The following is a 144179-nucleotide window of genomic DNA, read 5'->3' as shown; positions in this document are numbered from 1 at the left end:
ATTCACAATTTTGTTTTGGTTCTTTTCCCATGATCTTGCTTGCTATATGGATCATAAGCATGTCAAAGGTCACTGCATTTCATAATATACAACATCAAACCTGATAGTGTGCTCTTTGGCCTATTTGTATTTTGAAGCAATTTGGGCCACAATGCACTTGTTTGAGGGCAATCGGTATATCCAATTTTGTTATGTATCGCCAAAGGGGGATATCACGGTGGATGAAAATTTTGCTATCCCCATGCACTTTGAATTTTTTGCCTCCCTCCCTACAAATCTTTGAATGTTCAAGTGCATACTCCTCTAGTTGCCCTGTAAAGTTCATTCTCCTCCTGCCACCCTACAACCTGTCTCGAGCAGAGTCATCTCGATGTGACCTTGTTCTTTTGGTTTGGTATTATCTTCTTTACTCAGGTAAGTCATCTTCTATTCTTTGCTTACCTCACAAGCTAGCTCGTCTCTAGTTTGATGGTAGTTCACTAATTGTTTCCTTGGCATCAATGGTAAGATGCAGCTCATCATGGCTTGCAAGAGAACCAGATACAGGCTACAAGATAGGAAAGCTAAAAAACTTGGTCAAGGAACAAGGAATAGATTGCAGGGCAAGGAAAGAAATGGCACATCATCGAAATGGCAACAAAAGGCACTTTTATAATGCTTGCAGAAGGAGAAACAACGAGAAGAAAGCAAACTCCTTACAAAGTAGTAGTAGGAAGCGATGGCAAATGCACACATTCAATCATTGCCATCAGAGCGAAGAACATGATCTATGGACTCACATTTGTGGGAGCATTTGAGGCTACAACATCAAGCCAGTCATGTGAATACCAGTCTCAAGTCTTCACAAGATTTAGCCTGCATCCTAAAATTCATAGAGTAACCACGATACCAAGACCCTCAGGAGATGCATGCCAAAGAGACAATGCTCTCTAACCTGATAAATGGCCTACAAAAAGTGAAAGGGGTGCATAGCTTAGATCAGTTAGCTCCAAAGAGGGTGACATTGGCTATGCTAGTATCCTCTAAAACAAAGTTGAAATAGCTTCGGTGCACAATGTCGAAGATGTTGTCAATCAGAAGAACCAATATGGCTCTAGCAGTTGGACACAAAGCAGGAGCAATGCAAAATCATCCCAATCTGAGAAGCCTTTGGGCTTTAATAGAATGCAAGAAAAGGAGAGACAGCCTAAGTGCAAAAGTTATTGATCGAGTGACAATGTTCTGGTACGAGTATATGAGAGTTTCTCCAACTAAGAAGGACACCTGCAAAGAGAGGATGGGATACAAGCAGTGGGCCGAGCACATCATACACATGCTTGATTCAATGCTGGTGAGTGGTTGCCTAAACCATCCTGGTGGTTATCTGTGATCAAGTTTTGGAATAGTTTAATTGTTTAATTTAATTTCTAAACGGGGCGAGCTTTGTAATGTATTGTCCTAAACCAGCCCGATGGTTGGAACAACATGTAATATATCGCCGTGCTGGTTCAGGTCAAACACCAGCTATGTGATTGTCCTAAAACAATGTGGTTGAACAACAATATATTTCACCAGTGCCATGGTTGTTTGTGAATGAGCTTTGGAATAATTTAATTGTTTAATTTCTAAACTGGGTTGGCTTGGACTTAATGTGATTGTCCTAAACTAGCCCAGTGGTTGGAACATCATGCAATATATCACCATTTTAGTTTAGTTCAACAAACACCAATTATGTGATTGTCCTAATCCAATGTGGTTGAACATCAATATATTTCACCAGTCCGATGGTTGTTTATGCTTGAGTTTTGGAATAGTTGAATTGTTTAATTTCTAAACTGGGTTAGCTTCGACTCAATGTGATTTTCCTAAACCAAGCTGATGATTGGAATAACAATATATTTCACAACAAAAAGAAACAACAATATAGTGTTATTGTTTGCTTGATGACTAGCATAGAGGTTGAAAATGTTGTGTTTCCTAGTAGTTAAATACTAGTTAATTTTGACTTCTAGGCTGGTTTGCTTCATATGCCAGAGTTAATTTCTAAACTGGGCTAGCTTGGATTTAATGTGATTGTCCTAAACTATCCTGGTGGTTAGAACATCATGGAAATATCACCCAAACAAGAGTTATGTGATTGCTCTAAACCAATGGGGTTGAATATATTACACAAATAGAAATAATTGATGACTAGCTCAGTGGTTGGTTGAAATTGTTGTGTTTCGTAGTAGTTAAATTATTTAAGTTTAATTTTTGGGTTGGTTCATTTCATATGCCAGTCATTTCCAAACTAGGCTAGGTTGGAATCATGTGACTGTCCTAAACTAGCTTGGTCGCTTGAAACATCATGCAATATATCACCTAGATAGTTCAGGTCAAATAGGAGTTATGTGATTGTCCAAAACTAGTGTGGGTTGAATAGAAAATAAAAAGACATATATTTCATGATCGAATAATTGATGACTAGCATGATGGTTGAAATTGTTGTGTTTCCTAGTAGATGAATTAGTTTATTTTACTGGTAGTTAAATTAGTTTAGTTTTATTTCTGGGCTAGTTCAAAACCATCCCAGTGGTTGGAATGGACAACCACCATTTTGGCTTAGACTGTGATCGTCCAAAACTAGCCCGATGCTTGGAACAACATATATATAATTCAAATGGTTTATGTGATTGTCGTTTAGTTGTTTAATTGTTTTGTTTTCTAGTACCTTGATTAGTTTAATTAGTAGTGTGATTGTCCTAAACCAGCCCAGTGGTAGAAACACTGAGCTGGAATAGGTTAAACACCAATTATGTGTCTGTCCTAAACCAGCCCAATGGTTGAAATTGTTTTGTTTTATAGTAGTGAAATCGTTTTGCTTTCTAGTAGCTTGAATAGTTTAATTAGCTTGATTATACTATTTTTCTTTTAACAAAATTTTATTTCCCGCATATTGGGTGAGTAGATGGAGTTGTATCTGATGTTTATGGCTTAGAACCCTAACCTTTTGATTGTTGGGGAAAGGATCTTTGAGCATTGTAAGCCCTAGTACATCAAGAAACTCAAAGACATGAATGTGTGTTGTTGTAAAACACATATGTAGACTCTAACCTGGCTTAGCAAGCTTTGAATGACTTGAGATCTGGTCATATTGGAGCACTTCTCCATGGAGATATATGCCCATGTCTCGCAAGTGAATGTGCAGCTTAGAGGCCACCTAGATCCTCATCATGTGTTGTAAGAGAGACCAAGTTTTGTAGCCTATTAAGGTTTCTGTGGGAGCCAGTAGTCTATCCAAAGGGAGACTCTAAGTGGCACCGTATTAAATGCATTCGTGGCACATGCACAGATTGTAATATGAAGAAGGGGCAATATGATGTCTATCCAAATGAAATGAGGGAAGAAAACCTTGCAACTCTAAAATGGAGGAGATTTGAACATGTTGATATCAAAGGATCAGAGAAAAAGGGATGGCTACTATCATATAAGAGCACCCAACTAAGGGAGCTTGTAGAGCACTTAGTTCAATCCATCCCGAAATATGTGCTTCACAATTTCACAGCCAACTGGCCAAATAAGTAGTTCAGGAAGTGCCTTTTAAAATTTCCCCATGACACTATTGTCTCGGTCATATATTTTGCCAAAAATTACTCATTTCAAGACAAGATGAGATACAAAGTGCTCATTGATACAACAAGCAGATACAAATTCTAGTACATATCATGTATAGTCATTTGCTTGTTTCTTGTAAGACTGATGCCAATCTGGTTTTGACTCACGAGTCCACGTCAGTGCAATGTACATACCATTTCTACATCTTGGATGATAGGGAACACGACACCTTATTTGTGCAGCATGCTTTTCTATTACATTGGAAATGGCTAAAAGATGATGATCCCCATGTACAAGAAAATATAATATAATCATCCTTGGTGGGGTTTAGGAAAGTGGCCAGGAGCTATGAAAACAGCAAGCACTTTATTCCCCTTTCCTGGACCAGAGAAAGTCTCCTGCCCGAGGAGGGAACCCAAAGGGTCTCTAAGGGAGACCCGGGGAGAGCTATGCTTTCCTTGTGTAATTTATCTTGGGCCCCAGTTATAGGGACCTCCCTAGTTATGGAGGAGCTCCCCATACCAACTTTCCTATAACCATGAGGTATTGGGTGTGGTCAGATGGTGCTTTCTCTCAGTTTGAATCAGCTCGCGGATTCTACTTTGTCTCAAGGTTTAAATCCCTGACCAGTCTAAACATGACTTGGAGTTTCTTTGGGTCTAGCCATGGTAAGAGGAAACATGATGGATGCAGTGCTATTATAAGTGAGCTCTATTTGAACACCAACTAACATGGCCTCAAGAAAAGATCAATGATGCCCATGATGCTGTAACATGACTCACAACCAACCTCTCCACAGGGGCACAATGAACATGCAATAAACAAAGCCTCGGGAATAATACCATGCGCAGAGTGTTCCATGAACTGAAAGTGAATTGCATGCAAAGGAGAAATAGACATGATTGTGAGGCCATTAAATGAACTCATAGTTTTCATAGCAGCATATGGGGCTTTTCAAGCAACCACATACTCAAGACAAGAAAACTTTCATGTTTTTGCACTGTGTGCATCACAAGGGATCATGATAACTGTGAGGACATTGCAACTGTGAAGAAATGGGAGATAGTTCAAGTTTTCCCTGTATGTGAAGATGGAGTAACAAATAATGGAGAGATAAATGATGACTCACCACAGTTTGGGGAGTGTTTTGATGACCTCACTAATTGCCTAGAAGAGGGGGATAACTTTGTAGTTGCCATTGACTCTAGGGAGAATGGGGAAGATGACTCATACTTTGTGTTGTAGTGTACCAAGACAAAGCACAAGGTTGAGTAGGCATTTAAGGATCTTTGTGGAGCAAGCTAGAGAAGTGGGATGTAGTAGTTACAGTTGTCTAGTACAAAAAAACATCCAAATTGAGAGGCCATAATTATGAATTGTTACATAAGAGTCTGAAACATTTGTGTACTTTCATCTAGTAAGAGGAATTAAGTTCCTATTGCAAGCTATATCTAGATCAAAGAAGGACAAGAGTATCTTCAAAATGGATTTAGACATGCATAAGCACATCATGGGGTGTCTTGGAGTAGTGGATAACTAAGGAAAATGTATTCCACTGTGCATGTTTTACAAACGTTGCACTTATTTTTGAAAATCCTGAATAGGAAATCCCCACCGTGCTTGTTTTACAACCACTGTGCTTGGTTTTTATAGTAAATCTCGAACCCACTATGCTTTTTTAGTAATCCCAAACGATTGGATGTATTCTAGTCTTACAAAGGTATATATAAAATAAAATAAAATGTATGCCACCTATCTTGTAAACAATCATAATTAAGGCAGCAGGTTAGGTGACTGACATGTGTCAGTTAGCAAGATACAGACTCAGGCGAGAGGTCGGTGGGATAGGAAATGTCCAGGAACATGCAGTGTCACCGGCTCTCTTCTAATGCTTCCTAGTGGTTCTTCAATTTTTGTTCCAAGTTTGTGTGCATAGGGGAGTTGTTAAGGACCTAAACTACCTACCACAAACAAAAAAAGTCACAATACAATAACTTTATGCACACAAACGAGTGGTTTCTATAAGTTGGACTGTCAAGCACCCAAAACCACTTTGAAATTCCACTCCAAACTTCATTTCAAGTGTTTTTAGTTGGATTTGACACTACAATCAACTTAGCAATCATTCCAGCTACCTTCTTGTATAAACAAACATCAAAAAACAATAAAAAACAAGCTTGAATGCATGAAAATGGCTTTATGAGTAGAAATTGAAAAGTAAGCTTTTCTACTGTAAAATCACTCTCTTTCTTCACTCTTTTCCACTTCAAATCCGCTCATAGTTTCCACTAACAAGGCTTAAGTACATGTGTAATGGGTTGTTTATGGGAATCCGGTCAAGATGTTGCCCTTGGTATAGGTGATGCCATAATCAAGTGTGCCTTTTATGTATTTCAGCACCCACATCCCTGCCCTCCAATGGTTCTCTCGGGGCTTATTGGAAAACCTGTTTAGTACACCAGTCACAAAACTGATGTCCGGCCGTGTGTTGCACAGGTAAATCAAGTTGCCCACAAGCCTTCTGTACTTCGCTTCATCCACCAATGGTGATGAATCCTCGTTTGAGAGCTTCGTGTCAACCTCCATAGGGGTACCAACTATCTTGCACTCAGCCATGCCAAATGCCTTCAGAATCTCTCCAGCATACTTCAATTGTGAAATGAAGATCTGTTTCAGCTCCTGCCAAACTTCAATCCCCAAATAGAAATGCATCAGACAGTCTGAGGTCTGTCATTTCAAACTTTCTTCCTAGCAAATGCTTCGTCTGTGAGATCCTCTCTTCAGGGTTCCCTGTTATGACAAGGTCGTCCACATAAAGGACCACGATCATACACCTGCCTCCATGCATGACACACCAAGGCTATGAACCCCATAAAAATTCAACCAACATCATACCTTTTCTAGCAAGTTTACGTATATGTAAGTTTAAGATATTCAAACCTCCCTACATTTTGGTGTACAAAGATTCACGTTGGAGAAGCCTGACTGCCTTCTTATTACATTTGAATTTTCAAAGCAATTCCATTGCTATTGACAAAAGTAAGCTTTCAATTCCTTATTAGAGAACAATACTAAAGGTAAATGGAACTGAATATAAGCCACGATAACAAAGTCTAACATGTAATGGCTATGTAGAGAGTTTCTAGTGATCAAGTTTCTAAGATAAAGTAGCCATCACCAAAAGCATTCTCTTCTATAAATGAAATATTCTAGCCCATTGGATAACCCAAACGTTTGAATAATTGTGTATAAGGTAATATATTTCCAAGCCACAAAATACTCGGAGTGGCAAATCTACATAAGCCTATGCCACAAATTGGCTATGATCATATAAATGTATCCCATATCAATCATTCTAGGTAGTGAGGTGATCCAAGCACTTTAGCATAGGATGAGTGGCAATAGCATCCAACAAAGCACTTGGAGGGCATCCTTGATGTCTAGATTCTAGTCAAGGATGAGTTCATGACCTAGCATGTAGGAAGTTGAGCTATCCCTATATAGCCAACAAATTATATTTTGCATTTTGTTTCCAAAACCCATCTTGTATTTGAGATGAAATCCCAATGGATAGAATCAAAAGCTTTTTCAAATCAACTTGCAAAAGAAGGACATGTTGTTTTTTTTAATGATATTTTATATTGAAGGAGTTAGTCAGGCCCACTAAAAAAGAAAATCGACCATCATATAGGGGCGCACTCATGGCCTATGCTAATAGAGTAGAAAGATACTTAACAATCTACATGTAGAAGCCAAAAGTTAGCACACCATGACTAGTCTCACTGGGTCCTTTCCCCCTAGCATCCACCCAAAATCCCTTACGTGAGCTTTGACCATAGCTACCAAGACTGACTCTTTGAAGCCCATCCTGACTTGCACCTTGAAGACAAGGTGATTCCTTAGTTCCCAAATCAACATGAAAACGATGATACAAACATAGGACCAGCACGAGGCTAGGGTTGAGGGGAGACAAGTCACCTCCCCTAATAGAACTAGCCTCCAATAGGCATTAACACAAAATTTAGCCAATCAGGGCTGACTTCCTAATGGTGCATTCCACCTTCCTCCAAATTTCCCATGTGACTAGACAGGACCAAAAGAGATGTTTCAAGGCGGCCTCGCCAGCCTTCCCACACAATGGGTAGATCGATGAGATTGGAATATGTTTTGCCAACTATCCTCTGACCGACAAACACTGGTTTAGGATCTTCCATAGAATGAAACTCACCCTCTTGGCCGAACATGACTTCCAAGTCTCCTTGAATCTTTTCTACCACCATACTAGACCTCTTCTCCACTGCCATTTTCTATCAAGGTCACCGACCAATGAGCCTACTCGACTAAGGTTCCTATAGATTGATTTTGCAAAAATTTGACTAAGTCTAGTCTGACCTAATGTCCACTGATTGAAAGCAACCATCTTTGTCCTTGATGTAGTTGGTGGGCCAGCGCCGACATAGCAAATCTTTCTCCCCCTAGTTAAGGGAAAGTTCATGCAGAGTTGCTCCAATGGACACTAGTCAGCTTTGGCCGAATCCCACAGGTCTTCCCACATCCTAACACTCTTCTTAAATAGACTCTGAGCTCTGGGAAACAAGTCATGGACAACAAATGGCTCTTCCTTGAATGCAATGCTCCACCATATCAACTCTACTAGGCTAGCATTGCCTCATAGCCCCGCTTGACCTTTTCAAACCATATAGCCAAAACACTTCTTCCATTCCATAACCATTCCTAAAATAAGGTCTGTGGCCCCACTACCTTCACTGGTAATCCTAAGTACATTCTATCATACCACTGTAAACCTTTCTAGGTCCCTGTCGCTTTGGATTTCCTAGTGTCAATGAAGTATATGGTGATTTCCACACAAGGGGAGTGACTGTAAAAGAGCCATGGCATTCACTTACCAAATAACTTCCAACTTCGGATATAGGGGAGTTCTAGGTCCCCTTAAAACTTAGGGAGTTTCAAAGGCTCTCAAAGCACATAGTGCATCAGCCTTTTCTCTCCTTCTTCCACTGAAATAAAAGCACTGAAAAGTATTTTCACCTCCATCCACTAGCATTTCGAGAAGTGCCAGACTGAGGTGACATAATTTGTTGTTGATGATAGTATGCATTGGATGACCAAGTTCTTGCATTCCATCCTATCCATGCCATAACCTGAGTTTGGCTTTAATCTTATCCAAAACCAATTAAATCTTTGTCTTGCAGAGTTAGCCCTAGGCCTATTGGGACACCAAGGTACCTTACAATGTCACCCTTTTGGAATTATTACAATTGCTTATCTTCCAGCCAGGCATGGGGGGGAGCTGGGTACTAAACTATTTACTTGAGGAAAGTCAAATTCCTTAGATCAAACCCCCATCCACTGCTCTCTTAATTCTGTGGATTAGATACACCATACCAATCATGAAGAGGAGAGGTGTTGAGGGGCAACCTTGGCGAATTGACTGCTTGAGGTCAAAGCACCTAACTGCACTACCATTTAGAAAGAGAACTGTAGACACATTCTCGAATAGATTCATGGCCATCTTTCCAAACCCTTTGGCAAATCCTAGTCTGCTCAAGATTGCAAGTAGAAAATCCCACTTGACTTTGTCTGTTCTATGCCTTATCTAGGTCAAAGCTGAAAAGCAAGACTTTTTGGCCGGATTTCCAAGCATAGTCCAGCGCCATAGAAACATTGAGAGTATTATTAAAAAAAACTATCTTCCTTTGATGAACCCCCATTGCTTTGAATCAACTACTAACATACACACTTCACGCACTCTATGATGGGATATCTCAAGTTGTATGCCCCAGGCACACCTTGGTTTCTATGTGTGTGTGTGCTAGAGGCATAGTTATGTGCCCATAAGCACTGTTAGGTGGTGGTAGATGCCACATAGGATGATTGAGAGAATCTAGAAGCAGATTGAGGAATGATTGTGGAGCTTAGAGGTCATCAGTGATGTCAGTGATCATGTAAGAGGTGCCTACATAAGGACCTCACCTTTCTTCATTCTATAAGTAAGCATTCTCATTTTGTGTTCACTTCATGCTTTCCCTTTAGTTCCCTAACATGGTATCATAGCCCTTTGATCCTCCTTGAGCCCATTTGTGCCACATCATCTTCTTCTTCTCCATCTTCTTCTTCTTCATCTTCACCATTTCTTCCCTTTCTTCCCAAATCTTGCTAGAGCTTGTTCTCCCTCCTTTCTCTACCATTCTCCAAGCCCTTCTGGATGGAGATACCCCTCGAATAGGTGAACTCTCACCTATAAGGAATTGAAGAAAGGACGTCGCTGCTGGTCGCCATTCCCCAAATAGCGCATTTTATCACCATCTTTCTATTATAGAATACTCCCTGCGTAATGCACCATTGCTCGAGCCCTATTAGAAGTAGATGGGTGACCTTAAGACAAACATTTTGAGTCACTTTGCAGCCCATTTGGTTTAGTAACGAAGGAGAAAACGTCAAAACACAGACTCAGACTGCAGCAACTCCCCCGGGCAAAACAGCACACCATTTCACCCAACCTCTGTGCTAGATCTTCTCCTTAATGAGAGCTTTCTTTTGCTCTAGAAATCCCCTTGAGTGCTTCACTCTATTGCTCCAATTTTGGCCTCTAGCCTCGAATTGCTCAATTTGGGAATCACTGTGATTCTCTTTCTGCTTGCAACTATCTCCAGAGGTTTCATGATAGAAAGTTTTGAAATTATATCGGTTATCTTTTTTCTTTAGAATTTTTGATCATTGGATGTGATCTAGATCACATTTGAGTTGCATTTTTGGAGCACCTTCCTGCAGTTTGACAATTTTACAAGCATATGCATTAAAAAAATTATGGTCAAAGGTCAGCATTTCTTCAAAGATTTGACTGTCAAAGCTGCATTTATTATTGCTTGACTGTATCAGATCAGTTTAACAGAGATTTTCCCTCTCATGGCTACCATATTGAATATGGATAAGTTCAATGGTAAAGGCTTTCACACATGGTAGATGAAGGTTAAGTTTGCATTGATGAGGGAAAACCTCTGGGGGCTTGTCAAACCGGCTTCAACTTCTTCTTCAACAGCCTCCAATGCTAGAGAATCCTCAGCTCTGACACGCTCGGCAAGAGATCCTACTAGAGAGGAGAAAGCCTATGGCATCATTGCTCTTGCCTTAGGAGATGACTATATTCATCACATCTCTGACTTAGAGTCTCTTTCAGAAGCTTGGCAGAAGCTTAACATTATTTTTGGTGCTAGCTCTCACATCTCAAAATTATCACTTAAGATTGCTTTCTTTGAATTGAAGATGGTTAGTGGCACTCCTTTGGCTGCCCAAGTCAATCATATGTGGAGTATCATGACTCAACTTGCTTCTTTCAACTCTCCAATCACTACAGATGATGCAATGGCAGTGTTGCTCAAGAGTATGCCTGAAGATTATGATCATGTTGTTACCACTTTGAAAAATCTTCCTAATCCTAATCTTGAAGGTCTTATTTCTGCTCTTCAAGAAGAAGAAAGGCACATGGAACTCCGGAGAGGCAATGACACAGCCTATGCCATAAAAATCCAGAAGGGCAAGTTTTCACCTTGCAAACATTGTGGGAAGACTAATCACCTCTCAAAAGATTGCTTCAAGATCAATCCATGCAAAAACTATGACAAAAACAATCACCATGAAAAGTTTTGTAGAGCCAAAAAGGAAGCAACTACAAAGTCAGAAACTGCCAATCTACTTTCAGTTGATGTGCCTCCACAAGATGAGGCATCCTATGAAGATTATGCTTTTTGAATCATCTCCATATATGCTCCAGATCTCCCTTTTTTATGTTGAGTCAAGGTACTCAGCCTGGATAGTCCTCCAAAATGAATGAAATAAACTATTGTGTTTTGTAAACACCTCTGGTTACCATATGATGTAGGCCATGTGTATGTGTTTTGCTCCATGGTACCTCCTGCAGACATTGTGTGCATGTACATGCAGGGGAGATAACCATTGGAAGGTCTTTTGTATCCCTTTTGTTTACTTCACACCCTTGGGAACCCCTTGCTAGCATGATAACCTAGCCATAGATTTATCCTTGACCACCATGAGATGGCATGAGAAACTATGAGACTAGATGTATCCTTGACATAGCCTGAGGCATTCCCTTGAGGGGGGTTATGATGGGATATCTCAAGGTGTATGCCCCAGGCACACCTTGGTTTCTATGTGTGTGTGTGTGTGCTAGAGGCATAGTTAGGTGCCCATAAGCACTGTTAGGTGGTGGTAGATGCCACATAGGATGATTGAGAGAATCTAGGAGCAGATTGTGTAGTCCAGAGCCATGACATCCCCAAATTCTCTAAAATTTTTGGCTGTGAGGCCATCTAGGCCTGGAGCCTTATCATTGGCCACGGCATTTAGTGCTTCACCTAGCTCTTTGGCCATGAACGGCCTACTTAGAGGGAATTCTCACTTGATGCCATGCCAACATGAATGCCAAAGCTCAATGCCATGCCAACAGAATCACTACTGCTCATGGGAACTCTTTCATTGCCAACATAGATGCTCAGAAGTCTGACAACATCTGGCAAGGTAAAGTAAAGCATTCATTCCATTCGTAGACTGAGACCTAGAGCCAAAATGCCTAGAGAGAAACCTCACTTTTTTGTCTCAATTGGAGCTTTGCAATGCTTGCTTTTGGCACCGCATCCAATGGAGCAATGGGCAGGAACGTATGTGGCATTAACCATTTTTGGCATTTTTTGTAAGGTGTCCTATGAGAATGTCCTCTTAGCAAGCCTCTGTGTATTCATGACCTCGTAGCAGGAGAATGCCTTCAAGGAGAGCATTAATATTCCTCACCACTCCATATCTAGGATTGTCTTCTCTTAACTGACTTAGGGGATTATGTCATGGAGGGGGAAAGGAGGGAAATAATGATGGTTATTTTGTATGATTTTTCCTTAGAAGAGCTTAATTTGGATGCTTTTCCTATGATGCATGACAAAATGATCCAAGGGAAAATGAGACATGCTATAAAGGAAATGTCACATCAATGGTTCTCAAGAGTGTGGGAAATAGCACCTTGAGGTCTAGAGCATGGAGTGCTATTTCCCATGGTCCCACACTATTTCCCTTTTATTTCCCATGATGCATTTGCACAGCATAATAGAAATAGCTATTTCTTATGTATTTCCCTTCCATGTCATAAGGCCCTTAACTCCTTTAAGAAGGTGTCTACAATGTTCCAAAACTCTGTGAGATTAGGTGGCCCTAGGAATCCATAACCCAATCAATAGATTCTCTCTCCTTCTTCCTCTTAATTGCTTGAAATAATAATTTGCTTTGGAATCATGAACTATCAACCAAAGCTGCCAACTACATATTCTAGTATTCTCACCTTCTTCATCTCATCAACCTAGATGGCTATCTCTGTTTCTACTAGTAGTGTGGTTGCATAAGCATCCTCTGGGGAGATGGCTAGAGCAACGAAGGGATTTCCTAGCATGTTCCACATCTCTTGCCGCCTCTCATCTGACATGCATGAATTCAAGATCCCACTCTCTGGCTTTACTGTGTAATCTTCTAATTATAGCATTCCATCTAGTGTAGGGGTCCTACTTCCCTCCCCCTTTGTTTTGCCATTCGTTTCTAGTCAACCTGCAAATTTTTTTGACAACAAGTGCATTTTGTTAAAGGAGAAGGGCACATCCACCAACTTGGACTTAGACCAAGGCACACAGAAGCTCCATGCTATCAAAATGTGGTTAGAGATACTAGTCTAGGTCAAGTATTCACCCTTCATCGGTGCATGCATCCACCACCCTTCATTTGAGGCATAGAAGCAATCAAGCCTCCCAGACCGAAAGTCAGCTCCTAACCTGTGGTTTGATTAAGTGAAACTATCTAAACCTTGCTGGTCAAACTCGATGCAGTCAACAAGCCCTTTACTCAACATCAACTCCTCTAACCCCTCTATGAAGTTCCAATCCCCTTCGATCAGCCCCAATGCTCCCCTTCCAAATTAGAATTCAATCATCCACTTGGGAATTTAGAGCATAAACACATGTAAAATGGATGGGATAACTATCAATAGAAGTAGTAGTAGCCACCATACAACCATCCTCATCTCTGAATTCTTCCTTTGCCTTAAGGGACTTACGGATGAAAACATCATTCCCATCCCATCCTCTATTCGGGCAATTCACAAACACATCATAATCCAACTTGCTACATGAACACCAAAAATCATCCTTCTCTCCACATTTCACCTCTCGAAGTAGGACTACCTATGGTTTTTCCTCCTGATTACCCCCAATAAACCCCTATGCTTTGTCTTCTTGTAACATCCCTGAATGTTCCAAGAAAGAACCAAAACTCTTCCCTTGCACTTTCCTCTCAACCGCCGGTCACTCGCCTGTTGATTTATGCACATCGTTTAAAACAAGGTGGAGGGTCCACTGAGGCCTTGCTTTGAGAAGGGTGGAGTTGGTACAAGGTTAGTAGAAGTTGTATGGTTAGCGGAAGGTATATGGTTTTGTTTGTTTCAGGTTTGGAATTAATGGTTGGGTTTTGATTTTGTTTTTTTCCCCCCCCCCAAAGGTGGAGTTGGTTTAAGGTCAACAGAAGTTATATGGATTATGGTGTCTAGATGAAATTTTTTTCCCTATTTTTTCACACTTTTTTTTCTCGAATTAATGGGTGGTTTTGAGGTTTTATTTATTTTTTGTCTAAAGGTTATTTGAGATAGTTAGTTATCAACAAGTATGTAGACCATAGAATGGTCTGACCATATGCATACGCAGATCCACAGTCGTTTTTTTATTCAAGTATGTTAGTCCAAATATGATCTAATTGTCACCCATATATTGTTGTGATATGATGGGATTGAAGGTTGTAGCCGAAAGTGGTTTGTAGTGTTTATGATTTTTTTGTTTGTTGAAGCATGTCAATGTTAAAGTCTCCTTTGAGAAAAAAAATTTGTGTGGTAGTAGTTGTCCATAATTTTTTGGGAAGCAGTTGTTAGAATGTTTTTGTGTTTTCGAATGGTGGTCTACATATGTTTATAATTTTGTATGTTTCGTGTTTTGTTTTGATTTTAGTTGTTGTGATTTCAATTTCGCGTAGTGAAATTTTTTCTAAATTTTTAATGACCGTTGTTTCGGATTAGGATACAACTATTATGGTTTTTTATATATTGGAAGTCAGATGTTAGATATGGTGGATAGTGTTCGGTTCTTGTTTCTTGTAAACATATAATGTCGAAATTGGTAAGTGACTCTGTGGCTTGTATATTGTCTTTATATTTATGTAATGACCTAGTGTTTAAAGATTGTATTAGTATAGTTGTATGTGTGTGTTGGTGGATTTTTTTGTCTAATGTTTCCCATTTTGATTGAGTTGTTAGCCTTTTCATTTCTTAGTGAACATCTTTGTCTACGAGGAGATGTTATTGTTGGAGTGGCTGAAGTAAGTAAAGGTTGTCTATGTTTTTTACGTGTGAAAGTATTGTGTATGCAAGGCGGCCTTGCATACGGATTTCTGCTAGTGAGAAAGCTAGTTATCCATTGTTAGTCCTTGTGCTCTGTGTATTGTTCAAGCAGTAGCTACTTGAATCGAGAATTTTTGTTGAGTAAGAATACTTGTTTAAGTCCATATGATGTCATTATTGTTGTAGGTAGAAATGTTCATAAAAACTCCATCTACGTCATTAACTAATCCATCTTGTTGGTTAATGTTTCCTGCACATAATTTAACTAGCATTCCTTCTTTGATTTGTATAGTCGTTCTTAGTCCATCTATTGCTTAGGGTTTTCAAAAATTATAGATGAGATGTGGCTATCATTATTGAATGTATCGATTGCTTTGATATTGTATTCTTTACCTATTACTTGATGGAATACTTTGTCGTTATGTTTATTTGTTTCAAGATTGGTATAGTAAAGGTGGGGGAAAGTATGGTCTCTAGGTGGCTCATGAAGGCAACATCAGATTATGTATTGTATTTGTTCATTTGTATGTGTACATTTTCTGAAAGAGTTGTCTGTATGAACTCAGTATTGTGCTAGCGCTCATAACATTGTGGCTTTGTGAGCCAGTATGTGTTTGCCATTATTTGTAATGAGTCTTCTTCTGATTTGAATACCCAGCTATCTCAATGGCTTGATATAAATCTCCATAGCAGATGACATCGACATTTCCAAAGTATTCTGAATGGTTTCTTTTGAATGTTCTCATATGAAGGTCTGCAAAGTCCAAAGTGTGTCTTCCTACTAATGAAATTTTGTCAAAGACAATAAGTTGTAATTGTTCATAAAGACGAATTAGTATGTCAAGCTTTTCCCTTGAGAGGGAGGTTAAGTTTTTTGTTTTTAATGGTAAATGTAATGTGTAGTGTATAGTGAGGCCATTTATGTTGTAGGTTGCTTTTCCTGTGTAAGCTAGCATTAATACAAGTAGTAGCTCATAATCTACATTTGAAATGGTTCAATTATAAAACCAGAGTAAACCTTGGACTATAAGTAAAAGAGGGTATGTATTTCCTGTGCTTGCTCCACCAATGAGAAATAAATGTATTATTTTTGTTAGATGAATCCTTTTTCGTATCATCATATCATCGAATAGTTGTCTTTGTTCGCTATTTAAGGAGCGAGTCATTTTGAAATGCTCATCGTTGTGCATTAGGATTTGTTTTTTATTATTGGTTTTCTTTTTTTTATCTGTACTTCGCATGTCAGATGCAATGTCATATGTAGGAAAGTTATTTTGTTCGGAGTCATTGTTGTTAATATTGTCAGTGTCATAGTTATTTATTTGTGGGATGTTGTTTTTCCCTGCTTTTTGACCATCATTAACTTCTTGTGTGTATAAAGCCTTATTTTGTAGTTTAATGTCATGGCCAGCATTGAAGGCTTGTTGCCAGGAACCATGTATTAATAGTTCATGGTTTTCATTGTCTTTAAAAGGATAGTATAACAGTACTTATTCTCGATAGTAATTTTTCGGGTCCTTGACAATATTGAACTTTACGAATCTTATAATTCTTGGTTTGCGCCTTTTCTTAATGTTGCCATTGTCGTAGATATATTCTTCTCTGCAAATGTTGCGAGGCAACTATCATCCATGTTTTTCTTTTTGTGTATTTATTGATGATAGTACATGTGATATTGGTGGACTCATTGGGGAGGTGTTGTAGTTGTCTTTTTTAATTGAGGATGAGTGCTCTATTTTCTTCTTTGTTTGTATTTATAAAGTAGAAGCTTTTTGTTGTTCTATGTAAGGGTAAAGATAGACTTATAAAAGATACCAACTGTGCATTCATTTGTTGTGTGTGTAAAAATGTGTTCCCCATTTTTCGTAATCTATCATATGTAGTACTATTGTCTTGTATGCAACTTTTAATTGTGTGCTGCAGGCTTTTTGTTATTATTGAAGTTTTGTAAGGCCCAGGTGCCATACTTATCCAATAATCTACCTTTGAATATTCCATTATTAACAGACAAGTCCCCTTCATGAATGAGTAAAGCCCTCTCATTAGGTGAATACTCACTTTCGATGCTCAAATCATCTGAACACTCTATAGTTAAAGTGTGGTAAGGTCTTTCCTCTTGTGGAGATTCTAACTTGGCTCGCTTATCTTCTCTACAATCTACCTTATTGTACATTCTTTTCACAGAGCTCTTATCGACGGTCACCACAACAAAATTTGATGATTCCCCATCCGACTCAACGGGGACTATTGCATCGTCCTTAGTGTAGTGCCTACTTGAATCTAAAAAATATACTTTGTATAGTATAAATTCACAATATCTGATTAAACCTCATTTGAAAATTTCATTTTTTACAAATAGTTCGACACAAAATAGAAGCATTTAGTTATACAAATTATCAGAGATACATTCATACCATATTTTTCTTAACAACTACGTAAAGAAAGAGCCTTATCTATGTATAGACTAGTCTTGAATATATATATGCATGTGTGTGCTTATAAATTCGAAAAACCCTAAAGCTCTAACATTTTCATAGTACCACGGCTTTATTACATTCTTCTCTCCTCTTTTTTCATGCTTTAGCTTCTTCTTTATAACTATAGTCAACTTCGATTTTGAAGATTCATTAGTATCAATGAGGTTCTATACAACTCCTGCATGTCATGTTAAAATCATTTTAATCAAGCCAAAATTACAATAGAAGTGTTTTCTACTCAATTCTTTCTACACTAGAGAAGTACATAGTCTGTACTAGTTTATAGTTTATTTTAGGATAAAAAAAACCACTACAAAAAGTTCTACAACTAAATATAAATCGAACTTTAGAATTAATTTGTAGCTATAGTGAACTGTTTTACAAAAAATAGGAGTGAGTAGCTTTCTATTGGAGTACAATGTTTAAAAAAGCCTTTATTGGAGTGAAATTTTTTTTCTAAAAATAAAAATTAATATATACTTAGTTACATATAAACTAATCAAGCTTAAGTCTAATTAGCAAATAGTACTTCTTGTCTCAATGAAAAAAACCTGTACTGCAAGGTAGCTATGATTCTTTCTTAAAAAGTGAAAATATATATATAATTATTGATATACCTACGGGTATATAATTCTATACGGAATTGAGAATTCTTGAATTTGTTATGATTTTTTAATTGATAATTTCACACATCTTGTTATTAAGACTAATACTATGTAAGGTAGTAATTTACATTTAGTATGTCGAGCAACAGCTGAGGTGAAAATAGAGGGTACAAACATGTGCAATATTGCTTACTTGCTGCAAATATTTAAAAAAATCACCAATTTAAAAAATGAAACCATAAATTTTATTGTAATAAAATTTTAAAAAAACATTTAACACAACTTGATTTAAAAAATCAAAAAATAAACTATTTTGGCATTGCAAAACTAATTAATATAATCATGTTTACATATTTTGGCTGCAAGTTTCATTGAAGTTTAAACATTAAATTACATATAACAGTGTTCAAATATATTCATGCTAGACTTCTCCTATAATAATGACAAAAAAAATAGATTGGAATTACAAAAGTAATTAATTTAAATACAACACTTGTACTTCAATAATTTGCTCTCTTTTTTTCAAGAAAATTACTTCATTAAGTATGAATGAAAACCTCGAGAGCAAGCTCAAATGCGGGAGTACATCATGCAATGCATGAGGAAAAAATAGCTCAAAGTGAGCTAATAAAGAACCAAGGCAGAGGCTAAAAATGCTATCTCAACCCTGAAGGAAACTTAGAGAAGAAAGGAGATCCCCTCCAAACTCTGAAAAAAGTAATTCTCTTGGCAGTGGCTACTATGAACGATCCCTGCATGCTCGCCCAAATGGCCATCGAAGTGTGTACTGTGTCAGTCCAAATACTGGTCATAGTTTGGGAAGGGTGAACCTGGATACCCTCCATCGCCTCTGTACACCTAGCTCTCCAAATATGCCGCTACAATGCTAGCCAAAATCTCCCAAGACGTGTTTATTGAGGCATGAGCAGCTTTGAAAGAGTGAGGGGAACATCTTGTAGGGAACAAGATTGTCACCGTACAATGAAAGCTAGATCTGGATCATGTCCCTTGAAAAACATCTGTGGGCTAGTAAGAGATAACCAAGCCACTAAACCCCAGGTCATATAGAAAGGTATTGTATAACTCCCCTCTGAATCCAAGTGAACCCTATGTCAATCCACCAAATTGGAGTGTCCTCATCACTGATCCAAAAGCCATTGGATTTGTTCCAATTAATGTGTGCACCTACCGCAATGCAAAACAAATCCAATGCTGTCCTGAATGAATTCAGTGTCCATGGAGTGGCATCCCAAAAAACAACCGTGCCATCTGCCAACTCACTGTCTAAGAGCTCATCCTCCTACCTCAAAGGAAGCTTGAGCCCTACAATTCCAGCTTGAGCTCTAATGTAATAGCTCATAGCCTCAGCCACAAAAACGAATAAAAAGGGGGGCATCCCTGATGGATTGATCTAGTAATCTCAAACCTGTCTCCCGTGACTCCACCGATAAGAACCTGGCTGTGGGCTGATCTGTAGAGGGTTGACACCCCTTTGATCCATGCACCTGAGAAGCCAAAATGAGTAAGTATTCCCTCCAGAAAGCCCCAATCTACCCTGTCATAAGCTTTCTCAAAGTCCAAGAGGAGAATGGCCAGCTTGTGGCCATTATGCATGGCCCAATCTGAAGCCTCCCAAAATGAGAAGATGTTATAAAAGATGCTCCTGCCATGCACAAAACCCATCTACATGTCATGGATGAGATCTGGTAGAAAGGGCTGCAGACGAAGGCTGATAGCTTTAGCTAGGATTTTGTACAAGGTACCCAGTAAGGTAATCGGTCTCCACTGAGACACTAAATTCCTGCAACCCCCTTTTGGAATCAATTGAATGAGGCCATTCGTAAGTGAGTCTCACATCTCACCCAAGTCCCATACACCTTGTAGGGCTGAGGTAACATGATCCCCAATCTGATCCCAAAAAGTAATAAAAAATAAGGGGGTAAGTCCATCTGGAACCAGGACACTTGCCCTTGTGAAGGGCACAGAGAGCAGTCCTGAACTCTACGTTGGTGAAGGGTGCATCAAGTGAAACAGTCACAATACATTCACCCAACACACTGCCATAGCTCCATCAGAGCCAACTGGTTTTATGAGAACAAACTCAGCTCTAGACAGTAAAACAATGATCTCACTAGATAAGCGACACACAAACACACGATTTTCACCTCTAATGCCAACACATTGTTAGCCCTTGATCACAATGATCTGGTTTCAGAATAGCAAACTCAACCCTAGGTATCCCACTAACCCTAAACTAACCGTAACACACAATCATAATCTTCTGTCAACCCAAGGCATTCGGATTATGATGGGAGTTTGAAAGCATTAGACATCTCCATTTTGCAACCACTTCCCATCAAAATCTGGAGATATTGCATGTCTGGTTCCGTCGGACTCGAAAGACTCACTCACACCATTGCAAAAATGCTCCGCTTTGCTAGCGCCTCACGCTATACGTTTGCAGCACTCTACAGACAAGGTAGAACCTCCACAGTGAAGATAGATGCTCTTCAGACAAGGTGACCACTCTGCACACAAGGTGGAGGCTCACAACATCTACACAGACACCCACTAATGCAACTCACAAACCCTAAACACCTTAAATATAAACCTAAACCCTGACCGTCCCATTAACCCTACACTAACCTTGATGTTCCCACCATTAACCCCCAACCCTAAAACTAGCACTAACCACACAACTAACTCTAGCCTAACCTGAGTAGTTCGGTTGACCTCGTCAACTTGACCAAGAACTCACAAACCCAAACTTTAACTAACCCAACCCACTAAAATCCACACTACCCTAAGATCCTTTGCAGGGCGAAAAATAAATATGCTCTCTCTTGCCACCCCTATGCTCCTAGCCACATCCTTGATCCTCTTGGTGACATTGTGAGCAGCAGCCACATTCAAAAATTGGTTCTGATCCCCTTGTTGCTTTTCTTCCTGCTTCTTGTCCTCAAACATCCTCTTCTTATGATTGGCATCCAGGAGTTCCTCTTGTTCATTTTTAGTAGGCTACAAAGATTGATCAGGAAGCATCGCCCTTTGTGGTTAGGGGGTTTGACCGACATCTCAACCGGATTGGGCAACTCTATGCCTTTATCTTTAACATCACAAACCATCGAGGGAGCATCATTAATTTGAGGACACTCAATGTTGAGATATCGAGCTCCACTCGTGATATGCCAGGGTGACCGTTGTGCATTTATGTCACCGACTTATTAGCTGCAGATGCGGTTGGTACACCGCCCATGTATAATAGCTGGATGATAGCTATCCTTATGTACTCTAGTTTGTGGCTCAGTTAGTATGCCACCTTAGTTAGCTGAGTTTGGTTTGAGACCCACATATAGGGTTCTCCTATTTCTTTGTACTAGAGTTCTTTTTGGCTTTCACAACTAAGAAGAGGAAAACTATTTTCAGCCTCCACCTTTGTGTGTATTCCCCCATTGTGTATGTGAGAAAGCCGCAAGTGAGACTCCTTCCCTCTCTCCCACTATCTTCACATGGTATTAGAGCTTGGTTCGTGGTAAGGAGCTCAAGAATGCAAACCAAGTTCTCGGTGTCCTGGTAAGAGAACCAGTGTTGCTTTCCTTTTTCAAGTTTGGGAGAAAATCTCTGCAGGTAGCACAGCCGGAAGTGCAAGAGTGCACTTTTTCAGATTGAGACGCCCTTTGCGGTGTGGCCCTCGGTGACTTTATTTTTTTGATTCGAGGCCATTTCGAGGCCTGTTTTGAAGGCGGAAGTTCTTCGCAAGCACTCAAAAAAAGGCCTTGTTTTTGCTGTGCGACCACTGCTCTGCAGGTTGGTGAAAAGTTGCCGTAGAAATTGCATCGTATCCTGTGTGCAGAGATATTGGGAGTTACAAAATCATCCTTATTGTTTGTTCATGCAAAATCGTCACTAGGAAGTGACTGTGTGGTCAAATACCACTTTCGTCAGTTTTTCAAATTTGCCTGTTTGAGGCAGAAGCTGTGTTTTTTGCAGTGACAGAATTTTTGCAGTGTTCTGTAATGGCGTTCTCTTTCACAAATTGTCACTGAAAAGCTTGACAAGAACAACTTCCAAGCATGGAAGTTTAGAATGATGAATTTCCTTATGGGAAAAGGCTATTGGGAGTTCATTACAGGAAATGAAGAAGAACCAGTTCTTCCTAATGTTCCCAATCAATAGGAAATGCAGGCATTTAAAGGATGGCATGAGAGAGCCAGAAAAGTTATGTATTGGCTGTCTATCAGTATTTCAGATTCTATGATTGTGCATATTCAGGATGCAAGTACGCCAAAGGAGGCATGGGATACTTTGGCAAAAATGTACAGCACAAATACGCAAGCCAGGGAAATGCAGCTCAAGCAGGAGTTACACAATGTGCAGAGAGAAAATATGAGCATCAATGACTACCACATGAAGGTGAAGAAAATTGCAGATGCACTTGCTTCCATTGGGTCACCAGTGGAAGATGATGATTTGGTTTCTGTGACCTTGAATGGTCTAGGAAAGGATTATGCACAGTTCCAGACATCCATTGCTGCCCATGAAAAATTTCCTGATTTTGAGGAGTTGTTTGCTCTTCTAATTTCTGAAGAGCAAAGAAATGGTGGTGCATCTTCTTCAGGAGGAACTTCAAAAGAAACTGTCTTCTACTCAAATGCTGGAAGAGGTAGAGGCAAAGGTAGAGGAGGCTGATCTGGAGGCTATGGTAGAAATCAGAATATGTAGCGAACTCAAGAAAACCAGTCCTATGGAGGAGGACGTGGTAACTCTAGAGGCAGGGGAAACCAAAGACATCATGAATGGTAAAATGGGTAATATGGCTAAAGACTGCTGCAAAAAGCAGAATGACATCATGGATGGAAAATTGCAGCAAGGGAATTATGCATCTTCTAGTAGACAGGGTGATGACAGAAATGAGCATTTGTTTATGGTGCAGCACATGACCAATTCTGTGACAAGTGCAGAAGAAAACAATGATGTGTGGTATGTTGACTCAGGTGCGTCAAACCACATGACAGGTCATGCAGAATGGATGCAGGATGCAAGGAAAATGGAAAGACCAAGATTTGTGGAGACTGGTGATGATACTACACATCCTATTGTGCAAATCAGTAAAATTCCTTTGTCTATGCAGGATGGGAAAAAGAAATATCTGTCTGATGTATTTCATGTCCCGAACATCACCAAGAACCTGGTTTCTGTTGGTCAAATGGTTGAGTAGGGCTTGCAGGTCAGATTTAATCCTCATGGATGCTTTGTTGAGGATATGAAAAATAATGGTCGCTTGATAGCAAAAGGAAAGAAGAAGGGCAGGATGTTTACATTGGATGCAGACATGCCTGAATTGAGTGCAGCAATGTTTGCACATGGGACCAGTGTAGTTGTAGATATTAATATCTGGCATAAACGCATTGGTCATGTTAATGTACAGCGACTTAAATCAATGCAGGCCCAAAATATTGTTGTAGGATTGCCTAAATTCAAGGTTGCAGAAATGCATAAGGTATGTGAAGCTTGTCAATTTGGAAAACAGGCAAGGAAACCATTTCCTAGGCATGTTAACGAGAGTAAGTAGCCATTGGAATTAATCCACTCTGATGTGTGGACTACTAAAGCTGTATCTATTGGAGGCTGTCATTATTTTGTCACTTTTATTGATGACTACAGCAGAAAAGTTTGGGTGTATTTTATGAAAAAGAAAAGTGAAGTTTTTGGGCACTTCAAAGCGCTTTTATAGCTATGGTTGAAAAAGAAACAGGCCTACAAATAAAATGCCTAAGGTCAGATAGAGGGGGAGAGTACCTCTCAAATGAGTTTGCAAGGTTCCTGTAGGAGCATGGCATAAAGCAGCAATATTCATGCAGTCATACCCCATAGCAAAATGGACTTGCAGAAAGGAAAAAAAGGCATATTGGAGAGGTATCTCGGGCCATGCTAAATGAAAAAGACCTACCAGATTATTATTGGGTTGAAGCAGTTGCTACATCAGTTTACATAATGAACAGGACTCCCACTGCAGCAATACATGGCAGGATGCCAAAGGCGATGTATACTGGTAGGAAACCAAATATTTCTCATTTGGAAATTTTTGGTTGCATTGCCTATGTTCATGTGCCAGATGAGTTGAGGTCTAAGTTGGATCCAAAAGCTGAGAAGTGCATCTTTATTGGTTATTCTCTGCAGCAGAAAGGGTATAGATGCTATAACCCTTCTACTCGTAAGTTTACAGTGAGCAGAGATGTTGGTTTTGATGAGATGAGTAGCTGGTATAAACCAGTAAATGTGATGATTGATGTAGATGCACAAAATGGTAATGCTGCACAGAATTCATAGTAGCAATCACAAAATATTACTGGACCTGTAGTGTCCCCTAGCAGTGGTTCACATACTTCGCCATGGATAGGCACATTGAGATCAAGAGAATCTCCTCAAAGCAATGCAGATAGTGGTATGCAGGTATCACGAAAAGGAAAAGAGAAGGTAGATCAGCCCATGGTTGATGTGAATGCAGGTCATTCTTATGTGGATGGTGAATCCAGTGGCTCAGAATAGAGCATTGATGATGAGTTGGGTATTCTTCTATTGTTACACCTAGAGTAAGGAAGACCAGGGATGTTTTGAGAGCACCTGGAAGTGAGCCTATTTTGCGCAGGTCCACCAAAGCTAGATATCCTATGGATAGGCTGAAATATGATGGATTTACAACCATTCATTATGCCTGTATGGTCAAAGTGATACAGAAACCAGAACCCACTTCTATTGAGCAAGCCATGGGAAAAGAAAAATGGGAGAAAGCCGTGGATGAAGAAATGGATGCCTTGGAAGCAAATGCTACATGGGAATTGGTGCCTTTGCCTAAAGACAAGAATGCAATTAGCTGTAAGTGGGTTTATTAGGTGAAGCACAATGCAGATGGTTTTGTGAATAGATACAAGGCAAGATTAGTTGTAAAGGGGTATGCACAGACATATGGCATTCATTATAAAGAAACATTCAGTCCGATTGCAAGGATGGCAACCGTAAGAGCAGTCATTGCTATGGCTGCATCAAAGGGATGGTCTTTACATCAGATGGATGTAAAGAATGCTTTCTTGCATGGTGATTTGCAAGAAGAGGTCTTTATGGAGCAGCCACTAAGTTATGTTCATGCTGTTCATCCTGAGTTTGTTTGCAGGTTGAAGAAAGCCTTGTATGGCTTGAAGCAAGCACCTAGAGCATGGTCTGACAAGATAGGACAGTATCTTGTCACTATTGGCTTTCAAATTTCCAAGGCAGATTTCTCACTTTATGTGAGAAAAACAGGGAAAGGTATTATGCTGCTTGTCATTTATGTTGATGATTTGATCATCACAGGTGATAGTGATGAAGATATCCTTCATGTGAAAATGCTATTGAGGCAGAAGTTTGACATGAAGGATTTGGGAGAGCTACGTTATTTATTGGGCATTGAGGTGATTAGATCACCAAGTGGGATGCAGCTCTTGCAGAGGCAGTATGGATTGGACATGCTATCCAAATATGGGATGACAGGTTGTAAGCCTATTTTAGTCTTTGGAGCAGAATGTGAAGCTAAGCGCAGATGCAAGTGAGCTTCTAGAAGACCCTACTATGTACAAACGCATAGTAGGAAGTTTGATTTATATGACAATTACCAGGCCAGATTTGAGCTATGCTATTAGATTTTAAGTCAGTTTATGCGGGCTCCAAGGAAACCGCATTTGGATGCGGCTAGATGCATACTCAGGTATGTGAAGTCCACATTGCAGTATGGACTATTTTATGAGGCTGGGGTTCAGATACAGTTGCATGGAAACACTGATGCTGATTGGGCTGGTAGTATTTCAGATAGACGATGTACTAGTGGATATGTGTTCTCTTTTGGGAGTGCTGCAGTCACTTGGAGCAGCAAGAAGCAACCTATAGTTGCCTTGTGGAGCACAGAGGCTGAGTACAGGGGTGCAACAATGGCTGCATGTGAGGTAGCTTGGTTGCATAAGCTACTTTATGATATGCATTAGTCTACAGATGGGCCAGTTGTCATTTATTGTGACAACATGAGCAGTATACACTTGGCAAATAACCTAGTCTATCATGCTAGAACAAAGCACATTGAGATGCATTATTACTATGTGTGGGAGAAGGTTTTACTAGGTTGTATTGATCTAGTTTATGTTAGCATAGAGGATCAGGTAGCTGACATATTCACGAAGGCATTGGGCACAGAGAAGCTGCGCAAGTTCAGAGACCTGCTTGGTGTGCAAGAATTGGGATTGAGGTCGAGGGGGAGTGTTGACATATCAAGCTCCACTCGTGATATGCCAGGGTGACCGTTGTGCATTTATGTCACCGACTTGTTAGTTGCAGATGCGGTTGGTACACCGCCCATGAATAATAGCTAGATGACAGCTATCCTTATGTACTCTAGTTCGTGGCTCAGTTAGTATGCCACCTTAGTTAGCTGAGTTTGGTTTGAAACCCACATATAGGGTTCTCCTATTTCTTTGTACTAGAGTTCTTTTTGGCTTTCACAACTAGGAAGAGGAAAACTGTTTTCAGCCTCCACCTTTGTGTGTATTCCCCCATTGTGTATGTGAGAAAGCCACAAGTGAGACTCCTTCCCTCTCTCCCACTATCTTCACACTCAAGAGCAGGCATGATTTCCTGTCTTAAGGACTAGTTGAATAGAGCATGCCACAAGCCCTGGTTCTAGAGAAAGTGGGTAGATGTTTTCTCTCTTCTTCTTTCTTCTATTTCTCTTCTTTCCATCTCTCTCTCTCTCTCTCTCTCTCTCTCTCTCTCTCTCTCCCTCTTCCTTTCATTTCCTCTCTTTCTCTTTCTCTCTTTTCTCTCTTCCTCTCTTCCTCTTTCTTTCTCTCTTCCCTTCTTTTCCCCACAGTTTTCCACCCTTTCGCAGATGGCACAGCTTCAATGACCTCTTCTAATGAGACTTTCAGAGCCGTTTGATGTGGCAAGGTGGCTTTTGGTGAATCTTTGGGGCATTTGTCGAGTCTTCTCCACCATCATCCTTTGATGTAGGGTCTAGGTCAATCCTTTCCCCCATGCACCAAGGCTATGTTTTTCGGTCTGATCTTGCAAAATGACCAGACTTCTTGCACACAAAGCATGTCTTGAGCACGACCCCAAATGATCCATGCCCTTTTCATGCCAAAGGGAGCCTTGGTTGATGCCGAAATGAGCACCACTCTTTCAAGAGTTACTGCCAACATCTCGAGGGAGTCCCCCAACCAAGGCAGGAGGTTGAGAACTCGATATAGATGGGGCAATCATGATAGAGAAACTTATCGCTAGAGAATGAGGGACTCTAGGGGATCACTAGTACCGTCGCTCTAGAGAACACAAACAGCTTACCCAGCATGTTGTTGCGCAACACTTCCGAAACACATCTGATGAGATAGAATCCCTTCCCAAGAGGTTTTGTTGACTATGAATCTTGTGGGAGATCACAGTCAAACATGAGGAATTGGCACAATTCGTCCAATGTTGAGATGCATCCTATGAAGAATAGGTAGACCTTGCTTGGAGATAGCCACTCTAGCTCTGGCATGATGCCTCTTCCAACTGAATCTCACAACATGCGAGATGTCTTTTGCCTGTTTCAAACCATTCCTTCCTCTCCATTTCCTTGGCTCGACGTGAAATCTCTGCATGGAGTAGGTTGATGGCCTCCTTTGTCTCCAATAGGGAGAAGCTAGCTCATATCTGAATGCCAAGATCTTCGCATTTGATGATGATCCAAGGGCACCTCCTTTCTCGGATTTTGAAGTTCCATCGGCCTTTGGCGAGGTGTCATCACTTCCACCTTTGTGACTCGTTCCCTGACCTGATTGGAGAGGGTCTAAGCACATGTGTTTCAAGGACTCACCTACCTTAGCTCCACCCTTACTCTATGTGTTGGGCATGTAGAGGGGCTCAATGCTTACCACTCCTCAACTCCAAGAAGGACATTTTGTTATGTATACTTGGCATATTCACACTATCTACATATGCATTTTGTAACATTATCATAATATGGCTCTGAGGTACAAAACCATACTAAGCAAGATGTAAACCATCATTGAGGGTACCCTTGACTCAATTAACAGCCATCTTTGCAACAAGCATAAACAAGCAGCATTAGTGTCATTGGACACTAATCACTTAAATCTCACATAGCTATTTCTTTGGAGTAATTAAACCAAGCTTGTAGTAATAGTGTGTGTGAGCGAGAGAGAGAGAGAGAGCTCTAATCTTGTGTTTGCAACAGCCATAGACATTTGTCTAAGAGAGATATGTGGATGAAATAGAGATAGATGAATCACTCTATAAAGCTACTCTCATAACTACTCAAGAAGGACATAATGCTACAAGAAAGGACCACAAATAAATCACAGGATCCCTTTCCAAGAAGCACACGAAGTTTTACAACCATCGCTGCTTTTACGTGTAGTAATGTTAGTTTTCCACCACCTTCCCTTAATGCCTATGTGGTGTATGGAGAGAATTTGATAGATTAATTGACCATAGGGATGTGCTAGAGAGTAATTTTCATAACTTAATCACTAATCACTAATGTGGATTAATCCAAGGCTTCATGCATGGTAAAATATCATATAGAACTCACAATGTCCCATACAACCGAAGTAAAGGTAATGGAGAGCTCCATATGTAAGAGTGTTCATCAGTATACCTCATTTTGGTTGAATGCTTGATGGCTTTGTTGAAGGACTCCTTTACACCTAGAATGCAAAAATTTGAAGTATCTTGCACGTCAATGTAGATGCAAGATTTTGAAGTATCTCGCACATTGATGTAGATCCCAATCGCTTTTTATAGGCCGTTGAGATATCATGGCAAGAAAACAACCATGATCTGCACATGCTTAGAACATACATGTGTTGATTTTGAGCTAAAGAACTCAGCAGGATAGTAGATGTGGGAGAAGAAGGCATCATTTCTGACAACCTACTTGCAGATTCATGGTCTTTAGACATAACTAGATGACCACAAGAAGTAATATCCCTAGATTTGACAAAAAAATAGGCAGCATCTACACACCATCTTGTTTTAAATGGACAAGAAGGTGAGCTACTTACGTCAAGGATCATCTCGTCACTTTATTGCATACAATACACAACTTACCAATAGATCAAATGGTGCCCTAATCCATGAATGAAAATGGCAATTGAACATAGGCTTCCATCTTATCACAAATGGAAGCTAGAAATTCATTTTTTTAAAGCTCCAAATTCTCCTGACAAAGATAAGGTGTCCCCCTTGGAGAAATTACTTTCTGGGAACTACCGTGAGCAATGTAATATAAAAACCTATATTTTAGGTTCCATGCCAAGTGAATAAACAAACTCATAGTTCTGTATGGTACATGAAGTTTAATTCTTTATGCATAGGGTAGCTTATTTGGACATAGTACAATGAAGCATCTCCACATTCAACCATCTTCAAGCATAGTAGAAGGGGGTTATGCGAGCAATTCCATAACCAACAAACACTTGTTGAGAGCAATGCTATAATAAATGACTAATTTCTTTTCCACCCAATGATGGCTTGGTTTTAATGGAGGTTTGTTGAAGCACTATTGCTGCTCTTGAGCTTATTCCTCCTCTTGAATCTTCTTCTCATGAATGTTGAACCACCATCTTCATGCTTCGAGCTTCTCTTTGAACCATGCAATTAAGCACACCAATTATGGCTCTGATACCATGTTGGAAAACAGGGAGTGCATACCAGAGGCTTGTGGTGAGGTGTGTATGTGTGCGAGAGAGTTATAATCTTGTGTGCTGAGTGAGCAGCCATAAACATTTGTCTTTGAGAGATATGTGGATGAAATAGAAAGAGCGACATAAATTTACCCACTCTGGAAGTCTACTCTTGCAACCACTCAAGAAATAGATAATGGTACAAGTGAGGACCATAAATAAATTGGAGGCCACTTGAGTTCGAGGCCTTGTTAGCCCATTCTTCTCCACATGCCTGAACTAGCTTTCCAAGCCACACGCTCATTTTTACAACCATCACTACTTTTACATGTAGTAATGTTAGCTTTCCAACAATTTTCATAGTAAGAGACCTATAAGATATGATGCTCACATATTGTGTAGGAAAGCTTTCATTGCTTTTAGTTGGCTTCACACCTTAGCTTTGGGATCAAGGCATCCCACATGTGAAATGGCTTTAGGAATATTGAATCAATAATTGAAGCCATGTATCGTGCTCAAGAAAGAAGTGTTGGTCAATGTGGACAATGAGCTTGATTGCATTGTTGTGAGGTACCATGTAATTATCATAGTCAAAACCCTTAACCAAGAATTGAAGCCATGTATTGTGGTCAAGAAATAAGTGCTGGTCAATGGACAATGAGCTTGGAGTGCATTGTTGTGACGTACCATGTAGGTATCATAGTCAAAACCCTTAAAAGGAAACTTGATGCATTATCATGATGTAGAAAGCATCCATATAATTGGAGGTATTTACGGGCTTAGTTATTAAGCCTCACTTTGTCACCTCTTACTTATGTGTGCATGTAATGTAAACAAAGACATATGTATAGAATTGAACTTGCAAATGTCAATGCTTAGTGTGAAACAAAATGTGAGTACCCTTTGACCATGAAGCCAAGATTGAGATAGACAATGGCTAGATGTTTATATTATCTTTATAGAAAATTGCATTGAATACTTTGTGAAGTTTTATGTGCCATTTATTGAGCCTCATGAAACAACAATGCCAAGCTAAATGATCTAGCTAGCTAGGCCAATGTCATTTGGAGCTTGAGAATGTTGCAATAAAAATCATTAAATGGAGTTGCCAAAACCTTTAAATAATGGAAAAGATTTAGTTTGCTCCTTGGTCCTTTTCTTTTTGCACTTTATGTGTATAATCATGGTTCAAGAAAACTGTAGAAAATTTGTATTGCAAAAAAGCAATCAAGATTGGGGAACATCGTATCAAAACCGTATTAAAAGTGCACTTCAACAAAATAGAATTGTAACTTGCTAAGGCGAGCACTATGCTCACTTGACATTTCTTTAGGAAACTTGACATATTACAACAAGTTTAATTTTTTAAATGCTTTGTAATATTGATAGGAAAAATAGACTTTGTTTGATGAATCCTAATGCTTTAAAATTTTTAAATATGTAATCACCAAATTGTGGTTCACTAAATGAAAATTGCCATACCATGGGTCCATGTCATTTTTGCAAAGACAACTTTATAATAAGGTTTGTTTGAGTTGCTTCACTTGAATACATTATAGACCCTTAGGGTAACCAAGAACATAAATGAAAATTGAGAACAAAACGTACAAGAAACGATAGATAGTTGCTCTAGAGACAACGTCTGGTACCAATGATAGGATTTATATGGTCAACATAGAAACATTAGTTGTTGTTGCAAGGTCATGAAGACTCCAAAAATATGTTGGTTTCTATGAAAAAACATTTCAATGAAAACATAACAAAACAAGTTCAAAAGTGTAGCATCTCCATGTAGAGGGTAATGACAACCTAAATCTCCTTCACAACGTAACTTGTAAGTAATGCAAATTACAAATTACACCGTTGTTATACAAGTGCTTTGGTTGTTAGCAACATTTGATCAACAAATGCAATAATGCAACATTGTGTCTATGTTTGCAAGACAAATGAGCTAGAAGGACATTAGTAAATTTCCACGAGCAACCAGACCACCACCCACTAGATAACGATCCCGTAAATAACAAACTTAACACGAGTGCATCCAACTCACCCACCTTGCCAGTCTTACCATGCCTTAGGCTCCTCTGCATCTTGTTGTAAAAGAATAACACAACAAGCATGTACTATGCTTCCCTGAATTACTATGCAACTTGCATTGAAGAATAACACAACGAATCGCTCCATAAAAGAGCCGCCTCTTAACTATTCCAACTCAATGAGGTGTTATAATAAAACATATAATTCATGAAAACTAGTTTGTTGCCACCCTCTTCTCTGCACTCCAAAGATCGAGAGAAAAGTAATTGAATGTCCTGTGAGGACTAATACCAAACATGGCAATTGAGAGTACTAAGAGGGCCTCCCCGCGCCAACCAGTGGCGCTAGGGGAGTCCTACTGGTGGGATTTATTTGCAACCCCATGGAGCTTGAGAGTTGGCTCAGCGGGGGCAATCAAATGCTAGCCCAGAAAACGGATTCCAGCCCAGCATTTGATTGTTGGGACCAAATTGCAGGTTGAGGGAGGGGGAGCCAACTTCAGGGGGTAGGGAAAGGACCATGGGGAGGCCCTTCCAGGGAGGAAGCCAGCAAGATTTTGGCAATAATCGACCGGCGGTCAGGAGCCAAAATTCGGCCGGATTCCGATTGGGAAAGGCCGACACGTGGCCTTTCCTGATCGTCAAGGGAGGTGGGGAGGTTGGGAGCTTGACACGTGGCGAGCACTTCTGTCAGACTGAGGGAGGGGCGGATTCTGTGTTTTAAAGGCTCTCAATCCAACAACCTAGATTAAATCTGGGCCAACCCATGACCTTGAGGGTACAGTTTGGCCCAACACATGGTGGACGGAATTCATGCTGAGGCTGGAATGCTGGACTGAGGAGCTCTCTCCATCTCGGGAGCTGCTCTAAAGACTTTAGAGAATGCTGATGTGTCACCATGTGAGCGTCCACTCAAAGGTTCTACTAGAATCGTAAGGATCCACAAGGGGGAATCTCCTCCCTCCGACCATTCCGAAGAATTATCTTCCAAAATTTGTGGTGAAAGCGTCACTGCTTGGTTGATGCGTTTGCGTTGCGGGGGGAGCTCCGCATCCGTTGCTTGAGCAGCCATGGCGATGAGTTGCGCTTCACGATCAGCCATGGCGCAGCAGTCTCCTCTTCACCACCCGCTCCTCCACCACGCTTTTCCTCGATGTATCCTTCCGACATCACCCCACCATGTACATCTAGTCCTCCAATTCTTTGTAGATCGTCTAGAATTATCTTCCATTCACATTTCCTCTTCTTTCACGTAGAATGCCGCTCTTGTCCTTACGGAAGATGTTAACAATACTGTGACGTTCGTTATGCTCAAGAGAACTAACCGCATTGTTGCAACGCTTAATTTCATCAAAGCATGCTACTATTGTAAATTTCAGGCGAATTTGGCAAAAACATTTTCCGGGGAAAACAAATTAATCTGTGTACGACTTGACCTATTGTTGCATCGAGTACCAGACGCGTTCGCCTGTGTACTGTTTTGCGTCTTGTACTCCCGCGTATGTAGGTGGAGATCCTTCACGCGCGGCTCCAACTTGCCGAAACCTGAAGAACCAGCTGTTGGAGCTGCAGTTACTTTGTAGGCAAGGTTTGAAACACACGTGTTTCCATATTTTACATTCTTGCCGATTTGGGGCAAGGATCCCGCTTCAATTGGTACAACTAGAGAGGTTCGGCCAAAGTCTATAGGTCAACCTAGCATTCTATGTCTGTGTCTGTCTGTGAGAGTGAAGAGACATTGACATAATCAGTAATTTTCACGGAGATCAAACACGAATTCAAAAGGGAGAGTCTAAAATGCATGTGCGGGCATTGGGCAGTCGTGCAAAAATACGAGAGAGAGAGAGGGAGAGAGAGAGAGAGAGATGATATGATTTTATTAACGTCCTCGTGAGACCCTTCAGGATCTATGGGACAGTGATCACTATCAACAAGTAGTGATTGTTTACATCCATTGAAAGAAAATAGCATAAATAAAAGCATAAATGTGCTATGCAGTGAGTACTTGTGCTAGCCTGTGTGCTAGACCAAGTACTTTGTTGCGATATTCTAAAATTTCCTTTATGTGGTTGCCTAGCTCTTTGGCTGGCCACTCCAGTAGGGATTTCAGGTTGCTTCTATTGCCCCCATAACATTCTCTGATTTGCGCATATGCTTGACATGTTAGGAGTACATGCTGCTCGTTTTCTACTTCTCCTGCGGGGCAGATTTTACATATTCTTTCCTCTCTTGGTCTTGCCCATCTTTCCCTCTCCACCTCGAGATCATGTGAGCTGGTTCTGATTTTGTAGATTAAATGTCTTTTAAATATTGATATGTCTTCCCTGAGGTATTTCTGCATTCCATAGCTGTCCATCGGATTGATTTCCTGCTTATAAAACTGCATTTTTGCCCCCAGTTCTTGCCACAGAGAGAGAGAGAGAGAGAGAGAGAGAGAGAGAGAAAGAAAGAAAGAAAGAAAGTTTATTAAAGTCTTCGGGAGACCGTGAAAGTCTATGAGACTAAAGATAACTGATACAATGAGCATAACGGTGGTGGTCTCAAAACGGGCCAACCAACCGTTTCTACAAAAAAGAGGTTATGAAGGACTGTGTGTCTATTCCTGATACAAAAAATATGTGTCTACCTCCAGATGATACAAAGAAGAAGAAGGGGGGGGCACCAAAAATGGGGCAGAGGGGGGAGATACAGTATACATGTGCAGGTGGTGATCGTCAGAGACCAATCATAGAGGGGCCGTCAAATGGAAAGTCGGAAAAAACCCTACGATAGATGATTGGCCTCTGACGTCACGTGGCCTAGTCGAGCTCGGTCGTCGGGGGCGGCGGGTGGCCCTGTGGATGAGGGCAACGGTAACCCCAGTGGGGCAGGCCGAGAGCAGAGACGAGATGTCATGGACCTGGATGTGTGAGTCTGCCCGCTGACGCAGCTGTCGTGGCTCTGGCTCTCGCTCACGTCCGTGTCGGCGGCTAGACTGAGAAGAGGTATCCTGTGACTGAAAGAAGTCAGTGATAGGCCGCTGGGTGTCCTCACGCTATGTGTGCTGCTCGTGTCGCCGTGCTCGGAGAGAAGTATCTCGGTGGCGGGTCATCTCATGTAAGAAAGCGGCTAGGCATCGTTGATCCGGGAATTGCAGCATGTGTGGGAGGGAGCCGAATCCGTTGCGGAAGAGGTAGTGGTATCGGCCTCGAATGGCATAATAGATAGGACATCTGAAAGCAAAGTGCTCCTCCGACTCGATCTCCTGCAAGTCGCAAAGTGGGCAAAGGCGGTCCTCTCGTGAGATACCCTCTGCGCATCCACTCTCGATCCGTAATCGGTGTGACGAGACCCTAAACTGACCGAGGGAGATCCGGAGCGCATGTGGTAGATGAAGTTGTGTGTAACCCGGAGGTGTGATGAAGCCCTCCTGTGAGATCTGGAGGCAGTGTCGGCGGTAGAAGTCGAGCTTCACAGGAAGCTCGAAGTGAAGAAACCATGTCCGCCAGGTGTGCAGCTGGAGCAGATCCGCCCGAATGAGCCGGTTGACCTCCTGGTCAGTGGGGGAGAGAGGAGATGGTGGAGCGTCGAGGCTGTACTGAAAAGGTGGCAACCGGTCTAAGTCGAGGTCCAATCGGATGAACCAACTGGAAAGACGACTATACCAGCATCGCTGGTCCCCATCAACGGATAAGGCTATAGAGGAGGATAGGGCTAACCAAGGTAGGCGGAGGCGACCGTCACCGGAGGAGCCAAAATCCCTGACTCTGTGGAGGTAGGTGATAGCTTGAAAAGCCGCATCAAGCTGTAGGGGTGAGGCGCCGAACTCTGCTAGAATGATCTGGTGTGGTACCGATGGTTTGCTACGGATCATCCGAGCAAACATCAGTATCTGTAGGCGCTCAACTCGAGCCCACTCTGTCTAAAACGTCGACTCCCCACCAAGGGCTACCATACATGCCTGCTGGGTGGACCAAAGAATAAAAAAGGAGAGACTTGGTCCGCGGGTCTTGGAAGTGGGAGTGGTAGCATTGTCGCTCCAGCCTGGCAAGAGCGGCGTATCCCCCGCTGATCCTGGCCTGCATGGCCGGGCGCATCGTGAAGATCGGGCCTGAGAAGACAATGCCCAAGTATGTGTAGGAGTCAACTATCTCAACAGGGTCGCCGGCGAAGAGGAACTGCTCTCGGTGCATAGCGGGTCTGGAAGTGTTGAAGATCATCTGACCTTCAAGTCATGTGTATCACAGAAGACCTGAAGTCCATCCAAATGTCGCTGAAGACCAGTATCAGAAGAGGATAGTAGTACTACATCGTCTGCGTATAGGAGAATCTGGATGGCAGTCTCCGCAAGAGAGCAGCCTGCACCTCCGAGTGTCCTGATGGTGGTCTCGAGCTCGTCGATGTAGAGGCCAAATAGAGTCGGTGACAAGGGACATCCTTGTTTGACTTCGATAGTGCTCGTGATCTCTGGTGGGCAGAGCTCATGCAGGAGTTTAATTTAACGATTCGGTACTGAAGAGGAAAAGATAATAAGGTTGCTGATGCGTTGTCTCGCATTATGCACAACCTGAGTTTCACGGTATCAGAGAGTGCTCTAATGACCGAATACAATATCCAGGGTGCCACTGGACATAAATGGCATGTCGATATGGCCCTTGCCCCTAAAGGGGACCCCTCAAGGGCCATATCATCAATTGCATTTTCCTTAGTACACAAATAACTCCAAGAGCCAATGTGATGGTTGTCATAAACCTCCTTCTATTTGCCAGTGTAGTGGTCATCGCTGACCTGCCCCGTCACCCGCTGATAGAGAGCTACTACTGCCCAGATAATCGCCGAGTCGTAGCCTAACTCCTGCAGACGTTTGATGAGTCGGGCGCGGGGAACGGTGTCGAATGCCTTGCGGAAATCCACAAAGTCACAATATACTCTCTGTCTCCTGTGTCTGGCCTCCTCAATGATCCCTCTAAGTGTAAAAATGTGATCGTAAGTCGAGTGATCCGTCCTGAAGCCGGCCTGTCCGGATGCCCTGAGCCCCTGTACCTCTGCGCGAGCACTGACCTCGCCATCTAACACTGATGCATAGATCTTGGACATAACATGTCCAACCATGATGGTCCTGTAATTCCCTGGATCCATGGGATCTCCTGCTTTGTGGATGGGTGTGATAGGGTCCAGGCTCTGGGAAACCCGTGGCAGACAGCTTCATTGAATAGCGTTGCCAGGATGGGGGCTAGAGTTTTGATGCCATAGGCAACAAACTCTGTGCATAGGCCCTCATGATCCTTAGCTCGACCGTTATGAAGCTTATGTGCTGCGTGGGTGACTCCCTGGGTTGTGAAGAGGATACAAGAATTAGGGCGGGGGGTGGCTGAGAGGTCGGGAGGAGGCTGATCAGGGATATCATAGAGTGTGCGTGCGTAGGTGTGCCAGAGGGAAGTGTCCGTGAGGGGGGAGGGGGATCGGCGTTCTAGGAATTTCCTCCAGAAATCCTTGGAGTTGCTACTAAACAGAATGTTCCTTAGCGTATCCTCATTCTGTCGCAGGAAGGCTAGCTTCTTGCGACGGACTAGTCGACGATAATCCTTGGTGAGACGTGGGTTGGCCCTAGCGTTTTGCTGGGTCGTGAGTCGGAGTGTGCGGCGTAATGCTTTGCACTCGTCATCATACCATCTGTTGCAAGGGGTGGAGCCAGCGGGTGGAGGGCAGGTGGACCGAGTAGTGGAAGGAAAGATGTGGCGGGCTGCATTGTGAAGGGAGTGGGTGATAAGGGTGGCTCGGTGATCTAGAGAGGGTATGGTGTCTATGTGTCTGAGGAGGGAGGCTAGGTGGGCTGAGTAATCAGGTGAGAGGTTATGATCGAAGTGTATATCATGATAAGTAGTGTAGTGCGGGGTGTGACTGGGAGGGGCTTGGGACGCAAGTATATGAAAGAAAAGGTAAGTGTAATCGGCTCCTGGGGGTAAGGGTGCAGTGCGGAATTCAGTGATTTGTGGGGCTAAAGTAGGAGATCCCAGAATATAGTCGACGACACTGGCTCCTCCGCCATGTGGGAAACATGTGAAACCAGAGGAGGCAGGCCACCGATCTAGTCCATTGTAGAAAGAAAGAAAGAAAGAAAGAAAGAGAGAGAGAGAGAGAGAGAGAGAGAGAGAGAGAGAGAGAGAGAGAGAGAAGGGGGGGGTGTTTCACGGAGAAAGAAAGAAAGAAAGAAAGTTTATTAAAGTCTTCGGGAGACCGTGAAGGTCTATGAGACTAAAGATAACTGATACAATGAGCATAACGGTGGCGGTCTCAAAACGGGCCAGCCAACCGTTTCTACAAAAAAGAGGTTATGAAGGACGGTGTGTCTAGTCCTGATACAAAAAATATGTGTCTACCTCCAGATGATACAAAAAAGAAGGGGGGGGCACCAAAATTGGGACAGAGGGGGAGATACAATATATATGTGCAGGTGGCGATCGTCCGAGACCAATCATAGAGGGGCCGTCATATGGGAGGCTGGAAAAAACCCTGCGATAGATGATTGGCCTCTGACGTCACACGGCCTAGTCGAGCTCGGTCGTCAGGGGCGGCGAGTGGCCCTGTGGATGAGGGCAACGGTAACCCCGGTGGGGCGGGCAGAGAGCAGAGACGAGATGTCATGGACCCGGATGTGTGAGTTTGTCCGCTGGCGCAGCTGTCGTGGCTCTGGCTCTCGCTCACGTCCGCGTCGTCGGCTGGACTAAGGAGAGGTTTCTTGTGACTGGAAGAAATCAGTGATGGGCCGCTGGGTGTCCTCACGCTGTGTGCTGCGTGTGTCGCCGTGCTCGGAGAGAGGTATCTCGGTGGCGAGTCATCTCATGTAAGAAAGCGGCTAGGCATCGCTGATCCGGGAACTGCAGCATGTGTGGGAGGGGGCCGAATCCGTCACGGAAGAGGCAGTGGTACCGGCCTCGAATGGCATAATAGATAGGACATCTGAAAGCAAAGTGCTCCTCCGACTCGATCTCCTGCAAGTCGCAAAGTGGGCAAAGGCGGCCCTTTCATGGGATACCCTCTGTGCGTCCGCTCTCGATTCGTAATCGGTGTGACGAAACCCTAAACTGACCGAGGGAGATCCGGAGCGCATGTGGTAGATGAAGCTGTGTGTAACCCGGAGGTGTGATGAAGCCCTCCTGTGAGATCTGGAGGCAGTGTCGGCGGTAGAAGTCGAGCTTCACAGGAAGCTCGGGGTGAAGAAACCATGTCGGCCAGGTGTGGAACTTGTGCTCTCATGAGAAAAATTGCAACTTGCAGGACAGATTACTATGACTACAAAAGGACAAGAAGGCAAGTGTCTTGTAGGATATGGCCAATAGAAATGAGACATGACAGGTACTTTTCATTGCAAGGGCATAAGTTTTTTGTTTTTTGTGAAATAGACTTCTATAAGTATGAAAGAAATAGCCAAGAGAAGGAACTCAAGGCATAAATACATAATGAGAATCCTGTGGTAAAATACCAATCAGAGAGTCTGAAGAGATGAAAGACTAGGACTATGGTTGGAAGTGCCATGCCATGCCTATGATGGTCTCAGGAAAGAACGGACAACCTCTTTTTGCTGCATCATATACATACCTGAGGATTCTTAGCTAGACTTGAGCGTCAGTGCTTGCACTCGTAGTCCAGGACCCCAGCTCCAAGTCTCCTCTTTGATTCTCTTGTCCATCCAGCTGGGATGTACAACAATCCCTTTTGGGTTGCAGACCTATCAAAGACAGATTGGTCCCGCATAGAGAGACTATAGGTTTTGCTTCTTGCTCAAATGATTCGCAGCAAGACATCAGTTCTACATTAGATCGTACTAGCAGAGTTTGGGGCTACCCTTGTACAGCTCGATGCAGTCTTGTAGGTGGTCACTTATCTCTATAGAGTTAGGGACTTTGGTACTACGACATCCGAACGGTGCATTGTCTTGGCTAGCCTTGGCTTCATCTATGGTCTTGGAGGTAGAGGGGGATCCGAGGAGCTAGTATGCTCAGACACAGAGATGGTTTGTAGGCTTGGGACTACAGATGGACATACTGCCACCGTTTCAGTATAGCCTTGAGGCTCCATCCATTTCGCTTTCCTACCATGAGGTGATCAAGGTCATCAGAGAGGATCTATTGCAGCTCCACACTTATAGGACTTGGCTAGCACCTACTGAGCTTTTAGTAAAGTTTAGCTGCTACAGAGTTCACTGCTTATGGATCTTAGAGGAGGTGTTTACCGAACCATCGGGCTACATTCAGATTCATCTCCCACATGCATTGAGGAACTCGATTGGACAGTTCCTGGTATCTTCACACATGCTATCGGTTAAGACAGGATGGGCAAAGGGCATCCCACATGAGAGATGGATTTGTACTTTATGTGATATGCGAGAGACACAGACAGAGGAGCACTTTGCATTCAGATGCCTTGTGTACTATGAGATCCATGGGTAGCATCATTGTCTTTTCAACAGTTGTTTTGGCCTACTCAGAGAGAGTTTTTGGCATACCTTGATCAGCTATGGCATGGCTGTTTTTAGCCTTGAGGCCTAGAGACACAAAGATCAGCTCATATGAGTGCACATAAGAGCAGGACCGTCAGAGCCCAGCTAGAGCATGAACACAGACTTTCTCTCCAGCGACCCGAGCTAGGGACAGTAGGGACTAGACATAGTTGAGAGCTAGAATGCATGACTTGACAGACTTGACCTCGGGTGGACACTCACATAAGGACCACATACATCTTCTCTCCACTCTTTGATGTGGGGAGACAGACCATGGGATTGATGGTAGAACTTGTTAGACGACGAGCTTCCTCTCAGAGGATACATAAGTACGAAATGACGGTACGACTGTACGAATATATGTATAGTGTTAGATATCAATGCTCCACTCTCGTGTAACTACGCGGGAACCAGCTAACTCTACTTGTAAGCCCCCCATATGAGGAGAAGGCATTTGAGTAGCTCGGTTATCCGGTAGGTCCTGGTTTGGACACCAGATGGGGGCCATGTGTGGCCTGATGGCTGGACGGCTTCAGATAGAGTTGGTGCACCGCCAACTAGGCTACATGCAAGTGCGGGAAGGCATCCCTTGACTGACTGCATTGACGGTAGACGGAGCATTTCCCGGGGCAGCCCACTCTCGGGTTGCAGGGCCCGTTTGGAGCCTCAGAGGATCCCGGATGGCTGTGGGCTGAACGGTGACCGTAGGTAAGTTGCTTTGTTTTGTGCACCGGTTCTATCGATGGTCGGTGGCCTATTTCGGGATCGACCCCCAGTCGACTGTTTTGTGCAGATTGGGTCGGCCACCCAATTGAGCCTAACCGACTACGACTGGTGGCTATATAAGAGCAAGCCCGTGAAGCCCATTTCATCACTGGCTACAGAACCCCTTATTCCTTAGCATTCAGCCTCCGTCTTCTACTGTTTCCAGCACGCCATCGAAGCTTCTTTCACAGGAGCGCACGGCTGGGAGGCAGCGCCATCTATTGTATCAGTTTTACAGTAATCAAAATTTTAATTCTCCATACTATCTTGTTTTCTCTCTTGCGTACGAGATCCTGTTATCTATTGAGCACAGACGTTGTATTATTTTCTTACATGGTTTCAGAGCCTGGACTCTAGCAAGAAGATTTGGTAGTGTGTTTCTGTGTGCGAGCAGATTGTGAGAGACGACCCAGCCCGCAAGACTGCGAATCCCACCGTTCGGCGAAAGCAGAAAGTTGGACGGCTCTAACTATCCTCTCTGGAAGTTCAAGATGAAGACCATCCTAAGCGCATACGAGCTTTGGGACACTGTTACTGGGGTGGACGTGAGGCCGGTTCTGAGACCAGATCCAACCAATGTAAGACAATAGATAGTCCCAACTGCGGATGAGATTCTCGCGTGGACAAGAAGAAATGCAGATGGGCTGTGTTCTATTGTCTGCAATGTTAGTGATTCCGTCATGGCGTTAATTCAACATGTCACCACAGCGGAGGAGGCATGGACGGTCTTGAAAAATCAGTACGAGACCACGAATTAGACGCGGATTCAGAATCTGGAGACTCAACTCGCGAACAAGAAGTTGTCTGAGTCTGAAGCGGCAGAGAAGTTCATCACCAGGGTGAAGAATCTGCACGATCAGATGACTGCGATTGGCATCCCCATCACCAGCGAGAATCTAGCACGAAGGTGCATACGGATTCTCCCACCAAAGTACGACGGTCTTGTTACAGCGCTGAACACGCAGAATAGAAATCCGTCCCTCAACTTTGAGGATTTCAGCGCGATGCTTTTGGAGAAGGAGATGCGTCAAAAGACGAGGACTGGAGAAGATTCGGCTTTCTGGACCGGATCAAAGAAGGGTAAGGGTAAGGACTCTGGTAACCCATCTTCTTCTGATGATAAAAAGAGAAAGAAGAAGATCAAGTGCTTCTATTGCAACAAGGCAGGGCACAAGCAGAATGAGTGCCGAAAGAAGATTGCAGATGAGAAGAACAGAGTAAAGAAAGAGTCTAGCAACAGTGCGCAGACACTACCAATAGAGCTGTTCGTAGCAATTGAGGAGATTTGCACGGAGGCAGTTCATGTACCTGCGGATGAACCTTGGATCATTGACAGTGATGCATCGCGCCACATGACCAGTCGGAAGGATTGGTATACTGCTCTCAAGTCAGATGGAGTTGTAAAACAGTTGTCCGATGTTCTTTATATGCCAGATATCAAGAGGAACTTGTTGTCCGTTTCTGCGATCACGGATCGGGACCTCAAAGTTCAATTCGATAAGAATGGTGCACAGATTCTGGATCTTCAAGGAAAGGTCGTTGGTAAAGGTACACGGCACAACAACATTTACGAACTCTCAGCTTTCAGTGCTCGAGCGGATGTGAAGAACACTAAGCTGTGGCATGAGAGGTTTGGTCATCTAACCTTAGTTCTTTGAAGGAGATGCATAAAAGTGGAATGATTGTAGATCTACGAGAAATTTCAGATCTGCCCGATGTATGTGAAGCTTGCATGATGGGCAAGCAGCATCGGCAGCCCTTTCCTAAAGAGGCCAGCAGAGCAAAGGCTCCTCTAGAGCTCGTTCACACGGACCTCTGTGGAAAGATGGAGATGGAAGCTTTGGGTGGTTCCTTCTACTTCATGACGCTCATCGACGACTACAGTAGAAGGATATGGATATACTTCCTGAAGACAAAAGATGAGGCTTTCAGTAGGTTCAAGGAATGGCATGTAATGGTCGAGAAAGAATCGGGGAGGAAGGTAAAGAAGCTGAGATCAGACAGAGGTGGAGAGTTCACATATGTAACACTACAGTTTACATCCTCAATCGTAGCTACACGAAGGCTGTGAACGGGATGACTCCACTGCAAGCCTTTTCTGGTAAGAAACCTTCAGTTGCACATCTCAGGCCCGTTTGGAGCCTGAGATGATCCCGGATGGCTGTGGGCCGAACAGTGACCGTAGGATGGTTGCTCTGTTTTGCGCACCGGTTCTATCGTATGGTCGGTGGCCTATTTCGGGGCCGACCCCCAGTCGACTGTTTTGGGCGGATTGGGTCGGCCACCCAATTGAGCCTAACGGACTACAACTGGTGGTGGCTATATAAGAGCAAGCCTGTGAAGCCCATTTCATCACTGGCTATAGCAACCCTTATTCCTTAGCATTCAGCCTCCGTCTTCTATTGTTTCTAGCACGCCATCGAAGCTTCTTTCACAGGAGCGCACGGCTGGGAGGCAGCGCCATCTATTGTATCAGTTCTACGGTAATCAAATTTTTTATTCTCCATACTATCTTGTTTTCTCTCTTGCGTGTGAGATCCTGTTATCTGTTGAGCACAGACATTGTATTATTTTCTTACATGTAGTACGTTGAAAATGGAGCAGAGAGAAAATGTGCCTGTAAGGACAGATCTGTGGCCTGTTTTGAAGACTTTTTGGCAGCTGGAAAGCACAAAAGACAGTCATGGGTGAGGTGTGAATGATTTTAGAAGTTCCAGCAGGTTGCCGGTGACCTGCATGATTATTCTAGCAGCTAAGGCAGCACACTAAAACACTTGGAGCAGAGTTGCAATGGTAGAATGTTGTGGGGTAGAGAAGCTCTGCAAATTGATGCAAATGAGCTCTATTTGACGCAGGTGAGACTACAGCATGTCGCAAGACAGAGACCTGGTCTTGCAGGAGCTGGTCCAAAACGAGCTATAGATGAAGCTCCAAAAGCTAGTCGAGGCAGTAAACTGAGCTGCTATATCGCTAAAGTTCCCAACCCCATACAAATTGTTGAACCATACAACCAAAAGCCACTCCCACCCTTACTTCATCATGCATTGGGTCGGCTCCCGTCTTCACCCATAGCATTTGTTTCCTTGAGATGAATCTGGCCTGAGCAATGAGCACGGGGGGGAGGCAAGTAGGAGCAAGAGATCCTACTTTGATACCACTGTTGGATGCGAGGAGCAATGGGAATGCAAGGAGGAGACAACAAAGTGATGGAACTGAAGTGTAATTGCAAATGGATAACGAGAAAGTACAAATGGTGCCCTAAAACTCAACTTAGGTCTAAATTTCCTAAGCGAACTAGGACTAGCGTTCCAAGTGAACTAGATGTCCTAGCTAGGCCTAACTAGCCTACAAGGCCATCCCGGGGCTAAGTGGCAATACCTATGGGGCCGTACTAGGGCTGAGTGGCAACACCTATGAGGCTAAGACGCCTAAGAGCAGAGAAAATGGCCTAGAGCCTCTGCATGTGAATCTTTATGACCTAGAGATTAAGCCACACATTCGTGTATTTATCTGCAAGCCACTACGAGGAAAGGTCTTGCTACTTGAATCTCTCTATGGAGACCAAATCTTCTCTCTATGGAGACCAAATCTTCTCTCAGTGCTCTCTCCTGCTCTTGAAGAGAATACCATATCTGAAGTGCTTGTTGCTCATGGCACGTAGGGGAGATCATGACACACAACCAAACTCCACTAAGAGCATGATCCAGCTAGATAGCATTGACCAAGAGGACTCACAAAGGTGGAGGCTGTGAGGATCGGAGCTATAGTTAGAGACACGCTTGACTTGTTAGTGCACTGAGGCACAAATCATGCTAGGGACCTTCCTTCCATGCTCACTAGATTGGATGCACGACCCACAGGAGTGGTAGTGGCACTTGTTCGCCGCAGGGCTACAGCCAAGAGACTACGACGGGCTGTACATGTTAACAGCCGCCAACGCCCTAGCAGAGGTTTTTGGCCACCACAGCAGCCTCACACAACATCGATGTTCCCCTCTGAGGGTTGACACTCTCGTTGGCTTCCACCAAAGAATTTTCTCTTTATGTATCGACGCCGTTATGGGCAAGATTATGGTTTTTTATCTTTTTTATTCGTCTTTGGTGTTGATGCCTGCTTAGTGGCTCCACCCATCAGCTCATTGTATTTTAGTCTCATAGACCATTTTTGGTCTTTCGAAGAATTCCAAAAGTCCACATCTGGGAGGATCTCGATAAGCTGTCTCATGTTGTTGCCAACAAGTGGGTTTATACACATTCAAATCCTAATTGTGGAGGCACCCATCCTCAAGTCAATCCACACCACCCATCCTCCTATGAGCTCCTGATCGAACACCTCTGAGGCTAGAGTCTGAGCTATTGAAATGCAATCATTCGATATTGGAAGCTAAAAACATATTCTCTAGAATCATGAGAATTTCAACTGATTGTCCCATCAAATCGCACGGCAATTCCTAGCAAAGTATCAACTCCAACTGCTAATGTGCATAATAACGTAGACTATGCATTTTCAAACTCACCATGGTTCAACTCATGGGGGAGGGGAGAGGTTGGCAAGGCCTTCCTACGAGTGGAAGCCTGTGTTGTGGAGTTCTGCGAATTCGTTGGGGGTAGTTTGTGTCTATGCGACGACAGGGGCTGATGAAGCTTGTATTTTGACATAACTTCGAGGAGCTTGGAACATAAACCGAGACAGACATGTTGAAGATCGTGCACAACCACAAGCATGATTGGCTCAATCACCTTCAAGGCCCGCTGCATTAGGAAAGTGGTCTCCACTCCAGGCCTGTTGGCACTTTGGTTTAGTGGCCAGTGTGTGACCTGTTGGAGCTACTTTGGCCGCATACAGATTCACACCGACTGCTAAATCCCATGCAATGGGTTCAGAACACAACTTTTGCTTCAGCTCTTCAAAAGCTGCATTTTCCTTTGGTCCCCACCAAAATAGTACAGCTTTCTTTTGTTAAGCATGCAAGGGAGAAGCAATTTTTGCAAAGTACTTTATAAATCTCTGATAGTATGAACAAAGCTTCTGACTTCATGCAGATTTTTCATAATTTGCCAACTCCTTATGGCCTCAACTTTTGAAGGATCCATCTTGACTCCATCCTTTGACACACACCTGTCACTCCTATCATTGCATATCCAGGGATATCAGGATGCAGAGGACTTCTACATTATGCCTTTGCCAGAGTGTGATGCTTTGCTTGGGATGCCTTGGATGTACAGGGTGGGGGCTGATGTACAGATGAGAAACAAGAAGATTTCTTAAACTCATAGAGGCAAAGTCCCAACCACTCCATCATGCAAGATATCTGATCGTGCATCATAAAGTCGAAGAGAAGGGGGCTCCACTGCTTCTCTCTTGTGGCTGCACTGAAAAGGGGCAATATGACCATGGGTGATCCATAGCTATTTTTCTTGTTGTCCCAACCACTCCTCCATCATGCAAGGCTTCTAATTGTGCATCATAAAGCTGAAGAGAGGGGCTCCACTGCTTCTCTCTTGTGGTTGCACAATTAATTTACTAGAAAGGGCGAGAAGGGCTTCCCAACCACTCCAAGGGATTCCCCTTTACCAAGCTGCCGGACATTTTGAGTATGATGGGCTAATCATCTTGGATGTCAAGATAGTTATGGGGCGGGTTGGGACTATGAAAAAGCTGAGCTAGGGTGCCTAGGCAAGGGTGGATGTTGCATGGTGGGACGTGGAAAGTTGAGTGCTGCTCGGGGGGGGGGGGGGGGGGGAGACGAGGAAAAGGAAAGACTAGGGGACAAGTGGTGAGGGTGATCACTGGATGCAGCTGGAGGTGGTAGGAAGGAGGGGATAGATGTAGGCCATCCTCTGGTGGTTCTAGTGATGCCTTATAGGCCATGGTATGAGCCTTGTAGGCATAAATAAAGACACTTATAGTGTTAGTGTCTTTTAGGCTACATAGGACACTTAGTCCTATGTGACACCTAGGACACTTAGTCCTATGTGACACCTAGGACACTTAGTCCTAGGTCTAGGTATTTGTACCTTGTACTCCTTTGTTTTTGATTATCCAACTTTGACGTGATGGCTAAGGCATTTATCATCGACTCTTTTGCTATCTGCACTCTCTCTCTCCTAAGCGATCCTTTAGTGGTATTAGAGCTGGAGCTTGTGACTCATCTTCCTACTTCCGGTCTTCCTGCTGCAACTATCCGTATTTCTTCCGTACATATGTCCGTACATTTGACGCCGTACAACAGTACTTGCACAATCGTACATTCATACCTTCACCCGTACAGGATTGTACTTGCGTCATCGTACACCTGCGTACGGAAGGTGCTGTAATTGGTTCGTACACTCGTTGTACAAGGTTGTACCTGTGCCGTACAGTGGTCCATACTGTACTTGCGACATACAGTCACGTATCTGCATCATTGTACATCCGTACAGATCTATACCAACACTCCGTACTTGCTCGTACAAGTATCGTACTTATTCCGTACAACAATACGTGCATTGCCGTATAGTCGTCGTACCTGTGATCCGTACATTGCACTGTACATTTGTACCAACCTACATCCGTACAGTATATCGTACCTTCTCAGTATCTTCGTTGTACTTTGTACCTGCGCTGTCCATACAGCTAGTACTTCTTTCAAGGTCTTTGTACAGGTGTTCCACGTACACGGTCACATTCAAGACATTGGTATTTTTTTGGGGCTTTCAGTTCATTTCACCTTCTTTGGTCTGCAATCTCCTGCTATTTGCAGTACATTGGGTGAGATTACAGGACATTGAGTCACTTTTGCAGGACATTGAGTCAGATTTGCATACATTGGGTCACATTTGCAAAAATTTCAGCAAAATTTGGGGCTTTTCTGCATTTGCCCTCTTTTTGGCCTATTTGCCCTCAATAAATTTGGGGCTTTTGCCAGATTTGCTATTTTTGCAGTGAACATTGCCTGCCACAGTCACATTTGGGTCAGATCTGCATTTGCCCTTTGATTTGGGTCAGAAATTTGCAGATATTTGCTGTCATTTTTTGGACAGCCAGATTTTTGTGGTGATAGCCTTGAGGCTTTTGGGTTTTCAGGTCTTTTTAAGGGTATCACATTTGCTATGGCTGGGAACAATCAAGATTTATTTGGAGCTCTTCGTGAAGATGATAAGTTGGATGGCACCAACTATCCGATGTGGTCTTATCTCATGAAACATATTCTTGTTGCAAAGCATTTATGGAATATTGTTTCTGGGGCTGATTTGAGGCCAGCCAATGCTATAGTGGTTGCCTCTACTGCTGGTCCTTCTGCAAGGGGTACTCCTCCTGATGCCTCTTCCTCTAGCACTCCTGCTGCTGCTCTTCCAACTCAAGAACAGTCAAGATGGGATGCAAGAGATGCAAATGCACATTCATGTATTGCTTTATCATGCAAGAGAATCATTATTCCACACATCCGGTCTTGCAGGACAGCAAGGGATGCTTGGGATAAATTGGCTTCTCTCTATCAGTTTCGCAATGAAGCTCGTGTTGCATATTTGAGAAGGCAATTACAGGAAGTCAGTATGAATGAAGGTGACTCTATGGATGCATACCTGACAAAGGTCAAGGACCTCATGGAACAGCTTGTCAACATTGATGAGGTGGTGCCAAATTCACAGCTTGTCAGTACCACATTGAATGGACTGCCAGATACATATCAAGGGTTTGCTACAACCCTTCGATTAGTGGCCATGGGTAATCCAGACCACTATTCTTTTGATCAGCTAGTTACTTTGCTTTTGCAGGAAGAGCAAAGTAGAGCTAATAGACAAGCCATTATTCCTGATCATGCATTTGCTTCACAGCAGACAAGAAGAGGCAAGGCTTCCAAGCCTATGGGCAAGCCAAAATCTGCGCATAGCAGCTGCAATTCCTCCCATGCATCTAAAAATACAGCAGATAAGTCAAAGAAGAAAAGATGCAACTATTGTCGCAAGCCTGGACATGACATTTCAGAATGTAGGAAGCGCATTGCTTCGGAGAAAAAGAAAGCAGGATTGACAGTTAATGCCTCACATGCTATTGAATCCCATGAGCCAGAAGATGCTTCACATGCACATGCTCTTTAGGATGATTGGGCATGGGCTGTCCATTGCTCATTTGATCCCTCCAAAGCTGATGCATTCTTTACTGCTAATGATGCTCAGTCCTGGTACTTCGATAGTGGTGCCTCCAAGCATGTCACATCTTGCAGACAATTGTTTCATTCTTTAGCTGATGCACCTCGAGGGGGGACTGTTACATGTGCTAATAATGCTTCATATGCTGTAAAAGGAGTTGGAGATGTGCAGCTCACATCCATTTCAAGCCATCCTGTTACTCTAACAACTGTTCTTTTTGTGCCTGGAATTGAAGTCAACTTGATTTCAATTTCAGCAATTGCTACTTCAGGTTTCAGAGTTATTTTTGATGGCTACAGATGCCTAGTTTATGATCTTCGTGATGACAATGCCATAGTTCTCACTGGCACTTTGCAAAAGGGGCTTTGTCACCTTGATCATCACTCAGCTGCACTTTCTATTGAAGCATTGGCTATTTCAGATTCACAGCTTGCTGAAACTCATCTTTGGCATGAGAGAATGGGCCATCTCAATTATAGAGCTCTTGCAAAGCTACATTCACAGCAGATGGCAAATGATGTACCTCAAACTCACACAGTTTCCAAACATGTGTGTGAGGGTTGTCTTTTGGGTAAGATGCATCGATTTCCTTTTCAAAAGAATTGTCCAAAACTCTCACAAAGGAAATTGCAGCTAGTGCACAGTGATGTCTGTGGCCCAATGAGGACAAATGCCATTGGGGGGTACAAGTATTTCATGACTCTCATTGATGATTTCACAAGATATTGCTGGATATATCCTTTAAAAGTCAAATCTGAAGTTTTCTTATGCTTTCAGAGATGGCTGAATATGGTCGAGTTGCCCTATCAGCTAGATTTAGATTTAGATGCTCGTTGGGGAGAGACTAAAATGAAAATGTTTAGACTTCACAAGCAGTTGTAGCTTGAATGAAGAGATTTTGGACTACCTTTTGATTAGCCTTCTCCTTTAGTGCTAGCCTTCATCATGGCTGAGTCTGCCCTTCACCTCCGGAGTGCCGACAGAAACTCAGTACGAAGACTTTGTATAAATGGATGCTCAAGTATGTGTGGGTGTGTGGATTTGTATGTGTGAGAGCATATTTTTATACTATGGTCTACACCCACTGCTGGGCGCTGATGATGTCAGTGGGGATGTCATAGTAGCTAGTCCCTGCTACGCATGACGGAGTTTATGGTTTTCAACCTTGTGAGTGACTATCATGAGATTGAAACTGCACTATGTTGTGTTTTTAGAGGATGAGTTTGGGAATGTTCATGGATTCATCTAGGTATATGCTTCTGCCGCATTAGTGGACATGCAGATTTCACCTTGTGAAGTTTTCGTCCAAGTTGCAGCCTGCTGGTATTGTGATAATTCTTTCTATCTTACATGGTGCGTTGCCCTATCAGCTAGATTTAGATTTAGATGCTCGTTGGGGAGAGACTAAAATGAAAATGTTAGACTTTACAAGCAGTTGTAGCTTGAATGAAGAGATTTTGGACTACCTTTTGATTAGCCTTCTCCTTTAGTGCTAGCCTTCATCATGGCTGAGTCTGCCCTTCACCTCCGGAGTGCCGACAGAAACTCAGTACGAAGACTTTGCATAAATGGATGCTCAAGTATGTGTGGGTGTGTGGATTTGTATGTGTGAGAGCATATTTTTATACTATGGTCTACACCCACTGTTGGGCGCTGATGATGTCAGTGGGGATGTCATAGTAGCTAGTCCCTGCTATGCATGATGGAGTTTATGGTTTTCAACCTTGTGAGTGACTATCTCCATATCCCAAAGAACACACACCCGTATATCTCTGTTGGTGACCAGAAAATCTTGCTTGGGAATGAAAAGAAGATGGCCTAGCAGAGCTGCCAGAGAAGGCTCATGTTGGATAAGAGGAATCGGCAAATCTTTCATAGTAATCCAAACAGGACAAAAGTTGAGAAGCGATCGGGTTGGATGAAATAAAGGATCCCAAGGCAGAGCAATTGCAAAATGGCTCGCCCCATGTACTCCACCCAAAGTAAGTAGAGAGCAGTGTCCACAGAAGCACAACGTGCAAAATAAATTCCTTTTCCCAAGAAAACATAAGATATAATCTTGCCTACACCCACTACAGCCGAAGACCAAGCTTGTAAAATAGACACTGTCATGACTCTTCCCATAAAACATAAACAAACACCAAGCTATTGTTCTTGGCAAATACTTTGAAGCAAAGGTTCAAGGGAGAGAGGTCGGCGTAAAGAAAGTCCAGCAATGGAAGGCAAAAGCATTGAATCATCACACAATTGACAAAGCAGATATTTCTGAAGGGAGGAAGAGGGGAAGCTAGAAGAATCAAACTTGATTGCCTTCACTCGTTATCCTTAGTCAGGTGGGTTAGAGCTTTAATGAAGGGCCAAGTGTTATGCATGTAGGCGCATGCCCATCTACCACCTACCATCTCTCTCCCTTCACCCTCTTGGAGGCTAGTAGGCCTAGCGGAAGCTCTCCACTCAATTTTTGTTGCACTTTTTGGCTCTTACTGTTGTTTGCTGTTGCTCTGGCTACTCCTTCAGCTCTTGCACACATTTTGAGACATTCCTACTATAGGCACGCATCTCGAGGCAGTGTACGGTTGTTGGTGCAAATCTCAAGGCATTGTATGGTGCATTAATTGCAAGCCGTACAGTCGTATGAACTTGTACGTATTGTAGGGATCTGAGGCGTAGCCCTCGAGGCTATTGTACAGATTCTTTGGCACGCTTTTTGAGGCATGCATAGTTCTCGAGGTGATCAATGGCTGGTTGGAAGCGAGGTTAGCGGACATGCAGATTTCACCTTGTGAAGTTTTCGTCCAAGTTGCGGCCTGCTGGTATTGTGATAATTCTATCTATCTCACATGGTGCGTTGCCCTATCAGCTAGATTTAGATTTAGATGCTCATTGTGGAGAGACTAAAATAAAAATGTTTAGACTTCACAAGCATTGTAGCTTGAATGAAGAGATTTTGGACTACCTTTTGATTAGCCTTCTCCTTTAGTGCTAGCCTTCATCATGGCTGAGTCTGCCCTTCAGCTCCGGAGTGCCGACAGAAACTCAGTATGAAGACTTTGTATAAATGGATGCTCAAGTATGTGTGGGTGTGTGGATTTGTATGTGTGAGAGCATATTTTTATACTATGGTCTACACCCACTGTTGGGCGCTGATGACGTCAGTGGGGATGTCATAGTAGCTAGTCCCTGCTATGCATGATGGAGTTTATGGTTTTCAACCTTGTGAGTGACTATCATGAGATTGAAACTGCACTATGTTGTGTTTTTAGAGGATGAGTTTGGGAATGTTCCTGGATTCATCTAGGTATATGGCTGAATATGGTTGAGAATGAATCAGGATGCAAGCTTGTCACCCTCAACACAGATAGGGGGGGAGAATATATGTCAAAGGAGTTTGATGCCTTTCTGTCTTCACGGGGCATTATTCACTCATGTACTACTCCTTACACTCCTCAGTAGAATCCTGTTTCCGAAAGAAAAAACAGGTCCACAATGGAGATGGCCAGATGCATGCTTAAGGCCAAGTCTTTGCCCAATAAATTTTGGCTTGATGCAGTGATGTGTGCCAACTATGTGCTAAATAGATCACCTACACTGGCATTGCAGACTATTACACCTTATGAAGCATGGAAAGGTAGGAAGCCTTCACTTTCACACATGAGAGTTTTTGGGTCTCTTGCATATGTTCATGTACCATCTCAGCTGAGACATAAGCTTGATGACAAGGCAATCAAATGCATATTTATTGGTTACAGCTAGGAGAGCAGAGGGTATCGGTTATACCAACCAAATACTGGGAAGATTATTGTCAGTAGAGATGTAATCTTTGCTGAACATTCAGCTTCTCCTCTTGTGGACTGCAAAGCTAAGCCAGATGTTGACATGTTTGATGCCTTTGAATCTTGGTTACCTCTGCCATCCTTAGAAGAGGACTTTGACCAGCAACATGAGCCTCCTGCAGGCCCTCCACCAAGCAATAATCAGCCACTACCTCATGCTGATTTGCAGGTTTCTCTTCCGGCACAAAATGATCCCACTATTCATGATGCAGTCATTGAAGAAAGAGCTGTCAATAGACAGCAAAGGCAAGTTCCCAGATGGGTTCTTGATACATTGAGGGACAGCAAACAAGATCAGCCTTTTCCTGCCCAGACAAGATCAAGGAATAGACAGCATGGTCACTTTCTTGAGTTTGCACTCCTTGCTACAGCTTGCAATGAAGAGCCTCTGGGCCATAAAGATGCTTTTGACAGCAAAGAGTGGATGGATGCAATGAGAGCTGAGTTACATTCCATTGCTAAAAATGACACATGGGAATTAGTAGATCTCCCTCCAGGCAAGCATGCCATTGGAACTAGGTGGGTCTACAAATTAAAAAGGAAATCTGATGGCAGCATAGATCGATACAAAGCTCGTCTTGTTGCAAAAGGGTATGCCCAACAACAAGGCATTGACTTTGAGGAGACATTTGCTCCCACATCCAGGATTACTACCATTAGATGTGTCATTGCCATTGCAGCCCATCATCATTGGCAAGTGCACCAACTTGACATCAAGACTGCTTTTCTTCATAGGGATCTGCAGGAAGAAGTCTATGTCACACAACCTCCTGGCTTTGAGGTTGTTAATTCTGAAAATAAGGTATGCTGGCTTAGAAAAGCCCTTTATGGTTTGAAGCAGGCACCCAGGGCATGGTATGCCAAAATTCATGCACACTTACTATCCCTTGGTTTTCAGAATAGTCCCTCAGAACCCACTCTTTATGTCCGTGGGAGTGGATCTAATTTTTTAGTGCTGATTTTATATGTGGATGATATGCTCATCACAAGCCCAGATACTCAGCGAATTGCAGCTTTCAAGGCTGATTTGCAGCAGATTTTTGACATCTCAGACATGGGACAGCTCCATTATTATTTGGGCATTCAATTTGCTTATGTTGAGGGGGGTATCATGATGTCTTAGTCCAAGTATATTGGACAGCTCCTTGATCGTTTTCAGGTTGAGGATTGCAAGCCAATCTCTACTCCACTGGCCCTGGCTTCAAATTCTCAGCTCATGATGGGAGCCCATCATGTGATATCACTCTTTATTAGCAGGCTGTTGGATGCCTTATTTATTTATGTCACACCAGACCTGACTTACAGTATGCAGTATCTCAGCTCAGCAGATTCATGCACCTATAGAAGACATGATGGGACGATAATCCTTTGAAATCCAGGAAAGCATAGTGTCACTAGAAACCTCGGCACATGATGTGCCGCCTCCGTGTTGTCTATTGTGAAATGGCGGTACAAAGGAATGAAGAAAACCAAATGCAGACCAAGGAAGATAGGGCTCTGCTCCACAAGGGCCTGGGTATTGACGAGGGTGCTAAACTCGAGAAGACTCCTCTCCAATAGATGGTGACCTCTTGGATATGGTCACCCTATAGTGCCGACCTCGCTTGGATCGAATCTCGAACTTGGCTCCGAGTGGGAGTGAGGCCAACAATGTGGCTCCCTACACACTCTGTCCTAAAGGGACTGTACAGCTATGTGCACCTGCTTCTTGTCCTTTGGAGAGAGGGAAATCCGGATGGCTGTGGGAGTCAAGGGAGCCGCCATGAGAGGCCCCTTGAGAGCCCGTCTAGCCAGACCAGAGAAAAGGTCACCACCAAGCTTACGATCCCGAAATTGAAAGAAGAGCTGCTCTTGCTAGCTAGGAAAGCAGAAAAAGGAGAAGGCGAAGAAGGGATGGTTGGAGAGAAGGAAAAGAGGAGGGAAGGAGGGATGGAGAGAGGGAAAAAAAGGGGGGGGGGGGGGGGGATTTCGGCAAAGTACAGATGTCTTGAGAAGGCCTTCATGGGTTATTACAGGCAGCCTGAAAGGGAAAAAAGGGAGAAGCAAGGGGGCGGAGTGGGCAACTAAACGCCACTGTCCTAGCCTTGCTTCAGTCCCAGAAAGGGTGGAAGCCAGCCAGGCTGGCTTGAAACCAGAAGCAATAAGCAGCGGGCAGAAAGAACCCCTGCAATCAGGCGCGGCAGGGGCAGAGAAAAAAAAAGCTCTGCAGGCTGTTCCACAAACAGCAGAAATGAGCAGGGGGGGAAGAGCCCCCTGTGACCAGCCCAGGCAGCAGCCACAATCAGGAGGCAGAGAAAAAAAAGGCCTGCGGGCTGAACAGCCACGACCAGGCGAGGTGGCAAGATGAGGCTGAGATGGTGCGAGGGAGGTGGGGGAGAACAGCACGATGAAGAAGGGATGGCATGCAGGGAGGAGGGGGAGGGGGCGGCAAGAAGAGAGGCGGGGAGGGAAGGGGGCTAGCGGGAGAAGAGCTCGAACAGGGAGTGCTCATGCCCTGGGATGATGTTTGCCACATATTATAAATGCCTTTTCTCTGAGAAGATTTCACATTTTTCATGGCTTTCTTTTCATTGAGGGGTCACATGACAGTGTTTGCCTTGTGTATTAGCTATCTTATGTATATGCCAAATGAATTTGGTGATGAGAAATGAAAAAGCCAATGCTGCCCTGCTTTTCACCATGGACTGCAGGCATGTCCTAATTACTGTAAGGTATAGGTGTAGCTTCTGGCTTGTATTGAGTTGAGCTATTTGGGAGGTGCAGGACTGGATTAAGGGAGCATAATTCCTTATTCAGCACTGAACTGAATTGGAATTACCATCCAGATGCAATCATGGTAGAATACTTGTGTGGAGTGCTCATTTTCCTCCGATATATGCATCCTAGTTTGCTTGGCTTGTAGAGAGCTTGAAATATTCTTTCTAGAAAGAACAACCGGTCATTTAAACCAAAGGCCCACATGAAAGTATAGCTGTATCTCAGCTTTAATTAGAGCTATCTTTTCTCAGAGATAGATTCTCAGCTTAGCTGTTGAATGAACTCTTGCCATGGAGATCACGCTCTTTCATGGCAATCCTCTGGGCTGTTTTTAAACATGTTGTCTCTTGTTTTTGCTTGTGCATTGGGCAAATCATCTTGAAAGAAATTCACTTTTGTAACTATTATAAAGGAGATAAATTTTTTGTTTGAGAACTTAATTAGACATAATATGCTGTAACTGAGATAAGATTTTTAGTCTGGTACAAATTTTCATTTTCCTTATGTTCCAAAAGGAAGATTCTGGTTGTTAGTAACCTTGCTCCAAATTTACTAGCCTGTAAGTGACCTAAGATCTTTTGGCTAGTACAAAAATTCATTTTCTTAACTGTGCCCCAAATCTAGCACAGATATTATCACCTAAGTGACGTTATATTTTTGGTGTGTTGTACTCAAGGTTTTCTTGGCATGGCAATGGAGAGCAAGGAGAAAAGCATCCATAGCAGTCGTATGTGCGATCTTATGGGGACGAGATAAAGGCAAAAATTTGGCTCAGCTTTCACAAGGCAACTTTGTTCTTTTATCAGAACAAGCTACACAAACAAATGTGGAGGTGCTAAAGACATTTCTGTTTAATGATACATAATCGCTCTGTTCTTGGAGTTTTGTGTTCCATTTGTTAAAAAGATTTGGTCAACGCTAGTCTTCTATCGAATATGTGTTCTCTATCGCATCTATGTCCCATGTATAGGAGGGAGAAGCAACAGATAAAAACACTACGATAAATGTTTCGGTGTTGTCGTCTATGTCATTAATTCCTTCCAAGGACTGGGACATATGTGCCATTGAAGTGGCAGGACCTGAATCTTTCAATCCATTTGTTACACATGCGTTCTTGTCAAGCCTTGAAGATAGCCATTCTGCTGTGCCAGTAAGTTCTTCCAAGCATTTTCAACTGTGATGACAATATCAATGACTCTGGATTTTCATTTTTGAGCTAGTGGATTCTTATATTTATGCTTGTGGGTCTTTAGGAACAAGGATGGTCACCTCAGCATTTGGTGGCAAGAGATGAAGCTGGCAATATTTTGGGGGTTGTGCCTCTTTATTTGAAAAGGTAGTTCTTCTTCTGTGCTTGTTTGAGCCAGAATGTGAATTTCTTGTTTCAGCAATCTACAATGCAAATTATTGTGAATAGGAGGCCTTGCCAGAGGGACATTTTATGTTCTGTCTCTTTAATTTGCTTGTGTGCTTGCTAGGTAGAATTGATCTGCGTTCATAAGTCCTGATGGCAAGCAGGTAAACTAGATAGCTTGCATTCCTAGACAGTCCCGAACCTATACTCCTGGAGAGGATAGGGACTCACACCATCTTTTTATGTGACATAGACAAAGACTGTGTTTTACCATGCAATACGCTTTAACAAGGAATAATTGCAGTTCCATCTGTCTTCATATTGATAGCCAAGTTGACCTTATTAGTACTTTGCTGTCACTACCTGCTTGGTATTTCAGTCTGCTGTCGAAGGCTTCAACATATCTGGCGAATGCAGTGTGTCACTATCTGCTCGTGGCATGAGCTTTGAGGCTGTTGTCGAAGGCTCCAACGCTGCTGGCGAATGCACAGCTGTTGCCGAGTGCTTCAAGTTTACAGTCAATTCGAGCCCATTATTGCCATAAAGTGCCTCAAGCTATTTCAAAATAAGAGGTTGTGTATAGTCTTCATTGCTGCTGCTGTCGATGTATGCAGACAGCGTCCTCATGCTCTTTCTCCCATGGAAGCTGCATGAAATAAGCCTGAGCTGAGCTTTTCCTATTGCACAAGGAATAACCTCCTGAGTTGGGTGATTGAGGTGTTCCAGCCAGGCGTAGGAGAACAACAGAGGTGAAGCAGCTTAAGCTACAACATTAAAGAAAGAAAGAAAGAAAGTTTATTAAAGTCTTCAAAAGATGGAAGGGTCTATGAGACTGGAAAAAGGGGATACAATGAGCTGAATGGGTGGAGCCTCTAAGCAGGCAGCCTAGTACAAAGTATCTAAGCCTATGGAAAGGTGTGGTATCACAGTGGTGGTCCTCTATATGTTGTCTAAGGAGCTAAGTCCACCGGGAGGCTGAGAATGGAAAAGAGGGTCTTGGCAGCAGTGGTGGTTGGTGCTATAGCATCATGAAACCGGTGATAGAGCACCGATGTTAATCATGGCAAAAAGTTATAACAGCAAACTGCTTCTCTAAAACAATTATCTTATCTGTATTCCACCGTACGGGATATCCCCAATATACCTAGATAGGGTTTTTATTGCGAATGAGAGGAATTTTGCATTGTCCTTTGAGTACTTCCTGTGAAATATTACAACCTGTGGAAATTTAAATTGTTTAACGTACACTCCTAGGATGCGTCTTTTCCCAACCCCCCTTTGCGTTTGCTTGAAGCACGTCCCAAAAAGTGATCCTCAAACATGACGAGCTACAAGACAACGTTATGCATTAGAAACACGATGAGCTTCAAAAAGACCTTAAGAATATACAGAATGCTAAATATACATAATTATGAACAAACAAGCCTTCTGATTCTCATCATCAACATCGCCTTGGGCCTCAGTAACTCCTGGTAGGTGCTATTCGGTTGGAAAAACTCAACGATCATGCTCAAGGTGGAGTTTGGATGAGCGCCTTGATTTTTTTTATGTGCCATTAGCAGCTGGTGTCTGGGTCGTACGGCCTCATGAATAAAGGTGCCAAACGTCTTTGATCCGAGTGACCCAAGACATTGGAGATAAAGACAATGGTGACAAAAAGCTCGCTAGGGCTACCTAGGTGTTGTATGTGTGTAGCTGTCTGAGATTCTCTCAAATAACCTGATCAGCCTCGTGATAAGTAAGCGGCATACAGGGGGGCCTCAATGCTATATTGAAAGGGGGGCAATCTGTCCATGCGAGCCCCAAACCATCCCTCTAACCCCCCTTAGCTGCTAATGTGGTGGATGTGAATAGGGTAAGCATGGTAACCAACGTCGGCCTAAGGTCTTGACGCTGTGAAGGTATGTGTCACCTTGAATGTTGCATCAAGCTGTAGTGGGGGGGGCCCTAAACTCAGCCAAAAATATTTGATGTACAACTAACGGCTTAGTGCAGATCATCAGTGATAGTAAGAGAATGTAGAGCTTCTCCACTCAAGCCCAGTCTACCTCTAACTGCCAAACATGCCAGTTGGACCGAACAAGGAATCAAAGAGAAGAGACTTGGTCTAGGGATCCTAGAAGTAAGAGTGAAAGCAATACCGCTCAAGCCTAGCATGTGTGGCGTATCCCCTGCTTAGTTGGGCCTGCGTCGCTAGTCTCATCGTGAAAATCAGCCTAGACAATAGGTGTAAGATGCAACCTCCACTAGTAATTTGTCCTTGTGTAAACTCTCTACTCATGAATGCCCTGAATGTGTTGAAGATCATAACGTTGGTTTTACCAAGGTTGACCTTCAGATCATGTCTTGTATGGATTTCATCCAAGGCTTTTAGTTGAAGAGAAGAGTAAGACCACATCATTTGCATAGAGGAGAATCTGAATCAAGAAGCAGGCAAGAGAGGACCTTGCTCTTCCTAGTGTCTCGATGAAGGTCTCAAGCTTGTTGTATAGAGGCCAAATAGACTTGATGATAGTGGCCAACCTTCTTTGACCTTCGATAGTACTCTTGATCTATGTCTACACTACAGTTGTTTGAACCCTACGTGAGTGAGGACCTCTCATATATATATTGTGAGTTTTGGGGAGAGAGAGAGCAAGAGAGAGAGCTGAGAGCTGAAAGCTTGAAAGCTTAGTTGCAATAGAAGAGTGTGAGAGTACAACTGAAAGAGTGAGAGATAAGGTTTTGTCCTAGTGACAAAACCTTAGTAGTCACTAACCATAGTTAGTGAACTAACTGCGGTTAGGGGAAAAAACCTCTTAAAGAGGGAAAAGTGCCCCTAACTAGCTTATTAAATTACATTGGTCACTGCTGAATTATATCTATAATTCTAACACCCCCCTGTAGTGCCAATGTCATGTAGAAGGCTGATCAATCACCAAACGGATATAAGTTCAGGGCACTGCGAAATGCCTCAAACTTTTTACGTGGTAGTGCTTTGGTGAAAATATCTACAATATTGTCATGTGTGGACACAAAGATCATACTGATCTCTCCTGCATGCAACTTCTCTCTGTTGTAGTGATAGTGAACCTCAATGTGCTTCGTGCAAGCATGAAACACTGGATTCTTTGCCACTGCAATGGCACTCTGACTATCAGTGAGAATTGGAGAAGGACCCTCCAAAGACAGATGAAGATCAGCAAATAGACATCGCAGCCAGACACATTCAACTGTTGTTGTGAAAGCTGCCCTGTACTCAGCTTCACACGATGAGGTAGCCACTGTAGATTGTTTCTTGCTCAGCCAGGAAATGCAAGATTTACCCAAAAAGAAACAATTGCCACTAGTGTACTGCCTAGTGTCATAATCACCAGCCCAATCTGAATCACTGTAGGCATGCATCTGCAAGTCACCCCCCCTGGAAAATAACAAGCCAAAAGACTTCGTGCCTTGCAAATAACGGAAGATGCGCTTAACTGCCTGCCAATGCATAGTTTTTGGGCTGTGCATATACCTGCTCACCTGAGATACTGCAAACTGAATATCAGGTCTAGTGTTGCAGAGATATATGAGGCATCCAACAGCTTGACTGTAAGATGTGGCATCAACTGATTCTCCTGCATCATGCATTGTGAGTTTCAGCCCTGGCTCCATGGGAGTGGCTATGGGCTTACAATCAAGCATGTTAAATCTGTCCAAGAGTTTCTGCACATACTTGGATTGAGACATAACAGTGCCACGTCTCTCTTGAGAGAACTGGATCCCCAAATAAAAGTGAAGCAGCCCCAAATCTGACATGTCAAAGGTGGTCTGCAAATCAGCTTTGAAATCTGCAATATTATCTTCATTGGACCCTGTGAGCAGTGTGTCATCGACATAAAGAAGGATGACTAAAATTTCCCCCCCATCTATCTTAATGTAGAGGGTGCTCTAAGTAGGACTATTGTGCAGCCCCTTGCTGGTCAAAAAGGCATCAATCTTGGCATACCATGCACGAGGGGCCTGTTTCAGCCCATACAAAGCTTTGTTTAGCTTGCATACCTGAAGTGCATTTGCTGTAATTTCAAAGCCTGGAGGTTGTTTGACATAAACCTCTTCCAGCAAGTCTCCATTTAAGAAGGCTGTTTTTATGTCCAACTGATGAACATTCCACTCAAAATGTGCAGCCATTGCAATAATTGATCGGATGGTGGTCATCCGGGATGTAGGAGCAAAAGTCTCCTCATAATCTATGCCCTTTTTCTGAGCATAGCCTTTAGCAACCAGCCTTGCCTTGTATCTGTCAATGGAGCCATCTGGCTTCCGTTTCACCTCGAAAACCCATCGTGTACCAATGGCATGTTTACCTGGTGGCAAGTCTACGACATCCCAAGTCTGATTTTTGTTAATGGACTGCAACTCATCGTGCATGGCATTCATCCAATGCACATTGTCCTTTGCTTCTTCGAATGTTGTAGGCTCTTCCTCATCGAGAAGAGTACCTGCATATGCTGATTCCACTGAATTAGCACCTTCCATGTGCCTTGCTGCACTGCGAGTCCTGCGAGGTAATGGAGCATCAATCTTACTCTCTCTGAGAGTCTGTAACAGCCAGTTTGGGACTGTTTTTGCTGCATGTATGTCTGCAATTTCTTGCTGAACCACCTGTTCCACTGCCTGTGGAGGTGGCAAGACATCTTGTGGCTGAACTGGAGCATCGGGAGGTGGCTGTAATTTCTGATTTGCAACAGAAATATCAGCAGGGGAACCCAAAGCAATGGGTAGTAACCCCTCAAAAACATCCTCAGAAGAAGAAGGCATATGAAATTCAGCCTGAGTGTGAGCTGAATTTTCTGCAAATATCACATCTCTACTGACAATGATCTTGCGTGTGTAGCAGGATTGTAGAGATGGTACCCCTTGCTTTTTGCACTGTACCCAACAAATATGCACTTAATTGCCTTATCTGACAACTTATGCCGAAATTCAACTGGCACATGAGCATATGCAAGGCATCCAAAGACTCGGAAATGATCCACTGAAGGCTTTCTCCCATTCCAGACCTCATAGGGAGTTTTTGTTTTCAAAGCCTTAGTGGGAGCCCGATTTAAAATGTAATTGGCACACATCAGACCTTCAAGCCAGAATTTGTGAGGCATTTGTTTGCTTTTCAGCATACATCTATCCATCTCCATAAGAGTTCGATTTTTCCTTTCAGCTTTGCCATTTTGCTAAGGGGTCAGCCTCACTGTGAGCTGATGCACGATACCCTTGCCTTTCAGAAAAGCATCAAAATCTGCAGACAAGTATTCCCCACCTCTATCTGTGCGCAATGTCTGTATCTTGAGTCTAGTTTCATTTTCAACCATGGCTGAAAAGTGTTTAAACACCATGAACACTTCTGATTTGCACTTTAGCCCAAAGACCCAAGTGAAATTGGAGTAATCATCAATAAAAGTAACAAAGTAGAGATGACCACCCAATGATGGAGTCCTCATGGGACCACAGACATCACTGTGTATAAGCTGTAATTTGCGGACAGCTTTAACTGAACCATCCTTTTTGAAGGGGAATCTATGCATCTTGCCTAAAATGCACCCTTCACAGGCATGTGGAGGAGGTATCTCAAGAGGTGGCAATGCATCAACCATAGAGTGCTTCTGAAGCGTCATCAAGCTGTTGTAATGCATGTGGCCATATCGAGCATGCCATAATTCTGCATTCTGCATGGCAGCAGTAGGGGTAGAAACTGCAAGAGCATGGGCTGCTCTTTTCTCAAAAAGATCAAGCTGAAAAAGCCCACGCAGCAGAGTACCAGATAATCTCAAGGCATAATCATTTTCCCTGTCTCAGACATCACATTTGTCATCCTCAAAGATGACTTGAAATCCAGCCCTGTTAAGAGTGGACACTGAAAGAAGATTCTTGGTGATACCAGGCACATATAAGACATCTGAAAGTCTGAAAACTGAGCCATCAATGGCAGTAAGCTCAACTTCTCCTGTGCCACGTACTGAATATGACGAGTTATTGGCACAAGTGACTTTCTTACCAACAGGAGGTGGATGCAAGGAAGTAAAGAGACACTTCCTAGAAGTGATATGCTTGGATGCACCGCTGTCAAAATACCAAGTATTCAGTGTTTCATTGACACTGAAAGCAGATGCATTCGTAGAAGAGTCATAACTGCAAGTCAAAAATGCATATGTATCATCATTACAAGTGGCTGTACTATCCCGAGCATCTGGAGCAGCCAGCCTAGAATCTGAAATGCAAGATAAAAAGGCATAATCCTGTCCAACAAAGTTGGCTGCAGCATCCCCACTGTCAGATGCATGAGGAGCTGAATCTGAAACAGCCATACCGGAGCTGTTTTTATTCTCTTTTGCAAGCCTTTTCCTGCATTCTGCAATGTGATGACCTGGCTTTTTGCAGTAATGACAAAAACCCTTCTTCTTGGGCTTACTTGCATCATTTTTAGCCTTTCGTGAAGGCTGTCTTGACCCACTGGAAGGCTGATTTACTGATGTCTTTGCCTGTCCCTTTGTTTTTGACTTGAACTTTGAGAGCATAGCTTGTTCACCTGCACGTGAAGCCAAGTTTTTCCTAGTCTGCTCTTCCTGAAGTAGAAGTCCTATCAACTCATGAAAGGTGAGAGGATTTGCACCCCCCCTCAATGATAAGTTCAGCGAGGTATGAAAGCTGAGATAATACTCAGGAAGAGAATTCAGAGTGGTGGTAATCATCTCTGAATTAGGAATAATCTCATCTATGTTCAATAATTGCTCTCTGAGATCTTGTAGCTTTGTGAGGTGGACTGACATGGAGTCACCCTCTTCCATATGTGTATTACTTAACTCTCTTTTCAAGAAAGATACCCTTGCATCATTGCGGGCTGCATACATGCTTTCTAAGATATCCCATGCTGCCTTCGAGGTCTTACACGATCGGATATGCGGAATGATAAATCTTTTCACTGAAAGAGAGATGCATGACAAAGCTAAGGCATCCCGTGAATCCCATCTCTTCTGCTCTGGAGTAGTGGCTATAGCTGCACCAACAACTTGTTCTGCAGCTGCACCCTGTGCACGACCTCTTCCACCTCCTTGCTGAGGAGGGGTATTAGGTGCCATACTTGCTGGTCGGATCTCACCCCCATTCACATAATCCCATAAATTGCGAGAAATCAGAATATTGCGTACCATAAAACTCCAGAGGGAGTAGTTGGTACCATCCATCTTGTCTTCCTGTGAAAGACCACCGAACTGGAAATCATTCTGATTTTGCTGGGCCATATCTGAGAAAGAGATTTTAGCAGATACAAGACTGAATTCCGTTACTGGGAATGAAATGCACAACTCCCAAAAAACACAGCAAAGCACTGGCTGTAAATGTAACTCAGATTTCTGCACTTGCACTGTGAGAAATCTGTCCAAGCATCAAAAAAACTCTCCAGAATCTGCCAAAAGTGCCGCAAAACACTTCAAGAAAGGTAGTATGAACTGAAATCTCCAAAATTGCTCTCCCAACACAAGAGCCCCAAAATAGGCCCGAAATTGCAACCAGAAAGGGGCAAATTGATCAAAAGCCCCAAATGTTGCAAGAATTGCGCTCTGTCTGCAAAAGCCCCAAATTTCACTGCGAAATTGCAGTGTAATTACAAAATCCCCAAATTTCTTCAAGAAATTGTACTGCAGAATTGAAAGCCCCAAATTTCGAGCTTGAAATTATCTGCAAAGTCCCAAATTTTTTTAATGCAAGATTGCAAGCAGAACTAAAAAGCCCCAAATTTCTGGAGCAAATTATGCACTGCAACAAACAGGATGCCCCAAATGTACTCCCAAAAACTGAGCCAAACAATGGCTATCTGCAAAATGTGCCTGCCAAAGATCACCTGCAGATGAAGAAAACCCTGTACGGATCTGCAGGTACAGATCTGCAAGTACGGATTTTTGCAGCTGGACTTACGGTCGTGGACTGTACGGTCGTACGGAAATACACGTGCGGTACGGACGAGCAGATCTGTCGTACGGATGTACGGATCTGCGAGATAGTACGGTGAAGTACATGCATACGGCACTGATGCAGGTAAGGCTGGTACGGCGCTGCAGTACGGAGAGCGACTACTGTACGGCGTGCAATACAGAAGATGTACGGCGAACGTAGACTGTACGGCGTTGATGCAGGTACGGCGCTGCAGTATGGACAGGTACGGACGAGTACGGGTAGGTACGGAAATGTACGTAAACAGTCCGTATATATTGTACAGACGACGCTTGTACGGATGGCGTGCTCCAACGGGAATGCAGTAGGAGGAGGAGCACGAACTATCCGGACAGGAGGAGCTTGGGCAGGGAGCAGGAGCTCAACGAGGCTTTGATACCAAATGTGAGTTTTGGGGAGAGAGAGAGCAAGAGAGAGAGAGCTGAGAGCTGAAAGTTTGAAAGCGTAGTTGCAATAGAAGAGTGTGAGAGTACAACTGAAAGAGTGAGAGATAAGGTTTTGTCGTAGTGACAAAACCTTAGGAGTCACTAACCATAGTTAGTGAACTAACTGCGGTTAAGGGGAAAAACCTCTTAAAGAGGAAAAAGTGTCTCTAACTAGCTTATTAAATTACATTGGTCACTGCTGAATTATATCTATAATTCTAACATATATAGATAGATAGATAGATAGATAGATAGAGAGATGTATTAATGTCCGTGGGAGGCCTCGCGGGCCTATCGGACAAAGTACTCAAAACACCCACCGTGTACCTATGGCATGTTTACCTGGTGGCAAATCGACAACTTCCCATGTCTGATTTTTTTGAATGGACTGCAATTCATCGTGCATGGCATTCATCCAATGCACATCATCCTGTGCTTCTTCAAATGTCTCAGGCTCCTTCTCATCAAGAAGAGTACCTGCATAAGCTGATTCAACTGAAAGAGCTCCCTCCATGTGCCTTACTGCACTACGAGTTCTGCCAGGTAATGGAGCATCAATTTTACTCTCCCTGAGAGTTTGTAACAGCCAATTTGGAACTGTTTTTGCTGCATGTATATCTGCAATTTCTTGCTGAACAACCTCTTCCACTGCTTGTGGAGGTGGTAAGAAATCTTGTGGCTGAATCCGAGCATGTGGAGGTATCTATAAATTGTGATTTGCATCAGATATATCAACAGGGGAACCCAAGGCAATGGGTAGTAATCCCTCAAAGACATCATCGGAAGTAGGCATATCAAATTCAGCTTGAGTGTGAGCTGAATTTTCTGAAAATATAACATCTCTACTGACAATAATCTTGCGTATGACAGGATTGTAGAGACGGTAGCCCTTGCTCTCTGCACTGTACCCAACAAAAATGCATTTAATTGCCTTATCAGACAACTTATGCCGAAACTCAACGGGCACATGAGCATATGCAAGGCATCCAAAAACATGAAAATGATCCACAGAAGGCTTTCTCCCTTTCCAAACTTCATAGGGAGTCTTGGTCTTCAAAGCTTTTGTGGGAACCCGATTCAAAACATAATTGGCACACATGAGACCTTCAAGCCAAAATTTGTGAGGCAATCTTTTGCTTTTTAGCATGCATCTATCCATCTCCATTAGAGTACAATTTTTCCTCTCAGCTTTGCCATTTTGCTGAGGGGTTAGCCTCATTGTAAGCTGATGTGCAATGCCCTTGTCTTTTAAAAATGCATCAAAATCTGCAGATAAATACTCCCCTCCTCTATCTGTGCGTAATGTCTGTATCTTGAGTCTTGATTCATTCTCAACCATGGCTGCAAAGTGTTTGAAAACCATAAACACTTATGATTTGCGTTTCAGCCCATAAACCCAAGTGTAGTTGGAGTAGTCATCTATAAAAGTGACAAAGTAAAGATGACCACCCAATGATGGAGTCCTCATGGGACCACAGACATCACTATGTATAAGCTGTAAATTTCGAACAGCTTTTACAGATCCATCCTTCTTGAAAGGAAATCTGTGGATTTTACCAAGAAAGCACCCTTTACAGGCATGTGAAGGACGTGTTTCAAGAGGAGGCAATGCATTAACCATAGCATGTTTTTGAAGTGTCATCAAGTAATGCATGTGTCCATATCTGGCATGCCATAACTCCGCATTCTGCATAGCAGCAGTAGGAGTGGAAACTGCAAGAGCATGTGCTAGTCTTTTCTCATACATGTCAAGCTGAAAAAGACCACGTAACAAAGTGCCAGACAATCTCAAGGCATAGTCATTCTCTCTGTCATGGACTGCACACTTGTCATCTTCAAAAATGACTTGAAATCCAGCTCTATTAAGAGTGGACACTGAAAGTAGATTTTTTGTGATACCAGGCACATACAAGACATCATAAATTTTGAATGTTGAGCCATCAATGGCTGTAAGTTCAACTTCTCCTATACCACAAAGTGAATAGGAGGAGTTGTTGGCACATGTGACCTTTTTACCAACGGGAGGTGGATGCAGGGATGTGAAAAGACACTTCCTGGAAGTGATATGCTTTGAGGCACCGCTATCAAAATACCATGTATTTTGTGTCTCATTGACACTGAAAGCTGATGCATCCTTGGAAGAATCATAACTGCATGTCAGAAAAGCATAAGAGTCATCATTACAAGTGGCTGTAGTATCCGGAGCAGCCAACTGAGAGTCTGAAATGCAAGACAAGAAGGCATAGTCATGCTCCACAAAGTTGGCTGTAGCTTGCTCATTGTCAGATGCATGAGGAGCTGAATCTGAAACAGCCATACGGGAGCTGTTTTTCTTTTCTTTTGCAAGCCTCTTCTTGCATTCTCCAATGTAATGACCTGGCTTTTTGCAATAATGACATATACCCTTCTTCTTGGGCTTACCTACATCACCCTTAGCCTTTTGAGAAGGCTGTCCTGAACCACTGGAAGGCTGATTTGCTGATGTCTTTGCTTGTCCCTTTCCTTTAGGCTTGAATTTTGAAAGCATGGCATGTTCACCTTCTCGTGAAGCCATGTTTTTCGTGGTCTGCTCTTCCTGCAACAGAAGTCCTATCAGCTCGTGAAAATTGAGAGGATTTGTACCCCCCCTCAATGACAAATTCAGCGAGGTATGAAAGATGAGATAAGACTTAGGAAGAGAATTCAGAGTAGTGGTAATTATCTCTGAATCAGGAATGATCTTATCAATATTCAGCAATTGCTCTCGTAAATCCTGTAGCTTTGTGAGGTGCACTGACATGGAGTCACCCTCTTCCATATGTGTATGAGACAGTTCTCTTTTCAAAAAAGACACCCTGGCATCATTCCGAGCTGCATACATGCTCTCCAAAATATCCCATGCTGCCTTTGAGGTCTTACACGACCGGATATGTGGAATGATGAATCTTTTCGCTGAAAGAGAAATACACGACAAAGCTAAAGCATCACGTGAATCCCATCTCTTTTGCTCTGGAGTGGTAGGTATAGCTGCACCAATAACTTGTCCTGCAGCTGTACCCTGTGCACGACCTCTGCCTCCTCCTTGCTGGGGAGGGATATTAGGTGCCACATTTGCTGGCCGGATCTCATCCCCATTTACATAGTCCCACAAATTACGGGAAATCAGAATGTTGCGTACCATAAAACTTCAGAGGGAGTAGTTGGTACCATCCAGCTTATCCTCTTGTGAGAGACCACTGAACTGGAAATCATTCTGATTTTGCTGGGCCATGTTTGAGAAAGAAAATACAGCAAATGCAAATCTGAATTCCCTTGCTGGGAATGGAGTGCACAATTCCCAAAAAATACAGCCAAACATTGGCTGAAAATGCAACTCAAATCTCTGTAATGACTCTGTACCTGCCAAAAGTGCTTCAAAACACTTACAGAAAGGCAGTGTGAACCGAAACCTGCAAAATTGCTCTCCCAACACAAAAGCCCCAATTTGTGGCTTGAAATTGCAACCAGAAAGGGGCAAATGATCTAAAAGCCCCAAATGTTGCACAAATTGCTCTCTGCCTGCAAAATCCCCAAATTTCACTGCAAAAATTGCAGTGTAATTGCAAAAGCCCCAATTTTCTACAAGAAATTACACCTGAAAGGCACAAATGGACTAAAAACCCCAAAATTTTTGGAGTCAGTATTCCGTGAGGAGACCAGATATACTAGGGGGTCCGAGGGTCAGGCGGAGTTGCAGTACTTCTTCGTTCAGCGCTCACGAGCTTGATATCCGTGGTTAGACGGGATGTCCATGCCCGTTACCTATGGCTCCGATTTCGACGCCCCTCCACACACGACCTCTTTATTGCAGTCTGCTACTTTCCTCCTGAGACGTCACATTTCGCACGGATGCTTCGTGAGGATACGGGGGTATCCCCCTATCTAGATCTCTACTCAGACATTGTGGAGTTCTCCAGACGCGGAGAGTTCCTCCTAGTTGGGGATTTCAACGCAAGGACAAGTGCACATCAGACATCACTCCTGGACTTCCACTCAGATCCGGTCCTATTACCTGAGATGGACACAAAGGACTCGGGCTTCCCCCGCTCCTCGGCTGACAATCATGCTCCCGTTACTGGGTATGGGCAAGCTCTTTTGGACCTTGGACGTATACATGATGTGGTCATCTACAATGGACTAGACCGGTGGCCTGCCTCCTCTGGTTTCACATGTTTCCCACATGGCGGAGGAGCCAGTGTCGTCGACTACATTCTGGGATCTCCTGCTTTAGCCCCAGAGATCACTGACTTCCGCACTGCACCCTTACCCCCAGGAGCCGATCACACTTACCTGTTCTTTCATATCCTTGCGCCTTGAGCCCCTCCCAGCCACACCCCGCACTACACTACCTATCATGATATACACTTTGATCATAACCTCTCACCTGATTACTCAACCCACCTAGCCTCCCTCCCCAGACACATAGACACCATACCCTCTCTAGATCACCGAGCCACCCTTATCACCCACTCCCTTCACAATGCAGCCCGCCACATTTTTCCTTCCACTACTCGGTCCACCCGCCCTCCACCCACTAGCTCCACCCCTTGCAATAGCTGGTATGATGACGAGTGCAAAGCATTACGCCGCACTCTCCGACTCACGACCAAGCGAAACGCTAGGGCCAACCCACGTCTCACCAGGGATTATCGTTGACTAGTCCGTCGCAAGAAGCTAGCCTTCCTGCGCCAGAATGAGGATACGCTACTGAACATTCTGTTTAGTAGCAACTCCAAGGATTTCTGAAGGAAATTCCTAGAACGCCGATCCCCCTCCCCCCTCACAGACACTTCCCTCTGGCACTCCTACGCACGTACACTCTATGATATCCCTGATCAGCCTCCTCCCGACCTCTCAGCCACCCCCCCGCCCCACTTCTTGTATCCTCTTCACAACCCAGGGAGTCACCCACGTAGCGCATAAGCTTCACAACGGCCGAGCTAAGGATCATGAGGGCCTATGCACAGAGTTTGTTGCCTATGGCATCAAAACTCTAGCCCCCATCCTGGCAACGCTGTTCAATGAAGCTGTCTGCCACGGGTTACCCAAAGCCTGGACCCTAAACACTATCACACCCATCCACAAAGCAGGAGATCCCATGGATCCAGGGAATTACAGGACCATTATGATTGGACATGTTATGTCCAAGATCTATGCATCAGTGTTAGATGGCGAGGTCAGTGCTCGCGCAGAGGTACAAGGGCTCAGGGCATCCGAACAGGCCGGCTTCAGGGCGGATCACTTGACTTACGATCACATTTTTACACTTAGAGGGATCATTGAGGAGGCCAGACACAGGAGACCAAGAGTATATTGTTGCTTTGTGGATTTCCGCAAGGCATTCGACACCGTTCCCCGCACCCGACTCAGCAGACGCCTGCAGCTGGACCCCAGAGATCACGAGCACTATCGGAGTCAAACAAGGATGTCCCTTGTCACCGACTCTATTTGGCCTCTACATCGATGAGCTCGAGACCACCATTAGGACACTCGGAGGTGCAGGCTGCTCTCTTGCAGAGGCTGTCATCAAGATTCTCCTATACGCAGACGATGTAGTACTACTATCCTCTTCTGCTACTGGTCTTCAGCGACACCTGGATGGACTTCAGGTCTTCTGTGATACACATGACTTGAAGGTCAACCTTGGGAAAACCAAGGTGATGATCTTCAACACTTCCAGACCCGCTATGCACCGAGAGCAGTTCCTCTTCGCTGGCGACCCTGTTGAGATAGTTGACTCTTACACATACTTGGGCATTGTCTTCTCAGGCCCAATCTTCACGATACGCCCGACCATGCAGGCCAGGATCAGTCGGGGATACGCCGCTCTTGCCAGGCTGGAGCGACAGTGCTACCACTCTCACTTCCAGGACCCGCGAACCAAGTCTCTCCTTTTTGATTCTTTGGTTCGCCCGGCAGGCATGTACAGTGCCTTGGTGGGGAGTCTACCTTTCAGACACAGAGTGGGCTCGAGTCGAGCACCTACAGATACTGTTGTTTGCTCGGATGATCCGCAGCAAACCATCAGTACCACACCAGATCATTCTAGCAGAGTTCAGCGCCTCACCCCTACAGCTTGATGCGGCTTTTCAGGCTATCACCTATCTCCACAGAGTCAGGGATTTCAGCTCCTCCGCCGACGGTCGCCTCCGCCTACCTTGGCTAGCCCTATCCTCCTCTATGGCCTTATCCGTTGATGGGGACTAGCGGTGCTGGTATAGTCATCTTTCCAGTTGGTTCACCCGACTGGGCCTCGACTTAGACCGGTTGCCTCCTTTTCAATACAGCCTTGACGCTCCACCATCTCCCCTCTCCCCCACTGACCAGGAGGTCAACCGGCTCATTCGAGCGGATCTACTCCAGCTCCACACCTGGCAGACATGGTTTCTTCACTCAGAGCTTCCTGTGAAGCTCGACTTCTACCGCCGACACTGCCTCCAGATCTCACAGGAGGGCTTCATCACACCTCCGGGTTACACATAGCTTCATCTACCACATGCACTCCGGATCTCCCTCGGTTAGTTTAGGGTCTCGTCACACCGATTACGGATTGAGAGCGGACGCGCAAAGGGTATCCCACGAGAGGACCGCCTTTGCCCACTTTGCGACTCGCAGGAGATTGAGTCAGAGGAGCACTTTGCTTTCAGATGTCCTATGTAGTATGCCATTCGAGGCCGGTACCACTGCCTCTTCCGCGACGGATTCGGCTCCCTCCCACACATGCTGCAGTTCCCGGATCAGCGATGCCTAGCCGCTTTCTTACATGAGATGACTCGCCACCGAGATACCTCTCTCCGAGCACGGCGACACGAGCAGCACACACAGCGTGAGGACACCCAGCGGCCTATCACTGATTTCTTCCAGTCACAGTATACCTCTCCTCAGTCTAGCCGACGACACGGACGTGAGCGAGAGCCAGAGCCATGACAACTGCGCTAGCGGACAGACTCACACATCCGGGTCCATGACATCTCGTCTTTGCTCTCTGCCCGCCCCACCGGGGTTACCGTTGCCCTCATCCACAGGGCCATCCGTCGCCCCCGACGACCGAGCTCGACTAGGCCACGTGACGTCAGAGGCCAATCATCTATTGCAGAGTTTTTTCCGGCCTCCCATTTGACGGCCCCTCTATGATTGGTCTCTGACGATCACCACCTGCACATGTATACTGTATCTCCCTCCTTGGCCCCATTTTTGGTGCCCCCCCCTTCTTTTTTGTATCATCTGGAGGTAGACACATATTTTTTGTATCAGGACTAGACACACCGTCCTTCATAACCTCTTTTTTGTAGAAACGGTTGGCTGGCCCGTTTTGAGACCGCCATCGTTATGCTCATTGTATCAGTTATCTTTAGTCTCATAGACCTTCACGGTCTCCCGAAGACTTTAATAAACTTTCTTTCTTTCTTTCTTTCTGCAGCAAATGCAAAGTCTATCCCCAAATATGGAATGCCCCAAATTCTTGCAAGATCTTAGCCAAACAATGGCTATCTGTAAACAATGCCTGCCAAAAAACCAACTGCTAGAGTACCTGCTAGAATATAACCTGCACAGAAATGCGGATGCCAACGAAAAGTACAAGAGCTTGCAAAATGTACTGATATCTGTACTGTGTACGGATTTGCAGAAACTTGTACGGATGGTAGCTGTATGGAGTACGGACCCAGTGCAGTCAAGTACGGACACCTATGTACGGATGTACGGCACAGTGCACGACAACAGTATGATGCAGTACGACACATGTATCGGCTGTACAGAATCATACGACGACTGTACGAAATCTGTACGATGCTCGATGCACGAAATGTACGGCGGTACTTAAGTACGGCTATACGGCGTGGGACAATACGGATGTACAGTGCAGGATAGTACATATGTATGGGCTGGCGCGTTGTACGGTTGTACGGGCGACGAGCTGTACGGCGATGTACAGAGTGCTTGAGCTCCGTGAGCTTGTACGGACTTGACGGCAGGAGCTGGTACGGCGGTGCAGGTGCTGAGTTCGTACAGATTGTACGGACGACGGGCTTGTACGGACGGGCGGCGAGGGTACAGTGCAGATCGTACGGAGCAGCGAGCTATTGAGCTTGGAGCAGGGAGCTTGCGAGCAAGGAAGCAAAGAGCAAGATCAACCTGCTCTGATAGCAAATGTGAGACAGTATGATGCAGTACGACACATGTATCGGCTGTACAGAATCATACGACGACTGTACGAAATCTGTACGATGCTCGATGCACGAAATGTACGGCGGTACTTCAGTACGGCTGTACGACGTGGGACAATACGGATGTACAGTGCAGGATAGTACATATGTATGGGCTGGCGCGTTGTACGGTTGTACGGGCGACGAGCTGTACGGCGATGTACAGAGTGCTTGAGCTCCGTGAGCTTGTACGGACTTGACAGCAGGAGCTGGTACGGCGGTGCAGGTGCTGAGTTCGTACAGATTGTACGGACGACGGGCTTGTACGGACGGGCGGCGAGGGTACAGTGCAGATCGTCGTGCAGATCGTACGGAGCAGCGAGCTGTTGAGCTTGGAGCAGGGAGCTTGCGAGCAAGGAAGCAAAGAGCAAGATCAACCTGCTCTGATAGCAAATGTGAGTTGGAAAGGGAGAGAGAGCAGAGTGTGTGAGTAGGAGAGCAAGAGAGTAGGAGAGTGAGAGCTGAAAGCAATAGTTGCAATAGAAGAGTGTAGTACAACTGAAGAGTGGGATAGGTTTTGTCTAAGTGACAAAACCTTATCCTTCACTAACCGTAGTTAGTGAACTAACTGTGGTTAGGGGGAAAAACCTCTAAAATGAGGGAAAAGTGCCCCTAACCTACTTATTACATTACATTGGTCACTGGTAAATTATAACAATAATTCTAACACGGCACCCCTTGACGGTCACCAGCGTCCCATCACCGACTATGCACGAGCTAGGGCGACATGCATACGGAGGATTCCGCTCCGCTCCAGTCCTTTTCTTTTCATCGTTACATCCAGATGTATTTGATTATGTATGATCAGACTTAGGATTCAGCACAGGTGATGATGCTCGTTTCAGTAGCTCCACCCTTACTGTGATTTGTATCAGGTTTTCTTTCAGTCTCATAGACCCGTCACAATAAAAATTTGTAAGATTGGATATATTATAGTCTCATGAAAATCTCTCTCTCTTGCAAACAGAGGGCAACTTTTCACATCATTTAAGGATGATGTCTTGTTTCACTTTCAAAGTAAAAGGTAAAGGTTTGCTGCATATAATGCATGTTCCATTTGGTGCGGTTGGACTGAGTGCAAATGATACCCATTTTTCACAGCTGAAGTCGTTTGCATTGATGCTTCTGCTTGAGCCTTTCGCACGTCATAAAATACTTCATGCAGTTATGGGATTCTTGCTTACCAATCAATACTTATGAGCAAACTCGTCTATCGTACTAATCAATACTTACGAGCATACTAGTCCATCTCTGATCATGCTCAAATTCCATTTGAATGCTTAATCAAGTATTGTGCAAAGTTCTGATCATGAGTTATAAACACTTGCAGCCATTCCTATGGTGAGTATGTGTTTGATCACTCTTGGGCAAGTGCATACTATCATTTTGGAGGAGCATACTATCCAAAGCTGCAGAGTTGTGTGCCTTTCACTCCTGTCACTGGGCCTCGATTACTTGTTCGTGATTGTGCAATTAAGAATCAGGTTGCTGATGCTCTATTAAAATCAATGCAACAGCTTGCAGACCAAGTAAGTCCAAGGGACGAAATGGATGTTCTTGATATGTTGTGTGTGTGTGTGTGTGTAAAGATGCCTCTTCAACTTCCTTGTTGCCTTTTGAGTAGTGTGCATTGCAGCTTTTTTGAGATATTGAATATATGCATGTTTTCAACTTGAGTTTTTCTGTATACAAAGCCTGAACAACAGCATGGACTCTTTCTGACCTTTCGTTGGAAGAAGGTCTTGTATTCCATTTTAGACAACAGGCTGTTGTATTGAACAAGCAAGCCGGCTATTGCTGCATGCCCTACCTCTCGAATGAATGTCGGGTCTGTATGACCTATGTACTCACCTGTATTAGAATGATCATCATTGCGCTTTTGACGTAATACATCTTGGTTCTTGTAGTTCATATGCACTCTCTATCTCATTACGGTAAGAATGTTTCTTAAGTCTTATCTCTTGCATGAAATAATCTTTATTTATTTTCCTTTACTTCAAGTTTTTTCAAGAAGTGCTTAGGTTTCTGGGATCATCAGCTAGTTTTTCAAGATGTATGCCCATCTGCTATTTTATTTTGCACCTATGGGATTGTTGGAAGGTCTTTGAACCCAATAGATAAAAGATATTGGAGAAATTAATCAGCATTCACCTCTCTCAATTGGAGGATGACAGCACTTAAAATACAAAGTTTCTTTATGTGGAAAACCAAAGATCAGCTTCCCTAGCTGAGCTTAATTGAGGTTGAAATTTCAAAAGAACCAGCTCGTTGGTCAGGAAATAAAGTGTTGAAATCAACATTAGCTTTTGGCAGTTTCCCTTAACACTCAGCCATGTGTTCTACACTCCAAGGATGGTCTTGCATCATTAAAACTTGTTCCAGCCTAGGGGTTTTGTAAAAGTGCCAACAACCTTCTGATGCCGCAACATGAGAGAAGAGACAGACAATATTTCAAAGCAACAACGATGTGACGTGCTCGTGACCCTCAGAATCACTCTTCGATCTATCTTTGTAGAATCACAAATATTGACAAACTTCATAGCCCATCAGATTTCTCTGAGTTTCATGGACCCAAACTGCTCTGATACCATTGTTGGCATTTAAAGCTAGTGTTTCAGAGTCACATAGAATATTGATTGTGTGCAAATATTAAAGCACTATACAAGATTACGAGATGGTGCAAGATTTCAAGATAGTCGAAAGACGAGCAGTTGCAATACAATACCAGGACCAATATCTTGTATTATTTCAGACAATCCTCACCCGTACTTGGTTTTTTGGCATACAACTATGAAGAAACAAAACTGAAATACTCTCTAATTCACTCATTCTGTGCAAGGCATGTATAGCTTCTGTTATCACAAACACAGAGACACTTGTAGCTTGTGGCATCCCCATTCTTTATCTTTCCCGTAGAACCTCAAAGTAGAACAGGTCTAGTCTCTCCAAAGGCCATTGTGTTTGCACTTATCAAAGGAGTAACCCAGTCTGCTCAGACAAGGACCTCTATTCATGATGGAGAAGATGAACTCTTTTTAGAATCTTTCCTTAATAGGAGGAATCATTGCAAAAAAAGAAGTGCCCAATTTGTTCTACCGAAACTGCAAGTTATTGAAGTCTCCTAGAGAGGCCTTCTAGAACTGTGGCACAATGGGGATGTTGGTCTTGAGTTACCCCACTTGCAATTCCCACCCATACTAGATGACATCCACTGAGATCTTCCTTGTCACAAATGAAATGCACAAGCATGCACTCTGTTCCATTGCTCAAAACAAGATACCAGGCCTTGTCCCAGGACTAGGCAGCCACATCATCTGTGTATAGCTGCACATTATAACATTTGCTCTCGAAGCATTAGGATGTCCAATAGGCTACCAGCTTGGGCCTGCTATGGCTCCTATCTAAGAATCTATTTTTGAGGCTGTTGTCATGAAAACAGTCCAGGTTCGAAGTCACTGTGGTAGAGGTAAAATTCTGGACTGCCATGAACACGTCCACTTTCATAAGCATGAGGGCCACACTAAAGGGAACCATGACATATCAGGATGATGACCTCACACTGCAGCAAGAGCACCAGAGAGGGGATGGTCCGTGTAATGGCAGCTAGAGAGGAAGGGAAGTGGGCTGCCTACACCGATAGTGAGGTTGCTTCTACACTGAGACACATGCGAGTCCAGAGAGGGCTACCCATAGTCACAGACCTAGGAGTCCGTTCACAAGCAGGAGACGAGGAGAGAGAGTGGGGTATGAGGCTCTGGAGATGTGGCAATTCTTTTCAGATCACTTCTCAGGCCGCTTATCTTTGTTATGCGGAAGGACGAGCACACACGACACATGTGGGTTCATGTTCAGCCGTGTGATACATGACCAATTTTCATTTGTAGTATGCTACTTCCCCTCCCCCCGAACACATCATCATATGTGCATGAGGTCACCACTAAGGGTCATAGTCCATACGAGAACATCTATGATGATAGCATGGAGGTCTCTAGGCAGGGGGAGGTCCTCCTCTTAGGTGACTTCATTGCACTACATGACGTAGATAGGTGGGATCACTAGATTTTGAGTCAGACCCCCTCAGAGTACTAGAGATGGAACCAGCGAAGCTTGGGATAGTAGACACTCAAGAGGATGCACCTTATGTGACGGGATATGGGAGACACCTACTAAATATAGGAGCAGTATATGATTTGATTGTATATAACAGTCTTCATAGATGGCCATTATTCAAAGGGCTTACTTGCTTTCCACATGGGGAGGGGGCACTAGCATAGTGGACTACTTATTGGGCTTCCTAGCTTCTGTGAAATAGGTACATGATTTTGTAACCCCTCACTTGGCGCTAACCATGCATACTTTTCATTCAGCATCTCGACTGCACCACCGAATAGAGGACGTGATCCCCCTGGCCCCACCTAGGTTTGAGTATGCTCTTGATATGGTATACATGAGCCACCTATCCCATGGGCTAGCGACCCCCCTTGGGGATAATGTAGATCTCGCATACTTCAGACACATCTGCATGAGTAGTCTAGAATTCCGTCGTCAAATCATTCCCCACAACCCGATTTGCAGCACGCGCTCTAGCTAGGAAGATACCCCAAAATCCATGATTTGATGACGAGTGCCGAGAGATGAGATCACACGTCATGGGCTTTCCTCTCACACAGGATGGATGAGGTGATTCGATCTTTCCGAGGAGGTGACCCCACTATTGCATGGGGGCTTCCCATCACAGTCTGGGAGTGTGGCACACATACGTGGAATCGTTCTATGACATCCGGTTCAAGCACCACCTGATATGTCCTCCCTACACAAGCTCACCACATGCATATTGTAAACACTACACACAATGTGAAGGCTGCCTTACATTGGCTTCACAACCGGCGAGCCCAGGTTCATGAGGGGTTGTAGGCTGAGCACTTCGTACATGGGCTCCTAGGAGGTCTATGGTCCTGATTTTAGCGTAGTTGTTCAACGATGTAGTATGTCACGGACCCATGCTTGGAGTAGTACCACCATTGTACTGATACACAAAGCAAGAGACGCCATGGACAATGTGACTTACCGCATGCTCATGATTGACCACACATTGGCCAAGATTTACGGGTCGGTACTAGAGAGAGAGACCACTTACGTCATAGACGCACATGGGCAGCAAGCCTAAGACAAACTGGGTTCAGGATACATATACAGTTATATGTTGATGATATAGTCCTTATATCCTCAAACGTATATAGTCCCATCCTTCTGGATTCCATGAGATGAGATGAAACGTATCATACAGTTAGATCTACTCGAGCTCTACTCTCGTCATGGACTAGGGGAAGGGACCAAGAGTTATCGACAGAGATCTGGTTCTATCATGATCACTTCCCTAGGGTATTAGAGGATGGATTCATCATCAAGCCCCTATACCTGGAGGACAGACGTGTCTCACATGCATTGAGGATTGCCATTGGACAGATGCGAGTCTCGTTTATTAGTTGAGGATTGAGACAATTAAACCCATAGGACCTAGAGAGTAGTGGATATGCAGGCTTTGCACACTAGAAGAGGTGGAGATAGAGGAGTACTTCCTATGCATTTGTTTAGTTTATTATGAGATAAGGCGGTGGTACCATTGTCTATTTCAGAAGCGGTTTGGGTTTGGGTCATTCTATGGGCTGATTGACTTTCATGACCAGGTCTGCATTGGTCTCTATCTCATGGAGATGTGGCTACACAGAGAGACCCTATTGCGTTAGATCAGAACGGCAGGGGGTGACAGGGCCATGGGAGACAAAGATAGATCGTGCTCAATGACATGTCATAGATTTCTATGCATTCGAGTAAGCCCTCGGACATAGTGGAGTAGAGGAGGAGGACATAACTACATGAGGGTAGCATGGATCAGTGGGAAGAGACGTCGAGGACCGGTGGAGCTAGAAACATAGGGACCACGCAGACCAGAGCATGGACAATGGAGGTCCAGTCCATCCTAGCCAACTCAGAGGGGGGCGTCTAAGCCGAGGCGTCACTCTTGATAGGGCCCACCACTTCATAGAGGTCACGGTGGAGACCATGCCCCCCCACAACACGAGATGGCCTAACAAACATAGATACGAGATATCTTTGTAGCTCACAGGAGAGACACCATGGCAGTTTTTTAAGTTTTGAGTTTAGCGTAGAACTCAATAAGGGCCCTAGCGAGCCCTTTGCTTCAGCCCACAATGGCTTGGATGAAATATCTTTGGATTGTATTTTGTCTCTTTGGCCCATGAGGCCTTCCAAAGATGTTAATATATCTTTCTTTCTCTTGGAACTTGAGTCTTATGAAGAGGTCTCCAGTCTATAGGACATGAAGGTAATGGCTAGGAGAGATGATAAGAGATTGGGAAGGGGGTGGCTGAAGAGTGTTGTGACAAGCGGTGTGGCATGGGAGGTGCTGTAAGAGGGTGGAGGTTGTTGCTAAAGAAGAGTTAGTATGGGGGTGAATAAATTCGATTGGGTGATCCATTGGTAGTTAGAAGTGGTAACTGCTTTGGCAATTCCTGTGGAAAAATATCCAGGTAGGGCAGGAGAAAAGGTTGGTTGAGGTACTCAGGAGGATCCTTTGTTGGTGTCTCCTCTACTGTCGTAACCAACAGAAGTGAAGTCTTGACTTGACGTTTACGAACCCACTTCTTTACTTGTAGGGCAGAGGAAACTGGAGTTGAAGGAGTGTCCCTAGAACTAGTTAGCTCAATAAGTTTTCCTGGGTGGACAAACTGGATAGTATGGCTGCAAAATGGCTGCAAAAACTGATTGATGGATCATAGTCGTAGAGCCACTGTTGTACGAGTATGAGATCGTACCGAGAAAGAGGCATGATGTCAAAGTTCAACTTGTCCGTGTAATGTTGGATGCAAAAAGACAAGTTTTTGATCCTGGTGTTGCACAAGAAGGTAGTTCCATTTGCGAGTTCAATCTGATAGTCCATGGGACTAGGACTGGTGGTCAACCGAAGTTTTTCGACCATAGAACTAGCTAGGAAGTTATGAGAGCAGCCACTGTCGATGAGGATATTGACCGTTGTTCCACGAATCGATCCTTGGACGCAAAATACTTGAGTGGCTAGGGAAGGTTCGGGGTTGCTGGCAAGGCTCATGTGGATGGTATTTGCCATTCGAACATTGCCTTTCTTGTCTTGTGCTGGGGTAGCATCTTCTGTTTGGGAAGTGCTAGGTTCCATATTGGAATTCTGCTTTGGTCGCTTGGGACAATCGAACCATCTATGGTCGCCCGTACAGATGGTACAAAGTCCTTTTGTGCTGGAATTGTTCTTCTTGTCAGTGGCCGCACCTTTATGTTGGTGATGACGGTCATGACTTTGTGAAGAGGAAGAGGTGCGATCCTTGGAGGAGTGCTTTTGTTGGGATCTAGCATACGATTTCTGAGACTTGTGGAGATCTTGAGACTGTCGCTGACCTTGATTACCCAAGTTTTTTCTGAACTTAGGGTTATCTTGAGTGCGAGCACCCTTGGCCATAGTAGAGTTATGTGTTCTATTAGAACTCTCCTTCCTTGTGTTTTGAAAATTGGTAATGCGCTCTGCGTAAGCAATAGCGCCAGCTGTGGTGGTGATGTTTGCTTTGAGGACATCAATGCGTAACGAGGGATTTAGGCCTGAGATGAAGGCATGAAGGCAATCATCATCAGTTAAACCATCGATCTCTAGCACCAATGTGATGAACTAAGAGATGTAGGAAGACAGGGAGCCCGTTTGCTCCAACTGTCAGAGTTTTGAACGTGCTTGGAAGTCTGCATTGGTAGGTATGAAGTGCTTACAGAGCACGTGTTTAAAACGTTCCCAAGTTAACACACTTTTGCCGTCCTTTAAGCGTCGTTGCCACCATAGGAAAGCTATATCCTTGAGGAGGGAGGCTGCCAAGATAATCTTTTTGCCTTCAGTGAGGTCAACAGTATCACAGTACATGGGCAGTTTTGTGAGCCATTGGTCAACTGTTCGGCGATTTCGTTGACCAGTGTAGGCTTTCGGAAGTGTAATGTCAAGTCTTTTAGTTTTGGAAGCTTGGAGTAAGTGGTAGAGGGCACAGAGTTCAATGTTTTCTACCTCTAGTGGGAACGAGTCCACATAGTCGTCCGGTGGCGTCACGTCATCCTCTGTATGTGTGGTATTGCGAGAATCTTGGAGTTGTTGGACTTTCTAGACCAAGTCGGAGATGCTCTCCTGAAGCTAGGAAATTTGAAGTTGAAGTAGTGCTTCGCCTTGTAAGTTGACTTCAGGGGTCTTTTTTGGACTTGAGTCGCTGATCTCCGGAGAGGCCGCACGCGAGCGTTGCGACATATCTGAGGTCCCTGTGAGAAGAGCACGAACCTACGCTCTAGTTTGTACCATTCCTGGAAGAAGATCCGGGCTGCTCCCTGAGGTTGCTCATGTTGGAGGGGGCAAGCGAGGCAGGATGGAACCACCCGTGGAAATCTGGTAAAGGAGGTCCTGTTTGAGGTAACACCGGTGATGCCGAAGTGGGTGTTATTGCTCGTGAGAGTATAGGGGTCAGTTGCAAAGTCCATGAATCTGAGAAGGGATAAGGAGCTGCTATCGGGAGTGTAGGATATCCAGGGGAAGGAGTGCCTTCAAAGTGTAAATATTGTCTTGGGGAAGGTAAAACCTGTGCAGGAGGATATTAGGGAGCTGAAGGAGGTAGAGAGTACCCTGGAGATGCTGAAGCTGAGGGGTAAAATTCTCTCCAAAGATGGACAGCACACTCATGAGGAATATCGGGTTCTGGGTATCTACATGTCTCGTGAAACACAACCTGGACAGTGCTGAGGAAGTAATGTAATTGAGGTGCCTCACGCAGAAGATATAGGATGTGGTCCAAGTCACTAGAAGGGCACGTGACACAGAAGACCCACGATGCAAAAGCTCCGAAATGGGCTGGTTGTGCAATCTGAACACAATATTGCGTGATAGATGATGCCTGAGGTGTCCTTGAAGGGACTGAGGCATTACCAGGGGTTTCCATGCTTTAAGGAGGGGGCTTTCATTTGCTGTAATTTGATAATGAGCAGCAAATAACAATATGAAAGAGAATCCTTAGAAATAGAATGGAAAGAATCCACCTGGCATAGATTAGATCTGCCAGACTGTGCTGAAAAGCATGTACCAGCGGCGGGCTTCGGGCTGGAAAAAGTACAGCATCAATTGCGAGTTGAAGGAGGTCCTGATGTCGAGTTGGTAGAAGACAATAGTCAGGCTTCACATTTCGAAATTAGGGTTTTCTGTAGAGGGAGGCGATTCAGCAACGAAACAGTCCGGTGGTGGGCAGAATATGTTGCCAGCAAAACCACGAACCACACAGGATCTCGATCTGTTGTGTAGAGGCGAGGTTTTGTTGTACAAGAGGGGCTGGCTGAGGATATTTGCTGGACAGTAAGGCCTCTGAGGGCATGATTGGCGTGACTATGGAAGACCGCCAAAGGCTGAGCAAAACCTGGAAACAGAAAACGGCGAGCTTGGCGTGGGCTGGCAAGCAGAAATCAGCAAGGGAGGGGCAGAATCGGCATGATAGACTGTACAAAGCAGCAGGCGCGACTTTCGAGAAGAGGGTGCGACTTACGAGATGCCAAAGTCCGATTTGCGAAGGCTGCAATAACTGCTAGGCCTTGCTTTTCCCAAAAATTAAAAGCTGGGTTACTTGAACGCAAGGGTAATCTTGGGTTGGGCCTTAGGTTTAGGGCTGGTTGCCCTTTTTAGGCCCTCTAGGTACCCTTTTGTAGGGTGGTGCTTGGTGCTAAAGGGTGTGCCTATTCTAAGGGGTGTGACCCTTGGAATAGGTGTACCTTTTCATGAAGGGGTGTAACCCTGTTTTAAAGAGGGGTGTCCCCACACGAAAATATGTGTCCTTTTTTCCACGATGGGGTGTGTCCCTTGGGTGAGGAGTCAAAAACTATTCATCAAAAGGTGTGTCCGATGGTGGAAAAGGTGCGTCCCTTGGTTTTGGGACAGCCCAAGCACATCAAAAGACATGATTTTTGTCGTGTCCATCCACATCAACTCGTGATGTGAGGGAGATGGAGAGGTCGCTGATGACTTTAGGTGGGGTTGGTGCTAAAAAAATTTAGCTCATTCTCTCCATCTCTTCCATGCACAACGTGCGTGGATATCCTTCTAGCAGAAAGAGATGTATCAGATAGGCGCTAGAAGGTGGGGGGCATTTCCTACAGGTAGGAGCGAAATTTGCTCTGATACAACTGTAAGAAATCCTAGATTTACTATATTTAGAAATGTGCTAAGGAATAGAAAGGAGACTGAAATAGCAGAGAACAAGGAATATTTGTATTGCTTGAGTGTCTGTCATGTGTCATCCATACAGTTGGGCCTCTCTTATATAGAGAGTGAAAAGTCACACATGAAAAGGTGTGTACCCCTTGTGAAGGGTGTGACCCTTGACGAGAGGGTACATTACAATGGTAGTGTCTTTTCAATAGAATGTCTCTTGTGAGGGGTTGTGCCTCATAGGAAGTGTTCCATCGAAAGGGCATACGCTTCCACAAGTGTCCATTCATTAAACCATCCATAAGTCTAAGGTATAGAGAAAGGAATACATCACAGATCGTGACACGTAGAGAGTTCCTACCACATCCTGATCAATGGCGGGTGGCCACTTCCTTCTCAAGGCCCAAAGACATCCTTGCAAACTGTGTTCTATGGTTTTCTTTACATTGGAGACATTCTGTATTCTTTTCAACTTTGTAGATAATATACCTCTGCATGGCTGCTTAAAAATGGTTTCAAACGTTTTCTAAATAGGCGTGAGATTTCTGGAAGTAATTTTGCCACAGTGTCCATTGCTTTGAATTATTATTGTAGATATTAAATTCCAGATTAAGCCATTGTATGACATATGGCAGCATTCATGTAAGTTCTTGGGCCATTGTGTGTCTTGCCTTATAGTGATAAGTTGTATGTTTTCTTTCTTTGACCCCCTTTATCCATGTTGTCCAGGGCTTAGCCACAAGAAGGAGCCTACGTAAGCTAGTATTTTGGACTACATTGTATTGTCTTTTATAACTTCTCACCAATATGTATTTGTCTTTGCAGTTTCAAGTATCGTCTTTGCACATAACATTTCCAACTGAAGAAGAATGGAAAAAGATGGGTAACACAGGCTTTTTGCAAAGAATCGGCATGCAATATCATTGGCTGAATAATGGCTACGAAAGGTGTGATTTTAAGCTTCCCTTATTTTGCATAGTTCTCTTTAGAAAGTGCTACTTTTTCATTCAAATAAACTTTTATTTTCTAGATCTTTTCTTGCAATAAATCACACAATATGACTATAAGTGCTTTTTTTTTGGGGGGGGGGTGTGCGCTGTGAGAGTTTACATGCATGCATTTGTGAAAGCACATGCGTGCATGATAAACTATACATGTCTTGGGTGGGTGGGGACGTCATAGTAGCTAATCCTTGACAAGCACAATTGAGTAGCTGCTTGGCTTTCTGTGCCATGTATTCTGGTTCTTCAACTTGCTGACTCCAATGCTTGGGGCCTCCTCTTGCACAAGCTTGTACCAAGACCTTTCGTGGGTGCTACCTCAGGTGCCTTGCTCACATGCCAATGCTTCTAGTGCCCCCCATAGACAGCTCATTACTAAGGCCGCCCATGCTACTACCTCAGTTGCCCGTGCTTGTATGTGACAATGCTCTTGATGCCTACCAACACCATTTTAGCACTTAGCCCTGGTTTGTGCCTTGTAGGTCAGGTCAACTCATAGATTTGACTTCACTCATCAACCATATGGTTGACTTGGAGCCATATAAGCCACCCTTTGTACTTTCTTATTATCCATTTGCAACTACTTTGTGTTCTTTCAGTTGTTGTTTGCTCCCTTATATTCCATCTCCATCTCCCTGCACCCAACAATGGTACCAGAGCAGGTTCTCTTGCTCCTACCTGCCTCCCCCATGCTCATTACTCAGCCTCCCATTGCTCCTACTTACCATTTTGCTCCAGTTTAGTCCGTGCCTCATTTTGTCGCCAAAAACCTGCTTTGAAGTAGAAAAACAGTCTAGTGGTAGTTTTTTGACTTTTTCAGGTCCGAATTTGGCTTTTTTTCTAATTTTTTGAGTTGTCTATATACAGTGACACCGTCCCGCATCATTTTGAACTTGTACAGAGCGACGTTGCCAGAAATTCATACGACCTGTCTCTAGCATTTTTTGACTTTTTTTTTGGGATTTTTTACTCAGATCTGGATTCTTTTCAGTCATTTGGGCCTTCCTCCAGCTGCTCCAACCAGCTCTAGTACCATTTGGCTGGGATTTTCTACCTCTTGACTCGGATCTGCGCGGTACAATTGGGTTTGAAGCTTTTCACCCTCTTTTATGTCACATTTGCACACATTGCAGTGACATTGAGGTGATGATGCTCTAGAAATTGGGGCTTTTGTGTCACATTTGCAGATTTTGCAGTGACATTTTCTCCTTTTGGTCACATTTTGGGGCTTTTGCAGTATTCGTCCTCTTTTTTTTTCCCATAAAAAAGACTTCTTTTAAGTACGAACAAAACCCGGGAGAGAAAAAACTCAAGGCAGAAATATTTTATGCGGTGCATGAGAAAACCCTCCTCAGAAGGAGTATTTGCCCTCTTTGGACTCCATTTCACCTCCGAAATTGGGGTTTTTGGCTATTGCTAGGAGATTGTGGAATATTTTCATCATTGGAGTGACATTTGGCTGCTTTGATCTGAAATCTAGGGTTTTTTCAGAGACATTGGCAAGAAATTGCAGCAGATTTGGTCACATTTGCAAAATAGCTTATATTGGGGCTTTTACCAAATTGCCCTCTTTTTGGCATATTTGTCCTCTCAAAATTCGGGGCTTTTGCCACATTTGTTGTGACTTTTTCTCGACACATCCAGATTTGGCTTCTATTTGCATTTGCCCTTTGATTTGGGCTATTATCCATTGAAAATTTTGACATTCACCCAACATTTGGGACAGATTGAGCTCAAACTTGCATTGGACAGATGTGCAGACATTTGCCCTTTGTTTTGGACTGGTCATTTGCAGGACAACTCCTTTGTAGGAGGGTCCTTTGATTGGACAGATATATTATGCAGGTCACTCTTTGGGGACAGCTTGTGCATTTTGCTCAGTGTTTGAGCAGCCTACTTGGCATCTACTGTTGCAGAGCATTTGCTGTCATTTTTGGGTTGGCAATTGTAGATTTTAGTCAGCTCATTGCATTGTAGCCTTGAGGCTTTGACATTTGCAGGGCACTCTTTTTTCTTTGGGGATTTATATTTGCAATGGCTCACCATCATTTTCTTGGAGCACTTGCCCATGAAGACAAGCATGATGGTACCAACTATCCCATGTGGCTGTACTTGGTGCACCACCTGTTGGTATCCCACAATTTCTGGGGTATTGTCAATGGCTCAGAGACTAGGCTTGTCTCTTCGTCACAAATACTTGCTACCACCGCAGCCATGTCTGCCAATTCTGGTTGATCTACCACTACTCCCGTAGTGTCTTCTGGAGACCCTCCATCACCTGAACAGATTCCTTGGGATCAAAGAGATGCACAGGCACATGCGGTGATTGCTATGAATAGTAAGCGGGAGGTTATACCTCATATTCGGTCTTGTAAGACAGCCAAGGATGCATGGGATAATTTGGCCAGTCTTTCTCAGATTCGTAATGAGGCCTGTGTTGCCTATTTACGCAGGCAGCTGGATATTGTTAAGATGACTGAAGGGGACAGCATGGATGCCGATCTCACCAAGATTAGCAATTTTAGAGAGCAGCTCATTAATGTTGATGAGATCGTCCCATATTCATAGGTAGTGTCTACGACACTGGATGGGCTCCCTAACTCATACTAGGGATTTGCTATGACATTGAGGCTGGTGGCCATGGGTAACCCCAACCACTATAGCTTCAATCAGCTTGTTTTTCTTCTCCTGCAAGAGGAGCAAAGCTGCACCAATCAGGCTTCCTCCATTCATGCAGATCATGCCTTTGCTACAGATCATAGAGCCAAGGGCAAAGGGGGCAAGAATTTCAGCAAGCCCAAGACTTTTGAACCTTCATCAACTTCTGCCCATCAGATGTGAAGAGAAAAAGCAGCAAGCACTGTAATCATCGCAGAAGCGAGGTCATGACATCTCTGAATGTCACAAGCGCATAGCTTCAGAGAAGACAAAACAGCAAACAGGTCTTGCTGCCACAAATGCCTCTGCTGCCCTTGAACATGCTCATGAGGCAGCAAACATTGCTCGTGATGAGTGGGCATTTGTTGTGGCATGCCAGTACCATCGAGAGAAGCATGCTACAACCTTGTTTGTCTACAGTATTACCTAGAGATTGACCTTGATACACACCTGCATTCAGAATTGTTAGCCATCGGGAGAAAGGAAAGAAAGAAAGAAAGCTTATTAAAAGTCTTTGGAAGATTAAGGGTTTGTGAGGTTGAAAGAACCTGATACAACGTCACATGCACCCTTGCACTTGGGTGCAAGGTGACAACTGGCTTCATCGACAAAGTGCAAATAGTTCCTATGATAGGATATTTTGTCGTATGCCGTGACCCCATTGTGAGCCCTTGTCTAGGGACAGTTAGGCACGAGCCACGTATGTCAGTCTCTCAGCCTTAGGTAGGTCAGAAAGTCATTCCTTTTTCACTAGTACCCAGTGGAGAACAGTAGGATAGTGTTCTACAAGGTCTTCTGGGATTGGATAGGCTCCATACTTATGGAGGTGTAGCAGGAAAGTATCTTCACCTCTTGTCTTCCTGATCACCTGAATAGTGGAATAATCAAACTTATTCTAAAAGAAGGAAGAAAGGATTTAATTAAAAACTGGAGACCTCTAACTATGCCTAACTGCAGCTACAAAATTTTCGCCAAAGCTTTAGCACTAAGAATTTAACACAAGATGGACAGATGGATTTTGCAGGAATAGAAAGGATTCGTAAAAGGGAGACACCTCCTGGAGGCTGTTGTAAATATCTGGGAAGGGTGTGAACATGCTAGGGAGTCGAGTCAAGATATTTGCTTCATCAAAATAGATTTTGATAAAGCTTATGATAGGCTTGATTGGGATTTTCTAACGCAATCCATGAAAGACATGGGACTAGGGCCGACTTTCATCTCCACGGTCAAACTTTTGCTCTCCAACGGCTCAGACAAGATGTGCATTAATGGTGAGATGTCTTCACCTTTTCATTGAAAAGATCCATTAGGCAAGGCTGCCCCATTTCCCCTCTCTTATATGGTATAGCGGTGGACGCATTGGGCTGGTTGCTCATTGAAAAACATCTGAGGGCACAGTAAAAGGAATTGAGTTACCTACTGCGAAGCAGATGGTTATGCAACAATTTGCAGACGACACCAATCTTATGCCTAGAAACTCCACTCATGATGTGAGTGAAGTTATGGAATGTCTGGAAACATATTGTCTAGCATCAGGCTCACTCATCAATCATAACAAAAGAGGATATTGCACTCTCAGTGGAAAGTCACAAGTTGAGCTAGATCTCCTAGGCTATCAACTGATCCATAAAGGCATTGTGTTCAGACTACTTGGCATACCCATGGGCTTCGAGGTGTCTATGAAGGAACAATGGGATTGGGTGCTTAACAAGCTCAGCACGCAGCTGGAAAAGTGGAGAGGATTTCAATCAAACCTGGCGGGAAGAAGAATGGTACTCAACCATTGCTTGTATCCCATAACCATTTTTTACCTATCTTGTTGCATCCAAGTCAGGCGGGACTGGATAAACTTATTGCCAAATGCAGATCCTTTTTGTGGGGGGGATATAACAGAATCGCCAAAGTGAGATGAAACTTTTGCACCCAACCCAAGAGTGAAGGAGGTATGGGAGTAGTCGACATCAAGTAGGCGGCGGCGAAGTTGGCTGCTACATGGTTTCTCAAAGTCCTAAAAAAGGTCTGATAATGAGCTCGTCTTCCGATACTCTCAGAAAGTGGTCATAGTAGCTGGGTGGGGAACTCCTGGTCCCCCCCCCCAAGTGCGAGATGTGTGGAGCTGGAGGAGATCTAACTGTATGATGCGGTTAATCTCATCTCGTGGGATCGACTCGGGTGGTGCATCCATGCTATACTGAGATGAGGGAAGCCGATCCATCTAAATCCCGCGATTGGCGAACCATGTGGTGATGCATGCAAACCATGCTGTACATGCCCCTCTCCAGTATTGATCCATAGATCTTGGCCAGTGTGTGGCCAATCATGAGAGTGCGATAGTTCCCGATATTCGTGGGGTCACCTGCCCTGTGTATCGGTACTATGGTGGTGCTACTCCATGAGGGTGGGAAGCCATGACATAAGGCGTGGTTGAACATCTGTGCTAGTACCGGAGCCAAGACCTCCTATCCATGATCAAAGTGCTCAGTCCATAGTCCCTCATGGTCAGGTGCTCTCCAGTTATGAAGCCGGCTGAGTGCAGCCCACACATTCTGTGCAGTGAACAAGTGGCAAGTGGTGGGCTGGGGCATAGTGGACATATCAGGTGGTGCCTGCATCGAGACATCATAAAGGGAGCATGCATAAGTGTGCCAAACACCTGGGTCTGTGATGGGTATAGGTGGCTTCCCCTCCGATAGAAGCCCCCTTCCAATGGTGGGATCCCCCCCTCGAAATGAACTGATCACCTCGTCCATTCTATGGATGAGGAAGGCCCGCCGCTTACGACGTTTTAGTCGCCGTGAAATCCGTTGTGCCTCGGGTGATGTCAAGTGGCCAAGGGTTGGCTCGCGTGTGAGGTGAGCTCTCATCTCTCTGCATTCATCATCATACCAGGGATTCTGTGGCATCTTCCCTAGTGAGGCACGCGCAGATTGAGTCGTGGGGATGGCTGCGCCCATGACTACTGTGGAAAGGGTGTTTGAGGCGGGGGCAAGGTCTACAACATCTCGAAGTAGTAGGGCTGGAAGTCCCTTCACCAAGTTGCTCACATAGATGGGGTCCAGGGCATGATCAAAGTGAACCTGTACACTAGTGGGCGCGGGGGGGACATTCTCTATGGCTGGCATAGTGGTAGAGATACAAAAGGCTAGGTACGAGTGATCAGCCCCGAGTGGGTGAGGGGGCACAATGATGTCGTATATGCGTGAGGTAAAGGCCAAGGGACCCAAGAGGTAGTCCACTGTGCTTGTCCCTCCACCATGTAGGAAACAAGTGAGACCACCGAATGATGGCCATCTCTGTAGACCATTATAAATGATCAAATCATGAACAGCCCCGAGCTCAAGTAGATGTCGTCCATACTCTTTCACCTGTCGTGCATCGGCAGAATGTCTCACTATTCCGAGCTCAGCTGCATCTAGTTCTGGTACTATGAGGGAATCCGATGCAAAGTCCAATAGGCCCACCTGTCTATTCCCTGTGCGTGCATTGAAGTCACCAAGAAGAAGGATGTCCCCCTTCCTGGAGAATTTGGTGATATCACCCTGAATCGACTCATATGGACTGTGCCCTTCTATGGTGACCTCACGTGCATAGGATGAGGTATCTGGAGGGAAATAGCACACTACTATAAGAATCGCTCGTGCGTCTGGTAGCTGGACTCGTATTTACATGTGTTGCGCATGCTCCTCTCTCCATGCCATTGATATGAAAGGTCTCATGTGTGATCTAAAGAGGATAGCCACTCCCCCCGAACCCTGCACACCAGTGTCTCTCCTCATCTCCTTCCTATGAGATGACTCCCATGTATATCCTGTCACGGTGGGCAATCCTCTCTCGGGGCTCTCATGTGTCTCAGTGTAGAAGACCATATCTCTGTCAGTGTATGTCTCTGAGAAACCACTTGGATCAGACCAGAGTGTGCCATTGCAATTCTCAGTCCACTTTGTGTCCCTCTAGTCCGGCACCGTCATAATTCACCCTCCTCTTTCTCTTTCTTTTCTTCCTTCTCCCCCCGGTCCTGATCTCCTCTCTCTCGGCGGATGATCACTCTACCATCTCTGTATGCAGCCCATTTCCCTGCTTCTCTTGCTGCCATGATGTGTACCATATCTTCCCTCCGGTGTTCCTGCTGTAGGAGGGTGAGGTCATCATCCAGGTAGATCCGAGTTCCTTTCAAGGTCACCCTTGTGCTCATGAGGGTCTTCCTATCCATGGCTGTTCGTAGCTTCATCACAAGTGGCCTTGTGGGTGCATCGGGCTTTCCAACTCTCCAAGCCGTCTCACATGTCAGGTTCACACCCATTTTAGTGAACAAAGCATTTGCATCTGCCATAGGGGTATCTCCTACTGTGAGGCCTCGGACTAAGACATTTAGGGCTTTATTGTTTCTCCTTTTATCCTCCTCTAGAGCATCTGAAATGAACTCTTTCTTGGGAACAACAGTGCCTTTCTTGACCACGTTGCTCCATTCTAAAATTGCAGCCTTTCTCTTGATTTTCTAGGTGAATTCAGCATGTTTACCCTTCATAGTGTCTTGCAAGAATGCCAAGTCTTTTCAGAGAGAGAGAGAGATGTATTAATGTCTTCAAGAGGCCTCGCGGGCCTATGAGAAAGAAAGAAAGAAAGAAAGAAAGTTTATTAAAGTCTTCGGAAGACCGATGGGTCTATGAGACTGTGAAAATCCTAATACAATGAGCTGTGGTAGTGGAGCTACTTAACGAGCATCCATACCAATGCAAAAAATACAAAAATGCAGAATGGGAGTACTAAGTCCTAAGTAGAACATAGTCATGTCGATGGTCTACTATCTATCAATCTCAGCATCATCATCAATATCATCATCATCCCCAGCAACAACAAGATATCAGGATGGATGAGGCAGTGGAGGCATGAAGTCGGCAATAGAGTGTTGTCGGCCACTCAGAGGTGCGGTCCTGGCACATCTCCTGGTCGTAGCTCTGCGTCTAACCAGGGCTACTGTGACCCCCGTCGGTCGGGCTCCGACTCTAAACAAGGAGGGGATGTCTCCAAGTGTGATCTGTGTGTCGACCCTCTGTCTGAGCTATCGGGTCACGGGCTCCTGGTCATAGTCATGTCGAGGCCTCATCTCGTTGGGGTCCATGTGATCTAGCTGAAAGAACTCCGTGATAGAGCTCTAAGAGGGATCAACCGAGGAAGAAGTCTGCTCCTGTCTCCGTGCTCGGAGTATCCTCTCGCAGTGTCTAAGTGCCTCATGAATGAAACCTGCCAAACACCGCCGGTCTAGGTAGGAGAGGAAACGGGCTAAAATCCCATAACTATCCCTGAAGAGGCAGTGGAAACATCCTCCGATCTTATAGTACATAGGACACCTGAAGATGAAGCAAAACCAAAAGTAACTCGTACAAGCTGTTAAGGGCTGAAGCAAAGGGCTCACTAAGGCCCTTGTTGAAAGTGAAAGTGCTAAACTAGTGAGAAAAATAACAAAGTGGCAAATAGCACAATAGGTGCTTAGAGCTAATGCTTCGAGTACACGCACATGCTCCATATATCCAGGCACCCTTGTGGCTCTCTGATGGGATGCGAGGAACTCTCGTATCTGTGTCTGTTGGGCTGTCTCTCGGGGTGGCAGAGGGCATGGTCTCCTTGATCTCTGTATCCAATGGGCTACATCAAGGTTGATGCCTCGTCTTTAGCGGTCTCCTCTGAGGAGGGCTGAAACAGACCAGACCTTGATCGTGCCTGCTCTGGCCAGTCTCTGTTCCGCATGTGGAGTGTACACCTCTTATCTGGCAACATCGTGGCAGTGACTCTCACTGCTAATCCATGATGCTCACTTCTCATCAAGCTCCTCTCCCTCAACCTCCCTAGGAGCTGACTCAGTTGCACATAAGTCTGTGACATGTGTCTTTGCTCGGTCGATCTCGGTGACCTGTGGCATCGCCTCCTGCTGCTCTCTGGTATGTCGGATTAGTGTATCTCTGTGTCATTGCATCTTAATCAGATTGAGCCCAACACAAACCTGGTTGGGAAAATGGATAAGTCGTGTAAAGCGGAGCAAAGCCATGCTTCTCTTGAAAGAAGCAGTGATATCCTCCCCGAATCTCATAGTAGACTGGGCAGGCACATAGAAAGTGCTCCTCTGTCTCGACCTCTCCCATCGGGCATAGTCTTCAGATCCTCTACTCTCTGGCTATGCCTACAGCTCTTCCTGTCTCAATCCTCAGCTGATGTGATGAGACTAGCGAATCGCAACAACTGTCCGATGGCGATCCTTAGTGCATGTGAGACTCTCCTATCCTCGAGATACTGAGGTCTGGTGATGAGACCATACTCCAAGACCCTCAAGAAGTAGTCATGGTAGAACTGGATCTTGGTGGGGAACTGCTGGCGGTGTCCCCCCAAGCCCGAGACGTATGAAGCTGGAGGAGATCCAACCATATGATATGGTTGATCTCATCTCATGGGATCATCTCGGGTGGTGCATCCATGCTATACTGAAAGGGGGGAAGTCTGTCCATCTGAATGCCGTGGCTACCAAACCATGTGGATATCCGTGCGTACCATGCTGTATCAACACCACTCTTTGCATGTTGCCTACAAGACTCTAGTGCTAGCCTCGGCAATCTCCCTTGGGGTAAGGCCTAGACTCTGCGAAGGAATGTCACTGTCTAAAAGATGGCATCAGCCTGGAGAGGGGTCATTGCAAACTCTACCTGTATACTCTGATGGGGGACAGAGGGCTTACTTCGAATCATCCTAGATTCCATAGTCACATGTAGCCTCTCAAATCTCTTCCACTCTGTCGCTGAAATGTCACTCCCCCAAAAACTACTGCATACATGGCCGTCGATCGCTCTAAGGTGTAAAAAAGCCAACCTTTCGCCAGAGGGTCCTGGAAGTGTGCCTGGAAGCATTGCCTCTCTAGTCGGGCTAGGCACCCCGCCCTCGTGGGAGTCGTGCTGTAGCTGCATGGGTCATCGTGAAAGCTGGTCTGATGAACACTACCCCCAAATATGTGTAAGAATGCAATCCACTAGCTCATCTTGGTACGTGAAACTATGTCGCCGGGACACTGCGTGCAAGGTGTTGAAGATCATAACCTGGGTCTTTCCAAGGTTAACTGTCAAGTCCCTCTCTCTATAGAACATCTTCAGAGCCTCTAGATGTTTCTGCAATCCCTCTGCTGATGATGATATGAGGATTGTGTCATCTGCATATAGCAGCATCTACACGATCAGGTCAGCCACTTCGATCTATAAAGGATGTAATTTCATCAATATAAAGATCGAAGAGAGTCGGTGAGAGGGGGCAGCCTTGCTTCACTCCAATAGTGCTTTCAACCCAATCTGATAGACCATTTTGGACATGTACTCTTTCTCTAACAGCTCATCACCTCCCAAATCTTGCAACTCCTGCGGGAACGTGTGGGTCAGTATCAAATGCCTTACGAAAGTCTACAAAGCAAGTGTAGACTTTTGGGCACCTCGATTTGGTCTCCTCAATGAAAGCCCTCAAGGTGAAGATGTGGTCCAAGGTGGAGTATTGTCCAGCCTGCCCAAGAGTCCGCTGCCCATGACCATCTATGTGGCTTTGATGACCTCCCTTTCTAGTACCTACCCATATATCTTGGCCAAAGTGTGGCCAATCATAAGAGTACGATAGTTCCCAGTGTCCATGGGATCACCTGCCTTGTGTATCGGTACCATGGTGGTAGTGCTCCAAATAGGCAGGAAGCCATGGCATATGGCATGGTTGAACAGTTGCGCTAGAACTAGGGTCAAGACCTCTTGCCCATGTGCAAAGTGCTCATTGCGTAGTCCCTCATGATCTAGTGATCTCCGGTTGTGAAGTCGGAGAAGGGCAGCCCATACATTCTCTTCAGTAAACAAGTGACACGTAGTGGGCCTGGGTAGAGAGAGAGAAAGAAAGAAAGAAAGTTTATTAAAGTCCTCAGAATACCGATGGATCTATGAGACTGTGAAAATCTTGGTACAAACGAGCTGTGAGGGTGGAGCTACTAAACAAGCATCCACACCAATGCAGAGTGCAAAAAATGCAAAATGATAGTACTAAGTACAACATAGTCATGTCAGTGGTGGGCTACATATCAATCTCCTCCTCCTCCTCCTCCTCCTCATCATCATCATCACCAACATTAGGACATCATGGTGGGTGGGGGCGATGGAGGCATGAAATCGGCGATAGAGTGTTGTCGGCTGCTCACAGTGTGGCCCTATGACGTCTCCTGATCATAGCTCTGCGTCTAACAAGGGTGGGTCACGATCATGTCGAGGCCTCGTATCGTGGGGAACCGTGTGATCTAGCAAGAAGAACGTCGTGATAGAGCTCTAAGATGGATCTGCCAAGGAAGAAGTCTGCTCCTGTCTCCGTGATCAAGTAGTCTCTCGCGATGCCTGACTGCCTCATGGATGAAGGCCGCCAAGCATCTCTGGTCTGGATAGGAGAGGAATCAAGACAAAACCCTAGAGCTATCTCTGTAGAGGCACGCCCTCGGATCTCATAGTAAATAGGAAACCTGTAGATGAAGTGCTCCTCGGTCTCAACCTCCTATGTGTCACATAATGTGCATATGCGCCTCTCCTGGGTAGGGCCTCTGCTTTGCTGCTCTTGATATGAAGTCTATGTGAAGAGACCCGAAACTACCGAATAGAGATCCTCAGTGAGGGGGGTAAGTGGATCTGCATGTTTCTTGGTGGGTCAATGAAACCCTCCTATGTGATATGCTAGCAGTGATCTCTGTAGAAGCTGAGATTCACTGGAAGCTCGCTCGGTCCCAACCAGGTCCGGAATGTGTGTAGCTGTAAGAGATCCTCATGCATTACCTAGTTGACCTCATGTGACAGGAGGGGAGAAAACCGAGCGTCCATACTATACTGGAAGGTAGTCTATCCATGTGGAGCCCGAGTTGCTCAAACCATCTCTCTGTGCGTGCATACCAGCATCTCTAGTCACCTCCTGCTGAGAGTGCCATAGAAGAGGACAATGCTAGTCATGGTAGTCTGATGCACCCAGACATGTAATCTTCGTACTCCTTGACTCGATACAGATATGTGATGACCTGAAATGCATACAGGTACGTGATGACCTGAAATGCAGCATCTAGTTGTAACGGGGCTGACCAAAACTCAGCCTGAATGATTTGGTGAGGAACGGATGGCTTACCGCGAATCATCGGCGATAGCATGAGAACCTGTAGCCGCTCCACACAAGCCCACTCTATATTCGACAAGTCTAGCCCCCAACAAGGGCTGCCATACATCCCCGCTGAACGGACCAAGGAGTCAAAAAGCAGCCCCTTGGTTCGTGGATCTTGAAAGTGCAAGCGGAAGCACTGCCTCTCTAGTCTGGCCAATGAAGCGTATCCCCTGCCCAAGCGGGCCTGCATCGTGGGTCTCATAGTGAAGATGGGTCTGGATAAGACAACCCCAAGGTACGTGTATGACGAAAGTATCTCAACATGTGACCCATCAAACGTGAATTGCTCCTGGTGCATGGTGGCTCGATATGTATTGAAGACCATAACCTTGGTTTTACCAAGGTTGACCTTCAAATCATGAGACTCACAGAAAAACTGTAGGGCGTCAAGGTGTCTCTGGAGCCCCTCTGTTGAGGAAGACAAAAGTGCCACATCATCTGCATACAGCAATATCTGGATCAGCGTGCTGCATCCATCCCCCCCGTGTCTGCATCATTGTCTCGAGCTCATTAATATAGAGGCCAAACAGGGTAGGTGATAAAGGACACCCTTGTTTGACCCAATAGTGCTCATGATCTCATTTGTCCACCCAGACCCTGCCCGGACTCTACCTGAGACTCTCTTAAAGTGCCATGACAGCCCAAATGATCTCCTGGTGGTCATAACCCAAATCTTGTAGGCGCCAGAGGAGGCGGGCTCTCGAAACCGTATCAAGTGCTTTGCGGAAATCCACAAAACAACAGTAAACCCTCTACTTCCGTGCCCTCGCCTCCTTGATGATACACCTGAGCGTGAGAATGTGATCCATGGTTCCATGATCACGTCGGAATCTAGCTTGTCCTGCTGTTGTAAGACCTCGACACTTTGCAAATCGACTGATCTCAGAATCAAGCAATATCCGGATCAACGCGCCAGCAAGAGAACATCCATCCCCCCCATGTGTCTGCATCACTATCTCGAGCTCGTCTATGTAAAGGCCAAACAGGGTAGGTGATAAAGGACACCTTTGTTTGACCCCAATAGTGCTCATGATCTCGTCCGTCCACCGAGTCCCTACCCGTACTCTACTTGAGACTCTCTCGTAAAGTGCCATGACAGCCCAAATGATATCCTAGTCATAACCCAAATCCTCTAGGCGCCAGATGAGGCAAGCTCTGGGAACCGTATCAAATGCTTTGCGAAAATCCACAAAGCAATAGTAAATCCTCTGCTTCCGTGCCCTCGCCTCCTTGATGATACATCTAAGCATGAGAATGTGATCCATGGTTCCATGCTCATGCTGGAACCTAGCCTGTCCTGCTGCTCTAAGTCCTCGACACTCCGCAAATCAATTGACCTCAGAATCAAGCAATGATGCATAAATCTTGGACATGACATGTCCAATTATAACGGTCCTGTAATTCTCTGGGCTCATGGGATCCCCTGCCTTGTGGATGGGTGAAATAGTGGTAATGGTCCAGGTGCGTGGAAACCCCAAACAAACAGCTTCATTGAAAAGATTTAATAAGATTGGGGCTAAGAGGTTAATCCCATATGCAATGAACTCAGTGCATAGTCCCTCATGATCCTTCGCTCGACCATTATGAAGTTTCATTACAGTGTCCTTCACTCCCCCCTTAGTGAAGAGGGTACATGAAGTGGGGTGTGGCAAATGTGAGGTCTAGGCTGATTTGGGATGCCATATAGTGTGTGCGCGTAACTATACCAAACCTGAGTGTCAGTGAGTGGTGAGGGGGACCGTCCCTCTCGTAGCTTTTTCTTAGATATGCTCAGATCTACGTAGTAACATAGTATATATTCAGCATTCGTGCGTCCATACTAAAGTCCTCTTTGTGTGTTTGAAATTTTCTTGTGACAAAGGCAATTTCTTTATTTGGTATCCTTCTTTTCCACACAGCTCTTTTATTTATGTCCGTCGTTCATCTTAACATAAGATTAGGGACCGTGATCTTTTTATTTCGTGTTCTCCTCCACAAACCCCAAGCCCCCTTCATCCTTTGGTCTTGTGTAGATGGACCATCTAACTTACAAAGATGTGACTAATTGTAGAGGAGATCACCTTGGCAAAGGTGATGGTAAATGCAAGAGGTGTCCAGGGCACAAAGAGGACATCTTTCATCTCTTTGTTTCATATCCAAATCCCAAACAGGCAGATCCAAATATAGATAGGAGAGCCCATAAATTGGATTCAAGCATGAAGTTTCAATCCAATTTGGAGCACATGGATTGTGGTCTACTTTGGGTTGCTAGAAATAATTTGGAGTTTAATACTGTTCTAAAAAATCCTAAGGAAGCATTTGTCTATTGGCTTAACAAACACAATAGATCCATGAATTGGAAGCCTTGAAAGGTTACTCAATCTCTCTTTCCTAATAAAGGCTTGCTAATTTTTAAGTGGTCTTTAGTTTGTTTCCACAAGCACAGAAACAGTTTGATAAGAACATAGGAAATTTCAATTAAGCACATGTGCAAAGGAGATGGAAGACCATGTAGTAACCTTGCAGTAACCCATTCAATCCACTTCCTTAGAGTTGTTACTAAACAAAATGTTTAGTAGTTCCTCCTCGTTTCGGCGAATGAAATATTGTTTCTTTCTACTTACCAATCGGTGATACTCGCGTAGCATCTCTGGTTCACTCGAAAGACTTTTTTTGGTTTCGAATTTCAATTGACGGTGTAAAGCCTTACTCTCATCATCGTACCAACTATTACAAGGTACGGTCCTAGGTGGTGGTGGGTGGGTAGAGCGAGTGGTGTTGAGGGAAAGCGTGGAGGGCAGCTTTGTGTAGTGAGCGGGTGATCAAGGCAGCGCGGTCCTCTAATAGAGGTATGAAGTCAATATAAGCAAGAAGTATGTACAGACGGCCTGAGTAAATAGGTGAGTGATTGTGGTTGAAGCATATATCATGATAGGTGGAGTAAGAACTCAATGGGGTGGAGGGTGCTGTACGACAGGGAGTGGAAATGCTAAAGAAAAGGTAGGTATGATCAGCGCGTGGAGGAAGAGGTGCTATAGTAAAATCAGTGATGTGAGATGTGAAGGCAGGGGATCCCATGATGTAATCAACAACGCTAGAACCTCCCCTGTGTGGAAAGCACGTGAGACCATCTGAGGTGGGCCATCTATCAAGACCATTATAAATAATGAGATCATGCATCCTGCCGAGGTCCAATAGGGCCTGCCCATAAGATGTGACTGGACCTCGCCTGTCAGCCGAAATCTGTAGTATACCCACATCCTCAAGGTCAATGTCTGGCAGTAGAATGGAATTATCCTTGAAGTCAAGAAGTGGTACCTGACGGGCCCCTGTACTCGCGTTGAAGTCCCCAACTAGGAGGACTTCTCCGCGGCTTGAGAAGGCAACACATGGACTGATGTAGGGCTGTAAATGGAGATGTCTCAGCCTCATCTCGAATATCTCTAGCAAAGTGGGATGTCTCGGGAGGGAAGTAGCATACTGTGACCAACAGATCCCGGCTGTTCACGTGTCGGATCCGGATCTAAAGAAAGGTGGAATGTGTATCCCTCTGCTCTACTGAAATGGTCCCCAAAAGGGTGGATCTGTAGAGAACTGCTGCTACTCCTGATCCTCGTACTCCCCCTGTGTCTCTAGTCTCATCTCTGTAAGCAAACTTCCATGTGTACCTAATGACAATTGGTAGTGGGCGCTCTGGACTCTGATGTTTCTGTATGTAAAAGACTAGGTCGCGACCAATGTCTGTCTCTAAGAGCAGGATGAGACAATGGTCCCGGTGATCGAGCTAGATAGATCCTAGAGAGAGGTTACAGATTTCTACACTTTTGAGTCTACCCGTTAAGGAGGAGAGATAGATGTCCACCTCCCTATACCCTAGGGGTGTGAGCTGGGCTCCAAAGCGATCTAAACGCTTCACGAACCTGGGTTCTTGATTGAACAAGTACTTCAAATAATCAATTGGGACCCATCTTTTTGTAGACTCATCAAGTTGATATGCAAAACTCACGATGTAGTCTTGCATGTACTTGATGAGGTCTTCAAAATCGTCTCGGGCTCCCAAGTAGGTGCCTAGGACATCTATGCTCTTATCAAAGACTGGAAATAACTCATCCTCTCTATCAATTAATGGAGTATAAGAGATGAAATTATGGAAGGCAGACCTAGCAGAATCCATGGTAGTTTGGTAGCTAGGAGAACTATGGCTATGATAGTGAAACTTTGAAACTAAAGTAACTTTATAACCTATGAGAGCTAAGTGGTCTAGCGGGATGAGACGACGACATGGAGAGGTGCGGCTGGAGATGTAGAGACAGACCGGGGCATGATGTCCATCCCATCGTAGCTTTACTCAAGGGAGATCGTCCGTCGACCAGAGGGGCCACCACCATGAATATGGCCCACCAGATACAGAGATCAGGAGACCCACACACCCCGGCAAACACAGATACGAGATATCTTCACAGCTCATAGGAGAGTCGCCCTTTCACAGGGTTATATTTTTCGATCTTGAGTCTGAGGAGATTCTTGTTATTTTCTTTTAGCGTAGGGCGTAGTATTCTACAAAGGGCCTTAGTGAGCCCTTTGTTTCAGCCCAGAGTGGCTTGTATGTGTTACTTCTTGTAATGGTACTTTGTCTCATAGGCCCGTAAGGATTTTAGAACATCTTTCTTTCTTTTCTAATAGAGTCCCATAGATTGTCGATAATGTGGATCCACCATAATGTTATACTAGTTGCTTGGATTCTTGTCACTCCTTTGTGAAGGGACTTGAGCCAATTTACTCTTGTGCATGTAATATCCAGGTTTCTTGTGAGCAATGTACTTTTATTATTGTCTCATCCCTTATCATGCTCATTGTTTGACTTTTATTCTTGTTAATTTGTTAAGAAATTAATAACAGTGGGTAGGAAAAACTTACAAAAACTAGAACTTTGGAGGTCATAGTTCACTGTTGTTAATGAATGTGTAGAGCTAGGAGGGTATGTTTCAAAGATTTCAGATATTCACCAAGCTTTCTTCTATATGAGATGACTTTATACTTGAAGGCATTTGATTATGATGTTCAAACACATTGTCTGCAGCTTTGATGCCTTTTTAATGGACTTGAAGCAAAGCAAAAGGAAAAACATTCGACAAGAACGCAAGAAGGTGGTTTTAATGATCCCTGTGCTTCTATCTGCAAAGCAATTTTTTTTTTTAAAAGTGAATTTAAGTATGCTATATTCGTTCACAATTTTGATATTAATGCTTCTATTATTGGTGACTTCTTTGCTTACCTACCTGGCATATGCTTCTTTTTGTGTGTTTTCTAGGTGAAAGCACAAAATCTGAACTTCAAGCATTTGTGTGGTGATGACATCAAGGTAACACTTCTCTCTCTCTCTATATATATGTGTGTGTGTGTGTGTGTGTGTGTTGGTTTTGCCCGTCCTCTTGTGAGTTCCTGGATTTTCTTCGATAGTGGTTGAGAACGAGATTCCCGACTCGTGCTTTTGGGAAATTCTTCTGGGTCTTTGGTTTTCATCCGCGCACTCAGGAGTTTGATCTTTTCTTTGTTTGGGTTCATTATTGGGCACTTTGGACTTTGTGGATAAACAGGAATTGTAAAGTCTTTGGTGATCCAGCATTTTCTTTATTTGCTTTCTTCAAGCGTTCTCTGCAGCAATCCTGATTGCAGACTCGCTACATCAATCATGATGCATATTTAGCATATACAGAGATTTTCAGCTGATGTAATTTCTAGCTCCTCGCTTTGAGGTGGCTTTTCTTGTAATATAAACAATCATGGCTTTCACTATAATAAAAAGTGTGTGTGTGTGTGTGTGTGTGCGCGCGCGTGCGTGTGAAATCACCACCCCTGCTTTTGGCTATTGGAGGCCTACTTAGTGGGATTTTCTCTTGGGAAGTATTGAAGGCAAAGTCCGAGTTTGCCCTCTCGTCTCTCAAATTCTTTTGGATTGGAAACATCTTCTATCGCATTTGGTTTGACATGGACATGACTCTTTACAAGGCAATTCTTTCAGAGCTGAAAGTATTCACTGGTCCCGAGCTTTTTCTCCACCATTGGCATTGCAAGAGTTCCATTGCCTGCTGGAAAATATGGCTTGGGGATGCGTATGCTCCACTCTTTTCAGCCGGTTCCGCCTCTAGAAATTCAAGACAGGCTTCAGGATTGGACTCTTCTGCCATTAAATTCATCCATTCGTTCTTTGAAGCTGTCTCATATTACAATGTATTCTTTATATAAAGTTCTATTTCCTCCACCTTGGGTGTCAACTCGAGCATATCAAATGTGAGTCAAATGGTGGCGGTGACACTTGAGGCAGATTTGGCATTCCAAGCTTCCTCTTCGACAAAAGATCATTTTTTGGCCCATTCTATCGGGCGTTTTTCCTTGTGGACTCTTACTCTCATGCCAACGTATTGCTTCAGCTATTTGTCATCGTTGCTTGGCACCCAGAGAGTTTGTTTCTCATATTTTCTGGCGTTTCCCTGACACATGTGACTTCATCGGCATTCTTCAACAGAGATTGTGTTTATGCTTTCCTCATACTACTTTCGGTAGGTTCTTCTGGCTTTTTGGGATTTATCCTCGCCGACCGGAGTTTGACTTGTTCTTTTCCGTTATTGGGCACTTTGGACTCTCTAGCTCCAAACACGATCTGCAAGAAGACTTGAAGACGGGCGAAGTCGCATAGTAAAAGGAAGAAGGTACTAGGTAGGGAGTAGGAAGGGGGGGGGGGGAGGAGCGGAAGTAGAGAGGATGGAGAGAAAGATGCTATGGTGTGGGAGAGGGGGGAAGTGCTACGAGCAGGAAAAGGATTGAAAAGCATGCAGAGCATTATGTATCCACACTTGGTTAGGAGGTGGGAATTTCTTTATGTAATTCATTTCAAGCAATAAAGTAATCTCATTTTGCAACAGTTTATTTTTTTATAAGGTCGATGTATGTATGTTGGTTGATATTATATTGTCCATGTTATTCCCTACTACTTAGAAATCTGTGTGAGATCTGTGTATAAGTATGATGGTCTTGTTTTTCAATACATGTTTATGAATAATGCAAGATATGGGGAAAAGTTATGTTTCTTTCTTGTATTGTTCCATAAGCAAAAGATGGGAATAGATGAAGATGGTGCTCTTTTTGAGAGTGGTATATTATTGTGTACTCAAAACATTTGTAGGCTGTTCTGAATGAGAACTTAGTAGGATATGTGGAGAGTAATTACAAGGTGTGGTATATTATGATATAGTCAAAACATCTATTAGGGTGTTTAGAATGAAATTTTATAGGATGTGTGGAGAGCTACTTTCACTATCTCTGTTTCCAGAAAGAAAAAAAGAAAGGAAGGAAGCTTTATTAAAAGTCTTCGAAAGTCCGAAGGGTCTATGAGACTAAAAGAACTTGGTAAATGAACTGAAGGGGCGGAGCCTCAAAGTAAGTATCAACACCCATGACAAATACAAAAAAGAGCAATAATCATAACGATACCGATACACAAAGGGAAATTCTTGGACTCATGGAGAAGATGAGGCTGGTGACATTGTGACGGTCATCCGGAAACTAGCAGAGATGCCAAGCCTAAGGGGAGGGGTCGGCGATGTATGAGGATGCGGTGGCCATGAAGCCTGTGCTGGAGCGCTGATGGCTGTTGGTATGTGTAGTTTGTTGTAGTCTCCTAGCTATGGCCCCTCCGATAAACAATTACCACTATTAGTCCCATCGGCCATGCTTTTGATCTGGTTAAGTATGGAGGGAACGTCTCCTAGTCTAATATGTACCTCAACCCACTGGCAAGTCTGCTGTATCTCTCTCTCTCGCTCTATTGGTCGTTGGATCTGCCATCTCCCTGGGCCCTGCTGATCAATGTTGTCTGGCTGGAAGAACTCAATGATCATGTTTTGGGTGGAGTTTTGGCTGTATTTTTTGGTCTAACCAATGTTGCCTCTCTACAAAGGCCAGATTATATGCAACTTTATACAGGTTGGGGGGGATCCAAAATTGCTAAAAGAGAGAAGGGAAATTTTGATAAGCTAAGGTAGTGGATTAGTGCTAGAGTTTGTGGGGAGGCCTATGCCTGCATTGCCCAACTCATTTGTACCTTGCAATCAAATTGAAATCTTCTCCTCCTTGGCATGGGTAGGTTATGGAAGAATCCAAAAACAAGGAGGCTAAAATCAAGGCAAGATGGAGGCCCACACCAAGGATGTGTAATCATAGTCTCTGCAGTGACGAGTTCTTCTGCAGCAACGGGATGTTGCCCACAAGGAGGGAAAATGGGCGGTGGTCCGAGATGGTAGGTTGTTGACCCGCACCCGTCGGGCTCCCACCCGTACCTCCTAGGGGGATGGGGCCTATGAGACTCAGGTTTCCGAGACTCTAGACTGCACCATTTGGAACTGTAATGGTACCTTATGGTCAGACCCAGGGAACTTCTCGGAGTCTTATACAAGACAAGACATAGTCTTTTACACGGAGACAGCCTAGAGCGTCCACTACCCGATAGTCAGTGGCTACACATGGGAGTCAGCCTTCAAGGATGAGAGGAGGGATACAGGAGGAGTCCGAGGATCAGGCGGGGTCGCATTATTGTACAGGTCTTCCCTCGCTGGAGCCATCTCCATTGAGAGAAAAGACGCACACTCCCGATTCATGTGGATCTGGATCCGACACACAGACACCCATGACCTTTTCATAGCAATATGCTACTTTCCGCCAGACACATCCCACTTCACCAGAGTGGCACGAGAAGAGGGTGAGACATCGCCATATGCACCCTTACATCAGGATATCCCAGACCTTTCAGCCCGCGGGGAAGTTCTCGTTGTTGGGGACTTCAACGCCAGGACGAGTATGCGACAGGCACCACTTCTAGACTTCCAAGACGACTCTATCATGCTGCCAGACGTGGACCTAGATGGAGCAGGTATGACCAGGACCTCATCGAACCGACACGGGCCTGTTACACCATATGGACACGCGCTCCTTGATTTGGGTAGGATGCATGATCTCATCATCTACAACGGGCTCGACCTATGGCCCTCCTCAGGTGGTTTTACTTGCTTCCCACACGGGGGGGGCACTAGTGTAGTAGATTACATCATGGGATCCCCTACCTTCACTTCATGGGGGATCCCATGGACCCAAGTAACTACAAGACTATCATGATTGGACATGTGATGTCCAAGATCTATGCAGCTGTATTGGATGCATCAGTCAGCCTATTCGCAGAGATGAGAGGGCTCAGAGCAAAGGGTCAAGCCGGTTTTAGGCAAGACCATGGGACTATGGATCACATACTCACACTCAGGAGTGTCATTGAGGAGGCCAGATCACAGAAGGAGAGGGTATACTGTTGCTTTGTGGATTTCTGCAAAGCCTTTGACACAGTACCTTGAGCTCGTCTTATCACACGCCTACAGACACTGGGATTTGATCAGGAGATCATTTGGGCAGTCATGGCACTGTATGAGAGAGTCTCAGGCCGAGTTCATACAAGTGTAGGTTGGAAAGATGAGATCCTGAGTACCATAGGGGTCAAACAGGGTTGTCCCTTATCACCGACCTTGTTTGGCCTCTACATTGATGAGCTTGAGACTTTCATGGGGACGTTCGGAGGGACCGGTTTCTCACTTGCTGGGATCATCATCAGGATTCTTCTTCATGCAAATGACGTGGCACTCTTGTCGTCCACACCCGAGAGGCTCCATCGACACCTAGATGCAGTAGGCTTTTTGTTTATCCCATGATTTAGAGGTCAACCTTGGCAAGACCAAGGTCATGATCTTTAACACCTCTCGAGCAAACATGCAACGGAAGCAGTTTACTTTTACTTTGGGTGGGTCACCAGTTGAGATCGTATCCTCATACACTTACTTGGGGGTCGTCTTCTCCGACCCGATCTTCACGATGAGACCAGCGATGCAGGCCAGACTAAGCAGGGGACACGCCTCACTGGCTTGGCTAGAGAGATAGTGCTTTCACTCCCACTTCCATGACCCTCGGACCAAGGATCTTCTCTTCGACTCCTTGGTCCGACCAGCCGGTATGTATGGCAGCCCTTGTTGGGGGCCTGACATGTCAGAGATAGAGTGGACACGGGTGGAGCGCTTGTAGATCCTCATGCTCTCACGGATGATCCGGGGGAAACCGTTTGTATCACATCACATCATTCAAGCCGAGTTTGGTGCTTCTCCACTCCAGCTAGATGCAGCCTTTCAGACCATCACATATCTACACCGGATTAGATCATATGGGGACTGCACATCAGGGAGACAGAGGTTGCCATGGTTGGCTCTCGATTCCTCCATGAGGTTGGCAGCAGAGGGAGACGAGCGATGCTGGTATGCACGGACTCACAGATGGTTTGTGAGACTAGGGTTCCACATCGATAGGATACCTCCTTTTCAGTACAATTTAGATGCCCCTCCGGTACTCCCACCCACCATCCCGATTGGGCCACATACCAATGAGGTCATTCAAGAGGATCTCTTGCAACTACACACCTTTAGGACCTGGTTGGAGCCGAGGGAGCTTCCAGTGAAGCTGAGTTTCTACAGAGATTACTGTCTTTGCATTTCGGAGGAGAGATTCATCACACCACCGGGGTACACTGAGCTTCATATGCCTCACTCACTATAGATCTCCATCGAACAGTTTCGGGTATCATCACACCGTCTCCGCATAGAGAGCGGCAAAGTAGAGGGGAATCCTAGGGAGCATCGCTTATGCACATTGTGCGACTGTCAGGAGGTTGAGTCGGAGGAGCATTTTATTTTCAGGTGCCTAGTGTACTTACGAGATCCGAGGTCACTACCACTGCCTCTTCAGAGACGGCTCCGGGCTCCTTTCCAAATTCCTCGCCTACCCAGATCAGAGATGTCTCGCGGCCTTCATTCACGAGGGAGTCCGACATAGAGAGTACTTACTCAGGCGACGGGGCTTGGCCACATCATCAGACACCTCTCAAAGCAGGATCACAGAGTTCTTCCTATCGAGTGACATTGATCGTCCAGTCTCTAGCCACCGACGTGACAGAGACCCCGACCCGCGGACGATCGTAGCACGACACACGAGACATCGAGGAGACACACAGATCACTCTGGGGGACCTCCCGTCATTGTTTAGACCCGAGATACGTCCCAATGGAGTCACGGTGGCTCTGGTCGTGCGTCAAGGCTCGTCCAGGAGACCGAGATGCACGGCACCCCTTGACGGGCACCAACGTCCCATCACCGGCTATGCACCAGTGTCCCATCACCAGCGTCTCAACCTCAACACGATGGGGGTTAAAGATAATGCAACATGCCCCTTAAAGATAGCCAAAAATACATAGATGAGAAGTTTGGGGGTGGGACAAGTCCACATTAAGAATGCCTGAAGAGTGGGATGGGATGATACATGAGAGACACGGCTGATTATTAAGTTCATAAGTGGAAAAACAAGACAGAATGCCTTGATTAAAAGAGCAACCCTAAATAGGGGCTCCCATATTAATTAATAAGGTCCTCAAATAGTTGCAAATTAAGCAACAAGAGGAGACCCTCAAGAAAGTCACAGAGGCTAGGGTTGAGGGCAAGTGGGCTGTATCCAAGACTAGAGGATTACCATTGCTAAATAAGGGTACACGGCCTCTGGGAGCATTGCCTTTCGGCACAAAAACATGACTCTATGTCCTCACGAGGCCTTTGTCGAGATTTTCTAAGGGAAGTATCTCGTAGTCTGGATTGAGACACACAAGAGCCTAAAGAGAGGATTACCCATACTTTCTCCATAGACCTTCGACAATGCCAGCATTTCCAGAGAAAGAAAGAAAGAAAGAAAGTCTATTAATGTCCATAGGAGACCAACAAGTCTATGGGACAACAAAAAACCATCTAGTGCATCTGCTTTAGGGAGGGCACATGGCAGGTCCCAGGGAGTGCAAAAGCAACCCCAATTATTTAGAGTACCTACATAATAGTCTGAAAGAGTAGTTAGCCATACATCAGTTTAAGATTGAGAGTCTTGTGGTTTGGCTTTAAACTCTTTGATTAGTGCTATGACTTCACGGTAAATTGCCCACTTTCCATCCTTCCTAGCAGCCCTGACTTTGGCTAATTCTGTTGCCTTATTCGTCAATTGAGCTCGTGTAAGTTCCTCAGCTACCCATATCTTTGTCCCTTTCAACTTGTAAGATTGTCGAAGAAGCTTGATCCGTAAATCTTGCAACTGAAGTGTAAGAGGATAGCATATCCCCTGGAGTGCCGGATATTAGTTGCCCCATCGTCATCATCATCATCATCATTATCATCATCAACTTTCCATTCAATATTAGGCATGGCTGCTTTGACATGTGCTAAAGTCAAACTGAAAGAGTCATGATCTTTGAACCATCCTTCAGGGAGCCCCCCCACTCTAATCTTCAATGCATGATCGTGTGGGTGTCCCCATTCCTCGCACTTTGTGAGGATATCCAAATTCCAAAGCTACATGCAGCAGGGCCTTCTCCTCCAAGTCTTCATCTAAGAAGGTTGATTTGATATCCATCTGCCACAGGTATTTGGGCTGCTACTTTTTTGTTTGCCTTCTTTGGGCTGCTATAATTCTCAAGTTTCTTTTTTGGCTTCGTTGGTTGTTGTTGCTGCTCCTTTTTAAAACCTGACCCCCACACCTTTCTAGAAAATCCAGCTATGAAAGTCGAGATATATTGCTCCCCCCCAAAAAAAAGCAACCGTCTGTTAGAAGCTTTGAGAAAGTACAAATTCAGCAGTTCATGAGGTGCTGAAATGAAAGGACGGTAGCTGTCTGCAGGCCCCGCCTTTAATAGTTTAGCTCATGGCCAAGATATCCTGAAGGCAGGTGCCTACAGCCAGGGGGGAAGGGTATACAACTAGTGGATCCCTCTATCTGTGAGCGTATAAGAAATGCCTGCAGGCCGAGTCTTGCGGAAATGCTCATGCCTTTCGGCAGTCTTCTTGGAGTCCTCTATGCCCCTTTCCTAGATGTTTCATGGAGTATAGATGATATCTCACCAAATTTTTAACGAGGGTGGCTGTATCGTGTCTGCTCCCCCCCCCCCCCTCCCCCCAACTAGGCTGCATCAGGCTACAGATGTGCCAGGGTCATTAGGTGAATTTTGGAATGTGATTGCAATAATTTCTCACCTAGCATCATTTAGATACTGCATAACATTCTCATTACCCCTCATTGCAGTTTGTAGATTAGTCCTCCTATCATGCATCATCATGGGATAGTTCAATTAGCTATGGCCCTTAGACAACTTGTTCATTGGAGGACAGTTGGCAGGCTGTCTAGCAGGGGGTTGAGGACATGCACAATGCCATTATTACGAAGGTGCAAGATGACTGTTTTTTCTCTCTTTTTTGAAATAGTGTTCATAGGCATGCTTTTGATTTTAGACAGCTAAGTGATTGAAAATAGTACAATGGATGGAACTCACAATGAAGTGGCCTAAGCTACAAACATGATATTTGGATTTTTGTTTTTCCATGCAGGCACATCATTGGGATGCTTTTTATGCGTTTTATCGCAACACAACTGATAACAAGTAAGTGGTGGCTTTGTTAATTTTCCAAGAAAGAACCTTCTTGCTAGTAGGTAAACAAATTTATGTAGTTTACAAATGTGTAGGATGTTAGAAGATTTTCATGGAGAAATCACAAAATCCTCACCCTAGTGAACTGAGAGCCAGTAAATTTCTTCCTAAGATATTCAATTAATTGCCTTTCAACCTCACGTTCTTCTGTTTGACCAAGTCTATATGTTGGTTTACAAAGAAGGATAGATTCAGGAATTATGTCTATCTTATGATCTAGATCTCTCTCGGGTATAAAGCATCATGCAAATCACACAGAAAAACATCTTTAAATTCAACCATTAAATAGTTCACAGAGATATATCTCTCATTCTTGTTAGTGTAGAAGTTGTTCCAATTTCATCGAACAAATAAAAGGAGAGTTGGGTACCTTATGTTCTCTTTGAATCTAGAAGACTCTACCATCTTTTTCAAATATAATCGAGTTATTTAAATAACTCTGTTGCAAGCTATGCTCACGACTACACAAGCATTCTCGAACAAGAACACCATCAATTCTACGAAACTCCTAATCTTTTAAAGTTCATCAATTCTCTTCAACTTAAGGACCGCCTCCCTATAGTTTTCCCTCCCCATAGTTTCCTATGTACTAGACTAGAGTGTTTTTTCCCATGCTACAATTATCGCAAGCTTTCCAAGCCCTTTCTAGCTCATTCTTAGGTAAGAATTCTTTTAGGAAAGTTTTCTCAAACTCAGCCCAATACTTTGGGATCCTATCAGTTTCCCTGAGGCCCATCCACCATTTATATGCTTTGTTTCCAAGGGAAAGGCTTGCTTCCATGACTTGATTTTGAGGAGGAGTATTCATGAGTCCGTGAAAGTCTTGCCACTTCTGCAAGAACGTGTTTATGGTGTCCTTGATTCTTCCTTTTTCTTCCCCGTTAAATATTGGTGGTTTTAATTCCTTAAGAATATTCGAGGTTTCTTTTAGGCGAGAGGTACTCACCTCAATTTTGACTTGCGAGGAGTTGGTGGTTTTACTTCAGGAGTTACCAATTGAAACTCGGATAACTTTGAAATGAATTCAATTAGATTCTTTAATGAGCGATTAATAGACTGTAATTGTATTTCTATGCTTTGTGTTCAGTTTTCTAGTTTTGTGAATTCCGAACACAGAATTCCATAATCACCATAATGTATATCCTCCATTTGCATAGTATTCTCATGAGTTTCCTCATGTATTTCCTCTTCGACTTTCCTCATGTATATTTTCTTTGCCGTTCCTCTTTTCTTCCTCTCCTCGCTCTCGCTAATCACTTTATCACTTTCTGAAGTTGTCATTTTAAAATGAGAATTTTCCAAAAATTATCAAGCAAAGAGCTTTCTAACATAGAGAAGAATGTGATGCCCACTTCCCTTGTATTTGTTCGAGGCCTTGAATTTTTCTTCGAAGTCAGGTCGCTCTTTTGCTTCACGAGTGATCTTTACTTTATATGCCAATCCGCTAGGTCTGAATCTCCTCGACTCGATCTTCTATCTCTTTCTTTAATTTTTGAGAGGCTAAAAATATTGGGGTGATTTAGGGAGACCTGAGCAAATTCAGTGGGATGGACGTGATGCATAAGCACATGCCTTGATTGCTCTTTCGGTAAAAGGGGTTATTATCCCTCATATATGTTCATGCAAGACATCTAAACAAGCATGGGATCAGCTGGCCGCCTTATATCAGGTACAGAATGAGGCTAGAGTAGCCTATTCCACAAGCAAATGAAGGACTTAAAGCTTGAAGAGGGTGGTAATATGAATGCCTTTCTTACCAGTGTTAAGAGCAGTTGGCAAATATTGATGAGGTAGTTCTAGAATCTCAGCTTGTTCCATGATGCTTGATGGATCGCCTGATTCATACCAGGGCTTTGCCACTACTCTGCGGTGCTGGCCATGGGCAATGCCAACCACTACACTTTTGACCAGTTGGTTGTCCTTTTGTTACAGGAAGAACAAAGCCGTGTGAATAGAAATGCTTCTATGGCTAGTGATCAAGCCTTTGCCACTTAACATAGAAACAAGGGAAATGGGAAAGTCTCAGCTGATAAGCCCCCGCATACACATGCTGGTCTCATTCCTCTGATGCATCTTCTTCTGGAGAGAAGAAAAAGAAAAAGAGATGTAACTATTGCACAAAATCTGGGCATGACATCACTGAGTGCAAAAAGAGAATTGCATTTGAAAAGGAGGAGTCGGGTCTTGAAGTTTCTGGTGCTCCTAGTCTAGATGACAATAGGCATGAGACTGCCAATTTTGCAGATGATCAGCATTGGACTTTTCTTGTTACTTGTCAGTACAATCCTTCTATTCATGATGTCTGCATGACAGTTTCTTATGGTTTTGATGCATGGTTTTTTGACAGTGGTGCTAGCAAGCACATCACTTCCTGCAAGAAGTTATTACCTTACTTGCAGATGCACCAAAGAGGGGAACAATTACATGTGCAAATAATGCATCTTATTCAGTAAAGGCATTGGGAAAGGAATAAGGGGTCAGAGCACAATCCCAAGCAGGTTTCGGCCTAAGCACTCGAAAGTGGATCATTTAGTGGCCATTAGAGCTGCACCTGAAGGAGCCAAACAAAAGAAAGAGGTTGTCTATTGTTGCTTTGTTGATTTCAAGAAAGTATTCGATATAGTACCGCATAGTAAACTCTTGAAGCTCCTCTGAAGCTCAAAGAAGCAACATATTGACTCTATGAGAGAATTTTAGCAGAGCTAGCACATCTGCTAGTAGATGGATCATGTTCCAAGGGATTAGCTGTCACAAGCAGCGATATAGGGGTGAAGCAAGGATGCCCCCTTTCTTTGGCCTCTTTGTTGATGATTTGGAAGAGTGGATGAAAATGTATAGCAAGGAGGGAGTGCAAAGTGCAGGATATGCTTCGCTAATGCTTATCTACAGAGACGATGTTGTATTCTTCGCAAAGAGCAAGGGGAACTTGCAAGCACGTTTAGATGCTTCAAGAGGATTCTGCAGACACGCAGGAATACAGGTCAACATAGATAAGACAAAAATAATGGTGACTTTAGATGCATAGTTTCCAAAGAAACACTAGTCACAAGGTACCAAGTTTTGCAAGGGAGTTGTTACAATTGGTATGCGCCTACAATTACAAATGGAATGTATGTGTGGAGAGGAGAATTCTAGGAGGAGTGAACGCATTAGCCTCCAAAATAAATCCAGAAAATCACATCTGTGGAATTGGGAAATGAGAAAAGTCTATACACTATGCTTGTGTAGATAATAATCCTTTACAAATGCCTAGCTTGGGCACTTGGACTCTCTAGGATTTACTGGGAAAGAATAGAAGTGGTACATAAATGTTTCCTAATAGGGGAGTTAGGGGTTGAAGTATAGATAACCTACCCATCTTATTGTTTGAAATAGTTATGATACCTCTAGAATGGGAGGCAATGTGTCAGTTCATGGCCTACCTCAACAAAGTTGAGAAAATGAATGCCAGTAGGATACCACACAAGGTAATGGAAGCTATGCAAAGTGGAGGATGTTATAGGGAGGGGATGAAGTGGATGGATTCATGGGGTGTAACAGCTGCTGATATACCAGCAGATGCATGTGAAGTTAGGGAGATAGTGAGACAGAAAATGCTATAGAAGCTATGGCACAACCTAGGAACAAAAATGCAGTTTCACAAGCAGGAAATTAAATCAATGGACAGCTACGAGATGCAAAAATACCTCGGGGAAGACATATCAATATTGAAAAGGCATTTAATCTGTAAAATTAAAACCAATTCAGAAGTGGAGAGAGGTGACCCAGAATTCCAAGGGAAGAAAGGATCTACAAAATGTGCCCCATACGGGAGGTAGAGAATGAGCAGCATGTACTCCTAAAGTGTAGAGCTTACACACACATCAGAGAACGTTATGAGGACAGCAAAAATAACTTGAAAAATCTGCTGGAGCAGCCAGCAAAAGAACTAGAAAGTCACATAAAAGAAGTCTTAGAGCACTGCAAGAAGGTACTAGGGCTAGCCCATAAGCTAGCTCATCAGGTACTCACTACATAGTAGGTTTTGTAATATCTACTGTCACTAGACTTAAGGGATCACTATTAGTTAATAGTTATCACCAGTCCCATAGATCGTGAAGGCTCTCACATGGGCTTTAATAGGATTATATGATCTCTGTGTGTGTGTGTGTGCACGTGCGCATGTTTGTACACCTTTGGGTCAGTACTCTACAATAGCTGGTTCTATGATGAGTTAAGGTTTTATTTTGACAACCCAGATTCGAGACCAAGCATCATCTTCCGAGTAAGGCAGAGATGATATGCAGCCTGTCCGTCAGAAGAAGAAAGCTTCTGTTTGCCACATGGATAAATTACCCCCCTTTCAGTATAGGCTTGAGGTCCCTTATGTTCCGCTTACTTCCCACGAGGCTAACTAGGTTATCTTGGAAGATCCCATATAGGTATACACCTTCAGGACCTAGTTAGCGCCCAGCAAGCTTCTTGTGAAGCTCAGTTTCTGTAGGGATCACTGCTTATGGATATCAAAGGAGGGCTTCATCGATCTGCCAGGATACACATAAATCCACCTCCCTTTCTTTGAGGATGTCTATGGGGCAGTTCCATGTTTCATCACACCAACTACGCATTGAGAGTGGATGGGCGGAGGGCATACCTAGAGATGGTCGCATCTGCGCTCTCTGTGATCTATAGGAGATTTAGTCAAAGGAACGCTTTGCTTTCAGATGCCCTATGTACTATGAGATCTGAGGTCATTAGGGATGGATTCAAACCACTCTCTATCCTCTTGTGGCACTTGTATCAGATATGCCCAGCGACTTTCATTCATGAGGCCATACGACATAGAGACCAGCTGCTCAGTGATACGTTCTAAATCGTAGAGATTTCAACTGAAGTATTACTGCACTCTGACACATAGAGTACTGGATATCTATTGAGTATGCAAGCTTTGTAGCCTCCTGCTCCCAATCGTATATTTGTCGCTTCAACCAAAACCTACTACTAGAGCAATCCGTTGACAAGATATAGTTGCCTACGCCATTTGTCATCACTTGCTTACTCTTCATAAATAGTGCTTATTCACTCTGATACCAAAAATTATATGTTCCTATCATTCATTCGAAAGATATAACTTTTTACTTGCATCGACTAAGGAAGAGGTTCAAATATTTTCATGACTATTTTCCTAAACTTATCAGTGTATTTGGTTGTTGATGAATTCTTCAATAGGCGACTTTCATTCATGAGGCCATACGACACAGAGACCAGCTGCTCAGTGATACGTTCTAAATCGTAGAGATTTCAACTGAAGTAATACTGCACTCTGACACATAGAGTACTGGATATCTATTGAGTATGCAAGCTTTGTAGCCTCCTGCTCCCAATCGTAGATTTGTTGCTTCAACCAAGACCTACTAGAGCAATCCGTTGATTAGATATAGTTGCCTACGCCGTATGTCATCATGTGCTTACTCTTCATAAATGGTGCTATATCACTTTGATACCAAAAATTATATTTTCCTATCATTCATTTGAAAGATATAACTTTTTACTTGCATCGACTAAGGAAGAGGTTCAAATATTTTAAAAGAGAAGAGTGATATATTCCATTCAAAACAAATCATACAACAGTTGGGAGAGAAAGTACTCTATCCCTAGCCTCAACAATGTGGCAAAAAAGCCATGGTGGTGGACTAAAATGCCACGACATCCCAAAAGGGGTCAAATGAAAAAACAAGGAGCAGTCCCATGTCCTCATGAAGGATATAAGTCTCCCATGAGCTGCCAAAGAGGTGCCTGTACACCGCTCCCATTGACTCCTGAGAGTGAAGATAATCTCCACCCAAATGGAAGCGAGAGTGTCAGCCTCCGTGCATAAATGGCCCCCAAGGACAAAAGAACATCGCGAACACCATATCCGCCATAGGGTAATGCTGGAAATGACCTCCCAAGCTGACCCTGCAGCTGAAGTAGGCAGGGAATCCTGAGCTGGTACAGGTACCAAAAGCAAATCCTGTGGCTCCATGATGCTGGCCTCTGTGGGATCCCGTCTCTGGCAATGCTGCATGAAGAAACCATGGTCTCCTGGCTCTGACTCAAAGAGAGTTAAGGCTCCAGATCCTCTCCCCCAAAGGGCAGCGCCCCATGTCATGAGAAAAGACTTGGATGTAACATATGAGAACAACCTGAAGATACCTGTTCAGACCACTCTAGAGCTGGGGCAGCTCCATAAACAATGCTTGCTAGATTCCTCTGCAAGCTAACAACGCATACACAAGGAGGTTCTACCCATCTGCTGAAGCCAAGTACCCACAGGTATGCCTCTATGTATAGTGAGCCAAAGAAAGTAGGAGACTTTCCTGGCTCTACTGATGCCCCAAAAGTGAGTCTAGTAGCTCAGCAAGAGCTCTGCAGTAAGTCCCTGTGCGCGCCAATGCTGGGAGGCAGATGGTAGGTGATGAGAGTCTCTCTGCTAAAGCATGTAACCTGCCCTCGTCGAGTACTGGAAAAAGGAAAGAGGACGATCGCCTGCCACTGGAGCAGGCCATGCCCACTCAGCTGGGTCCCAGTCAAGCTCCGCAAGAGGTCGACCCTGAAAAATCCAAAGTCTCCATCTAATATCCTCTGCAATGGTCAACCTGGAAGGATCTGTGGCCCATTCCTTACCCAGGCAACCAATGATCCTGACTCTGCCAAAGTAGCTCCTGCCGATCCAGGGGCTGAGCGGGATACAATCTGTGAGAGGAGTCTGCCTCAAAATAGATAAACGGTGCCGGTCCTAAACGAACTCCGATGCATAGCCCAGCTTCACTAAAACAACCTGACCAAGTAGAGATGGGGTGAACACAGGCAGGATCTGTGAGTATATCCCTCCACTGCTGAGGAATAGCTCTCATGATCAGTAATCTTATAGCAACAATCTGTCGAAGTGGCCCGTGTCTATCTCTGATCACCTCCTTTGACATTTCCACACCTCCCCTGAACCAATCTCCAACTGTCACAACCCCCTGAGCATGCCAACTGGCCAAAGGAGTTCTAAGTTCTGTACCAAGGGAAGATCCCTGATACCGAAGCAGGGGGTTATGGTAAAGTGGATGTCTAGCAATTCCCTCTCTGGAGGAGGGAACTGCTCTGATGAGGTGCTGTCGAAAAAGATCCCAGATCTGAATAAGCCTTTTTACCAGTGGTGAGGAAGGCTGAGAATGCTGGTCCACCAGGAAGATCCAACTGACTCTACCTGCCCACTGGCCTGCTGCTCTAGGGGTGCACTGATGAATCCCATGCAGTAGGAACTGCTTCCACGGCTGATCTCCTAGAGTCAAACCTCTAACAAGAAGTTTGACTAAAAGGGCTCTGCTCTGCATCTCCGGATCAAGAACCCCAAGTCCTCCCTGCGAGGAGGGTAAAGTGATAGTATCCCATGAAACTCTGGCCCTAGTGTCCTCAGAACCATCACCACCACTCCACAGAAAGTTCCGAAGCAATCTCCTCACCTGGCGAATGGAGTCAGCATGAAAGCACCAACATGACGCAACGTACCACATAGTCGCAAGTAGAACCTGGTTGAGTACCAACGCTCTTCCGGCCAAAGAAAGTCTAGCCGTACTCCAGTAGGCTAGCTTTCTCCGAATACTTACAAGAACTGGGGCAAACTATTGCATCGGGGACACCTCAATGCCAACTTGGAAGCGTAGATATCTCGTGGAGGTGCCTCTGGGTATCCACACAAAGCCTCTGTCTCCTCCCCATGCTGGGGTTGCCTGCTGAGCTCTTGTCCAGATGCCTTTTGATTTGTTCCAATTGACAAGTCCCCCTGAGGCTAGGCAGAACGTGTCAATTGAGTTTGCAGCAGTAGCAAGACTATATGCATCTCCTCTGACTGTCAGTGCCGTGTCGTCAGCAAACTCAATGTCCAGAAGCTCCTGCTCCTGCCGGATAGGCAGATGAATGCCCAAAGTGCCATGACTAGTAGCTTGCATAAAGTATCCCATAGCCTGCGCTACGAAAAGGAAAAGGTAAGGTGCAAGCAAACATCCCTGTCGTACTGATCTGGATAGCTGAAAAGCTAGTCCTCTGCCTCCACAGACCACCATCCTGCTAGAAGAATGAGAGTAAAGTGAGGAGACCCAAGAAATCCATCTATCACTGAAGCCTAGCCTCCTCATAGTGCCCTCCAAGAAACCCCAGTCCACCCTGTCATAGGCTTTCTCAAAATCGAGAAGAAGAACTGCAATCTCCTACTGACTTTCCTGCGCCCAGTGAGTGGCCTCCCAAAAGGTGAAGATATTATTCAAGATACTCAGATCTTGGACAAATCCTGTCTGAGTAGCTCTGATGATATCTGGCAGCAAAGGCTTTAAGCGAAGAGCCAAGGTCTTCGCTAGGATCATGTAGGCTGTCCCTAGAAGTGTAATAGGTCTCCAATTGCGTAGGACTGTCTTGTCTCCCCCTTTCGGGATGAGACAAATCAAACCTGTGCATAATGTCTCGCCCAAAGATCCTGTATCGAGAGCCTCTGAAAAGGCAGAGAGTAGATGAGGCCCAATCGTATCCCAAAGAGCTCTGAAAAGAAGTGGCGACAAACCGTCCTCCCCCGGGCATCTATCTTTGGGCAGCTCATGTAACGCGTCCGTGATCTCTTGGAGTGATAGTGGGCTATCCAAAACATGACTCATCCTATCCGAGACCATCTGGGGGACATGACTCCAAATCTCCTCTCTAGCTCTGATCATCTCCTCGGTGACTGGATCGGCAGTGTAAAGAGTGGAGTAGAAATCGGAAGTGATCTCAACAAGACGGTGAGGGTCCGTCTGAAGATACCCTGCCTCATCCACAAGTCTACGAAGGCTGTCCAAAGAGTATCTCTGACCCGCTGCCCTGAAAAACTCTCTAGAGCATCTATCCCCCTTCTGGATCCAGAACGTCTGCTGGGAGTAAAACCTGAACTGGGCCCTCCTGCCCTGAATCTCCTCTAGTCTCTCCTGAGCCTCCGAAAGCTTCCCTCTGATGAAAAGAGAATGAGGAAAACTCCGAATCAATCTCTGAAGTCTGGATACCTCCGCTCTTGCGTTCCAATCTCTGATTCTTAGCTTTTCCTTCTCTTGCCCTCAACTGGCAGGCCATGCTGACTCTAGCCAAAGCCCTCTCTACCCACATCAATCAGCCCTGATCCACAGGATTGTCCTCTGACAACCAAGCCCCTCTCAACCGTTCCACGAACTCTGCATCGTGAAAAACAAAGTCCGGAACCCTCACAGAGCCTGTGCTCTCCAAACAGGAATCTCCAAACAGGAGGTAGGGAGAATCTGCAATAGGACTGGAGCATGGTCAGATAAAACATAACCCGGGTGGATCCCAATCTGTCCTCCTCTGGCCTGGCCCCATTGGCCAATATAAAACCTGTCAAGTCTGACCAAAGAAAGAGAGCCATGGAAAACCCCGGACCAAGAGAACTGAAGACTGTCAGCCAAGTGACGAAAGTCATCCAATCGAGCTGCATCGTGAAGTCTAGCGTGCAAAACAAAACTATCCCACTCCACTCTCTCCCTATCAGAAAGGCCACCCTCTAACTGGCCTGACTTGTCTTCAGAGAATTCAACCATGTTGAAATCTCCTCCAACAATCCAAGTGTCGGCCTGAGGAAGGGACTCTCTGAGCTGTCTCCAAAAAGCACGTCTGTGGGCTGGATCCCTGGGGGGCATACACATTGAGAACACCAACTACTGTGCTCTCAATCTGAAGAATAACATAACATGCCCTGCTTTCCACTAGTGTACCCTCTTGGGTGATCTCTGAGGCCCACCTGGCTGAAACTGAAATGCAAACTCCTCCCCTCGTGCCATCTGCTAGGCTCCAAAATATCCGGCTCTGTCCTCTGAGTAAGGATCTGCATTTGTCAATCCTGTCCTGGGAGAGCTTATGCTCTTGGATAAGCACAATGTCTGGAGGGGACCCTGAGGAAATAAACCGAAGGGGGTCCCTAAGCAGTTGCAATCTAGGAACACCCGATCTACGACCATCTGCATCTGAGGTAAATCTGCGGCCGTTCAGTCCTCTCACATTCCATGAAATGATGGACAACCTAGACATCGGATGGAAGTGAGGGGGTGCCAGTGGTACGACACAAAACTCTCTTTGACGGCGCAATCCAAAGTCGGTCTCTGATCAAACTCCAAATCTGCCCCAACTCATGTAAAATGGCTCCATCCATGGGAATAGTACTCTGGCGCGAACTGAGGAGCTGAAAGTCAAACCAACCAGCACTCCTGGGCACATCAAAATCTCCCTGAACCTCAAAGAACAGAAACAGAAAGGCCCTGCCACCGAAGCCAGGTCGGAGAGTCCTAGGGCATGAATGAATCTGCGAGCCGACTATACAGTGAACCGGTGAGAACTGAGTCATGCTCATGAGCTGTCTAGCAATCTCGCTGTCAAGTAACTCAGCTGACCAGCTTTCGCTCCCCCGAGATTGGAAGCTGCCCTGCGGAGAAACGAAGAATGTGCCCCTCTTTGGAAAGAGTAACAGATCCCAAGTACTCCTCTACCTCCTCTGACCGTCGACAAAACACCGGGAGAAGTTCCAATCGGGTGAGGGAGTCTGTGGTAACCCCTCGAGCCAAGAAGGGCCAAAACTCAACGGGTAGATCTCTATCAACCATCCTGGGGTCAGGTCTAGGAGCCCGAAGAGCTGAAAAGGGCTGAGCTGTCCTAACTCTACTCCTGGAATAGGTGAGAGGAAGAGGAAGAATCTGCGACGAGGTGCCTGTCAGCTGTTACGCTCTAGCCGAGGTAGCATGACCTCGGAAGAATCAATCGACATTTCCCTTAAAGGATCTATATTTGTAATATATTTATTTGCACTTCATGTAAATGATCGAGAGGGAATCAATGTCAAGGTCCTAGGTGAGGGTTGATAGCACCAGACTATGTGGATCTAAGGCTAAGGGTCTAATGCAATAAATGTGCCTAGGGGCAAAGGAAACTAAAGCATCCCAAGAGAGGGGTGAAATGTTGCATTAGTAAGGCCCTATAATGATGACATGTGGCATCTAGATCCATCTAGGGAGATGGGGCTTGTTGAAGCTAGAGAGAGATGAGAATGAGCTCTCACGTATGTTTTTTTTGGAATTCTCAGTTGGCTCTCACGTTTCAGCAAGGTTGGCTGGGTGGAACAATAGTGGTGCTTCTCCCATGATTTGTCTGTAGTTAGAAGTTAGTGTGTTACAATTGGTATCAGAGCTCATGGAAGAGATCAAGGGATGGACGAAAGATCAGAGCCTAAGTCAGAGGATGAGAGGGGATTCATGATCTACGATGAAATGAAAGACCTGAGAAACAGACGGTGAATTAGTATGTGACGGGCATCGTGATGAACGGGTCTTTGATCTTTGGTAGCGGTTAGCAGGCGTGGAGCGCAGGCACGTGATACGATACGTGGACTGTTCGTGAGGTTTGATCGACGTTGGCCTACGCAATAAAACAGTTAACCTCTAGGTTTCGGAGTCGTTGCTGGAGCGAGGGATCCCATAAGACAAGTTGACATAGATAGGTGTTGTTGCTCGTGGTCTACGACGGAGTGAAGGCTTAACAGGACGACTCTGCTACTTGTGACCTCCATGCGATGGATGTTTGACGAATTACGGATAATGAATGACAACAATGTGTCTGCGTGTGGTCCTCCCGCACTGATCGTAGTATTTGCTCGGGCTTGACAGGGGTTGTGTGACAAAGGCCTTGAACATGTTACGTGGCTGCCTGCTATTCGTTGGTCGTTGGTAGAAGGTGTCTCTGCTATGGCGAGGTGACCTTGTTGAAGGCTATTGGGTGCATAGAGAAGCCTGTGGAGGTCGGTTTGTAATAGTTGTCGACCTGCTTCCCTGGCGCCCTTACGGTCAAAGCCCTCCAATGCCACGCAGGCAGGTCGTAAGCTGAGATTGGATCGAGAGGCAGAGACTTATCATTTCGATCAGAGAGCAGGCTTCGGCGACTCAAATTGTGATGTGGAGCTGAGACAGATTTAGACCAGGGAGCATTTTACTCATTTTTCCCTTTGTTCTATCATTCTTGTTTTGTCAGGAGCAGATTAGGCTTTTGTGGTTGTAGCAGTGTTTGTAGTTTTCGATGCTATAGCAGGGATAGATTATGCCTGTGCATATGCCTGTGTGCTTCAGTCAGAGTTAGTTTGTAGGAATTTCCCTAGTATAGGGAAAAGCGCTATTTGGGTTATGCATGTGTCAAATGCCTATTTAGTGTGCATGTGGGATTGCAGGTATTCCCTAGTATAGGGAATTGTGTCAGAGTGTCAGTACACTGAATTGTGTCAGTTTGTAAATACAGTGTTTTAGCGGTGTTTTTAAAAAAAAAAAACAAGAACAAAACAAAACACCCATTGAACTAAATGGAAGCAAAAGAAGAGGCTTCCAGGAGGGACCCTGGTGAGTCAGGAGTCCGGCCGACCCAGCAGGTATCGCGCCCAGGAGCTCACACCTTATCTGGCAGGGTTGCATTACTTGAAGATGCCTTGCAGCAGTTATTAGCGCAATAGTTACAGAGAAATGCAGGGCAGTCTGAACTTAGAAGAGCAATACATAGTATGTCTACCAAACCTTCTCGAGAGCAGAAAGGAAAGGCTCCAATGGAATCGGAGTCTAGTGTCCATACAGTCGAGCCTAGGAAGGCTAAAGTACCAAATATTGCCAATTACAGGCCGGAAAAGTATTCTGGTCGGATAACGACCGTAGTTCCGATGTCATTGAGACCTGGTAACACAAATGGGACGAGGCGTTCGCCATTTGTGAAATCAGGAATGATATCTAGAAGATCCGCGAGGCCACTCACATGTTTAGTGAGGCAGCGGATCGGTGGTGGATTAAGCAACAAAAAGATGGTATAGCATCCACTACCTGGGAGGGGTTTAAAAGAGAATTCAGGAAACACTTCTTCCCTCCTGACAAAGCATCCCGAGCTTGGGATCAGTATAGGAACCTTCGTCAGAGAAATTTGTCAGTGGCAGAATACACTGAGAAGTTTCGAGAGAGCATAATGAAGGTTGATGAACCCCTACCTCAATCAATCCAAGTGAAAGATTTCATATTTGGATTGAATGATCAGATAAAAATGGAAGTTCGGGCTAAGTACGCGAACACGTTAGATGATGCAATAGCCATAGCCCTGAACTATGAAGATACCAAGGGCAGCAGGCCAAGTGGGTTTGCACAGGTCGGAACCCAGTATGGGTATCCGAAGAAATCTGGGTTTAAGAAGAAATGGATTAGTAAAGGGAGTGGTTCTCAGGCGAGTGGTCAAGCCAAGCAGGCGAAACCAGCTGAAACTCCTAAACCAAGTACCACCATTGGAGTGAAGAGGAAAGTAATCCCAATGGCAGCCCGGGCTTGGTCTAAGTCTCCCTTAAACCTAGAGCAAAGGGATAAAGCGAGGAGATAAGGCTTGTGTTTTGGATGCCTTCAGCCTCATCAGTGCAAGGATTGTCCACAGAATAAAGATCATCGGATGGCTGAGATGGTGGTCTCAGAATGCGACGTGGAAATGGAGGGAAGTCCTAGAGCGGAAGAGATGCAGATTCAGCTAGCGGGATCTTCTCAGAGGTCAGTACCTTGTTTGTTATGTGTATCTGTTGCTAAGCTAGTAACGAGTGCACCTGATAACATCCTATCTAAGCCCATAGCAACGGGGTATACAGCCTTTAATGATACGGAGTTAATTAAAATAAAAGGGCAAGTGGCCAATCATGATGTCATTGTGTTGTTTGACTCGGCGTCAACTCACAATGTGATTAACTTCAAGCTCGTGAAGAGGCTGAAGTTAAAGACTAACCCATCTGACTATGCGTATACAGTCAGGATGGCAGATGGAAGTTCAACTGAAGTATGGGACCAAAGGGTTACCCAGTTGGAGCTTCGTATTCAGGACTATGCTGAGAAGCTTGATTTTGAAATGACCAAGCTTACTCATGCAGATATAGCCCTGGGTGTGGCGTGGCATTCTAGGAAGAATCCAGCCATTGATTGGAAAAAGCACGTATATCAATTCAAGATGAATGATGTGCTTTATGTCTTGTGAGGTGAGAAAGATATACCTCAGGGACCGTTGGTTTCCGTGATGGAAATCCGAAAAGCTCAAGAAGAGTTTTTATTCCTTTGCACAGCATCGGTAGAGCCGGTTGATTATTCTTCGGCTAGCACTGATGTTACGCAAAGTGGTGAGATGGCCAAGCTGGCTAATCTTATAACAGAGGAGTTCTCTGAATGTTTTAGGGATGAACTACCTTATGGGTTACCTCCAGTGCGGAATGTTCAGCATAAGATTGAACTGATTCCGGGGGTAGAATCTGTAAATAGACCTCCCCATAGAATGAGTTTTACTAAAGAGGCGGAGGTGCGTAGACAACTGGAAGAATACCTCAAGTTGGGATAGATTCAACCAAGTTTCTCACCTTTTGCTTCGCCAGTGATATTAAAGAAGAAAAAGGATGATACCCTTTTGCTTCGCCAGTGATATTAAAGAAGAAAAAGGATGATACATTTCGCCTCTGTATAGATTACAGAGCATTGAATAATATCACTGTTAAGCACAGGTATCCGATGGCTCGGATTGATGATTTGCTAGATGCATTACATGGAGCCGTGATTTTCAGCAAGATAGATCTTAAGTGTGGCTACCATCAGATCCGGATTAGAGCCGAGGATGTGCATAAAACCGCTTTCAGAAGCAGGTTTGGTCATTATGAGTTTTTGGTAATGCCCTTTGGACTTACCAATGCTCCAGCGACATTCTTCATGCTTATGAACGATTTAGTACGGCTGTATATCGGAAAGTTTGTAGTACATTTTATTGACGATATTCTAGTGTTCAGTAAAAGTATTACTGAGCATCGTGAACACCTGAGAATAGTGTTCAGTACTTTGAGGAAAGCCAGTCTTTATGTAAATAAAAAGAAAACTATACTCTGAATGGTTAGGCTTGAATATTTAGGATTCATAATTACTCCAGAGGGGGGAGAAATGGATCCGAAGAAAGTGGGTGCGATACTAACTTGGCGAATCCCTCAGAGTCTGACCGCGTTGCGATCATTCTTGGGATTTGTCGAATTTTATAGAAGGCATATCAAAGGATATTCCGAAATAGTATCACCATTGACTAATCTGACCTCGGATAAAGTACCTTTTATATGGGGACAAAATCAACAAGAAAGTTTTAACACCGTAAAACAAGCTGTGGTCGCTGGACCGGTGTTAAAAATAGTTGATCCCCAGAAACCGTTGTTCCTGGAAACCGATGCAAGTGGCATTCAGTAGAAGCAGTTCTCCTTCAAGAGGAAAGGCCAGTAGCCTTTGAAAGCAAGAAGCTTTCTCCCTCTCAAAGGAATTGGCCAACTCATGAATTAGAGTTGTATGCGGTTATCCATGCTTTGAAAACATGGAGGTATTATTTGTATGGTTCAGAGTTTTATGTGGATGTGGATCATGATACTCTGAAACATTTTTGTAAACAGCCTGACTTGAGGGGCCGCCAAGCTAGGTGGACAGAGCTCATGCAGGAGTCTAATTTAACGATTCGGTACCGAAGAGGGAAGGATAATAAGGTTGCTGATGCGTTGTCTCGCATTATGCACAATATGAGTTTTACGGTATTAGAGAGTGCTCTAATGACTGAGATCAGAGAAACTCAAAAGGTGGACGAGTTTGTCCAGAGCTTATGGCCTAAAGCTCATGTGTTAAAACCCGGGGAAAATGAAAAGGATGACCTAGCATCCAGAAAAGGCCAAACTTATGCAAGATATACCGTAAGGGATGGTACGCTGAAAAGAAATCGCAAGGTTGTAGTACCTAGTCAGAATGATCTTAGGCAGAGAGTCATTCGACAGTGCCATGATAGCCCATGTGCGGGACACCCAGGGGTCGAGAAGACATATGATCTCGTGAAGCGAGATTTCTTTTGGCCAAAGATGAAAAAGCATAGTCATGAATATGTGACACGGTGTTTCTCGTGTCAGGTAAGTAAGGCCGAGCGGGTGAAGCCACCCGGACTTTTACAGCCCTTGGAAGTACCACTAATTAAGTGGGAGAGCATTTCCATGGACTTTATTGTAGGGCTGCCTACAACACAAGGAGGGTATGATTCAGTCCTTGTGGTGGTTGATCGTCTAACCAAGATGGCTCACTTCATTCCGACTAGAGAGTCTGTTAGTGCCCCGCAAGTAGCGGATTTGTTTATTAGACATATATTTCGTCTGCATGGATTGCCTAGATCCATAGTGTCAGACAGAGATGTCGGATTTACCGGTCATTTTTGGATAGCGGTATTTGAGTCACTAAGGACTGAGTTGGAAATGAGTAGTGGGGATCATCCTGAGACGGATGGTCAGACGGAGAGAGTCAATCAGACTTTAGAGGATATGGTGAGGGCATATGTGTCATTGAGGCAACATACATGGGACAAGTGGTTGCCATTGTTAGAGTTTGCCTACAATGATAGAAAACATTCCTCTACAGGGTTCAGTCCGTTTGAGCTGAACTATGGTTATAGACCAGCAAATCCAACTATAGTTGGAGTACCTCAGAAAGTGCCTCGTGCCGCAAACTTTGTGGTTCAAATGCGGGAGATGCTAGCACTTGTGAGAGGTAATATCCGCCAGGCTATGGATAGAGCCAAGGTGTATGCGGATGAAAACCGGTCTATAAGAGTATTTAAGGAAGGAGAAAAAGTTTTTCTCAGAGTTCCTTTGCACTCGAAGTCGTTAACTTCAAGAGAGTGTGCTAAGTTATCACCTCGATACTGTAGGCCGTGGTTAATTCTAAGAAGAATAGGCAAGGTAGCCTATAAATTAGAATTACCACAGGGGTGTAAGGTGCACCCGGTTTTTCATGTTTCGCGCTTAAAGAAATTTTTACATACAGGTGACTCACTAATCTAAGGTGTGGTTTTGTTTTAGGAGATAGAGGATAATGTGAGGCGCAAACCAACAAGAATCCTGGACCGAGGAACAATGCAAATACGAAATCGGAAGATACCCACGGTGTTGGTTGCATGGCATGGTCAGCCTCTATCCGAAGCTACCTGGGAATCCGTGTACCAGTTGTTGAGAGTGTTCCCAGACTTTATCATCGAGGATGCTGATATCTGAAGAGGGAAGGAATGTTATGCTCTAGCCGAGGTAGCATGACCTCGGAAGAATCAGTCGACATTTTCCTTAAAGGATCTATATTTGTAATATATTTATTTGCGCTTCATGTAAATGATCGGGAGGGAATTAATGTCAAGGTCCTAGGTGAGGGTTGATAGCACCAGACTAGGTGGATCTAAGGCTAAGGGTCTAATGCAATAAATGTGCCTAGGGGCAAAGGAAACTAAAGCATCCCAAGAGAGGGGTGAAATGCTGCATTAGTAAGGCCCTATAATGATGACATGTGGCATCTAGATCCATCTAGGGAGATGGGGCTTGTTGAAGCTAGAGAGAGATGAGAATGAGCTCTCACGTATGTTTTTTTTGGAATTCTCAATTGGCTCTCACATTTCAGCAAGGTTAGCTGGGTGGAACAATAGTGGTGCTTCTCCCGTGATTTGTCTGTAGTTAGAAGTTAGTGTGTTACATCAGCGTGGGTGACTGATAATCTCGCTCGATCTCATCTGCTAGGATCTCCCAATCCTCATGCCTGTCTGGGTACTGAGCGAAATATGTGACCGCACTCGCAAAAGATTTGGATAAACCAGGAGTGAAAAGCTGCGAGGACGAGGCTGTACTGGGAGGGGTGTCTAAAAGGACACTTCGCATAGCAACAAAGGAAGGTACTGTGCGACGGGGAAGAGAAAGAGGTCTCGAGGGAACCTCGTACAAGTGCATGAGATCCTGAAACAGGCTCTGACTCTGACCTGTGTCGTGAAATACCACTCTCTCAATCGACTGCTGGGAAGAGGCATCCATCACAGTAACAGCAGCCTGAGCAATCTCTTGCTGGATAACTGTCTCAGAAACAAGTAACTGAACCTCCAGGGTAGTAGTATCAAGAGTCGTCAAGTCCTTAGCTACAGTCTCCTGCACAGTGTCGTGACCTACCTGTGGATGGTCCTCCGCATCTCCCCTTTCCGGGGTCTCCTGCACAAGTGTCTCAACCCCCTGGGCTACCGTCTCCTGCACAGTGTCATGACCTGCCTGCGTATGGTCCTCTACATCTCCCCTTTCTGGGGTCTCCTGCACATGTGTCTCAACTCTTTGCCATCTCTGAGCTCGTACTTGGGGCTGCTCGTGCTGCTGGCTCTCCCTCTGTCTCCGTCTCCTCCGAGCTCTTTGTGAAAGCTATACCACTGGGGGCACCTCCAAGTCCTTTGAGTCCAGTGGAGACTCTCCCGGAGGAGTCTCCTCTCTCTCTGCAGAAAGAGTCGAAGCAAGCTCAGGGACCCCTGAGGGCTGAACTGTAGGCTCTGGGTCACCCGTAGGATGAGATGGATCCGGAGTCCCTGAATGAGGCCGACGATTGGGGCAATCCCTAATAAAGTGACCTCTCTTCCGACAGAAAAGACATTGATCAGGAAGACCCTCGTACAAAACCCTCTGTTGAATCTGGACCCCATCTCCCGTGGAGTACGAAATCAAAGTAGGCAAAGGTCGAGGAGGGGGGAACTCTGAAGTGAGTCTGACCCTCGTAACACGTGTACTAGCAAGTGACTGAGCATAGGAAAGTCTAGCACCTGATGGGATGACTGTACCTGCCACACTACCATATGCTCCACAGCTTTGCGACAAGAGCTGACCTCATTAGGAAGTCCAGGGAAAAGCATCCAAAAAGAGACCTGGCGCGGTCCCGGGGAAGTAGTACTGAAGTGCTTCCGCCAAGGCCACAAATGGATGACTCTACTCTGAAACTGAATCGGAGAGCTCATAAGTACTCTTTGATCCTGCTCTGCAGACTGAAGGCCAAAAGAAAAGTACCCTCTGCCAAGCAATCGGAAAACCGTAACTGGAACACCCAATGAGGCCATGTTGGTGTACACCCAATCACGTAACTGTTGGCCTCTACCGGGTAGAAAGCCAATGATATGCGTCAAACGAAAACCCTCCTCTACTGCCTCAATCATCTGCACAATGTCGGGAGGAAAAGAAACTGTGACTTCAATCTCCTCAGGTTCGGCGACGGGAGTGGCATTAGTGCCCTCCATTGTCTCAGCTTGCGCTGTCCTGAGGGGAGGAGCTACCTCTGCAGAAATTACTTACCAAGAACTCACAACCAACCACTAGCCAATCCCAAGAACTTGGTTGAATGCCCCAAACTTCAGCCTGCGTGGGATAGCAAAATGAGGATCAAACCCAAGCCTGAAAACAGTCCGTTCAATGCTGAAGCAGAAACTCGGCCAATGCCTTGGAACCACGAGCAGCAACAGCCCCGGAGAGGGCCCTGATGCAGCCCAGCTTGAAGCACAAAAGGAAAGGGGCGGACAGCAGCAACAGCCTGAATGGCGGCGTCGGGCTGGCGACCTGGCCGGCGCCTGGCTGCCGACCTGGAGGCGGCGGCCTGGCTGGCGACCTGAAGGCGGCCTGGAGGGGGCGACCTGAAGGGCAAGGGGCAAGGGGCGCGGCCAGACAGGCAGGCTAATGGCGATGGGCTGGTTGATGGCGACAGGGTGGTGGCGGGCAGCTGCAGACGGGAGCTCCTCCCGTTTTTTTTTTTGATAGATTTAAAGTTAGAGTTCAAATATTTTCATGACTATTTTCCTAAACTTATTTGTGTATTCGGTTACTGATAAATTCTTCTATCGAAGATACTTATACTCATCTCAAGGTGAGGACTTTTCAATTGAAGTAATGTCGGGCTCTACCAGCCTTTACAGCCGAAAACTCGATGACACAATACAATCTTTCGTTTCTTCTTTCAGCTGGTAAGCTCCAGTTCCCTAGAGAGATTTAGACACCACATGTCCCGTTTTTAAGTCCTACCTTTGATGAACCTTTTTTACCTCCTCCTTGGGAGACACTTTAATCCACTTTCCCCTAGGCAACATTTCACAACTAGATGCACCAAGGCCTTTGGCCTTAGATCTATCTAGTCAGTGCTAGCACCCTCACTGATGACCTTGGCATTATAACCTTTTGCCCATATACATAAAGCGCAACTCAAAGTGCTATATAAATATTAGTCTTCTAAAGGATAATGTTGATTGACCGTCACAAGGTCATGCTATCTCGACTAAATCTCGACTAAAGCCTAACACACTCATTTTCACTTCATTCAAGCTGTGACTGCTTGCCCCTTTGTTGTTGAAAGTGTTCTTGTTTATTTTCCTTCTTTTGGTTTTATAGTATCTACCCTTTGTTTTCCTAGTATAGTATACTATATAACATAGTCTATCTTAATTATGTGCAGGTGGGGCCAGGCATACTTGACGAAAGACTTCTTTCACATGTTAGGTTCTCGCATGGCAGATCGCATTTTACTTATCATGGTAGAGGAGCAAGGGGAGCTTATAGCAGGAGCTTTGAATTTAATTGGAGGAGACACTCTCTTTGGTAGATTGTGGGGATGTCTTCCAAGGGCATATTATCCAAACCTTCATTTTGAAACTTGCTATTATCAGGTATGACAATCTCTCTCTTTCAGATTTACCATTGCTTCTTTTGTGTATATGTATCCTTCCTCTTTATTAAAAGGCAGCTTATTTAATAGACAAAGAGAGGCACCTATAACTTTAAGTGGGGCTTGCATCATACTTTAAAGTGGGCACAAGATGCACAAGAGCATTGCCCTTTTTTCTTTTTCTTTTGTTTTTCTCCTAAAGGAAGGTGATGACCCAAAATAGAAAAGGAGCCAAAGACAATGGAATTCAGAATGTGCAAAAAAGGGACCATACAGAAAAAGGAGCAAAGTTAAAGTTGAAGACTTGACCTTTACAAAGAACTGAAGCAACCAACTTGCAACCAACCGCTAATGACCATGTGGCATTTAATACAGAAAGGGAAAAACTAGACTATACAAGTAGATATATTACCCTTGATGCTGTGACAGTGCCATGGGTGGAACATCCTGCCATAAGCTGCCCTTGACCTAACACTAGAATTAAAAAATCACTAGTGGTTCCAATACTGACACCAAACTGAGCAATTCTAACACGTGCCAGGTCTTAGAAAGAACTTGCTTTCTGTTTCAGCTTCAAGTCATGATGGAAATGAGTAAGCTTCAAAAAGCACAAAGGCAATATATTATATTAGATCCATTCTTTAGCACTTTGTGATCAAATTGTTGAAGGACACCGTGTCTACTACCTATCCATGTTCCACATCACAGCTCATTACGCAATGCGCATTTATGCAAAGGATGGTTCACATCAACCCAACAGCCTTTGCATATTGGAAAAGCGTAATATGGAAATGCCTTGGATGTGGTATAGTCACGTATCTCCTTTGTGAGGGATTCAGAGTTGTGGGACAGGCAAGGTTTTTGGGCAGACTGGTCCCGTGTAGAGAGACTACATGTTCTACTTCTTGCTCCGATGATCCGTAGCAAGCCATCGGTTCCACATCATATCCTGTTAGCAAAGTTTGGTTCCTCTCTTGATGCAGCCTTTCAGTTGGTCACATATCTGCATAGAGTCGGGAACTTTGGCACCAGGACATCCGAACAATGCAGCTTACCATGGCTGGCCTTGATCTCATCTATTGCATTAGAGGCAAAGGCAGGCAGAGGAGTTTGTATGCTTAGACACACAGATGGTTTGCATACCTAGGACTCCTTATGGACAGACTGCCATGGTTTAACTATAGCCTTGAGGCTCCATCCACTCCGTTCACCTATCATGAGGTGAACTAGGTCATCAGGAAGGATCTATTACAGCTAGGACTTGGCTAGCACCTCATGAGCTTATTTTCAAACTCAGCTTCTACAGAGATCATTGCCTGTTGATCTCGGAGGAGGGGTTTATTGAACCACTGAGCTATACTTTGATCCATCTTCTACATGCACTGAGGATCTTGATTGTGCAGTTCCGAATATCTTTTCATCAGCAATGTATTGAGATAGGATGGACAAAAGGCACTCCACGCAAGAGACGGAACTGCACTTTACGTAATATGCAGGAGATTGAGATAGAGGAGCTCTTTGCATTTGGATGCCTTGTGTACTAGTAGATCTATGGATGGAACCCCATTATCTATTCAAGAGCGGTTTTTAGCCCACTCAAAGATTTCTTGGCCCATCGTGATCAATGCATCACAATTTTCCTCCTCGAGACTAGTGACAAAGAGATCGGCTCATGCAAGTGCAAAGGAGAGCGAAGGAGGGTCCGTCGGAGCCCAGCCCGAGGACAATCATAGACTTTCCCTCTCGGTGACCCAAGCCAAGGGCAGCAGGGGACAAGGCGTAGCAGAGACCCAAAGGGCTCACATGAGTTCCATAGACATCTGTACTCTCTATTTGATTTTGGGAGGCAAACTATTGGAGTGAGGGTAGCACTTGTCATATGATGAGATACCTCCCACATATTACAGAGGAGGGAGGAACCCAGTGAAACCTCTTCACCTTGACGGCGCCTGCCCTCACCAGATTCAGAGTCACCGATTGCTAATTATTTCTAAAGTCTCTACCATACCCTCCACAAAAAGGGTTGTATCATTTGCAAACAAAGAGTCACGTCACTCCTCCTTGATAGGCTAAAACCCCTCATGGGACCAATTCGCTGCCTCCCAAAAGGTGAAGATGTTGTCTAAGATGCCGTGTTCTTGAACATTGCCTGTTTGAGTATCCTGAATAATATTAGTGAGGTGGGTGCGCAACCGCAAACTCAAGACATTAGCTTAGATCTTGTAGGCGGTGTCTTGAAAGGTAACCGGGTGCCATTGTTGGATATCTGAAAGGTCTCCCCCTTTCCAAATCAAACAAATTCAATCTTGATTGAGCGAATGGAGGGAGAAATCCTGAGTCTAAGATCTCCTGGAAGACCAACCGCAAGGGAGCACGAATGCAATCCTAGAAGCAATTGAAGGACGGTGTCATGCCATCCTCACTTGGGCACTTGTGCGATGGGAGGGCCTCAAGGGCTTCCAAGAGCTCCTCATGGGGCACCCACTTGCCTATTGATGCACGAGGTGACATTGAAGGAGTGGGCACCCAGCTGCCTACTTATGCACGAGGTGACACTACTCATGCTCTAAAGGTCCCTAGGGCAGATTTAGCCAGTCTCATCTCGTAGATGTTGTAGTTGGCTTCCTGTTGACCATGGGCCTATAGTCTGAAAAAATTGCCTAGTCATCCTATCCACAATCTTGGACCAAGAAAACTGTCGTGCGGATCTATGTTTGCAAGCCAATGTCTCATAGGATGCGCTGTTGAGGTCACGGGAGTTGTTGGCGGAGGAGGGGGTGGGTGGGTAGGGGGAGAAGAGGAGGGGGAAGATGGCATGGCTACTCAGGGTGGAGGCGGGGTATGACGATCACTATCTTTAACTCATTTCACATCATCAGTTTAACAATCTATCACACGGCAGGCACACAGAATTTCCTTCCAGCCAACCTGTGATAGCAAGACCTCAGAATCGTCAACAACGTGAAGACTCAAGCTTGCAAATTGGGATATCAATGAAAATATTTGCCCCTTGGCACATTTAATGCATTTAGACCCCTTAGCCTTAGATCCACCTAGTCTTGTGCCATGTCACCCTTACCAAGGACCTTGACCTTGATTCCTTTCTTATCATTTACGTGAAGCCCAAAGAAATATAATACAAACATTGATTCTTTAAAGGAAAATGTTGACTAACCCTTCCAAGGTCATGTTGCCTCAACTTGAGCGTAACATTTCTTCCCTCTTCAGGCATCAGCGTCCTCGATGATAAAGTCTGGAAACACTCTCCGCAACTAGTATACGGATTCCGAGGTAGCTTCTGATAGAGGTAAACCATGCCATGCAACCAACACCGTGGGTATCTTCCAATTGCGTACTTGCATTGTTCCTCGGTCCAGGATTCTTGTTGGTTTGCGTCCTGCATTATCCTCTATGTCCTAAAACAAAACAACACCCTCGCTTAGTAAGTCACCTGTATGCAAAATTTTCTTTAAACAAGAAACATGAAACACTGGGTGCACCTTACAACCTTGTGGTAATTCTAATTTATAGGCCACCTTGCCTATTCTTTTTAGAATTAACCACGGCTGACAATATCGGGGTGATAACTTAGCACCCTCTCCTGCAGTCAAAGACTTTAAGTGCGAAGGAACTCTGAGAAAAACTTTTTCTCCTTCCTTAAATTCTCTAACGGATCTGTTTTCATACGCATACGCCTTAGCTGTATCCATATCTTGGCGGATGTTAGCTCTCGCAAGTGCTAGCATCTCCCGCATTTGAACCACAAAGTTCGCGGCACTAGGCACTTTTTGAGGTACTCCAACTGTAGTTGGATTCGTTGGTCTATAACATAGTTCAGCTCAAACTGACTGAACCCTATAGAGGAATGTTTTCTATCATTGTAGGCAAATTCTAACAATGGCAACCACTTGTCCCATGTATGTTGCCTCAATGACACACATGCTCTAAGCATATCCTCTAAAATTTGGTTGATTCTTTCCGTTTGACCATCCGTTTTTGGATGATCCCCACTACTCATTCCCAACTTAGTTCTTAGTGTCTCAAACACTGCAGTCCAAAAATGACTGGTAAATTTGACATCCATGTCTGACACTGTGGATTTGGGTAATCCATGCAAACGAAATATATGTTTAATAAACAAATCCGCCACATGCGGGGCACTAACAGACTCTCTAGTTGGAATGAAGTGAGCCATCTTGGTAAGACAATCAACTACCACAAGGATAGAATCATATCCACCTTGTGTCGTAGGCAAACCTATAATAAAGTCCATGGAAATGCTCTCCCACCTACCTAGCGGTATTTCCAAAGGTTGTAAAAGTCCGGGTGGCTTCACCCGCTCTGCCTTACTTACCTGACACGAAAAACAACGTGTCACATATTCATGAATATGTTTTTTTATTTTTGGCCAAAAGAAATCTCGCTTCACGAGATCATATGTTTTCTCGACTCCTAGATGTCCCGCACATGGGCTATCATGGTATTGTTGAATGACTCTCTGCCTGAGATCATTCTGATTAGGTACTACTACCTTGCCATTTCTTTTCAGCATACCATCTCTTATGATATATCTTGCATAAGTTTGGCCTTTTCTGGATGCCAGGTTACCCTTTTTCCCAGGTTTAAATACATGAGCCTTAGGCTAAAGGCTCTGGATGAACTTGCCACTTTCTGAGTTTCTCTAATCTCGGTCATTAGAGCACTCTCTATTACCATGAAACTCATATTATGCATGATGCGTGACAACGCATCAATAACTTTATTACGTTTCCTCTTCGGTACCGAATCGTTAAGTTAAACTCCTGCATGAGTTCTGCCCACCTAGCTTGGTGGCCTCTCAAGTCAAGTTGTTTACAAGAATGTTTCAGAGTATCATGATCGACATCAACATAAAACTTTGACCCATACAAATAATGTCTTCATGTTTTCAGAGCATGGACAACAGCACACAACTCTAATTCATGAGTTGGCCAATTTTGCGGAGAGGGAGAAAGCTTCTTGCTTTCCAAGGCTACTGGCCTTCCCTCTTGGAGGAGAACTGCTCCTACCGCGATGCCACTTGCATCGGTTTCAAGGAAAAACGGTTTCTGGGGATCAACTATTTTTAACACCGGTCCTGAGACCATGGCTTGTTTTATGGTGTTAAAACTCTCCTGTTGATTCTGTCCCTATATAAAAGGTACTTTATGTGAGGTCAGATTAGTCAATGGCGATACTATTTCGGAATATCCTTTGATATGCCTTCGATAAAATTGGACAAATCCTAAGAATGATCGCAAAGCGGTCAAAGTCTGAGGGATAGGCCAAGTTAGTATCGCAGCCACTTTCTTTGGATCCATTTCTACCCCCTCAGGAGTAATTATGAATTCTAAATATTCAAGTCTTACCATACAGAGTACAGTTTTTTTTATAAATTTACATAAAGACTGGCTTTCCTCAAAGTATTGAATACTATTCTTAAGTATTCATGATGCTCAGCAATACTTTTGCTGAACACAAGAATATCGTCTATAAAATGTACTACAAACTTCCCGATATACGAATGTAGTAAATCGTTCATAAGCATGACGAATGTAGCTGGAGCATTGGTAAGTCCAAACGGCATTACCAAAAACTCATAATGTCCAAACCTGCTTCTAAAAGCGGTTTTATGCACATCCTCGGCTCTAATATGGATCTGATGGTAGCCACATTTAAGATCCATCTTACTAAAAATTACGGCCCCATCTAATGCATCTAGCAAATCATCGATGTGAGCCATCGGATACCTGTGCTTAGTAGTGATATTATTCAATGCTTTGTAATCTATATAGAAGCGAAAAGTATCAGCTTTCTTTTTTTTAAATATCACTAGCGAAGCAAAAGGTGAGAAAATGGGTTGAATCTGCCCCAGCTTGAGGTATTCTTCCAATTGTCTTCATACCTCCGCTTCTTCGGTAAAACTTAACATATAGGGAGGTCTATTTATAGGTTCTGCCCCCGGGGTTAGTTCAATCTTATGCTGAACATTCCGCTCTGGAGGTAACCCATAAGGTAACTCATCCCTAAAACAATCAAAGAACTCCTTTGCTATTTGATCAGCCAACTTGACCATCTCTCCATTTTGGCTAACATCAGTGCTAGCCGAAGGACCATCAATCGGCTCTACGGATGCTGTAAAAAGAAACAAAAACTCTTCTTGAGCTTTTCGAACTTCCATTACGAAAACCAACGGTCCTTGAGGTATATCTTTTTCACCTCGTAAGACATACAGCACATCATTCATCTTGAATTGATAAATGTGCTTTTTCCAATCTATGGCTGGATTCTTCCTAGAATGCCAAGCCTTACCTAGGGCTATGTCTGCGTGAGCAAGCTTTGTCATTTCAAAATCAAGCTTCTCAACATAGTCCTGAATTTGAAGTTCCAACTGGGTAACTTTAGTCCCATACTTCAGTTGAACTTCTGTCTGCCATTCTGACTGTATATGCATAGTCAGATGGGCTAGTCTTTAATTTCAGCCTCTTAACAAGCTTGGAGTTAATTACATTGTGCGTTGACGCTGAGTCAAACAACACAATGATGTCATGATTGGCTACTTGTCCCTTCATCTTAATTAACTCCGTATCATTAAAGGCTGTATACCCCATTGCTGCGGGCTTTGATAGGACATTATCAGGTGCACTAGTTACTAGCTTAGCAACAGACACACATAACAAAACAGGTATTGACCTTTGAGAAGATCCCGCTAGCTGAATCTGCATCTGTTCTACTCTGGGACTTTCCTCCATTTCCACGTCGCATTCTGAGATCACCATCTCATCCATCCGACGATCCTTGTTTCATGGACAATCTTTCCACTGATGAGGCTGAAGGCATCCAAAACACAAGCCTTCTCTCCTCGCTTTTTCTCTTTGCTCTGGGTTCAAAGAAGACTTCAACCAAGCCCGGGCTGCCATTGGTGTTACTTTTCTTTTCATTCCAATGGTGGTACTTGGTTTAGGAGTCTCAACTGGCTTCGCCTGCTTGGCTTGACTACTAGGCTGTGAGGCACTCCCTTTGCTAATCCACTTCTTCTTAAATTCAGTTTTCTTCAGGTACTCATACCGAGTCCCAACCTGCACAAACCCACTTGGTATGTTCCCTTTGGCATCTTCATAGTTCAGAGCTATAGCAATTGCTTCATCTAGCGTGTTCGCATACTTAGCTCGAACTTCCATCTTAATCCGATCATTCAGTCCAAAGATGAAATCTTTTACCTGGATTGACTAAGGTAGAGGTTCATTAATTTTCATTACACTTTCTCTGAACTTATCAGTGTATTCTGTCGCTATAAAATTTCTCTGACGAAGGTTTTGATATTGATCCCAAGCTCGGGATGCTTCGTCAGAAGGTAAGAAGTGTTTTCTAAATTCTTTTTTAAACCCGTCCCAAGTAGTGGATGCCACTCCATCTTTCTGCTGTTTTATCCACTACCAATCCGCTGCCTCATTAAACATATGGGTGGCCTCGCGGATTTTCATCATATCATTCCCGATTTCACAAATGGCGAAGGCCTCATCACATTTGTGTAACGAGGTCTCTATGATATCAGAACTACGGTTAGACATCCGACCAGAATACTTTTCTGGCCTATAACTGGCAATATTAGGCACCTTAGCCCTCCTAGGCTCGATCGTATGAACAGTGGATTCAAGCTGCATTGGAGCTTTACCTTTCTCTTCACGAGATGGTCTAGTAGACATACTATGAACCATTTTCGTGAGCTCAGATTGCCCTACATTTGCTTGTAACTGTTGCGCTAAAATCTATTGCAAGGCATCCTCCAATAATGCAATTCTACCAGATAGTGTATGGCCTGTTGGGTGCGACACCTGCGGGGTCGGCCGGACTCCCGATTCTACAAGATCCACCCTAGAAGCTTCTTCTACTTCCATTTAGGTCAATGGTTTTTTTAAAAAGAAATAAATAAAACACCACCTAAAACTGTATTTACAAATTGCTTTTCAATCTCATAACCACAAAAGGTGTCTAAACAGGCGTAACCATCAACTGAAAATAGCTGAGAACCAAGATGAATATCTTTTCCCTATACTAGGGAGATATCTGCAATCTCAAATATCTCGAACACTGAGGGCAAATAAACTAGCATATACCCCAACAAACTTAAAAGGCATAGAAAGCTCCCTGGTCATATTTCTGCTGCATGAAGAGATCAACTAGTCCCTGTAAGCCACTCCCAATCTGTATTTATAATCTGTCCTGCAACCACCCCAGAAACAGCAACGATGCCTAGACCATCAGGCCTAGACCATCAGGCCCAAATCCTGCCTCCAATTCCTTCGATATGTCAGCGTTCTTATCCTCAAGATCAGAGTAGCTGATAGATACAACGCTTGACGTGATGGGACGAGGATCATCAGTCATGGATACTATGCAAAGGCGAGGGGAGAACCCACATGCAGCAATCTCATATGGCAAACAGTGAGCCAGCTGCAATTGATGAGGGGTTTAAAGCTTCCAGAGAGACGAAGAGCTGAAGCTAAGTCTATTGCACATAGCTCTACGGACTACCAAGCCCAATAGCCGAGCCCACAACTAGCAAAGCCATTTGACTATTGTAACGCACGAACTTTGCGAAGTAATTGTCCCACGATTCGAACGCCAACAAACACATGATGTTCCGCTCCAGCTTTTGGTATTACCCAAAGCTCCGCCAACCAGTCACGACGCCATCTAATAGACTGTGTGCTCCCGCGATCTTGCCTAATGACCACTGTCAACCCATAGGTCAATCGATTGAATTACTAGACAGAATTATATGAAGTGCTCACGGACTCTCTCTAGCACCATACAAAGGCAAGAATCCTCAGCGCACCGCTTACCATACTAACCCCGACTACCAACGAAGTCACGATACATACAATTGCAAATCTAGCATGTGCTCACAGGCTTCTGTAATCTCGTCTTCCACACCTTCAAATCAATGATGAAAGATAACCCCAAATCCCTCCAATCTCAATTCATCCTTAGTCTGTCAACTCGACGTCAGCTCCAAACCATGACAATCACCAAACACTGTGCTCTGATATCAAAATATGACGATCACTATCTTTAAGTCATTTCACATCATGAGTTTAACAGTCTATCACAGGGCAGGCACACAGAATTTCCTCCCAGCCAACCTCGGTGATAGCAAGACCTCAGAATCGTCAACAACGTGAAGGCTCAAGCTTGCAAATTCCACCAAGCCCCAAAATTCCCTAGATGGATCTAGTATGCCACATGTCTACATTTGAGGGCATCTCCTCAATCCATCATTTACCCCTCTCTTGGGATATCAATGAAAATATTTGCCCCTTGGCACATTTAATGCATTTAGACCCCTTAGCCTTAGATCCACCTAGTCTTGTGCCATGTCACCCTTACCAAGGACCTTGACCTTGATTCCTTTTTGATCATTTACGTGAAGCCCAAACAAATATAATACAAACATTGATCCTTTAAAGGAAAATGTCGATTGACCCTTCCTAGGTCATGCTGCCTCAACTTGAGCGTAACACGGGGAGGGGCGGGGGGGGGATTGAATCTGGAGATGGGGGAGGAGGTATTGGATGGATGACGGTAAAGGGTGGACCAAGAGGAGGCCCCAAGGTTGTCTCTTGAGTCTGGCTAGGAATCGTGAGGTGCTGGGAGGAGAGGGTCTATCAGAAGATCAAAGAAGACCTCTCCCTCAAGTGTAAGAGGTTGTCTTGAGGGAGCTGCTCTGTTTGCCCATCCTAGGTGGGGGGGCTGGTGGGGGTCTCATGCTCGCCGGCTGTCGTCAGCGTGAACAGTGTTTTCAATACTTTGCAGCACCCTTGCTCAGCGTCTTGCGGTCCACACGAGTTCAAACCCTCTCAGATGAGGGGCTTGCTTCTCATGCTGCTCTCTATTGAGGCAGGGACGTCTATGCTCTCAACCCTCCCGCTGCTGACCCGGGCAAGGCTGCGGGTGGCTGGAGTGCAACCTGCACTACAAGGACACACTCGCGGTAGGTGACCTATCTGTCTGCATCTGAGGCATTTTCCTGGCAGGGATGGAAAGCTGACCTGTTAAAGCAGCTGGAAGGGGAAGGGAAGCGGAAGGGAGGGGCTGAAAAGAGGAGGGAATAAGGGATGGAAAGAAGATGGAAAATGTGTGGGGGAGGGGGATCTGCAAAGTACGTCCACCCCAAGAAGCCTTCACAGGCTGTCAAAAAAAAGCCAGCAAGGAAGACAGAAAGGGGTGGAGGTGGCAGCTAACAGCCACTGTCCTGGCCCCAAGCAAAGGGCATGGCAAGCCTTGCAAGCTTTGCTTCTGTCCAGCAAGCAGCCCTGGCTTGAGCCGGGGGGGGCCTGGGCCCACAGCAACCAGCAGCGGGAGTGGGAGTGGGAAAAAAAGGGGGGCCAGGCCTGTGGCTGTCCAGAACAGCGACAAGGCAGCACGAGATGTCAGATAGGAGGCGCAGCAACAGCATGCAAGGAGATGGGGAAGCAGAGGAAGGGGGTGGTGTGACGGGAGGGGGAGCAGATGGAGGGAGGTGGCGCGATGGGCGCAGGGAGGGAGGAGGGGGCTAGTGGGAGCTTGCAGCAGGGAGAGCCGTGACAGCAATGATAAGAGAAAACTCATAATCAGCAGAGATGTGTTCTCTGCAGTTACTTTTTGGGAGAGTTTCTAGAATGACTTGGTGTTGGAGATCAGACAGAGGATACAGAGATCAATGTCATGCATTTGGGTGGAGATGATATAAATCCTGCAGATTTAGTTGGGCAGATGTTTAGAAGATATCCAAACAACAAGCATTCTTAGAAGTGGCATTACAATTTTTGCTTCAGTATCTTTTCTTAAATATCGCTTGTGATAGCAGACCTGCTTCAGCTCTCCACCAAAATCACAGTTGTTCTGTCCCCTCCCAAAGTGGAAATCTTTGACTGTTTTCATGCATGGTAGGTTGCAGGGTATCAAAGAGCTTACATGGTTGCTTTTTCATGAATTGTAATCTGTACTGGCTTGACAGGCTATTGAAGCTGCTATTGAATGGAAGCTGAAGAAAGTTGAAGCTGGAGCACAAGGCGAGCATAAGATCCAGCGTGGCTATGTGCCAACCACGACGTATAGTGCCCATTACTTCACAAATAGTAAATTTAAACAAGCCGTAAAAGATTTCCTGAGGCAGGAGTCATCACAGGTATAAGCAATGTGACTTAAACAAATCCTCTTCAAAGCGAAGATTTGATTTTAAGATGACGGAGACCCATTTTTGTACTAATCTAGAAGCATGCTTAGAGACGTGATTTGACTGGTGCAGGTATATCTCACCAAAGATATCCTTTCAGAATCTGGGCCCTTCAAGGTGGAAACCAATGAATAACCAGACAAATGTGATTCACATGCATGTACATATCACCAGCTGTTTTACATGATGTCAAAACAGTGATATTATAATGGGAATGGTCGAATATCTGCATCTGACATTCGCAAGTGGAACAAATATATGAAAACCATCATGAAGGCAGTGTACAGGGTAACATATTCTTGATACAAGCAAGCAGAATTGCAATGATTCTTGCATATAAGGGCTACTGAACCTTTGGGACATAGTATATATCATGGATTTACACAAAAGATTAAGTCTGTCGCTGCTGCTTCCTTAGAAGATCTAAGCAAATGTCCATTAATTCAGCATCACGTATTATTTTTGTAGCTGGCAGAATTTATCCATATTCCTTCCAAAATTAGCAGAAGAAGCGTGAGGGTATGCTGTGCAACTCCAGAAAAAAGCTTGTAAAGCATGAAATTGTGCTGACCAATTCATCTACTTCAAAGGTTGCATATGATTTTTATTGCCACACACATGGCTGTATGTACAGGCCACTGTGAATGTTGAAAAGAGTGAGCTCGCAACAAAAGCTCCTGATTGTTTTGACATTTTTTCCCTACAATTGTCTAGCCATCTTTGGCATGGAATCTCACAAGAAATTTTCTCTCTCTGATTCAGCAGGCAGCTGGGACGCTGATGTTGCAAAAAATACTGTTGTATATATAATAGATGTACAATATTGATCAAAATATGTCTGCATGTCATTTATTCAAGCAGCATATATTGATCACCACATCACAGTTGCAGCATTTACGCACTCCATTCTGAACCCAACGCATGGGCAGACAGATGCACGTAACTGCCATATGGCCAAATATTTGATAAATTTTGGAAAGCATAAACGAAGCCTTAGATGCAACAGGGATTGGTAGCATCAGCATGAGTACACAACCATGTTTATGTTAATTGGTCTCATGCCATTTGAGCAATAGACACGGAAAATAGCCAGGAAAATCAGTTTTTTAAAATTCAGACCTTGTTCAAAGGGTGCATGTGTGTCATAATACAGGTTTATGGAATTAATACATTAAATTGAGATAATTCATTCATTGTATCATGTTGAAAATCTTCTTCTTTTGAATCAACCACTTGCTTCTTTTTAAAGTATACAAACTCAGATATGTCATAAATTGGTTGAAAGAGATGTTCAGAGGCACAGCAGACTTGACCATTGTGTTTCTTGATATTACTCAAGATCAAGTCCCAGCTCCCCCCACTTGAGGTAATGCATATGTTTCTTATGATTGGGTTGAGTTTTACCTCCGTCCATGATGAACATGTTGGGTTTTCAATCAGGTTGTTTAAAGTTTGCTTGCTCATCCCTTTGCTTTTCTTTTTGAGGAGTGAGTGATATATATTGTCAATATTACAAAAGAAAGAGAGATTTCAGCTCGCTTTGCATGTGACCCTGCCAACACTCTAATTCTGCAAGCTTTTGTGGCAGGATCATGCTGAATGTCACATTTCCAAGACTCCCCCCCCATTCCTCCAACCCCCGCCTCTTCAACTTTTCTATCCTCTTTATTTTCTTCCTGTCGCTCCTTTCCCAGCACCAGAATGTGTTGGGTCTTGTGTAGCATGCTGTTGTTGTGACACTGCTTATTGATGATAGGTATTGCTCCTTTTCCTCCACTTGATTGGCTTCTTGTTAGGGGAGTTGAGTCTATTGCAGTGTACTTGAAGATAGATGGTTTAAGCTAAAGAGACAGTATTATGCTTCAAACCTTTTAAGGATATTCAAAGTTATGTGGC

General features: G+C 44.4%; 1 protein-coding gene across 3 annotated transcripts; it reads left to right on the top strand.

Moving 5' to 3' along the window:
* The first annotated feature begins 32774 nt into the window (after positions 1–32774).
* On the top strand, positions 32775–143371 carry LOC147904037 (acyl-CoA). Of its 3 annotated transcripts, none has more exons than XM_087370140.1 (12): positions 32775–33038; positions 56500–56655; positions 56869–56973; positions 57077–57159; positions 75120–75318; positions 84879–85000; positions 101967–102033; positions 102198–102248; positions 110383–110435; positions 130838–131048; positions 142065–142235; positions 142356–143371. In XM_087370140.1, exons 1-12 carry the CDS (start codon positions 32928–32930, stop codon positions 142416–142418), a joined length of 1392 nt encoding a protein of 463 aa, XP_087226266.1. In that variant the 5' UTR covers positions 32775–32927; the 3' UTR covers positions 142419–143371. The 3 variants fall into 3 exon arrangements, with proteins under 3 accessions (XP_087226266.1, XP_087226258.1, XP_087226274.1); XM_087370132.1 differs by having other exon boundaries at positions 56794–56973; XM_087370148.1 differs by having other exon boundaries at positions 32776–33012; positions 56794–56973.
* Positions 143372–144179: the final 808 nt, after the last annotated feature.

Source organism: Dipteris shenzhenensis, chromosome 3 (assembly GCF_047967505.1).
Source record: "Dipteris shenzhenensis isolate YYH24624 ecotype China chromosome 3, Dip_SZ_1.0, whole genome shotgun sequence".
In the NCBI taxonomy this organism is placed as follows: Eukaryota; Viridiplantae; Streptophyta; class Polypodiopsida; order Gleicheniales; family Dipteridaceae; genus Dipteris; species Dipteris shenzhenensis.
Note: the sequence above shows the minus strand (reverse complement) of the source record. Positions and strands in the feature narration are given on the sequence as shown.

What these genes read in the sequence shown, in the direction of transcription:
- LOC147904037 (XM_087370132.1), top strand. Translation starts at nt 32,928, where the DNA reads ATGGCGATGAGTTGCGCTTCACGATCAGCCATGGCGCAGCAGTCTCCT. An exon ending in ATAGCCATTCTGCTGTGCCA is followed by an intron (nt 56,974 to 57,076) that starts GTAAGTTCTTCC and finishes GTGGGTCTTTAG; the next exon opens with GAACAAGGATGGTCACCTCA. An exon ending in CTGAATAATGGCTACGAAAG is followed by an intron (nt 85,001 to 101,966) that starts GTGTGATTTTAA and finishes CATTGTCTGCAG; the next exon opens with CTTTGATGCCTTTTTAATGG.